At 37.2% G+C, this 126,593-nt stretch overlaps 16 protein-coding genes and 1 long non-coding RNA gene across 54 annotated transcripts in view; 6 read left to right on the top strand and 11 right to left on the bottom strand.

Annotated features, from left to right (window-relative positions):
* Window positions 1-5,637: 5,637 nt before the first annotated feature.
* On the bottom strand, window positions 5,638-8,221 carry LOC148715837 (uncharacterized). 4 transcript variants are annotated; one of them, XM_088746444.1, is made up of 4 exons: window positions 8,014-8,221; window positions 7,266-7,457; window positions 6,142-6,180; window positions 5,638-5,775 (listed from the first exon to the last, which is right to left on the bottom strand). In XM_088746444.1, exons 1-4 carry the CDS (start codon window positions 8,048-8,050, stop codon window positions 5,762-5,764), a joined length of 282 nt encoding a protein of 93 aa, XP_088602570.1. In that variant the 5' UTR covers window positions 8,051-8,221; the 3' UTR covers window positions 5,638-5,761. The 4 variants fall into 4 exon arrangements, with proteins under 4 accessions (XP_088602570.1, XP_088602571.1, XP_088602572.1 ...); XM_088746445.1 differs by lacking the exon at window positions 6,142-6,180 and having other exon boundaries at window positions 5,640-5,775; XM_088746446.1 differs by lacking the exon at window positions 6,142-6,180 and having other exon boundaries at window positions 5,661-6,073.
* Window positions 8,222-10,008: 1,787 nt separating this feature from the next.
* Window positions 10,009-21,974, top strand: LOC148715835 (uncharacterized). 9 transcript variants are annotated; one of them, XR_015995828.1, is made up of 10 exons: window positions 10,009-10,272; window positions 11,358-11,396; window positions 11,763-12,024; window positions 12,554-12,667; window positions 13,032-13,249; window positions 13,868-13,972; window positions 15,282-15,502; window positions 15,960-16,067; window positions 16,929-17,012; window positions 17,922-17,976. XR_015995828.1 is itself a non-coding variant. In XM_088746461.1 (8 exons), exons 3-8 carry the CDS (start codon window positions 12,647-12,649, stop codon window positions 16,931-16,933), a joined length of 678 nt encoding a protein of 225 aa, XP_088602587.1. In that variant the 5' UTR covers window positions 10,009-10,272; window positions 11,358-12,024; window positions 12,554-12,646; the 3' UTR covers window positions 16,934-17,202. The 9 variants fall into 9 exon arrangements, 3 of the variants coding, with proteins under 3 accessions (XP_088602587.1, XP_088602585.1, XP_088602586.1); XR_015995829.1 differs by lacking the exon at window positions 11,358-11,396; XR_015995827.1 differs by lacking the exon at window positions 11,358-11,396 and having other exon boundaries at window positions 11,465-12,024.
* Window positions 13,076-14,452, bottom strand: LOC148715836 (uncharacterized). Its single transcript, XR_015995831.1, has 3 exons — window positions 14,281-14,452; window positions 13,614-13,652; window positions 13,076-13,214 (listed from the first exon to the last, which is right to left on the bottom strand). It is a non-coding gene; the product is annotated as an uncharacterized LOC148715836 (long non-coding RNA).
* Window positions 21,975-22,203: 229 nt separating the features above from the next.
* Window positions 22,204-25,053, top strand: LOC148715834 (separin-like). Of its 2 annotated transcripts, none has more exons than XR_015995830.1 (7): window positions 22,204-22,353; window positions 22,773-22,843; window positions 22,934-22,994; window positions 23,461-23,550; window positions 24,028-24,238; window positions 24,537-24,620; window positions 24,941-25,053. XR_015995830.1 is itself a non-coding variant. In XM_088746466.1 (7 exons), the coding sequence occupies exons 1-7, from the start codon at window positions 22,324-22,326 to the stop codon at window positions 24,945-24,947; spliced, it is 456 nt and encodes a 151-aa protein (XP_088602592.1). In that variant the 5' UTR covers window positions 22,204-22,323; the 3' UTR covers window positions 24,948-25,053. The 2 variants fall into 2 exon arrangements, 1 of the variants encoding a protein (XP_088602592.1); XM_088746466.1 differs by having other exon boundaries at window positions 24,028-24,140.
* Window positions 25,054-26,593: 1,540 nt separating this feature from the next.
* Window positions 26,594-32,365, bottom strand: LOC148715833 (separin-like). The gene is made up of 8 exons (XM_088746463.1): window positions 32,350-32,365; window positions 32,199-32,259; window positions 31,643-31,732; window positions 31,089-31,162; window positions 30,608-30,691; window positions 29,068-29,176; window positions 28,852-28,907; window positions 26,594-28,213 (listed from the first exon to the last, which is right to left on the bottom strand). Exons 4-8 carry the CDS (start codon window positions 31,109-31,111, stop codon window positions 28,000-28,002), a joined length of 486 nt encoding a protein of 161 aa, XP_088602589.1. The 5' UTR covers window positions 31,112-31,162; window positions 31,643-31,732; window positions 32,199-32,259; window positions 32,350-32,365; the 3' UTR covers window positions 26,594-27,999.
* Window positions 32,366-34,041: 1,676 nt separating this feature from the next.
* LOC148715832 (PCNA-interacting partner-like) lies at window positions 34,042-42,307 on the bottom strand. 4 transcript variants are annotated; one of them, XM_088746471.1, is made up of 10 exons: window positions 39,817-40,129; window positions 39,498-39,702; window positions 38,975-39,045; window positions 38,824-38,884; window positions 38,098-38,261; window positions 37,078-37,164; window positions 36,779-36,846; window positions 35,894-36,220; window positions 35,494-35,569; window positions 34,042-35,311 (listed from the first exon to the last, which is right to left on the bottom strand). In XM_088746471.1, exons 5-8 carry the CDS (start codon window positions 38,110-38,112, stop codon window positions 36,001-36,003), a joined length of 390 nt encoding a protein of 129 aa, XP_088602597.1. In that variant the 5' UTR covers window positions 38,113-38,261; window positions 38,824-38,884; window positions 38,975-39,045; window positions 39,498-39,702; window positions 39,817-40,129; the 3' UTR covers window positions 34,042-35,311; window positions 35,494-35,569; window positions 35,894-36,000. The 4 variants fall into 4 exon arrangements, with proteins under 4 accessions (XP_088602597.1, XP_088602593.1, XP_088602595.1 ...); XM_088746467.1 differs by lacking the exons at window positions 34,042-35,311; window positions 35,494-35,569; window positions 35,894-36,220; window positions 36,779-36,846; window positions 39,817-40,129 and adding exons at window positions 40,658-40,694; window positions 40,834-41,014; window positions 41,538-41,692; window positions 42,170-42,307 and having other exon boundaries at window positions 36,854-37,392; XM_088746469.1 differs by lacking the exons at window positions 34,042-35,311; window positions 35,494-35,569; window positions 35,894-36,220; window positions 36,779-36,846; window positions 39,817-40,129 and adding exons at window positions 40,658-40,694; window positions 40,834-41,014; window positions 41,538-41,705; window positions 42,170-42,305 and having other exon boundaries at window positions 36,854-37,392.
* LOC148715831 (uncharacterized) lies at window positions 42,188-49,626 on the bottom strand. Its single transcript, XM_088746458.1, has 8 exons — window positions 49,539-49,626; window positions 48,465-48,658; window positions 47,848-48,015; window positions 47,441-47,512; window positions 46,993-47,348; window positions 46,596-46,672; window positions 46,082-46,271; window positions 42,188-42,326 (listed from the first exon to the last, which is right to left on the bottom strand). The coding sequence occupies exons 2-7, from the start codon at window positions 48,655-48,657 to the stop codon at window positions 46,172-46,174; spliced, it is 966 nt and encodes a 321-aa protein (XP_088602584.1). The 5' UTR covers window position 48,658; window positions 49,539-49,626; the 3' UTR covers window positions 42,188-42,326; window positions 46,082-46,171.
* Window positions 49,627-49,664: 38 nt separating this feature from the next.
* Window positions 49,665-61,069, top strand: LOC148715830 (uncharacterized). 5 transcript variants are annotated; one of them, XM_088746447.1, is made up of 19 exons: window positions 49,673-50,109; window positions 50,340-50,936; window positions 51,399-51,639; window positions 51,832-51,944; window positions 52,482-52,795; window positions 53,125-53,398; window positions 54,686-54,883; window positions 55,473-55,630; window positions 55,739-55,851; window positions 56,193-56,322; window positions 56,785-56,820; window positions 57,743-57,947; window positions 58,363-58,508; window positions 58,911-59,063; window positions 59,161-59,328; window positions 59,773-59,871; window positions 60,291-60,379; window positions 60,452-60,512; window positions 60,979-61,069. In XM_088746447.1, the coding sequence occupies exons 1-15, from the start codon at window positions 49,812-49,814 to the stop codon at window positions 59,239-59,241; spliced, it is 3,057 nt and encodes a 1,018-aa protein (XP_088602573.1). In that variant the 5' UTR covers window positions 49,673-49,811; the 3' UTR covers window positions 59,242-59,328; window positions 59,773-59,871; window positions 60,291-60,379; window positions 60,452-60,512; window positions 60,979-61,069. The 5 variants fall into 5 exon arrangements, with proteins under 5 accessions (XP_088602577.1, XP_088602576.1, XP_088602575.1 ...); XM_088746449.1 differs by lacking the exons at window positions 58,363-58,508; window positions 58,911-59,063; window positions 59,161-59,328; ... (2 more) ...; window positions 60,452-60,512; window positions 60,979-61,069 and adding an exon at window positions 57,452-57,628 and having other exon boundaries at window positions 49,667-50,109; window positions 57,743-57,882; XM_088746451.1 differs by lacking the exons at window positions 58,363-58,508; window positions 58,911-59,063; window positions 59,161-59,328; ... (2 more) ...; window positions 60,452-60,512; window positions 60,979-61,069 and having other exon boundaries at window positions 49,665-50,109; window positions 56,193-56,368; window positions 57,743-57,881.
* A 339-nt stretch (window positions 61,070-61,408) lies between these two features.
* LOC148715829 (separin-like) lies at window positions 61,409-64,860 on the top strand. Its single transcript, XM_088746465.1, has 5 exons — window positions 61,409-61,659; window positions 62,056-62,139; window positions 63,574-63,682; window positions 63,843-63,898; window positions 64,537-64,860. The coding sequence occupies exons 1-5, from the start codon at window positions 61,637-61,639 to the stop codon at window positions 64,748-64,750; spliced, it is 486 nt and encodes a 161-aa protein (XP_088602591.1). The 5' UTR covers window positions 61,409-61,636; the 3' UTR covers window positions 64,751-64,860.
* Window positions 64,861-65,689: 829 nt separating this feature from the next.
* Window positions 65,690-74,288, bottom strand: LOC148715828 (PCNA-interacting partner-like). Of its 4 annotated transcripts, XM_088746475.1 has the most exons (10): window positions 71,798-72,110; window positions 71,479-71,683; window positions 70,956-71,026; window positions 70,805-70,865; window positions 70,079-70,242; window positions 69,059-69,145; window positions 68,760-68,827; window positions 67,875-68,201; window positions 67,475-67,550; window positions 65,690-67,292 (listed from the first exon to the last, which is right to left on the bottom strand). In XM_088746475.1, exons 5-8 carry the CDS (start codon window positions 70,091-70,093, stop codon window positions 67,982-67,984), a joined length of 390 nt encoding a protein of 129 aa, XP_088602601.1. In that variant the 5' UTR covers window positions 70,094-70,242; window positions 70,805-70,865; window positions 70,956-71,026; window positions 71,479-71,683; window positions 71,798-72,110; the 3' UTR covers window positions 65,690-67,292; window positions 67,475-67,550; window positions 67,875-67,981. The 4 variants fall into 4 exon arrangements, with proteins under 4 accessions (XP_088602601.1, XP_088602598.1, XP_088602599.1 ...); XM_088746472.1 differs by lacking the exons at window positions 65,690-67,292; window positions 67,475-67,550; window positions 67,875-68,201; window positions 68,760-68,827; window positions 71,798-72,110 and adding exons at window positions 72,639-72,675; window positions 72,815-72,995; window positions 73,519-73,673; window positions 74,151-74,288 and having other exon boundaries at window positions 68,835-69,373; XM_088746473.1 differs by lacking the exons at window positions 65,690-67,292; window positions 67,475-67,550; window positions 67,875-68,201; window positions 68,760-68,827; window positions 71,798-72,110 and adding exons at window positions 72,639-72,675; window positions 72,815-72,995; window positions 73,519-73,686; window positions 74,151-74,286 and having other exon boundaries at window positions 68,835-69,373.
* Window positions 74,169-81,607, bottom strand: LOC148715827 (uncharacterized). Its single transcript, XM_088746457.1, has 8 exons — window positions 81,520-81,607; window positions 80,446-80,639; window positions 79,829-79,996; window positions 79,422-79,493; window positions 78,974-79,329; window positions 78,577-78,653; window positions 78,063-78,252; window positions 74,169-74,307 (listed from the first exon to the last, which is right to left on the bottom strand). The coding sequence occupies exons 2-7, from the start codon at window positions 80,636-80,638 to the stop codon at window positions 78,153-78,155; spliced, it is 966 nt and encodes a 321-aa protein (XP_088602583.1). The 5' UTR covers window position 80,639; window positions 81,520-81,607; the 3' UTR covers window positions 74,169-74,307; window positions 78,063-78,152.
* Window positions 81,608-81,644: 37 nt separating this feature from the next.
* Window positions 81,645-93,050, top strand: LOC148715826 (uncharacterized). Of its 5 annotated transcripts, XM_088746452.1 has the most exons (19): window positions 81,653-82,090; window positions 82,321-82,917; window positions 83,380-83,620; window positions 83,813-83,925; window positions 84,463-84,776; window positions 85,106-85,379; window positions 86,667-86,864; window positions 87,454-87,611; window positions 87,720-87,832; window positions 88,174-88,303; window positions 88,766-88,801; window positions 89,724-89,928; window positions 90,344-90,489; window positions 90,892-91,044; window positions 91,142-91,309; window positions 91,754-91,852; window positions 92,272-92,360; window positions 92,433-92,493; window positions 92,960-93,050. In XM_088746452.1, the coding sequence occupies exons 1-15, from the start codon at window positions 81,793-81,795 to the stop codon at window positions 91,220-91,222; spliced, it is 3,057 nt and encodes a 1,018-aa protein (XP_088602578.1). In that variant the 5' UTR covers window positions 81,653-81,792; the 3' UTR covers window positions 91,223-91,309; window positions 91,754-91,852; window positions 92,272-92,360; window positions 92,433-92,493; window positions 92,960-93,050. The 5 variants fall into 5 exon arrangements, with proteins under 5 accessions (XP_088602582.1, XP_088602581.1, XP_088602580.1 ...); XM_088746454.1 differs by lacking the exons at window positions 90,344-90,489; window positions 90,892-91,044; window positions 91,142-91,309; ... (2 more) ...; window positions 92,433-92,493; window positions 92,960-93,050 and adding an exon at window positions 89,433-89,609 and having other exon boundaries at window positions 81,647-82,090; window positions 89,724-89,863; XM_088746456.1 differs by lacking the exons at window positions 90,344-90,489; window positions 90,892-91,044; window positions 91,142-91,309; ... (2 more) ...; window positions 92,433-92,493; window positions 92,960-93,050 and having other exon boundaries at window positions 81,645-82,090; window positions 88,174-88,349; window positions 89,724-89,862.
* A 340-nt stretch (window positions 93,051-93,390) lies between these two features.
* Window positions 93,391-98,172, top strand: LOC148715825 (separin-like). Its single transcript, XM_088746464.1, has 5 exons — window positions 93,391-93,640; window positions 94,037-94,120; window positions 95,556-95,664; window positions 95,825-95,880; window positions 96,519-98,172. Exons 1-5 carry the CDS (start codon window positions 93,618-93,620, stop codon window positions 96,730-96,732), a joined length of 486 nt encoding a protein of 161 aa, XP_088602590.1. The 5' UTR covers window positions 93,391-93,617; the 3' UTR covers window positions 96,733-98,172.
* Window positions 98,173-108,996: 10,824 nt separating this feature from the next.
* LOC148715824 (uncharacterized) lies at window positions 108,997-111,595 on the bottom strand. The gene is made up of 3 exons (XM_088746423.1): window positions 111,220-111,595; window positions 110,629-110,817; window positions 108,997-110,146 (listed from the first exon to the last, which is right to left on the bottom strand). The coding sequence occupies exons 1-3, from the start codon at window positions 111,452-111,454 to the stop codon at window positions 110,118-110,120; spliced, it is 453 nt and encodes a 150-aa protein (XP_088602549.1). The 5' UTR covers window positions 111,455-111,595; the 3' UTR covers window positions 108,997-110,117.
* A 1,269-nt stretch (window positions 111,596-112,864) lies between these two features.
* On the bottom strand, window positions 112,865-116,698 carry LOC111345300 (uncharacterized). 4 transcript variants are annotated; one of them, XM_088746425.1, is made up of 6 exons: window positions 116,296-116,698; window positions 115,926-116,192; window positions 115,671-115,734; window positions 115,370-115,492; window positions 114,036-114,090; window positions 112,865-112,980 (listed from the first exon to the last, which is right to left on the bottom strand). In XM_088746425.1, the coding sequence occupies exons 2-6, from the start codon at window positions 116,020-116,022 to the stop codon at window positions 112,975-112,977; spliced, it is 345 nt and encodes a 114-aa protein (XP_088602551.1). In that variant the 5' UTR covers window positions 116,023-116,192; window positions 116,296-116,698; the 3' UTR covers window positions 112,865-112,974. The 4 variants fall into 4 exon arrangements, 2 of the variants coding, with proteins under 2 accessions (XP_088602551.1, XP_088602550.1); XR_015995817.1 differs by adding an exon at window positions 114,423-114,565 and having other exon boundaries at window positions 112,899-112,980; window positions 114,036-114,103; window positions 115,926-116,698; XR_015995816.1 differs by adding an exon at window positions 114,200-114,565 and having other exon boundaries at window positions 112,901-112,980; window positions 115,926-116,698.
* A 911-nt stretch (window positions 116,699-117,609) lies between these two features.
* LOC148715823 (maternal protein exuperantia-like) lies at window positions 117,610-121,269 on the bottom strand. Its single transcript, XM_088746421.1, has 4 exons — window positions 120,709-121,269; window positions 119,939-120,135; window positions 119,349-119,687; window positions 117,610-118,809 (listed from the first exon to the last, which is right to left on the bottom strand). The coding sequence occupies exons 3-4, from the start codon at window positions 119,611-119,613 to the stop codon at window positions 118,013-118,015; spliced, it is 1,062 nt and encodes a 353-aa protein (XP_088602547.1). The 5' UTR covers window positions 119,614-119,687; window positions 119,939-120,135; window positions 120,709-121,269; the 3' UTR covers window positions 117,610-118,012.
* A 4,591-nt stretch (window positions 121,270-125,860) lies between these two features.
* The window catches only part of LOC148715821 (uncharacterized), a 20,053-nt gene continuing 19,320 nt past the window's right edge, over window positions 125,861-126,593 (bottom strand). For all 9 annotated transcript variants that reach the window (XM_088746428.1, XM_088746430.1, XM_088746434.1 and 6 more), the window contains 2 exons: window positions 126,270-126,418; window positions 125,861-125,925 (listed from right to left, as the gene is read on the bottom strand). The gene's annotated coding sequence lies outside the window, so the exon portion shown is untranslated. The remainder of the gene's footprint in view (window positions 125,926-126,269; window positions 126,419-126,593) is intronic.

The raw sequence follows: 126,593 nt of genomic DNA, 5'->3' as shown, positions 1-126,593 counted from the left end.
ATTTATAAGTACATATAATTTGGTTTCATCAGCTGAGTTGATAATGTACATGCCAATCGGATGCTGAAAACAATTTCTGAAGCTGATGTTTCAAGTATTAACCCTTCACCATTTGCTCTGACAAAGGGCTTAACCTTGGAATATCAGCTTTAGAATTCTTTGCTGCGGCCAATTAATATTTATTAACCCAGTTGATACAACCAAATTATCTTGTAATAACCTCCAACAATGCAGAACCTACATTATTCATTACACCACTGATAACAAAGGCAAGGATCCTCACTGTATAAAAATTTACCAGTCGAGATAAAAAAGACCTGACTGGAGAAAATCATTCTTTTCTGTTGAGTGATAGCCTTTTCCTTCAAATACTTAAATCTCTTAAAACTGCTGTCATTTCTTGTACCGAAACATTTTTTTTAACATTTCTATTGCCATGGTCATGTTGTGACAGGACTGCATGAACAGTTAATTGCCTGTGGGAAATCCAAATCGTCACCAATGAAAGTACGTAGCAGGTTTCACCTGTTTTAAAAGCCCAAACATTTCAGCAGTGATAAGCAAGTAATGATATGTCTCTTCAGGATTAATAAGATGGTCCAGGTCAACCTAGAACATAAAAAAAAAAATTCAGTGAGAATAACATTCATGCAAGATTAAATGTATTGTATACAGTGGGAGATGCAGTAACCCAATGGTTAGTATGCTGCACTGCGGGTCAAGAGGTCTGGGTTTGAGAACTGGCTGGGTCATTTTGCTGTGTCCACTTGGGCAAAACACAGCTTTCTTTTCTATCACGTGCCTCTCTGTAACCAGGAGTACAGATAAAAAGCCTGCCAAGTGATAAAATGCTGGGGGAAGGGGATAACCTTGCAATGGACTAGCATCCCATCTTGGGGGAGTAGTAATACGCCTAGTTGCTTAGCCCTTTAACTCCCAGAAATGATTTAAACATGTATCTTCTCCCTTTAAAGCCCATACATGATTCAACAGGTAATGAGAATACTTGAACTTATCATGTAGAAGTTGTTCTCTTGATCTAACACCAAATTCTTATAACTTATTTACAAGGAAATGTGTAGCAGCTAGAGGGGAGAATTAGTGATTAGGTCTTGGGATTTAAAGGGTGAATTCAATGGAAACCAGGATAACCTCGGGCTGGGTGGGCACTCTGTTTGAGTGCAGACTTAGCACAGCATTTAAATTTTAGTAATCCATAAATCTTTAATGGCACATCTTTCAAATTGTTTAAGTACCTATCGTAAAACGTCTGAAAGTATCAAAAGCTGATACCTATTTAGTTCTCACAACAAATTCCCCATGAAAGAAAACTGTTCTTGGAATTTTACAGTTTCACTTGTTTTCAAATAAAGAATTCTCACTGCCAGTGAAAAAATATTAATGTTTTGGAAATTAAAGTAAAAAAATATATTACATAGCCCTAAAATGCTTTTTCCAGGAAACATTTACCTTTCCACTGGTGTCTTGTTGCAGTGATTTGGTCCTTAGTGACGTCCACATTTCCAAAGCTGCACAAAGTGATTCCATAAATGGTTGCTCCAGGCAGATATCTTCTATCTGAAAAGTTACACCAACATTTCATTTGACAGTCTGATATTTTGAGGGAATGAGGTGCTTTTGGGGATGCACCGGAGGTGCAATGTCAGGGCCCCTTTCCCTTCTGCACGATCCTCCATGTACACGTACAGGTACAGTATGTTGTTGTTGTAGAAAAACTGACTACAAAATTCATGTCTATTGTAAAACAGGCACATGACATTTCATCAAAGACAACAATTTGTTCCTGAAAATGTGTTGAACAAGGAACAATATAAAATCTGTATAAGTAATGTTCACTCTAGACTTCAAATTAACTGAAATCAACTTCTTGCCCCAGTGCGTCTCTTTGTTGGAGGCACACTCAGTGGCCTAACAGATAGCCTGCAGCCAGCACGACCTCAAGAAATCCAAATTTGAGACCTGGGTGGGTCATCAAATTGTCAGATCAGATCTTAATCAAAAAAGTTTCCAGTACTTTCCTCTTCTCCTTCATAACTGTCAGAAAGCTCTGGCCTTGCTGAAGGTGCTCTCTCATTTACTGCATCTTTGTGCTCAAGCAAAGCCTGCCATAAATATGCAGCACCAAGTCTATCCAGCAAACGTGAATGCATGTTTTTCTCCTCATCCTGACTATCTGTTGAGTCCAATAACTGCTCTAGAGTCTCCCCAGCTTCTTGACAGTACTGCGGTGCAGATCTAAAGAAACTCAGCTACTATTAGTGTCGAGCCCTGCAGTGTCTGCTCATCGCAGGTCTAGGTTTCTTTTGATGCAGATTTGATGTACTTGAAAGGGATCAATTTTTTTTGTCCCTGCCCATCAAGGTGTCTGCTGAGTAAAGATTCATTTTAATAAAAGTAACTGACAGTTTGAATGACCAACTTTGTCCTTTCAATAAGAAGATGATAAAAATTCTTCACAATTAATAGGAGACTTGGTCAATCCATGGTTACCATGCTGAACTCCAATTTAAGAGGACTGTTTTGGAGTCCTAACCAAGACCACTGTGTTTTGTTCTCAGGCAACCCACTCTAGTTTCATACTGACCCTTTCCAACCATGAGTATGGATTGGTAATAGCAACTTAAATGCTGTGGATTTACAAGCAAGGGCTCGAAATTAATGGTAACCCATTAACCAATGGTTAGTAATTTTCAACGTTTGGTTACTAAAAATTTGTCCAACTAACCCGACATGGTGAGTAAAATTTTCTAACATATTTAAACATCAGTAGACCTCAGGGCAAAGAGCACGTAGGCCCGACTCTCAGAGGAATACTTAGAATACTCAAGTTGTTAAGTCAACTTTAACTCTTTTTAGAGAATGCTGTAGATGTACTGTTCTTGACTAATCATGGTAAACAAGAGGGAAATAAAATACCGGTAGGTGGATAATTGTCTACGTTTTTGAGGTCACTATGCAATTTCAGCTACTCTTTAATTTGTCCTAGTTGTTATTATCAAAATGTTCAGTATTTGAGATATCGTAACTTGTGAGCTTGGATACCAAACTTTATTATTTGGTTAGTAAAAAAGATGTCTACTAACCCGAAGGGTTAGTGATCCAAAAATTAAATTGGAGCCCTGCCTGCCATTGACTAACATCCTGTCCAACAGCACTAGGCCTTTCAGGCTGGTAGCTAAGAAGTTAGGCTACTGGCTGAAATTTCAAGTGAGGTGGCTCAAAGGCGGTGAACAATTGTAAGTATACAATGAAATATATGAAGTTCATATATTTTGAACTGCGGTATTAGATACGCATGATGCACAATCCTCACAGTAGATAGCGCTATTGCTTAAATAGCGCTATCTACTGCGAGGATCGTGCATCATACGTATCTCATACCGCAGTTCAAAATATATGAACTACAGCAATTTGCCCTACTGCTGTGTCATAGCTGAAAAAGTTTGGAACAATTCAATGAAACATTTTGGCAGGTACAGTTGTACTTCACTTATGAAAGGGGAAACCATAAGAAGTCAGAATGTAAAAGAAAGTATTTTGTTACCTTTTGGTCTTGTAACAAGCAAGCTCTTCCTGCAAAACAAAACAGAGCTGGCTTCCTTCTACATCTTTTGCATCTTCTTGCTCTGCAAATGCACTGCATAGGGTTCTGAGAAGAAAAAAGAACCAAGAAATTTCTTCAGACAGTTTCCAATTTACTCAATCTTACTTTAATTATGTAATTCTTCAACACCATAATGATTATATCATTTTGTCTTTTTTTATCACTATGCCTTATCTCTCCAGAGTCAACCTTAAAAATATTAGAATTCCCCCCATTTTTTTCTTCCCTCTTTAAATTAATTTTATCTGATCCTTTTGAAGCCTTGAACGAGCCAAAAACTAGGATTTTGGTGTATTGAGGTGAGGAATCTGCCACATTTCAACGGTTATGTTATGATAGTGCTTGAATAATTTTTATTCACTTGCTGCAATGCATAAAAAACTCACTCCTCCCTTTTCTGATGCATCGCAACTTGTGAATAGAAATCGTTTGAGGGCACTTCCCATGGAATAATCTTTATATTTGCTGCATGTATGTATGTTCTGTTTGATTATGAAAACAACATGCATGTATTTGATCAAGTTTAAACAAATTAAAACCAATTTTCTGGAGTTCTTGTAACCTTTTTTTTACACATTATGATCTGACATCTGCTTAAAACTCATAAGCTTTAAGTTAATCGACATCAAAATACTAATATTTATTTTGAACTCTATTGCAAACCTGCATCTCTCAGACTGTTTTTCTCCCTCCTGTAGATCCTTCACCAGCTCATGTTTCACTGAGACCCATTGTCTGACTGGCTGTTTTAGGGTGTGGGCATCAGAGGCTGTTTTCAGTGCTACCAGGACCACAGTTGAAGCAGTCTTTAGTGCATCCCTGATTCTTCCGGCTCTTCTTTGACAGTCAACTAGCAAGGCATACTTTGTGAGTAGCTTCACCTGAAAAGTATTTTTCAAACATTGCCAAATAAACATTTTCAAAACTCACCATGTCATTGTTAGCCAAAATTAGATTTGTCATCAGCAACTTATTCTACATTCACCCTTTAACTCCCATGAGTGACCAAGACAGAATTTCTCCTTACTGTATCAACACTATATCAAACAGACAAGTAATGAGAATAAAGACAAATACCAATTGATAAAGGGATTATAAGTTAAGCTAATACCAAATTCTCCAAACTTAGATCATAGAAATTGTGAAGCAGACACTAAGGAGAATTATGAATGAAATCTTGGGAGTGAAAGAGTAATAAGTTTTCCCCTCTTACCCACCCTTGTTCCTATTTGGTTCATCGCAAACCTGTTTCATGTTTGTAGCCATAGCAAATTGACCTCATGAGCTAGAAGGCCTATCTTGTCACAGCTTATTTCAGTTTCAGAATCATGAACTGATTAGGAGTGTTGGTGATTCCCCCTAGAAAGAATACCAGTTCATGAAAAGGTTACTCCCCTCTAGCGCTCCACACTAATGGTAGCCAACTAGCCACAGACTAGTGGAAATTCAGTTTTGGCTAGTGGTTTCTGATTTCCAACAGCCAGTTTGGCTAGTAAACAAACTAAAATTGCTGTAACATCTAAGATGTCACTGGCCACTTGGCTAGTAAGTTGAAAAGTTCAGCACAAAACTTTTTGTCAAAGTTTCCCTTAAAGTCTTCCAAAACCCCTTTATACTCCTGTGCTGGGTTGTTCTTTACTTCTACATGTGTTTAGCTACCAGTAATTAAGAAATTTGTCGAATTCTGGCAGTTGTTGACTGTATGAAAGGACCTTGTTCTAGCTTAGAACACCTGCTTCCCATAAGACAGTCTTGAAACAATACTTGAATGTAACATTTTCAGCAAGGAAAACTCTCATGTATAGGGTCAAACCATAGTTCAACTGAACTATTAATTATTTCAATAAACTTTAAATTATAGTACCTTCATCAATTGAACAGACTTTACCTCTTCAGCTTGGACAATGATTTTCTCTTCTGTTTCAGCTCCAAAGCTACAGATTCTTAACTCATCACAGGCAAGAGCCAGCAATGGCACTCCATCAGTAAAACAGTCGCTTTGATAGGACACACAGCCTACATTGTAAACAGTACTACCCAGCCATCACAGCTCATTAAGAGATAAAGGAATATCAGGGTCTTCAAGAGCATCGTGAATAACCTTGCTTGCTTGCTGTGCAACTGTAACACATTCTCTCAGAATGTGAATTCTGTGAAGAAAACAAAACTGTGAATCAAAAACTGCACTTTGAATGACAACATACAGTTGTACTTCACCCATCACCTCTCACAAACTGACTAGTAACAAACAGTAGAATACTTTCCTTCCACAAGATAAGGAGTTCTATTTGACAATGGAGACCATCCATTTATTCGAAGAGAGAGTGAAGAGAGCCCCTTCTCCATTTTTCCACCATCATAGTTTTTCCAGGACTTGACCACTTGAATGAACTTGAGCAAGTCATTAGCATGACAAAAAGCCTGGTCAAACTGACCCTTAGATATGAGCTGAACAATAATCAAATAAATTGTCTTGCCAAGTTGGTCCAGTGAAGGAATAAACTTGAGATATTTACCATTCTGAATAGATAATGTGTCGCTGAGCAACATACTCACTAAACAAAAATCCATAGAATTGTATATTAGTCAGTAATCATTTTAATTTTCACATTACTTCTAATGAAGGATAAGTATGAACTCTTACAAACAAAATTAACATTTTTCAACCATTTTAAGGAAGTTGTTCATTAGTATTTTACTACTACTAAAGTCAGTATTGTCCGTTCACCAAAATGATCAGGGGTTTTCTAAGAAGGTATACAGGTGTATTGTTTCCCACTATCACACAACTAGAAACTATATTTCGTGTAGGAGACAAAAGTCATTTTGAGATTGATTATCAAAGATAAGAAATAAAAAAAATTCTGAGGTTTCTTCAAGTCTCTTTTTTATATTCATGATGCTTGGAGAGGAAGGGACAAAAAAAGTCATAAACATTCAGGGTTCTCCTTAAGTACTGGCCACCATTTTAGAACATAAAAAAAACTACCTTGATTTTGAGTTGTGAAAAAACAACAAATTTCCTGAACAAACAACTTCCTTGAAGGCCATTTTCGCATAAACATCCACAAAAATATTTAAGGTTAAATTACATTTTCATGCTGGTTGAGCACCCATTCAATCTCTACCTAGCTCATGTTTACCTAGCCAACCAACTATCATATCACTTTGCATATACTTCCAAACAAATGCATGAGATAGAATTTTAGAGCCCATACATTTTAAATAGATTAAGTACAAACCAACTCAATTGGGGGTAACTGGGTCTTTATTGCCTAAGACCATATGCGATGCTCCCCATGACAGGGAGGTAAATAGAAGAAAAGAAAGAAAAAAAATTTTTTGCAGATTTTTACAGAGAGAGGAAAACAGGAAGACCTGGAGAAAATACTCTTGGAGTGAGGACAAGAACCAAAAACTGAGTCAACCCACATCTCATGCCAAGTCCAGGAATTGAACCTGCATCACAACATGGAGGGGGGGGTGAGTCCTCTCACCCCTGTGCCATCCCCTCTCCCAGAAACAATACTTTGTGGGCAGCATGCCCCAAGATCCCAGAATGCATGCAACTAACCATATACTGGCTAATAGCCAATCCTTTTTGAAAACTCTGTACACTTATTTTGCAGCTCTCACTTACCTAAATTTGAGGAGTTTGTGATTTCATCAAGGTGCTTCCCTTTTGCTTTGACTTTTTTCAAAGTCTCAATAGCCCATCTCAGAAACTTGGTTGAAAACAATGTGTATTTTGACACAGATTCTTCTGCAACTTTGCAACCCAACTTGCTGCCATTTTTGGCATTCAAGGGTGATCGTAGCGGAGAAAGATAGTCTAAAAGAAAATTAGAGAATTGCTTCATAAACATAATCATGCCATCTTTCAAAATGTTGTTTCATGTACTCACAAAAATATTAAACAGATTTCGCCTTTTTTAACCCTTTGACTTGGGGGTGACTAGCATCTCATTTCTCCTTACAATGTCACCCCCAAAACACACATAATTTGAGAACATGAGAATAACGGAATTGATCACCAACGGAAATGATCACCGATGAAAGAAGCTCTTAATTGTTGAATTAATTCTACTTATTGTCAGTATCTTTGGAAATGTGTAAAGTTCAGTATGCAAAACAAGTGTATTACATGGGTAAAACATTCTCCCGTCGATGAAGGCAAACGAATACCCTTTCCATCGATCGTGCGCAATTATTTTTCAGAAGAATGGTATTCCACATTTACTAAAATTCAATCGATGGAAAGTCAACATCGTTTCCCTGTAGCTTGATGATAATCATAAAACTGCACAAAACTTTAAAAGCTATCATAAGCTTGCTTTAAGGAAACATAATTGCAAAACTGGTGTCTTCAAACAAATCGTTTGTTTCACCATTCAGAAGCGCCTTCAGAATTCTTTCCCCCTCCATGTATCCAAGAGGTCCGTTCCATCACAGGTTTTTCATCGTAATGGCTCTTGAAGAAGGTCCTCACGGAAACTTTAGTCGTGAGTTCCCGCTAGTATTGGTGAAACACCACTAATCAAATCAAAAATGGCGCCTTCTTTTTCACCGGTTAGGAGTCCATGTATGACCCCGTAAAATGTCCTGAGCTCGGTATATATTTTCAATGTATTCCAATGTATTCCAATGTATTCCAATGTATTCCCATACATGGACTACTAACCCAAAACTGGCTGTTCGGAATCAAAATTATCTTCGTTTGTCAGTCAACTCTTCCACACATCCGGTGAGAAAGAGTAACATACATTCACTTCCATAGCGTAGTAGATGTAAAAAAAAAAAAAAAAACTGTCCGAAAAGTATGCAACAGGCGGACTTATCTGGGCGGTAAAACTTCCACCGGCTGCCGCAGGGTTATCATTTGTGTGATATCATTAATTTTTTTGTTTACAGCACCTTTATTGACCAATATCACTGTATGATTTTGGTGGTTCTTCTTTGTAGAATGTCGATACCATTGTTCCCCTGTTTATGCGTAACAGTGGGAAAGAGCAAAATGTTCAGTTCCTATTGAAACTAAAACTGTGTGTGTAGATGTATAACGCAAGTGAACACTTTATTGATTTATGAAGAACTCGCTGCAACAAATATTTGAGAAGGTGACCTCTTGCGCTCAATCAATCAATCAATAATCTTTATTTATACACGATAAGTATTAAAAACGACACTTCGCTTGTGGGGTCGTGTCTAAATAATTAAGTAAGATAACTAATGAATTAGAGAATAAATAGGATATACCCAGCTAAAATCATATCGCTACTTACTACTTGCAAGTCGAAAACGATAAAAGCTTAAGCTTTTATGCACATCAAACTTTTATGAGAACAAAGTGAGGTGCATTTTGATTGTATTTGTGCTTACACACTGGAGTCTAGAGGAAAGCCACAGGTATCAGATTAACCTTGGTAGTGGATAGAACGAGGACGTGTCTGTCAGGGTAAGATCGTTTCTAACTAAAAAATTACCATATGAATCTTCTCTTCTTGCTTTAATGGAACAAAGGGCTGTTGTAAGAAAATTCTCCCTGATTCAACTCTGCTATTAGTATGGAACAAGATCACTCAACAAATGGACAATCAAGTAGCAATTAAGCTTATTTGTCCATGCCATGGAAAAAAAAAACCTGAATTTATGTAATGTAACTGTAGAGTTCACTAAAACAACCTTGAAACAGGAATCAGAAATTAATTATTCAACAAACTTCTTCAGCAGCAGATCTGTAAAAAAGTTTTTATCACTGACACACAATTTATCTTCTTAATTCATTTAGGAAGGTTTTGAAGGAGATATTTGTGGGGGAGCTACAGCCAGATGAAACAGTAGATGCCATGGGAGAAGCTAGATTGTTATCCAATGTAGGTTTAAAAATTTAGCTCGTATTAATCGACAGATATGCAAGAGAGCATAATGTACAACAAGCAACATATACCCTGAACTTAAAAAACTTAAATTTGTCAAATGAACATCCAGTATTTTTTTACTTTAACTGAAATAACTGAGACTTTCTGAGGTTGCCTAGAAATGATGAATTGTACACTGCTCATAGGGGAAAGTTGGTATGTGGGAGATTCAACATGGTGAATACATTTGGTCACTATATTGGACGGGTGGAAGATCTCGGACAAGTGATAAAGTGAGAGGCAAGGTGGGGGGGGGGGGGGTTTCTGGATTTTCTCCTCCTCTTTCCTCCCTTTTGGTTTGTCACTCCTCCCAGATCAATTCCACCCATCCATTATGGCAACCAAATATATTTGCCCCCTTGAATCTTGAATCTTGTTTTTGGGGTGACATTGTAAGGAGAAATGAGATGCTAGTCACCCCCAAGTCAAAGGGTTAAAAAAGGCGAAATCTGTTTAATATTTTTGTGAGTACATGAAACAACATTTTGAAAGATGGCATGATTATGTTTATGAAGCAATTCTCTAATTTTCTTTTAGACTATCTTTCTCCGCTACGATCACCCTTGAATGCCAAAAATGGCAGCAAGTTGGGTTGCAAAGTTGCAGAAGAATCTGTGTCAAAATACACATTGTTTTCAACCAAGTTTCTGAGATGGGCTATTGAGACTTTGAAAAAAGTCAAAGCAAAAGGGAAGCACCTTGATGAAATCACAAACTCCTCAAATTTAGGTAAGTGAGAGCTGCAAAATAAGTGTACAGAGTTTTCAAAAAGGATTGGCTATTAGGCAGTATATGGTTAGTTGCATGCATTCTGGGATCTTGGGGCATGCTGCCCACAAAGTATTGTTTCTGGGAGAGGGGATGGCACAGGGGTGAGAGGACTCACCCCCCCCTCCATGTTGTGATGCAGGTTCAATTCCTGGACTTGGCATGAGATGTGGGTTGACTCAGTTTTTGGTTCTTGTCCTCACTCCAAGAGTATTTTCTCCAGGTCTTCCTGTTTTCCTCTCTCTGTAAAAATCTGCAAAAAATTTTTTTTCTTTCTTTTCTTCTATTTACCTCCCTGTCATGGGGAGCATCGCATATGGTCTTAGGCAATAAAGACCCAGTTACCCCCAATTGAGTTGGTTTGTACTTAATCTATTTAAAATGTATGGGCTCTAAAATTCTATCTCATGCATTTGTTTGGAAGTATATGCAAAGTGATATGATAGTTGGTTGGCTAGGTAAACATGAGCTAGGTAGAGATTGAATGGGTGCTCAACCAGCATGAAAATGTAATTTAACCTTAAATATTTTTGTGGATGTTTATGCGAAAATGGCCTTCAAGGAAGTTGTTTGTTCAGGAAATTTGTTGTTTTTTCACAACTCAAAATCAAGGTAGTTTTTTTTATGTTCTAAAATGGTGGCCAGTACTTAAGGAGAACCCTGAATGTTTATGACTTTTTTTGTCCCTTCCTCTCCAAGCATCATGAATATAAAAAAGAGACTTGAAGAAACCTCAGAATTTTTTTTATTTCTTATCTTTGATAATCAATCTCAAAATGACTTTTGTCTCCTACACGAAATATAGTTTCTAGTTGTGTGATAGTGGGAAACAATACACCTGTATACCTTCTTAGAAAACCCCTGATCATTTTGGTGAACGGACAATACTGACTTTAGTAGTAGTAAAATACTAATGAACAACTTCCTTAAAATGGTTGAAAAATGTTAATTTTGTTTGTAAGAGTTCATACTTATCCTTCATTAGAAGTAATGTGAAAATTAAAATGATTACTGACTAATATACAATTCTATGGATTTTTGTTTAGTGAGTATGTTGCTCAGCGACACATTATCTATTCAGAATGGTAAATATCTCAAGTTTATTCCTTCACTGGACCAACTTGGCAAGACAATTTATTTGATTATTGTTCAGCTCATATCTAAGGGTCAGTTTGACCAGGCTTTTTGTCATGCTAATGACTTGCTCAAGTTCATTCAAGTGGTCAAGTCCTGGAAAAACTATGATGGTGGAAAAATGGAGAAGGGGCTCTCTTCACTCTCTCTTCGAATAAATGGATGGTCTCCATTGTCAAATAGAACTCCTTATCTTGTGGAAGGAAAGTATTCTACTGTTTGTTACTAGTCAGTTTGTGAGAGGTGATGGGTGAAGTACAACTGTATGTTGTCATTCAAAGTGCAGTTTTTGATTCACAGTTTTGTTTTCTTCACAGAATTCACATTCTGAGAGAATGTGTTACAGTTGCACAGCAAGCAAGCAAGGTTATTCACGATGCTCTTGAAGACCCTGATATTCCTTTATCTCTTAATGAGCTGTGATGGCTGGGTAGTACTGTTTACAATGTAGGCTGTGTGTCCTATCAAAGCGACTGTTTTACTGATGGAGTGCCATTGCTGGCTCTTGCCTGTGATGAGTTAAGAATCTGTAGCTTTGGAGCTGAAACAGAAGAGAAAATCATTGTCCAAGCTGAAGAGGTAAAGTCTGTTCAATTGATGAAGGTACTATAATTTAAAGTTTATTGAAATAATTAATAGTTCAGTTGAACTATGGTTTGACCCTATACATGAGAGTTTTCCTTGCTGAAAATGTTACATTCAAGTATTGTTTCAAGACTGTCTTATGGGAAGCAGGTGTTCTAAGCTAGAACAAGGTCCTTTCATACAGTCAACAACTGCCAGAATTCGACAAATTTCTTAATTACTGGTAGCTAAACACATGTAGAAGTAAAGAACAACCCAGCACAGGAGTATAAAGGGGTTTTGGAAGACTTTAAGGGAAACTTTGACAAAAAGTTTTGTGCTGAACTTTTCAACTTACTAGCCAAGTGGCCAGTGACATCTTAGATGTTACAGCAATTTTAGTTTGTTTACTAGCCAAACTGGCTGTTGGAAATCAGAAACCACTAGCCAAAACTGAATTTCCACTAGTCTGTGGCTAGTTGGCTACCATTAGTGTGGAGCGCTAGAGGGGAGTAACCTTTTCATGAACTGGTATTCTTTCTAGGGGGAATCACCAACACTCCTAATCAGTTCATGATTCTGAAACTGAAATAAGCTGTGACAAGATAGGCCTTCTAGCTCATGAGGTCAATTTGCTATGGCTACAAACATGAAACAGGTTTGCGATGAACCAAATAGGAACAAGGGTGGGTAAGAGGGGAAAACTTATTACTCTTTCACTCCCAAGATTTCATTCATAATTCTCCTTAGTGTCTGCTTCACAATTTCTATGATCTAAGTTTGGAGAATTTGGTATTAGCTTAACTTATAATCCCTTTATCAATTGGTATTTGTCTTTATTCTCATTACTTGTCTGTTTGATATAGTGTTGATACAGTAAGGAGAAATTCTGTCTTGGTCACTCATGGGAGTTAAAGGGTGAATGTAGAATAAGTTGCTGATGACAAATCTAATTTTGGCTAACAATGACATGGTGAGTTTTGAAAATGTTTATTTGGCAATGTTTGAAAAATACTTTTCAGGTGAAGCTACTCACAAAGTATGCCTTGCTAGTTGACTGTCAAAGAAGAGCCGGAAGAATCAGGGATGCACTAAAGACTGCTTCAACTGTGGTCCTGGTAGCACTGAAAACAGCCTCTGATGCCCACACCCTAAAACAGCCAGTCAGACAATGGGTCTCAGTGAAACATGAGCTGGTGAAGGATCTACAGGAGGGAGAAAAACAGTCTGAGAGATGCAGGTTTGCAATAGAGTTCAAAATAAATATTAGTATTTTGATGTCGATTAACTTAAAGCTTATGAGTTTTAAGCAGATGTCAGATCATAATGTGTAAAAAAAAGGTTACAAGAACTCCAGAAAATTGGTTTTAATTTGTTTAAACTTGATCAAATACATGCATGTTGTTTTCATAATCAAACAGAACATACATACATGCAGCAAATATAAAGATTATTCCATGGGAAGTGCCCTCAAACGATTTCTATTCACAAGTTGCGATGCATCAGAAAAGGGAGGAGTGAGTTTTTTATGCATTGCAGCAAGTGAATAAAAATTATTCAAGCACTATCATAACATAACCGTTGAAATGTGGCAGATTCCTCACCTCAATACACCAAAATCCTAGTTTTTGGCTCGTTCAAGGCTTCAAAAGGATCAGATAAAATTAATTTAAAGAGGGAAGAAAAAAATGGGGGGAATTCTAATATTTTTAAGGTTGACTCTGGAGAGATAAGGCATAGTGATAAAAAAAGACAAAATGATATAATCATTATGGTGTTGAAGAATTACATAATTAAAGTAAGATTGAGTAAATTGGAAACTGTCTGAAGAAATTTCTTGGTTCTTTTTTCTTCTCAGAACCCTATGCAGTGCATTTGCAGAGCAAGAAGATGCAAAAGATGTAGAAGGAAGCCAGCTCTGTTTTGTTTTGCAGGAAGAGCTTGCTTGTTACAAGACCAAAAGGTAACAAAATACTTTCTTTTACATTCTGACTTCTTATGGTTTCCCCTTTCATAAGTGAAGTACAACTGTACCTGCCAAAATGTTTCATTGAATTGTTCCAAACTTTTTCAGCTATGACACAGCAGTAGGGCAAATTGCTGTAGTTCATATATTTTGAACTGCGGTATGAGATACGTATGATGCACGATCCTCGCAGTAGATAGCGCTATTTAAGCAATAGCGCTATCTACTGTGAGGATTGTGCATCATGCGTATCTAATACCGCAGTTCAAAATATATGAACTTCATATATTTCATTGTATACTTACAATTGTTCACCGCCTTTGAGCCACCTCACTTGAAATTTCAGCCAGTAGCCTAACTTCTTAGCTACCAGCCTGAAAGGCCTAGTGCTGTTGGACAGGATGTTAGTCAATGGCAGGCAGGGCTCCAATTTAATTTTTGGATCACTAACCCTTCGGGTTAGTAGACATCTTTTTTACTAACCAAATAATAAAGTTTGGTATCCAAGCTCACAAGTTACGATATCTCAAATACTGAACATTTTGATAATAACAACTAGGACAAATTAAAGAGTAGCTGAAATTGCATAGTGACCTCAAAAACGTAGACAATTATCCACCTACCGGTATTTTATTTCCCTCTTGTTTACCATGATTAGTCAAGAACAGTACATCTACAGCATTCTCTAAAAAGAGTTAAAGTTGACTTAACAACTTGAGTATTCTAAGTATTCCTCTGAGAGTCGGGCCTACGTGCTCTTTGCCCTGAGGTCTACTGATGTTTAAATATGTTAGAAAATTTTACTCACCATGTCGGGTTAGTTGGACAAATTTTTAGTAACCAAACGTTGAAAATTACTAACCATTGGTTAATGGGTTACCATTAATTTCGAGCCCTTGCTTGTAAATCCACAGCATTTAAGTTGCTATTACCAATCCATACTCATGGTTGGAAAGGGTCAGTATGAAACTAGAGTGGGTTGCCTGAGAACAAAACACAGTGGTCTTGGTTAGGACTCCAAAACAGTCCTCTTAAATTGGAGTTCAGCATGGTAACCATGGATTGACCAAGTCTCCTATTAATTGTGAAGAATTTTTATCATCTTCTTATTGAAAGGACAAAGTTGGTCATTCAAACTGTCAGTTACTTTTATTAAAATGAATCTTTACTCAGCAGACACCTTGATGGGCAGGGACAAAAAAAATTGATCCCTTTCAAGTACATCAAATCTGCATCAAAAGAAACCTAGACCTGCGATGAGCAGACACTGCAGGGCTCGACACTAATAGTAGCTGAGTTTCTTTAGATCTGCACCGCAGTACTGTCAAGAAGCTGGGGAGACTCTAGAGCAGTTATTGGACTCAACAGATAGTCAGGATGAGGAGAAAAACATGCATTCACGTTTGCTGGATAGACTTGGTGCTGCATATTTATGGCAGGCTTTGCTTGAGCACAAAGATGCAGTAAATGAGAGAGCAACTTCAGCAAGGCCAGAGCTTTCTGACAGTTATGAAGGAGAAGAGGAAAGTACTGGAAACTTTTTTGATTAAGATCTGATCTGACAATTTGATGACCCACCCAGGTCTCAAATTTGGATTTCTTGAGGTCGTGCTGGCTGCAGGCTATCTGTTAGGCCACTGAGTGTGCCTCCAACAAAGAGACGCACTGGGGCAAGAAGTTGATTTCAGTTAATTTGAAGTCTAGAGTGAACATTACTTATACAGATTTTATATTGTTCCTTGTTCAACACATTTTCAGGAACAAATTGTTGTCTTTGATGAAATGTCATGTGCCTGTTTTACAATAGACATGAATTTTGTAGTCAGTTTTTCTACAACAACAACATACTGTACCTGTACGTGTACATGGAGGATCGTGCAGAAGGGAAAGGGGCCCTGACATTGCACCTCCGGTGCATCCCCAAAAGCACCTCATTCCCTCAAAATATCAGACTGTCAAATGAAATGTTGGTGTAACTTTTCAGATAGAAGATATCTGCCTGGAGCAACCATTTATGGAATCACTTTGTGCAGCTTTGGAAATGTGGACGTCACTAAGGACCAAATCACTGCAACAAGACACCAGTGGAAAGGTAAATGTTTCCTGGAAAAAGCATTTTAGGGCTATGTAATATATTTTTTTACTTTAATTTCCAAAACATTAATATTTTTTCACTGGCAGTGAGAATTCTTTATTTGAAAACAAGTGAAACTGTAAAATTCCAAGAACAGTTTTCTTTCATGGGGAATTTGTTGTGAGAACTAAATAGGTATCAGCTTTTGATACTTTCAGACGTTTTACGATAGGTACTTAAACAATTTGAAAGATGTGCCATTAAAGATTTATGGATTACTAAAATTTAAATGCTGTGCTAAGTCTGCACTCAAACAGAGTGCCCACCCAGCCCGAGGTTATCCTGGTTTCCATTGAATTCACCCTTTAAATCCCAAGACCTAATCACTAATTCTCCCCTCTAGCTGCTACACATTTCCTTGTAAATAAGTTATAAGAATTTGGTGTTAGATCAAGAGAACAACTTCTACATGATAAGTTCAAGTATTCTCATTACCTGTTGAATCATGTATGGGCTTTAAAGGGAGAAGATACATGTTTAAATCATTTCTGGGAGTTAAAGGGCTAAGCAACTAGGCGTATTACTACTCCCCCAAGATGGGATGCTAGTCCATTGCAAGGTTATCCCCTTCCCCCAGCATTTTATCACTTGGCAGGCTTTTTATCTGTACTCCTGGTTACAGAGAGGCACGTGATAGAAAAGAAAGCTGTGTTTTGCCCAAGTGGACACAGCAAAATGACCCAGCCAGTTCTCAAACCCAGACCTCTTGACCCGCAGTGCAGCATACTAACCATTGGGTTACTGCATCTCCCACTGTATACAATACATTTAATCTTGCATGAATGTTATTCTCACTGAATTTTTTTTTTTATGTTCTAGGTTGACCTGGACCATCTTATTAATCCTGAAGAGACATATCATTACTTGCTTATCACTGCTGAAATGTTTGGGCTTTTAAAACAGGTGAAACCTGCTACGTACTTTCATTGGTGACGATTTGGATTTCCCACAGGCAATTAACTGTTCATGCAGTCCTGTCACAACATGACCATGGCAATAGAAATGTTAAAAAAAATGTTTCGGTACAAGAAATGACAGCAGTTTTAAGAGATTTAAGTATTTGAAGGAAAAGGCTATCACTCAACAGAAAAGAATGATTTTCTCCAGTCAGGTCTTTTTTATCTCGACTGGTAAATTTTTATACAGTGAGGATCCTTGCCTTTGTTATCAGTGGTGTAATGAATAATGTAGGTTCTGCATTGTTGGAGGTTATTACAAGATAATTTGGTTGTATCAACTGGGTTAATAAATATTAATTGGCCGCAGCAAAGAATTTCTAAAGCTGATATTCCAAGGTTAAGCCCTTTGTCAGAGCAAATGGTGAAGGGTTAATACTTGAAACATCAGCTTCAGAAATTGTTTTCAGCATCCGATTGGCATGTACATTATCAACTCAGCTGATGAAACCAAATTATATGTACTTATAATTCCACCCCCCCCCCCCCCATCTGCCCCATCTGATGCAGCACAACATATGGGTATCTTCAAAAAATTAAGCATGTGGGAACATCTTCCATTGCACCACTCCCTTCCCAGGATTAACTCTGCTACCCTTAGGCTTAGGCAAGTTAAGCCAATAATTTATATCCGCTTTGCAATACTGAGCGTTTTAAAAATTCTTTTATTAATAGACTTGGTTTTAAGCATAACTTGGCTGTAAGTAATTAATACACATTTTAGCCCATTACACTTTATATGTAACACTTGATATGTATTTTATCAGTGAAACTATTTACTATTTTAATTTACAACAGTTTCCCATCAGAATCTTACCCCCTTTATTCATTCAATGAATGAATTGTTTTCTTGCAGCCCTTAAAAAAAGCTAGTGCTCTTTGCATGGCTGCCAGTATATCCCAATCAGTTGGTACCAAAGATATGCTGGATAATGGATTGTGTGCCCTAAGTGATGCTGTTCACTCATTGTGTGACATTCTGGACTTGTCACATGCTTCAATTATTCTGTCTCATACAAGTAACCTGGTTGATAGATTTGAGCCCTGCAGTACTTCATGGGTTCAGTTCTTGTTGGCCAAGAGTCACTATTTGCTAGTCACAGGAAAGGTATGAAAAATCAAAATCATTATTAACCCTATCACTGCTTTAACTAACTCTACTTACTGTCTGCCAAACACTTCTCGTGATGTAAGTTTGGAAAATTTGGTATTGGATTAACTAAATAATCCTCTACAATTGATTTTTTTCTTTATTCTCCTCACTTGTCTGCTTGACATTGTACTGATGTTGTAAGGAGAATTCCTGTCTTGGTCTCTGACATGGGAGTCAAAGGGTTAAACAAGCATTCATCATGCAGGCATACATGTATACGTGGTACTCTAGCTCCATGTTGGTGATTTTTCTTTGTGCTGAAGAACTTGGAATAGCTTTAGGCAAGGAAACTGTGGGCCAGCTAGCCTCTGAGAGCAGCTGGGAAATCCAATTTGTATAGTAATGACATGATTTTGAGTGCAATTTGGAATAAATAAGCACGAGTAAATTTTCTCAAAGACTAACAAAATTGCATGAGCCCATAGGGTGAGTGCAATTTGTGATCTTTGAAAACATTTACAAGTGATTATTTATTCCAAATTGCACGAGAAAATCATGTGATTATGTATTAATAATATACATGAAAAAATATGAGGTAGCTTCTCATAACTACGCGGAAGAAAAGCGCATGCATCACATGCAAAAATAATTTATTGAAATCCTGCAAGTGACATTGACCTTGACATTGACATTGACCAATTATTCTGACCAATCAGAATGTCTGGTTTGTTTCTTTCTTTGCACTGAATTAACCCTCTTCTGTACTGAATTAACTCTCTTCTGCACTGAATTAACTGAAAACTGCGTTCATCTTAACCAATCAGAACTGAGAAATTTTTTCATGTATATTATACAATATACGGTATAGGAGGAAATACCAATTAAACAGGTCTATAATAGTCAGTACGTGTAAACACGGGATTGTTCAGTTTGTGATGTGTGTGTCAGTCGTGGTTTTCATTGATTAATGTTGAGTATGCGGAAGGGGAGGTCTCCCTGAAGGAAGCACTGCAGAGTGAAGTCTTCACACACAAGAGTTACAAGTCCCACCTGTTGAAAGCCAGATGGAAATCAATTTGCTGTGAATATGCAATGCTCCCACCCACAATCCACAAATTTAAGATAACAGTTGGTAAGTTCACTCTTCTTCTTTGGAAATTCCTCTTTCCAAAACTTAGATCTACTCTTCTCCACAGTTATTCAGTAACTTTTTCATAATGGAAATGGGAATTTAGCAGTGGATATTCCATAAGATGGCTCTTCTTGTCCACTGATACTAGGTCTAATTGGAATTTGGAGTGTTTGTTTTTGGAGACCCCTAGAAAGATCCTTGGAGTAAGGAAAAAAACTAACAACAAACTCAACCCACATGTGACACCAGGTCCAAGAATTGAACTAATGGGAGGCGAGTGACCTCACCACCGCTCAATCCCAGCTCCCCAATATTGATTTTTTATTTCATTGTTTTCATAAACCGTCGCCAAGTGACCTGTGAAAATTTAGGCAGACTTAGTACCAACAAAACAGTCTGTTCAACCAGATAATTTTTGATCAGTGAATCAATTCATGAGTTTATGAGTAATTCCCAGGTGACAGTTATTTTTTTTAGTATTATCATTGTTGAGATCCTCTACTTGGTTCACTGACTCCTGGAATGGGCTATGGATGCACTTCATAAACTAACACAAATGGCTGAAGAAATCTTTGGTTTAGATGCGTTTTGTACTGGCAAACAGATACACAAGCAAAAGGAAAATTTGTTGGGTAAGGTGATTGAGGAATTTTTGTTTCCTTTTATTCTTGACACAATTCTGCAGAGCCCTGCTTGCAAAGTAGTGCCCCTGATTTCTATGAGCTTCTACTAGGGACAATGTGTTCTGATGACTGGGATAATACAGGGGTTTCATTAAGGGCCAGGCACCGGGCAAATTGACCGGTTGTGAGGACGGTTTTGCCCACCTGATTTGACGGTCTGGAGGAAAGTTTATCTTATAAAGAAGTTCAGTTCAAAGAGTTTTGCCCGCCTGTGAAAACCAGTTTCCCTCCTGCAGAAAACATTAATGAAGCCCCTGATAATATATACCTAAATCATGTGGTTGGCAATACCTTGCAATCCTAATTCAGGCTTTGAGATAGAGTTGTGCTTGTAATTGGATGTGTTATTATCCTGATTAAAATATAGAGAAAAGTGCAATCAAACTGGCCTGAAACATGGGAGAGTTTTCTTCTGTTTTATTATTAAACTTTTAATCACATATTTTGGCATCTATTCCTTTTGTTTGTGCAGATTTGCTAGCCACATCAGAAAGTTCTGGCCAAAACCTTTCTAGTTTGTCAATCCTAAATGACTTGCTCTCATCCCTGTTACAAGTTGGTCAGCTGTATGCTCATCAGGGAGCTGTGAGGGAAGCTTTGAGGCAGTTTGTGGATGGTGTTGCACTAGCAAGGCAATTTTGCCTACCATACAGGTGATTTATTAATGTTTAGTAAAAGCTCTGTTAAACTTTTGGACCCACACTAGATCAGAAAGTCAAGGAGCATCAATCCAAAATTTTAGATGAGAGAATTTTGAGGATAATATTAACTGTCCTTGTCTGTTACTCTTAGACATCAAGCTGTTACCAGAACAGGAAAGAGAATAAAGTAAGATCTTAAAAATTGTTTGCTGAACATGAAGTTGTGCTGAAAATGAAGGGTTAATTTCTTTTGTTTTATTCCCCTGATGTGAATTCAACATTGAATTAATCTACTGGTAATTGGTAAATTTGCCTTGTCCAAACCAGCAAAACAGTTATTTTTCAAATTTTTTTCTTTTTTTTTTTTTTTGCAATTACGGCAAATGTATAAACAAATTTCATTTCAACTTCTTATGTCCCCATAGAGCAAGATATCTTAGCTATAGTAAAGATGCCAAAGGGGAATTGTTTACCTCTAAAGATTAATTTGGAACTAGTTTTTAGAAGACTCATCTAGACTACAAAGATAATGGCAAAGTTTACATCCTTTTTGTTAATTTAAGTTGAAGTTTCAACTCAAATTACCGTATTTACCCGTGTATAAGTCGACTCGATGTATAAGTCGACCCCCGAAAATCCTGAGAAATTGCCAATTTTATCGTATATCCTTTGTATAAGTCGACCCTAATTTTTTTGAATTATCAAGTATCTTTTAGGATGAAATGTGAGCGAAAGTCAAGGCTGAGAGAGGAAAAAACAGCAAAGATTCTTCACTTGTTATCGAGCGTGCCGCCATTTTGTTTGCTGAGCAACCTCCCCTGCTTCTCATTCCAGGCACTGGTAACAAGCCACAACAATTTTCCAGCTCTGGCCACTGACAGGTTTTCCCTCGATCAGCACATTTTGACTTCGGCATTTGAGATAGCTTATCAGCATTCTTTCTCCAGTCTCTAACCAGCTTCTCGTTCACATTATACTTCCTGGCGGCCGCACAGTTGTTCGTTTCTTCAGCAAATTTGATGACTAAAAGCTTGTACTTAGCGGAGTATTTCATTCGTTTAGGCATGTTGAGAATCGTTTGAAGAGATATAACTTATAATTGTTGCGAGTTGCTCGTAGTTCTGAAAATTGTTTATAAAGCCGCTCTATTGAATCTGACAACATTAGACCAGAAAGGTGTGATATCACACCTATTGAAAGCAATTGAATGGACTTGTGATATTTTAGCGTCAATAAGCAACGCGTAAACAATCAATTGAAGTTGATTTTTATACCCGGTGTATAAGTCGAGGTCGAATTTTTAGGGTGTAAATTTGGTCAAAAAAGGTCGACTTATACACGGGTAAATACGGTAACCGAATGGAAACTAGGGATGGTTGAGTGGCAAGAGCACTCACCTCCCTGCTGTTCCACAGGTTCAATTCCCAGACCTGGTGTCATATGTGGTATGTGGGTCGGTATGTCCTTGCTCCAAGGGTTTTTATACAGGTTCCTTGGTTTTCCTCCCTCCACAAAAACCAACATTTCAACATTTCACTTTAAACCAGTGGACAAGAAGAACCACCACATGGAATGCTGCCAGCTAAATCCCATTGTCATTAATAATATTTTTATTAGTAAGTGTCCTTTGTTTGTTGTAGGTCCTCATAGATTCGTCATTTTGCTTGTCAAGAAAAGAAACTGCTGAAGCACTGATTGAAATTACTGCCATGGATGCTACCTTACCTTCTTTTGAAAAAGTAAGAACAAGAAAATTTTTGTTCCAAGCAAAGAATTCATAATCAAGTGTCTAAAGTAAGTTGGAATTTCACTGCTTTTGTCGAAGCATAGGGCTAACTCTTCACTCTAATGAAGGGCTTAAGTCAGATTTAGCAATTACTTACATTAACTAAATTGTAATTTGGTCCTCTTGTGTTTCCTAGACATAGCAACCCTCTGGTTTTTTTCTTCTCAACCTGTATTGCAATAAGCTGTTGTGATTATTTTTGTTTTGATTATTTGGTGTTTGATAAAATTGCACTCTATTGGTTTATCATCGTCAATTGCCTGACAGGAGAATGTGTTTAGTCTTAGCAACTAGAGACAAAGGGAGGTTCCTCAGCCTTGGCCCTTAAGTAATCATCTCTCATTTCATGTTCTCTCACATTGCATGTTTCAGCTACTTGATGAAGTTCAGAACCTCACTGACAAGCTATTTGAAGATACAGACAAGAAAAGCTGCATAAACAGGTTCGAGGGAAGATAAAGGTTAATTTTCTTTCTCACCTTCATTACTTGTACTCTCGAGAAATTATTGATGACAACAAAATTCCTTCTCAGGTCTGGAGGTCACTCTGCAGAGAACATTCCTCGTCATCCTGTAATCCTAACTCTTGGAAAAGTAAGAGCCAGCCTTTTTAGGTCTTACATTTGTTTAGTAATCAGCCATTAAATGTATTCTAGCTCTAGCTCTGAAGACCTGAAAACTGAACAACCAATATGTGGGTTCTTTGTAAATAGATGTTGGTGAACTGTCAAGGAATCAAAGCTTAGCCAAACACAAGGGTGGGGGAAAAGGCATCTGTAATGGACTGACATTCCATATTAGTTTAAAAAGTGGTCATATGCAACATTAGTTTAATGGGTACTGGTTGCTCACCATTATATTCAAAGTGTTCAGACACTAAAGTAGATTTATGGGCATGCACACATATGCTGTAATTGCAAGATGTGTGCCTAAATTGTGGTAGCAGATCTTACTTATCAACTCATTCAGTATTGGGACATACTCTTCTACAATATTTGAAACCAGAGTCAATTTCTGGCATATTTATACATCAAACTGATCTGTATTTTATGATTCATAGGATATTCAGCATCTTCCATGGGAAAGCATACCGATCCTGTTTGACCAACCTGTGACAAGGGTCCCATCTCTGCACTTTCTCTTTTTCCAGGTACACATTCCATTAAGAGGTCTTTGAAAGTTTGAAGACCTGACTTGTTTCTCAAACAACTGTCATGTTTTCTCCCAGAACCATATTGATTTTTATCTCTGCTATGCTGTCAACAGTGGAAAGAAATTTATTTTAATTAATTATATCAACCCTGATGCCCACTGATTGAGTAAACCATGGTTTGGGTTAGACCTTGTGTAAAGAACTGGCTCATTTGGTTTCTGGAGCATAATTCTCCCTTACAATAATAGTTTTGTAATTTTAGGAAAAGAAGTTGTGATCTGATACAAAAAAAGTGTCATTTCATTATCTATTAGCCAAGGTAAGCATACAGGAAAAATTGTCAATTGATTGAATAGAATGAAGGTCTTTTGAAATGTGGTTGCCTACCACAACAACTTTTGTGCCAGATTCTTAGCTTTTAATACCTTGATATTCATTGTCAGTTAATATTTTTTTCTGCATTTTTCTTGATAGTTATCGTGTCAAAGACAGTTGCCTGAGATTGATCCTGAGAAAACATTCTATGCATTCAATCCTCAGAATAACCTGCCCAACATCCAGAAAATGTTTCAGAAGTGGTTTGAAAGGTACAAAACACAAGCAAACGATTGAAGCAAATGAAACAGAAGAAAGACCTGATGTTGTGTTTCTTATATATTAAACTAGGCTATACAAGTTGATAGAGGTAACACCAATATATTATAAACTGAACAAATAGATTCAATGTTGCTGTGTGTCTGTTTAGTAATAGATCACAGATGACATCAAAATGTAGTAAGAACAAAAAGTGACACAGGAAGCCCAGCCAAGTGTGTCACTGATTTTGGCATTTTGGCAACATGTAATGGTTTTAGAGGATAGGAAAGCAAAATGTTGTTGATGGTGACATTACTCTTGCACCTGTTTTTTAATAGATCACAAGTACGAACCAATCAAAATGCTTGTATAATCCAGCTTATATGAATAATTGTTGTCACTTGCAGCGAAGATGGATGGCAAGGTATCACAGGAAAGGCTCCCACACAGGAAGAGTTCAGGAGTGCTTTAACTGACCATGACCTGTTCATGTGAGTTATTGTAAAGGCTCCAGTAAGGGGCCTATTGGCCCACACAGCCAACTAGGAGTATTACCATTCACCCCCCCCCCCCCCCTGACAATTCGGCAGAAGTCATTTGTCCTTCTGGGTGAAGAGAGGCACTGTGAGAGTAAAGTTTTTTGCCCACAAAGACTTAATATACTTCTGTTTCATAGTGAGGGTAAAGGTCAAGTGATGGGAGAATTAGGTTTTGCAGTAAGCCTTATTATCAAAGCATGAATGTTTGGAATTCAGAAATGGATCGTTCTTGTCAACAAAAAGCACTAAAAAAGTTTTGTTTTTTGTTACAGGACTTAGGTCTTGCTCAAAGTGCAGCAACTGCTACTACCACTCCTACACCAATGGGTTCACTTGCTCATCAAATTTATAGAATAATGTGCAATAAAGGATATGCTAAGCTAGACTTTTCATCTGTGTTCCAGTTCCTGAAGGAAGATCAACATTGAGATAGTTTATTTATGTTAGGTATTTTTTTTAGTTGACACAATTTTAATGCGAGGCAATTCTGGAAGAATAGGTTGTTTTGCCATGCTAATTTATTTGTAAACTAGTTGCTCTAGGTGTGGAGAATAGCAGACAAAAGTACTGTTAAAGGTGACTTGGAGATGTCACGAATGATTAGGTTTTCACTCCCCATGTCTGGAAATTTGGCTTGATGCAAACAGATATACCTTTAATAGAGGCTAAATGGGGCCAAATGGCCTCATTATTTACTATACCATTCATCCATTCATGTCAAAAGCAAAATGAAAGGAAAGTGGTCTTCTGATCAAAGGGTGTCAGCGAATTTTTAGGTGCTTGCTGTAGTGTAAGTTACAAAAAAAATTTCTAAACTTTTACACAGTAAATTTTGGTCCATGTCATCTGTAGTTAACTTCAAAAAGACAGACATTGCCATATCTGAGGCCAGTTGAAACATTTGTGCATCAACTTGATGAATTCATTTTGTAACTTATACCCCATTCACACCAGAAAACTTGTTTAGTTAAACCAGGTTTAACTAAATAAAAATCAGAAGCAGAGAACTGAAAAACTAAATTTTCCACGAGATTCAAGCAATTCCTAAATTGTATTTTCAATGTGCCACATTTGAAGTTAACCAAATATTGATTTGAGCAGCTTCTATGGAGCTGTTGTGTTAAACCATGTTTAACAAAACAGCCTTAAAGCATGTTTAGGCTTTGGTGTCAATGGGGTATTAGTCATCCTCAGCGTTACCACTGGTCATTCCAGGTGGTTCAATAATCTTCACCAAGGGATCAGATTAATAATTTCTTTACCGCTCAGCAAACAGTATTATTTTTGCCATTGCACTATTTTGATACAGCATGCCCAATATAGCCAAGGTGTCGAGTACATGTATACACAAAGTTACTTAGGGTGGTTGTTTTCAGGATCTACTGAAACAGTTCTTTTTATTGATTAACATTTTGATCATTGCATGACTGCAAGAAGTTGCCACCTCGGTGGTCTGTCACTGGCCTTAAAGCATAAGTATTAACCCTTTCACTCCTGAAACCTCAACAGTAACTCTCCTGGATTTTCAAAGGCTGGATAGTACTATTCACAGAATAAATCTCTACTGGGCGGGTAGTGGAGTGTGTTTTGTTAACCATTCTACACTGAATTGCGATGTATCTGTTGGATATGGTTTTTCACCCATTGAACAAATAGACTTTGGTTTTAAGGGTAAGGCTTGCTGATTGGTTTTATGCTGTTTTTTAACGTCCTTGGCAGCCATCCTTTCAAATGTCTGGCAAAAATGGGGAAGCTCTGTGTGAAATCCCATTTAATGCCTGTAAAGGGTTAAAGCAGTTTGTTAGCTCAGCATTGACCATGGAAAACAGCCATTTCAGTGGGTGTTTCCTGTATCAATAAAGATCTAAAAACAGACAGGTAAACTACCAGAAATTTAATTTTGTACTGTTAGTTCAAAACATAAATAAACTGGCAAATTTAATTCTTTATTTAGTATGAAATGTGATACATAATACTAATTAATATTTTACAATTGTTGAGCACTTTGTTTCATTCTTCACATGCACAGAAATGTGTCCATACCCATCTTGGAGAAAACAAAACAGGACTCTAAAAAATTGTAATTCAAGAACATCAAGCCTGACTTCAGTATCTGTATTCTCCACATTTCTCTCTATACATTTCCTTTGTTTAGCAATCAAATCTTAGGTTGAAGATAATTTCCTTTATTCTCATGATCCTAATGAATGATTCGGCAGTATCACTGTGTGGAGATATTAGATGCTGATTACTCTTAAGGGTTTGAAAAGTCAACCAAGGGCTTTCTCTGTTTGTTTGGTCCCCCTCTTCCTTTTTTCCGTTTGTTTTCATGAAGTTTGCTTGAAAACTACTTCTCTTTCACCATAGCAAACCTTTCAACAATCAACAAAAATGCACATTTGCCTGATTTTCACAGCTACATATGAAGATATATCTTTAAAATCGAAGTTGACACTCAAGCAAGAATACTTGCATTTCCAAGGAGAAACTCACTTTAGATCTTTAAAATTAAGTAAAAAAGGGTTGCTTTTATATTGTTGCATTAACTTCGACAAAATTAATGAAAATACACATTTGAGAGGAAACCTGGAACTATATATTTACATGAATAATTACACTTTATTGAGGCAACAACACCATCATCATCATTTCAAGCTCAATTATTAAAACAAATATTGACACTAAAATTATTAGGTACCTTCTTGGAATTCATTCTGTTATGAATTGTATCCTTTTCCATTTTTTTCACAATTGATACAGATATCAGAGAAATCCCTTAATATGCAAGCTAAACTTTAATTGCCAATGTAAAACATTAATATACAGATGACACATTTCTCAAATTGTTCCCAATTGATGATATAATAAGGTAAAATGGTTACAAACAGTTAATAACTGTAACCTTGGTTTGTTATTTGACAAAGCAAATTTTGTTATGTATTCCTTGGATATATTGGTACTGACACGATTTCAAAAAAAAGTTAGTGCGATAGAGAATAAGACCTGTAGTAGAACAGGAAAAAAAAGATAATGTCCCTCTCTGTTTCAAATGGGTTTCTTTCCTGTACAACTTAACAGGATTGTGGGACAAAGTATGACAAACTGGCTCTGCTTAAACTGATCGGGTACTTTCAGCCCATGTAGATTTAGCACCTATTGGATATGGTAGTATACAGTTAAGTGCTCTATCAGCATTAAAATTGTATGCACTACCATTTCCAAACACACTCTGCACAATGCTTGTCCTCTTTGCCACACAATCAGCACTAGTATGGTAAATAATTTGCTATTGCTTACTGGAACTAGAGATATTTTAGTATATAATCCTTGGTTAACCATTCTGTTCCTTGGTGTAAGCTGGAAGGCCATAAACTACAGGAGATGCTCCTATCAGATATTTCAGTTTACAAGCTTGTCGCGACTGGCTTAGTACTTGTGGTAACGAGAAACAAGACCCAGATTGAAGCCACTGTTTCAGCAGCAATTCACTGAAGCGATCAATGTCTTTGTCAGTAACATCCCACAAGTTAGCAACGATGGCTGGGCTGAAAGTGAATACATTATAAATAGATTACATGCTACATATCTATACAGTGAACCATAGAGTAGAGCTATGGTCTTTGAAGAATAACTAGTTCCTTGAGGGTCTGGTCCAAGAAAAGGGAGTGCCCAACCTATAAGGAAAGCAAAGTTATACGAGTTTCCCAATGACAAAGGTCAATAGCAGTTGACATTTGGGTTCAAATCAGGACTTGACACTAATGGTAGCCAACTAGCCACACACTTGTAGAAATTCAGTTTTGGCCAGTGTTTTTCGATTTCCACTAGCCAGTGAAGCTAGCAAACAAACTGAAATTGTCATAACATCTAACTTGTCACTGGCCACTTGGCTAGTAAGTTGAAAAGTTAGTGTTGAGCTCTGTCAAATAGAGCCAGAGGTTTCACTAAAAGCTGGTTATCAGCTGTCTATCACTGCCCATGAGTCCTCTTACTGCTGTCTATTGAGCCTGCGAGCTGGCTCTCATGTTTAAGTCTTGCCTTAGGACCCCTTTTCCAAGGACAGCTACCCACTACTATAACAACAGCTGCTTAAGCAAAAAGCTGTTGAAACCTGCAGTATAGCACGTCAGTAAAAGACTTTGTAAGGGTACTAACACACAAGAAATGAATGCCAAAGACATACCAGCCTGCCAGAAGATAGATTAAGGCCATCCCCCTTGGCTCACACTCTCCACCAACCTAATGAATTAAAATAGAGTGGTTACTTATATGCCCCATGCCTAGTCTCAACCAACTACACATCTGAACCAGACAATTGGACACTTCCTTTGCATTTTGTTGGTTTGTCAACAACAATTATGTGATAATGTTTTTCCTTCACGGTCAGGTATAAACTAACCTGTAGTTTTCCCAAACTGCAACCCATAAGCAGAGTAACAGCTCGACAATCCAACCTTTGAATGTCATCACCCTGCAGAAATTCACGCCCAGTGCCATGACCAAAATATCTAGAAAGAATATTGATGCGATGATGAAAGCAACAACAACAATAAAACTTTCTACTGTAGATACCCTTATCTGAAAATGTTTATCGCATCTAGAACTAAGTATGGGATCATGTTTACTGCAGGTGCTCTCCACTGATATATCAGTTGAGAGTCAGTCAACACTTGGGTGACACTTGGTCGATAGTCAGTTGGCACTTGGTTGATGGTTGGTTCACAGCTGGCCGATACTTGGTTGAGACTTGGTCGACAGTTGATGGTCAATATCTTTACCGATACATTGACCGACTGTCAGCCAAATGTCAACCAACATATCGGTCAAATGTTAACTGACTCTCGACAAATAATTATGTCAACCGATGTATTGGTTGAGAGCACCTACAGTAAATATGATCCTTAATAAGTGTAACAGTTGTATTATGGACCCAGTTTAGCAGCTAAGCAACTGCAACTCACGCAAGAGCATCAAATGTCATATAAAAAGGGTCATAGATACTGATTTCACTTCTAAAATAAAAAAAAAACACCATCTCCCCTGTTTCAGTTGTAATTTGCATATAGTTCAGTCAATGTAACATAAATCATTACTGGTAGTAACTGATACAGACATATCAGAATGATAATAACATGGGTCATCCAACCTAATTAGTCACACAAGCAAAATTTCAAGTATGTATAAAAGAAACCCAAAGTACCTTTGTCTCTATCTTAGTCAACTTATTTAACATTTAAGAGTCATGATTCTCAGTATTTCAGCACTGACAGCTCTGCAAATATCCAACCTCTACGACCTTTTAAATTTTCTACTTTGTCAATGGCAGGCTTAGCAATTTTCAGGGTTTCAGAACTAGGGTTTATTTTAGAGGTATGCATATCAGAGGGGTGTGAGGGGAACCTTCTTTTCAAAAACTTTGTAAGAGCCAAATTCTTTATATTCCCCCTGATCTGTTGTATACATTTCTTGGTAGAGAACTTGTAATGTTTAAAGATGGAAGCCGACATTCTCAAATGGAGGAAAATGTCACCAGTACATGACAGTTTTTGTTGGGAAGAAGGAGAGGGGTAAATTGCAGGCTGATGAGAGATAGGAAGCATACCAGAAGCTTGCTGTTCTTGACAGAGGGGGCCCATTTAAAAGGAGATCTACTGGAGTGCTTTTAGTTATTCACATGAACAGGTCATGGACAGTCAAAGCTGATGGGAGACCCTAGAATAGTGCACTGGACTCCGGGTTGAGAGGTCTGGGTTGGAGTACTGGCTGGGTTAGCGTGTCGTGTTTGTGGGCAAAACACTTTACTCTCACAGTGCCTCTCTTCACCCAGAAGGACTAATGGCTTCGCCGAATTGTCGGGGGGGGGGGGGGGTGAGTGGTAATACTCCTAGTTGGCTGTGTGGGCCAATAGGCCCCTTACTGGAGCCTTTACAATAACTCACATGAACAGGTCATGGTCAGTTAAAGCACTCCTGAACTCTTCCTGTGTGGGAGCCTTTCCTGTGATACCTTGCCATCCATCTTCGCTGCAAGTGACAACAATTATTCATATACGCTGGATTATACAAGCATTTTGATTGGTTTGTACTCGTGATCTATTAAAAAACAGATGCAAGAGTAATGTCACCATCAACAATATTTTGCTTTCTTATTGTTTAAAACCATTACATGCTGCCAAAATGCCAAAATCAGTGACACACTTGGCTGGGCTTCCTGTGCCACTTTTTTATTCTTACTACATTTTGATGTCATCTGTGATCTATTACTAAACAGACACACAGCAACATTGAATCTATTTGTTCAGTTTATAATATATTGGTGTTACCTCTATCAACTTGTATAGCCTAGTTTAATATATAAGAAACACAACATCAGGTCTTTCTTCTGTTTCATTTGCTTCAATCGTTTGCTTGTGTTTTGTACCTTTCAAACCACTTCTGAAACATTTTCTGGGTGTTGGGTAGGTTATTCTCAGGCAACTGTCTTTGACACGATAACTATCAAGAGAAATGCAGAAAAAAATATTAACTGACAATGAATATCAAGGTATTAAAAAGCTAAGAATCTGGCACAAAAGTTGTTGTGGTAGGCAACCACATTTCAAAAGACCTTCATTCAATTCAATCAATTGACAATTTTTCCTGTATGCTTACCTTGGCTAATAGATAATGAAATGACAAACATTTTTTTGTTTCAGATCACAACTTCTTTTCATAAAATTACAAACCATTATTGTGAGGGAGAATTATGCTCCAGAAACCAAATGAGCCAGTTCTTTACACAAGGTCTAACCCAAACCATGGTTTACACAATCAGTGGGCATCAGGGTTGTTATAATTAATTAAAATAAATTTCTTTCCACTGTTGACAGCATAGCAGAGATAAAAATCAATATGGTTCTGGGAGAAAACATGACAGTTGTTTGAGAAACAAGTCAGGTCTTCAAACTTTCAAAGACCTCTTAATGAAATGTGTACCTTGGAAAAAAGAAATTGCAGAGATGGGACCCTTGTCACAGGTTGGTCAAACAGGATGGGTATGCTTTCCCATGGAAGATGCTGAATATCCTATGAATCATAAAATACAGATCAGTTTGATGTATAGATATGCCAGAAATTGACTCTGGTTTCAAACATTGTAGAAGAGTACGTCCCAATACTGAATGAGTTGATAAGTAAGATCTGCTACCACAATTTAGGCACACATCTTGCAATTACAGCATATCTGTGCATGCCCATAAATCTACTTTAGTGTCTGAACACTTTGAATATAATGGTGAGCAACCAGTACCCATTACACTAATGTTGCAAATGACCACTTTTTAAACTAATATGGAATGTCAGTCCATTACGGATGCCTTTCCTCCCACCCTTGTGTTTGGCAAAGCTTTGATTCCTTGACAGTTCACCAACATCTATTTACAAAGAACCCACATATTGGTTGTTCAGTTTTCAGGTCTTCAGAGCTAGAGCTAGAATACATTTAATGGCTGATTACTAAACAAATGTAAGACCTAAAAAAGCTGGTTCTTACTTTTCCAAGAGTTAGGATTACAGGATGACGAGGAATGTTCTCTGCAGAGTGACCTCCAGACCTGAGAAGGAATTTTGTTGTCATCAATAATTTCTCGAGAGTACAAGTAATGAAGGTCAGAAAGAAAATTAACCTTTGTGTTCCCTCAAACCTGTTTATGCAGCTTTTCTTGATCGATTCTTACTGGTAAATTTCCTAAATTGTGGAAATGCTCAAAAATTACAGCCTTGTTTAAATCAGGCGACCGGTCAAATGCATCGAACTATCGACCTATCTCTATTTTACCGACACTCAGTAAAATTCTCGAGAAAGCCGTGCATTCCCAGCTGTACCAGCACTTGGTAATTAACAACCTTCTCACAAGGAAACAGTTTGGATTCAGGAAGGGGCTCTCTACTGAATCTGCTTTGACATCATTTGCTGATGAAGTCTTATTGAACATGGAACAAGGTAAACTGTGTGGGGCCGTGTTTTTGGATTTAACCAAGGCTTTCGACACTGTGGACCATCGGACTTTGTTACGCAAGCTCTCCAAAATTGGTTTATGTGAGAACTCGCTTCAGTGGTTCCGCTCTTACATTACTGACAGGAAACAGCGTACATGTTGTGGGAATGAGTTGTCTGATGAATTGCCAGTTACCCATGGGGTCCCTCAGGGAAGTATTCTGGGTCCTCTGCTATTTGTCATCTACATTAACGATTTGCCAAGCGTTCTAGATGCCTGTCAAGCATCACTTTATGCAGATGACACGGTGATCTACTGCTATGGGTCTTCCTCTCAGGAGCTGACTGAAAAGCTCAACCAAGACCTCCTGGCTGTGGCGAAATGGCTGAATGAACATAAGTTAACACTGAATCTGGACAAAACCAAATGCATGCTCATTGGCAGTAACAAGAAGTTACAGAGGAAAATAGCTCTAACTGTTTCAATTTTTGATCATTGTATAAACAATGTTACTTGTTTTAAATATCTTGGAATCTTAATATCGTCTGATTTTTCGTGGACAAATCATGTCGAATACATGGCAGGGAAAGTTAATCAAAGGCTTGGCCTACTTAGACGCATTAAGCATTTGTTACCGTTTAAGGCGCGCATCCTTTTTAATAAAAGCCTTGTTATGCCCTTATTCGAGTATGCTGATTTAGTTTGGGGAGACAAACATAATGTAACTTTAATGTCTAGTTTGCAAGTGCTTCAAAATAAGGCGGCTAAAATAATATTAGATCGACCTCTGTATTCCTCTGCGTCTGATGCGTTAACTACACTGAAGTGGTTAACACTAGAAAAAAGGCGCTTCCAGCGCCGATGCGTACATGTATATAAATGTCTTAATAGTCTCACGCATCACGAACTAACATTAGTCACTCAGCAAGAACAGCATAGTTACAACACAAGAAATAAAGCAAACCTCAAAATTCCATCCGTTAAAAGAAACTGGGGCAAACAAAGAACTGGCTATCATGCTGTAAGTGATTTTAACTCGCTGGACAAAACTATACGAGCCGCTGATAATGTAAATATTTTGAAGCGTAAGATTTTTAATTCATTGATTTAAGTTTTGTATTACACATAAGATACATTAGTTTTTAGTAGCATCTTTTAGCATTTTTATTCATTGTAAATTTTTAATTTTTAATTTTCGAGGTCCTTTTTGTAAACCACTTTTTAGTGAAAAAGTTTCCTCATTAAAGATTGTCATCATCAGTCAATGATGACATTAACTCACGAAAATTTAACAAAAAAATAAAATAAAAAATAAAAAAAAAAATCATCATTATATGAGCTTAAGTCAGGCGTTATTCTGTTCATGAGAGATAACTTGTTGATAAAACTGCAAGCATATGCAATGAACAAATGTTTTCATATTTAATTTGGATACATCTACAAAGTTGAAATGGTAAATTAGCAACCGTAACGATTACAAAAGCTGACGTTTCGAGCGTTACGGATACCCGTTCTTAAATGCACAAAAAATCAGAAAGGTGGAATGGCGAAAAATCAGTCTAGAAAAGTAAAATTCTCAACCAAGCGAATGATTTCCAAATTGAAAAGGCACCGCATGTCGGCGCAAAGTGAGTGTGAATATTTTCACAACTCAATAATTACGTGTATCGCTTCACTTAAAAATCCAACCAGTCTTAATATTCGCTGGAAAATTATCTTACAGACCTAATCTCTTGCTTTGTCTGGAGAACTATTGCTGTTTTTGACGATTCTGAAGGCGAGGGCGACTGACGAACCACGATCGCACTTCGTAACGACGGCCAGCTAAAGTCAGCAAACAGCACAAAACTCTAAACAAAATGATTCCCCTGTACTGCTATTTGTTAAGACGTGGTTTTAGTATTAAAAACCCACTCAAAGGATCAACCATAATAAACAAGGAGAAGTATCATGGATATTTTCCGACCTAAAACCATGCAAAAGGCCGCTGTTTTCATCGAACTCAGTCCACAAAGACTTGGAAGCACTTGGCAGCCTAATGTTGATGACCACGGACCACTGTGACGTCACCAAAACGTATTTCCGCGGTGTCCTCTAGAGGTGACAATGGTCCCAAGTTATACAAATCAGTGCTATCTGGTATGTGTTAAAATTCAATCATGATGCTCTTCGCATAGTAATGTAAAAATAAAAATAAAAAAATGCATGAAAATGAATCAGATGTTGTGATGTAATTGTCAGTAATACGTATCACCTAAAAAAAATTGGTGAGCTGTTTTTGCCCTTGAAGTAATGGAATCTTTTTTCTTTTGGACAATGTTTTTCCACTAGTTTTGCGTTTTGTGCTCTGTTGCACAGTGATGTCCTTCTCAAGGAGCATGCGTTTGGCTAGTGGTTTTGCTACATATTTAATGGCTTTGTTGCCAGTTGAGATGTTCTCTTTGTCATACATAGTTTCAGTTAAAGTTCTTTTCTTGGTGTGACATTTGGATGTATCCTCAACGTAAGATTTATTGCCACATTCCTTACGAGATGTTAAAGTATCATTGCTTATGGCAGCACTCATCAGGTCTCTTTTGTTAGCTGAACTTAGTCCTATCAGAATGTTGAAGGCAGGTTTGGCCCAGCTCATATCGCCACACACTTTTCTATAGCTTTCAAATGGTGTCTACAAGAAAAAGGAAAAAATTAATATAAGCTTTTCTAAGATGCACCTTGAGGAAACATAACATATAATTTGCTGGTGCATTTATTAAGATAACCCTCTTTGAACAAAATAATAAAATAAAAAGTGTCTTTACTTAGATTTCACCTTGATTAAATTCACTGGACGGTTTACCAGTATCTTACCTTTTCAGGTTTGTGTTTTGGTGGCTGATCCTTGTGTGGTGTGACAGCTCCTTCTGAAGACTCCGAATCAGGTGTTCTAGCAAGAAAAAATTAATCATGTCACTTAAAACTTCTCTTAGGACAATAAAAATTTACTTAGAATTGTACCTCACAGGCAAAACTGGGGCTGCATACAACTTGCCAAGGTTTTCTTGATGCAGAAATTACTACCTACTGATTTATTCTGTTAAAGTGGAGAGACAAATTGTCTCTCCACTTGGTGCCAGGAAAATTTCTTGCTAGGAAGACGAGAGAGTGACAACATCTGCACCAGTGCCAGCTGGTCTACTACTAAGCTAGCTTAGAGCTTGCCATGCGATGTCTAAAAGTCCCAGAGTTTTTCAATACTGTTCCACCTTACCTGAACTGACTAAGTGTAGATTATAATTTTGATTTTCCACGAGGTATTTCTGGTGTCATCAGAGCACACCTCAAGTCCCTTGTGTCATATTCTTGGAGACAACTTTTCTAGTCGTGCTCATCTAATACAGCCTGAATCAGGAAATACACATTCATTCCTGCCATGGATGACTTTGCTTGGCCACCATCACATATTTTGCAGCTTAGTTGTTCCACCTTTTCTTTCAGAGATTCCACAGTTTTGGCAATACTTTCATTTGTAAAAACCTTTTCTTTGGATTTAATAATGCTTACTTTGAGCATGTTCATGATTCTTAAGACAGCACTTCTGAAAGATAAGCAGACAACTTATTTTCACAGGGTTTATTCAAACATGCCAATCACTTTGGACAATCTCACCACTCAGTCAACTGTATTTAATATTTTTACTGCAGTACTGTGACAATCCTTTTAACTGGTTAGACTCCTTTGTGCATGCTTTTCTTTCGGAAGTACCCCATCCAATGAAAGGTGCTCAACAAAATAATAGGATTTTTCCCATGATTAGCTTGTAAAACAACCTTAATCTGACTGGGATGCATTCAAGATCTAGTCAAGGGGCCGGTTCGTTGATTGTCCAAGGGCATGCTCCCCCAGGAGATTTTGAAAATGAGGTCTTCGGAAACATGATTTCCAGCATTTTGAGGGACAATTTAGAGGGTTGGACTGAACCACCCAAACCACCCCTGGGTCCGCCTCAGAATCTAGATGCAACAGTTTTCTAATTTTTATCACTGAGAGTTTGGTGGAAGAACAAAATTGATCTTGGTTTTAAAACCTTCCTTTGCAGAAATGATCATGTTCTTAAATTAAAATAGTGTACAATATGTATCTACAGCTATCTTACTTTGCATCTGCTGTATCTTCACAGACAGTTTGTAACTTTTGGAAAAAGGTCACAAACTCTCCAAGACCCTGTAAAAAACAAATTGTTGAAAACCACAGATGAAGGAAGTTATTAAACATTAGCCATGAGTATGGGACAGAAAAGTCTACACCAACTGGGCTGCAAAGAACTCTTTGGCTTAGTAAAGATTCTCTCTTGTGGTAAAATGACCTGACACCTACTAACAGCTGAAATATATTTATAAAAATTCTATTTGGTACACTAAAGGGAATAATAAATTTTGATATACTGATATATACCTTAGTTAATGGGAGAAGTGGGTTGTCATCAATTGGTGCATAACTCTTTCCACCCAATCGTATCCTCAGAATAAACGAGACAGCTGTCTGTTGGCATGGGAAGGAAAGAAAACTAGAGAAAACTGTGTAATATTATCCTCCAACTGCTAAGGATAATGATGAGAAAAAAAATTGTTTTTTCACCACTGGATCAGACTATATACATTTTAGAATACAGCTCAATCCTATCTCTCAGTTGTTTATCAAGGAGCCAATCTATTGAGAAGCAATGCAGGATCAGCCACAGATAGGAGGTATACATTGTCACAGCAACTTCTTGGAATGAGGAAATTGGTTTAGAAAGTATCTAAGAACTCCAGGAATATGGATTGAAAGATTACAGCTTTTGCTTTGTTACCTGTCCTCAATGATGACATAAACTGATGATGATGAATGCAATGATATACATGCATGCAAGAATATCAACATCATGATTTAAATGCTTGAAAAATAACTGAGCTGCCACCTCTTGTTTCACCCTCCAGACTCTTTCAACACGCCAGAATTGCTTCTCAAACACCAAGGGATAATTTTCGAAATGAATTGAAAATTTTGACCCTTACAATTGCAACACTCTTAGTCTAATAGTGATTGATTCCACTCTTTGAAAACACTTTGCTAATGTATAGCCCACACCCTCTTTAACTTCTGTGTCTATTTAAAAGTGGCTTAGCCAGAAATATTTTATGCATGTGTGGTCTTCACAGCAATTATTTTGATAACTGTCATTTGCTGATAGCAGTTCATAATTGCAGAATTTTCATGATAATATTCACTGTAAAAAAAATTGCAGAGGTTTCATCTAAGTTTTTAGCAAGGGAGCAACTGGTTTTCACAGGCAGGCAAAACTCTTTGGACTTAACTTCTTTATGAGATAAACTTTCTTCTATATGGTCAAATCAGGTGGGCAAAAACTTCCTTAAAACCAGTCAATTTCCTCAGTGCCCAGTCCTTAATGAAACACCTGAAATTGAGTGGTACCTGAAACATAGGCATGTTTTTTTCCCCTGCAACTTTCCTCAATACTGTAAATTGTTTATGAGCCAAGTCCCTGCGAGGGATATGGATGGCCTGAGACAAAGCTAGTTCATCTCTCGAATTCACTAGAAGCCTGAGGTAACTCAATAAACTTTCAGCAATTGATCCTGTTTTCAAAACAACATGTACAAGATTAACAAATCAACAGATCACTTGCTAAGTCAAGACCACGCCTAACTTACCCTGCGAGCAGAGCCTTTTTAACCTGTCCTCGAATCAATTAAAAAGAAGAAAAGAAGAAGAAAAGAAGAAGAAAAGCAGAAAAGGCTCTGCTCACAGGGTATGCCTAACTTCACACTAGTTCATATTTTTTTTTCATTTATTTATTATTATTTCGATTTATTTTGATTTATTACAGATTCCAACAATTAAGAGGCTCTTCTTCTGTAACAATACTAATCTAGTCTAAGTATATATACATATATATGTAGTAACTAATTAAAAGTATAATAACAATAATAAAATTAATCAATGTAACTTATCGTGAGATATTAAAATATACAATACACATTATGTGGATTAAAGACCAATATTTAGCAAACAAATGTTTCTTAGCACTATGGCAAAAAACATTATGTTCTAAAACGTTTCTTGTTGCTAGCTAGAGCTAGCATACATTTAATGGCTGATTACTAAACAAATGTAAGACCTAAAAAGGCTGGCTCTTACTTTTCCAAGAGTTAGGATTACAGGATGACGAGGAATGTTTTCTGCAGAGTGACCTCCAGACCTGAGAAGGAATTTTGTTGTCATCAATAATTTTTCGAGAGTACAAGTAATGAAGGTAAGAAAAAAAATTAACCTGTATGTTCCCTCGAACCTGTTTATGCAGCTTTTCTTGTCTGTATCTTCAAATAGCTTGTCAGTGAGGTTCTGAACTTCATCAAGTAGCTGAAACATGCAATGTGAGAGATCATGAAATGAGAGATGATTACTTAAGGGCCAAGGCTGAGGAACCTCCCTTTGTCTCTAGTAGCTAAGACTAAACACATTCTCCTGTCAGGCAATTGATGATGATAAACCAATAGAGTGCAATTTTATCAAACACCAAATAATCAAAACAGCTTATTGCAATACAGGTTGAGAAGAAAAAAACCAGAGGGTCAAATGATGTGGTCTGGTAACAAAAAGTTTTTAACAAAGTCATTTTGCTTAAAGAATTAGGTTAAATTAGTGATAATTACATTTTGCTAGAAAAAATATTCTCCTGTTATAAGAGTCACATTGTTCTACAAACCAATCCTGAGAAAGTTGAACAGTTAAGTTACACTTTCTTTGAAGCTGGTTTGGCTGCATAACACAGCTGAAAGCTCGCTATTGCTTGTAAAATAACTATAATGTACCTTTTGGCATGTTCTGCAATAGGGAAATTTCTTCAGGAGTGAAGAGACCTTGTTTGTATCTCTCAGTTGCACACAAGGAAAACTTCATGATGTTTCAAGTCTTGACCAGGGCAGCCAGTTTTTGGTGAGCAGTATTAGTTGAAGAGTCATCAAGTGACAAGGAGGAAAGACGTTCTGCAAGCTTCACCAGATCTCCTTTGTTTTCCTAACAGACAAAAAGGAAATAACAAAATAAAGAGAAATCTACTTGTAGATTTATCAAGTTCCCTGCTCTGGCATCCTATGTTCTAGTTCCCTGTTATGACATCCCATGTCTTACAGTAGTTCCCTGTTCTGGCTTCCATGTTCTAGTTCCCTGTTCTGTAATCCCCTGTTCTGGCAGCCATGTTCTAGTTCCTTGTTCTGGCATCAAAGGTTCTAGTTCCTTTTGTTTTTGCATCCCATATAAAGGAGCAGATAAACTTTGAGTCACTTAGTGCCACAGTAATTGGGGATACCAGTAAACATGGACAGTTGTGTGCCATGTCTAAGAGGTAAAAGCATCCAACTGGTTTTCACAAGGTCACGAAAAATCTCTCTCTTTTGTATACATAACAAATAGAAGTCTATCAAATGCAACAGTAGCTACAAGTACTCACAAGCAAAGGTGTTATCATATATACCAAAGGTTTAGAAAAATCCTTTGCTATTCTCCTAAAATAACAAAACCACAGGGATTCAATTGAAACTATCCCTGGTCACTAGTCAGTGAGGTCATCTTTAATTAATTTGAGTTGAAACTTCAACTTAAATTAACAAAAAGGATGTAAACTTTGCCATTATCTTTGTAGTCTAGATGAGTGTTCTACAAACTAGTTCCAAATTAATCTTTAGAGGTAAACAATTCCCCTTTGGCATCTTTACTATAGCTAAGATATCTTGCTCTATGGGGACATAAGAAGTTGAAATGAAATTTGTCGTATACATTTGCCGTAATTGCAAAAAAAAAAAAAAGCAAAAAATTTGAAAAATAACTGTTTTGCTGGTTTGGACAAGGCAAATTTACCAATTACCAGTAGATTAATTCAATGTTGAATTCACATCAGGGGAATAAAAGAAAAGAAATTAACCCTTCATTTTCAGCACAACTTCATGTTCAACAAACAATTTTAAGATCTTACTTTATTCTCTTTCCTGTTCTGGTAACAGCTTGATTGTCTAAGAGTAACAGACAAGGACAGTTAATGTTATCCTCAAAATTCTCTCATCTAAAATTTTGGATTGATGCTCCTTGACTTTTTGATCTAGTGTGGGTCCAAAAGTTTAACAGAGCTTTTACTAAACATTAATAAATCACCTGTATGGTAGGCAAAATTGCCTTGCTAGTGCAACACCATCCACAAACTGCCTCAAAGCTTCCCTCACAGCTCCCTGATGAGCATACAGCTGACCAACTTGTAACAGGGATGAGAGCAAGTCATTTAGGATTGACAAACTAGAAAGGTTTCGGCCAGAACTTTCTGATGTGGCTAGCAAATCTGCACAAACAAAAGGAATAGATGCCAAAATATGTGATAAAAAGTTTAATAATAAAACAGAAGAAAACTCTCCCATGTTTCAGGCCAGTTTGATTGCACTTTTCTCTATATTTTAATCAGGATAATAACACATCTAATTACAAGCACAACTCTATCTCAAAGCCTGAATTAGGATTGCAAGGTATTGCCAACCACATGATTTAGGTATATATTATCAGGGGCTTCATTAATGTTTTCTGCAGGAGGGAAACTGGTTTTCACAGGCGGGCAAAACTCTTTGAACTGAACTTCTTTACAAGATAAACTTTCCTCCAGACCGTCAAATCAGGTGGGCAAAACCGTCCTCACAACTGGTCAATTTGCCCGGTGCCTGGACCTTAATGAAACCCCTGTATTATCCCAGTCATCAGAACACATTGTCCCTAGTAGAAGCTCATAGAAATCAGGGGCACTACTTTGCAAGCAGGGCTCTGCAGAATTGTGTCAAGAATAAAAGGAAACAAAAATTCCTCAATCACCTTACCCAACAAATTTTCCTTTTGCTTGTGTATCTGTTTGCCAGTACAAAACGCATCTAAACCAAAGATTTCTTCAGCCATTTGTGTAAGTTTATGAAGTACATCCATAGCCCATTCCAGGAGTCAGTGAACCAAGTAGAGGATCTTAACAATGATAATACTAAAAAAAATAACTGTCACCTGGGAATTACTCATAAACTCATGAATTGATTCACTGATCAAAAATTATCTGGTTGAACAGACTGTTTTGTTGGTACTAAGTCTGCCTAAATTTTCACAGGTCACTTGGCGACGGTTTATGAAAACAATGAAATAAAAAATCAATATTGGGGAGCTGGGATTGGGCGGTGGTGAGGTCACTCGCCTCCCATTAGTTCAATTCTTGGACCTGGTGTCACATGTGGGTTGAGTTTGTTGTTAGTTTTCTTCCTTGCTCCAAGGATCTTTCTAGGGGTCTCCAAAAACAAACACTCCAAATTCCAATTAGACCTAGTATCAGTGGACAAGAAGAGCCATCTTATGGAATATCCACTGCTAAATTCCCATTTCCATTATGAAAAAGTTACTGAATAACTGTGGAGAAGAGTAGATCTAAGTTTTGGAAAGAGGAATTTCCAAAGAAGAAGAGTGAACTTACCAACTATTATCTTAAATTTGTGGATTGTGGGTGGGAGCATTGCATATTCACAGCAAATTGATTTCCATCTGGCTTTCAACAGGTGGGACTTGTAACTCTTGTGTGTGAAGACTTCACTCTGCAGTGCTTCCTTCAGGGAGACCTCCCCTTCCGAATACTAAACATTAATCAATGAAAACCACGACTGACACACACATCACAAACTAAACAATCCCGTGTTTACACGTACTGCCTATTATAGACCTGTTTAATTGGTATTTCCTCCTATACCATATATTGTATAATAATATACATGAAAAAATTTCTCAGTTCTGATTGGTTAAGATGAATGCAGTTTCAGTTAATTCAGTGCAGAAGAGAGTTAATTCAGTACAGAAGAGGGTTAATTCAGTGCAAAGAAAGAAACAAAACCAGACATTCTGATTGGTCAGAGTAATTGGTCAATGTCAAGGTCAATGTCACTTGCAGGATTTGAATGAATTATTTTTGCACGTGATGCATGCGCTTTTCTTCTGCGTAGTTATGAGAAGCTACCTCGTATTTTTTCATGTATATTATTAATACATAATCACATGATTTTCTCATGCAATTTGGAATAAATAATCACTTGTAAATGTTTTTATATATACTTTATAATAGTGCTGTGTATGTTCTACTGGTTTTGTCAATTTGTAATTAATATATTAGGGCCATTAACAGACTTCCTGTTAATACTCCAACAACTTTTTAAAGGTCACTTGGGGCCTTATTCCAACCGGTAACCCCCTTTAACTTATTACACTAACATCATACAACTGAATAAGAGTTGTGCTTTAGTTCAATGTTATTTGCGCAATGATATTTAACATACTTCTGTTAATTCTTAAAACAGATTTTGCAAAGGTTGCAAAACTTGGGGACGTAAAGCCTGTAACTAAATCTGAGCTTAGGCAAGCCCTAAGATGTAAAGTAAATTCCCTGAAATTTAATTCATCCAAGCCTGGATATTTCGTAGGTAAGCTATAAGTAAATTTACATGTGGCTAAATAGTACATACCTAGACATAGTAATATGACCCTGTTGCAAGCATGCACCATTGAAATCAAATATAGTGACCCCTTAACTAAGGTATTCCCCCTATGGGAGGTTTAATATTTGGAAACTAAGAGGTATTGGGACTATTAAAAACTTTTGTATTGCAGGTTAGTGTCCACTTGCAGGATTGTCCATTAGTGGAGGTTACTCTACACATGTAGTGAAAATTGTATCCAAATCATCTTTTTATACCCAGATCACAAGTCATCATGTTGGCCTAAGTTATGTGCAAGTATTGAATACCCTAAGTTTTTACAGAAGCAAAATAGGAATGTGGTGAAAGCACTCCTTTCGGTGATGCAGTGTTGCATCATTCAAACAATCTCAATCTTAAAAATCAAACAGCAAAACAATGTTCACAACCGTAATAAATGTATTGGTGTGTAAAATATTGCATGTGTGTTTATAAATTTATGCTCTTTTTATTTCAGAGTACAGGAAAATGTACACCGGCCCCAAAAAGGCAAAGAATGGGCAACGAGAGAATTAAGGCCACTGCAGCTAGTTAACTGTCTAATTAAGAGTTTTTTATTATGTTACTTTTTATTATATCATTTTTAATCACTTTTGCTTTACATAAGGATTGAAAAAATAAAACAGAGCTATTAACTTAAAGACAGTCTCTGTGAGAGTAAAATTTATGTTCGATCTCCATAATAATATTTATCTCAAAAACCATCCTTTCATGTTTGGGCATACATGCCATTGTAAAATGCTACAATTTAAGCAAACAAACTGTCAATTAAAGTCTGTATATAATTTAAACTATGATGTTACCTGTTTTGAAACTAATTTGTACCTAATGTAATTTAATATGGGGTTCTATGAACTGGCAGTACTATTTACCTGGCACTGGCATTTATTAAACAGATTTAAAATAAACACCTATTTTTAAACTATTTCATCCCTGTTTTATGTCTATTTTAAGGCTATTTTCAGCCTACTGCCCAAGGCCTTTCTTATTTACCCCAATTTTATTCCTCGTTTATAACTATTTTAAGACTATTTTCAGCCTATTTTATTTTTAGCTTGTCTTATTCACACTATTTTAATACTGTTTTCTCACCAACTTCCATACACATCTAAGGCTATTTTTAGGCTATTTTAGAGCTATTTCAAAGCTAATTTACAAACATTTTTTTCTGTAGATCATGCATGCATGGACTATATTTTTTAACTGTTTTTTGTTTCAAAATGATAGGTTTAAAATAGCTAAAAAATTGCTTTAAAATAGTCCATAAAATAGGGGGAAAAATACATAAAAGATAGGAATAAAAGAGAGTATAAAATAGGTTTTAAAATAGACCAGATTTTCGTGAGGGCAGTACCACGGATGATGTCAAATGTGGGAATTCCAAATGCCCAGGATAAACCAAGAACTCCCTCAATATCATAACTCTGGGGAGATAAAGGAGAATGAAAAAAACACTCAAGATGAGAAAGAAACCTTTCCCTCAGTAATATTAGGGTGTACATGAAAATTCAATATACAATTTTTCATGTTCATCAACATTTGACAACATGGTGCAGTTGACTCTTATATGCTGCAAATATCAATCACCAGCAAATTGTAGTCAACTACAGTCTGATGAAGTTAAAGAAGTCAGTTTTTAAACAAAATATGAACTTCAGAGTTTCTCTGTTCATGAAAATGACTAAAGAGACTAGTCCCATCAACTTCAAGGAAAGTAATATGAGAGATTGCACATGTCTTCCTGAGATCAGTTGGAAGTTGCTCATACGTGTCAAATTTTCTACTTGTATGGACCCCCTTGAATGAGCACTTTTGCTTGAAGACATAACTGCAACGGAGTCTCTTAGCGAGTCCTAAGCCGCGTGTCGCTCTATAGATCATAAGATGTGATTGGCCATTATATCACATTACGTCAGAGGACATATCTACAACAAGAAGACATTTACCACTTTTAGCAGGTTCAAAACCATTTATTCCTGAGTGACGAAGAATCTTTCATATCACTGAAAAACTTGCGACCGAGACGTAAGAAAAGGATTAGGTCCCAGCGCTCTTACAACATTCAAGATGGCGGCTGGAGGGCCGATCTCCGATGCTGTGATTGCGGCAATGAGTAAGTTTTCTTGGGAAACATTCCAGTTATCTTTATAATGAAATGTCTATTAAGGCATTTTTGTATCCTTCCTATGTGATCATGTAACATCATATCTCGTGATATAAGTGTGGCTACCCCCGATGGGCACTAGCTGTAAAAAAAAAACTTTCATGGATACGAAAGATTTCCCAGAACTTTTCATGCTTTGTGAGTATCATCAACAAGTATCTCAAGTCTCGTGCATTAAGCGTGACACTCACGCAAAATATACGCCCTGACGCATATGCTGGAACTATCTTTCTCACATATTTCAGGTTTTTTGGTAAACTGTTGATTTTGAGAAAGCTAATTGTCGGTCATAGTACCAGTAAAATTAATTATCCTTCTAAATTCAATTTACACCTTGTTCGCTTTCTTCTCGCTTTGAACACTTTCCAACAGTGGAAATTGAAACTCAGAATAAAGGAATGCATCACTTAGCTGGTTCTTTCTCAATTTTCTGGAGGAACATGCCCTCATACACCCCCTCCCTCAATTAGGTTTCATATCTCCCTGGGAAATAATTTTTTGGAAGACCTCCTACCCTTACTGAGAATTCCAGTTAAGCTTGATACTGTATATTTCTTTATGTTTAGGCCTTGCATAACCCCCCATTCCCCTGGAAATTTCAATCTCCTCTGTCGGGGAGTATGAAGATTTTGAGAAACTGCACATGGAGTATTATCCGAAGTATATAGTAACCATGAAAAGTAAATGTTGCTACACTTACCAACACAAGCCTCTATGACATCTTTGTCAAGTTCCTTGAAGGTCTTTGACAAAAGCTCTTCTCTGTTGTAAAATCCACACAGCAGTGACCTCACCAACACAGTCCTGGATTTATTTTCAGCATCTTTAATAGCTGCACCCAATTTGTTAGGGCACATCCAGATGCCTGATCCACTGATAAGTTCTGTAAGCTGACAAAAAAATGTTTTCAAAATTACTTTTTTTGTAATGTTTCTAGGAATTTTGAAAAAAAGGTTAAATATATATAGCAAAGTATACATAAATAGATATATAAAACACGAGGAAGGGGTGTACTAGTTGCAGTTAAAAAATTGGCTGAAAAAAGGACTTAGACTGATTGAACTATGTCAATTCCTGCCTCTTGATTCCTGTCTATAGAAAGGTAAGTGCATGTAATTGTAGTAGACACTCTGTTTACTGCATATTTGTGTGTGTATATATATAAATATATATGTAATATATGCAATATTAAACAAAACATCTCATATGCATACTCCATCAGCTGTTCCTTTTTCCTTCGAAATTTTTCTGTGGGAATTGATTCCTGCACACATGCTTTCTTTTGATTTACCTGTAAATTTAATAACTGGTGTTAGACAAGTATTAGCATGATGGATATAAAATTAATGAGACAACAAGTTTATATTGAACAAAACAATGGGTTTTTTAATCTATCAGTCTTAAAATATTCAGATGAGAAACAATGTTCTTGTTATATGAGCTTTTGATTTGACTCTATGATTAAATTGTTCAAAATGCAAACCCATGATCCCCATTATTTGTAAATGGAGATGGCAATTAACTTACAATGTTACTGTTAATTAATAGTGTATTAACACTGCTGCCTAAATGTAGTTGTTACTTACAGAGCTCTTCTTTCAACATATGTACCTCTTCTTTAAGATGGATTATTTCATTATCTTTCTTTTGTTTTTCTTCTTTGCACAAGACATTGACACACTTGAGTGGTGGACGTATGGTTTTTGGCCTTTTCCCTCCAAAGTGGGGGTGCTGTAGTGGGTTTGTCTGATTTGGGGTAGAGGTTACCCTTAATGAGTCATCATCTGACCAATCAGACTCAGACAAGCCATCCACAATATGCTCTTCATTCACTCTTTCAGTACTGCTTTCTGGTGTCGCCACTAGAATGGACTCCTCGATATCATTTAGCTTCTGACAAAGAAGTGACAGCTCTTGCTTTTTCTCCTCTGCAGTCTTGCGCTTTTTGGCGGGTGTGGTTTTCTTGGCTGGAAAATTGACGTGGAAGGATTAGTTAGGATTTTAGAACATTAAAATTACATTAACTATAGCACACAAATGATAAAGCATAAACACAAACCTTGTTTCTCTGATTTCCTCCTTTCTCTCTTGTGTTTTCCACTTTGTGGGGTGTTCTCAGCTGATGCATGTTCTGTTCTCAAGAGAAAATTGTTGCTTTGATGAGTGCAAAATAAATGTCAGTCATTCTCCACAAAGAAATATATGTTATTGTAATGTGGCTTTCAAGGTTGCAACAAGTTTAAAGTAGCATGTTTAAACTACTGTCTGACATACATGTACACTGATGTAGCCTAATCTCTGGTTTTAGAAATGATCAATTGCTTCTCTGTTGCACAACAGTTTGCAGGCACTTTCCTTGAATAGCTCATAATTACTGTATTTTATCATTTTGACCATATGAGTAATGGCCACGTGAGTAATGCCACATCCCACAATTACAGTAAAAGGTCAAAATTCAATTTTTACCTGCACTTGAATCCTCTAGCTGATCAGTTGTTGAAACATCATAATCAGCAAACAGCTTCTTATTGGCTCTCCTCTTCCTTTTAGAGCATCCAGTGCTCTGCATTTCTGCACTGACTGATTGGTCAGAGGTTATGCTCTTGCAGTTTTTATCTGCTTCACCCTTACTACCTTTTTAAAGATCAGTACAAAAAAAGCCTTCACAATGGGCAGTATATGCTTTGCCAGAACACTACAAACGTGTAAACATGACGTATAAAACGGCAATTTTACGTTTTCCCAAATTGGTAGAAGCTTGAACGCTTTGCATGAATCGTTTTTGAAATTAGCGTGGCATGAGAAGGCCAAGAAGGACATTAAGGGAGCAATGCTGTTAGATATTTATTTAAGAAATGGAAAGTTCAATCTAAAAAAGATGGTTGCCTAGTTGATTGGTATATGGATAATAATTAAGTTAGCTTATTTTTTTAAGACGGCCGGCTCGATGAAACTTTGGTAAAACCTTTCGCTGACCACTCTACCTTGCTTTCAGCAAACGCTGTTTTAAAGGGTCTGACCTGGAGAGTAACCGTTTCTATAGCGAGTTTTTGCGATCGTGCGAGATTGCTATATACACTTACCATGAACAGATAAAATTTTTCCCATCCAGAGGTCATTCTTGTACTGCATTGAGACTTCCGTTCCAATTTGAGCCGATCCTCTAAAAATCAACTTCTTCAATGAAATCGCCTCCACCAGTTCATTTTCGAAAGCCTCCCCTCCTTTACTTTTCCAACCAACTACAACTTGGCTTGCCGACTTTGATGATGACATACTGAGCCGTGCAAAAGAAATCAACATATACGTTCCACTATAACCATCATGCAAACTAAATACACATAATATTTTGGACAACCTTCTGTCAAACGTAAATTGTGACAACTTATTTCGCTCTTTCGTGACGCCTTTTCGCACCTCGTGGGATATCTGACAAATCTTTGATCATAATTAAACTTGATTCATCGCTGTTTATGCTCCAAAGCTAAACCTATCTCAGCTGAGCAATGCACCAGCTTGAAACTGGGGTCGATTCAAACAATTCTCTCAATCGAACTTGACAGCTTGCAGCTTTTTCATCAAACAGATTCTCGAGTACGTACGTGTTATTTTTCTCAACTGCTCGGTAATCAAGAAAATCGATCAACCGCTCTCAACAGAACGTTTACAACGTGCATAATTCCGTGCCATGTGATCATGAGAGAACTTTATCTTAGCACGATAAGTAAAATCAGCATTGCTGGTGGGGTTGTTCTTGATATCAACTATAACGATAAGATCTGCTACAGAATACTTGGTCAGTTTTTGATGAAATCACCACTGGAAGCGAAACATCGTGCGGGCTACAAGCCTTTAAGCGAGCAGACATTATCTAATCGCGGAGTTCCAAAATCTCTAAAGTATCATTGATATCAGGGCCTTAACTACTAACAAACCTCGATCATATCTTTCGCTTTCGTTGTTTATAGTCATCATAAACACTCCTTATACCTAGGAAGAGAACCCAACCATGGACCGATTGCCTCAGTAATAAGTTTTTCATGGACATTAATTGCCTCATGCAATCATGTGTTTTTCTGGCTACGGCCCTGAAAATATTAAGCATTAAAAATCATTGAATCATAGCAATACTTTTAAGGATTAAAATACGCGCTTACCTGATACTTAGTACACTTGGAAGGTTGACGTTGATCAAAATGAAGACAGAAGAATGAGAATATTCAGTTAAGCCGTTGGACTCGAGAACTTGACCGCATGTTACCTGCGTTTTGAGCATGGCGTCAGCATATTGGCATTGTTCTCTTCCCGCCACAAATTTCAAGCTGCTTATTGGTTGAAGCCGGACTCGTCTTCAGTCTTTGTCAGTCACATTCTAGGCTTGGTTGCTAAGCTGCTCACGCATTCGCGCTTCACGTACTCTCTCCTTAAGCATGGATGCAGAGCGCCCATGCTATAAAAAGTGGAGATTTCAAGCCGAGGGCGAGCCTTCGCGTTCAACTATTTGGCGAAGAAAGAAACTTAAACGAAAAATTCAAAGCCACCAAGAAGATGAGTTGTGTTACAACGAGGTATCACCACATCAACGGGATTCTCAAGATCAAGACAAAACGTGTAATCATCATAGCCGCGGCAGTACGTTCTCATCAGAGCTACAAAGCGAAACAGAAATTTTGGAAAGTATGCAGACGATTCAAAGTGACAGTAGTTTTTCGGACCAATATTGTCTTGGTAAGCGTCCTTTTTATTCTTTCAAGTCACAAGCTGGGAAAACTAAACATTTTTCCACAGTTTTTTACGTAATGGCTTAATTGTTGATCTAGCTTGCAAACCCATAGAATCAATGTCAAAGTTTAAGAATAATCATTATATAGGACTCCAACATTCTTGTATACCTAAAGGATGGCCTAGACTATATCTGCCATTCAGTAATTTTATTTACAATTTTCTTTTGATATCAGATGGCAATAATTCCTTAATTTCTGAAAATGCTGCTGATCACAAATTCGATGAATTTGTCAGCTTGATGCAAGATATACCAGCTAATGAAGAATTTCCTGAAGAGAGTAACGCTGTGCAGGAGGAAGTCCCAGATACCTACATATATGCAGAAGAACTAGCTAGTTTAATTGAGGAAATAGAAGTGGAAAAAGTGGCATCAGGTGTCGAAGAAACAAAAGATGAAAGCATAGAACATGAATTGTTGTATCAAGATAGCAGAATAACAGTTGGAGAAAGTTTAGCTCTTACAATGGCATTCATTATGCGACACAAACTGTCCATGGTTGCCACTAATGATCTCATTGTCCTCCTTGAGTTGCACTGTCCCAAGGAAAATAATGCAGTAAAAGGATTGAGCCAATTCAAAGACCACATCCAATATCTGAAGCATCCTATGAAAAAGCACTTTTGTTGCCCTAATCCAAAATGTCAAGTCTACATATCTGTTGGTAAACCAAAGGATGGTGAGGTTTGTAGGATATGCAGTGGACTTCTATCAGATAAGTCTTTTTTCATTGAGCTTCCAATAGAAGACCAGCTGCATACAATTTTGTCACGTAAGTTATACAATATTCTTTATATTCTTTTGTACACTTCTGTTGTATGCAGTACTCTAAGAACCCAGGGCTCTCTCAAAACTTTGAACTAGTCAGAGAAAAATTTTTTAAGTAGCCAGGGATAACTTGCTGTCTTGTCAAGTGGAAACCCCGAAATGTATGTATATTTTCCCAGAATAGCCGGTGTGCTCAGGACAAGTAGACAGTGATTTATGCCGGTTGCCAGAACTTCTGGAGATCCCTGAGAACCACTGAAGTGCTCTGACAACTTTTGCTATAATTTCAGCTTATGTTGGTGCTGGGAATCTGTTGAGATGTCATAAAATTGTTTATCACAAGCAATCAGCTTCAACATGATGTTGATGATTGTTTTGCTATCACTACAATATGTAATACAATCTGTAAGCCAAATATATCACGTACATGTAGGTTTGACATAACTTTACTGTTTTTGTCAAACAGGTCCAGGTCAACTTGAAAAATTAAAGTACAGGTTTAAAAGAGAAACTTCTGATGGCAGTTCAATCCAAGATGTCTATGATGGTAATCTGTACAATATGCATTTAGGACCTGGTGGTTTCTTAGCAAGTGCAAGCAATATTTCACTCCTTGGAAACACTGATGGAGTTGCACTTATTCGATCATCAAGTTATGGAGTATGGCCAGTTTTTCTAGTGATCAATGAACTTCCTCCGCTTCAGAGGTGAAAAATAGATTACTTACATTCATACAGTTTTTGGTATATGTACAAGTCATAAGTCTATGTGGCTGTGGTGCAAATGCAGGCAAAGTTGATGCCTTTTCGTTTACTTTCAATGCATGTCATTATTTTAGTACAATATAAGGTTTAAAACAGATTATTTTTATCACTGTCCTTTTACAATTTTATTGACAGGTTCAGCAGGATGAATCGCATTTTTGCAGGACTTTGGTTTGGTAAAGGAAAACCCCATTTTCCAACATTCTTACAGCCAATTGCTATTTCTCTGAGGACTCTATATAATCCAGGTAATAAACACCCAGCACATGGTAGAGGTAGAGTTGTAGCCTTGAAAAATTATGAAACTCTGAAGTAGTTATTATTTTAGGTAAACAACTTCCATCTTAATTGGGTGACAAGAAAACCATACCAGGAGAATGTGAACTAAATTCTCAGAACCAATGTTACTGAGATTATATGGGTTTACAATAAATAAATCAAGAAAGTACATTTTAAAATATCATTCTCGAGAATTTACTTTTGATTTCTTTTTCTTTTTCTTTTTTTTTTTCAATAAACTTTTTCTCAAAATACATGTATGAGTTGCCAGACTCAGGGTGCGGCTTATCTGTGAGTGCGGCTTATCCTACATAGTGTACAGTAAACAATAATTTGCTATCGGATAATACTTTCAATTCATCACTTAATTTTTGATTTTTTTTTTTTTTTTTTTCAACCACCAAGCTTGAATTCTGGCCACCCTAGCCTACAAGGTTGTGTGAAACAGAGACAAAATTTAATTCCTACATAGGAATGATAAAGTAAAAGTATATATTGCTTTGCAGGATTGCAGGTGTCAGTGGGGGATGGAGATGTGGTCGATGTTAGAGGTATATTGCTCGATGTGACACTGGATTCCCCTGCAAAGGCCTTGTGGCTGCAGATGAAACAGTTTAATGGGTACAGTGGGTGCTCTAAATGTAAAGAGAAAGGCTGTCAGCATGTCATTGGCATTGGAAAGAAGGGCAGAAACAGACAGTGCCACATGTATCCCTACAATGCTTCCTCAAGCAGTGGTCATGGTGAGGTCAGAAGGCATAATGAGGTCAACGAGCAGGCCATCGAGGTGCTGAGGAGGAGGAAGGAAGGTGCCAAAACAGTAAGTAAACACTTGTTAAATTGTTCCAGAGCGTGTAACTAACCTTAAAGTTGATGGGACTAGTCTCTTTAGTCATTTTCATGAACAGAGAAACTCTGAAGTTCATATTTTGTTTAAAAACTGACTTCTTTAAATTCATCAGACTGTAGTTGACTACAATTTGCTGGTGATTGGTATTTGCAGCATATAAGAGTCGACTGCACCATGTTGTCAAATGTTGATGAACATGAAAAATTGTATATTGAATTTTCATGTACACCCTAATATTACAGAGGGAATGGTTTCTTTCTCATCTTGAGTGTTTTTTTCATTCTCCTTTATCTCCCCAGAGTTATGATATTGAGGGAGTTCTTGGTTTATCCTGGGCATTTGGAATTCCTACATTTGACATCATCCGTGGTACTGCCATTGATTACATGCATTGTGTATGTGAAGGTGTAGTGGAACAGTTGTTAAATAGCTGGTTCTCTCAGGACAACAAGGACAAGCTCTATTTCATTGGGAACAGAGTTGAAGAAGTTGACAAAGAATTTCTTTCTATTAAACCTATAAGTGAGGTAACCAGAACACCAAGAAGTATTATGGATAAGAAGGATTGGAAAGGTTAGTAAAGGGCCTCTGGGTTGTGTGTGTTATATATCAGTTTTCATCTATACAGTTTGTCTCGATGCTGAACAATGTCATTCACTACACCTTGCACTTGAATATACATGAATGGGGTTTCTTTAGGGGGGAATCCACCTAGGCAACTAAAATTAATTCAATTGTGACTCCTTGCATCAGGTTTGAACTTTCTTAAATGAAGAACTTTCAAGAAATTAAACTCGTGTATTTGAAAGAAATGACACACATTTCCTTAAGGTGTAGAATTGTATGGGGTGCCATTACCGCCAAAATTATATTTTTAAAATTATTCAGCCTTTTTTTCATTAACCACTTACTTTTACGAATTAACCATACTTGCCACAATATTATTTAGCCCATTTCAAAAATTATTCAGCCTTATTTTCATTAACCACCTACTTTTACGAATTAACCATACTTGTCACAATATTATTCAGCCCCTTTTTGAAAATTATTCAGCCTTTTTTTGATGGGGCCTGTTTTAAATTATATCCCAACATAACTTGCAGGATTATAAATATATCCCAGAGTTCTTTTCATGTCCTTTTCATTGCAATATGGCCGACAGTAGAGGGATCGCGGATGTTGCACGTTTTCTCTCCCAAGCTGCTACCAATTTCATAAGTCTAGCACCACAATCATCACAAGAGCTTCGAGAAACAAATAATACTTCTAATCGAGCTCAAGCTGAGTTGAAACGAGCGTTTTCTCCGTACCAAAAAGTTCACAACGCGCCATCACCAGTTGTAAGCAACACAACTTCACGTGGAACATCAAGTCAAGCAAAACATTTCACCGTCACAAGGGCTGCAAAAGAGAGAAAGAAACCAAAGAACTAACAATCAACATGAGGTAGATCAGAAGTAGTGTTAGTTGCTCGAAACTCTTGTGATGCTAGACTTATTAAATTGGTAGCAGCTTGGGAGAGCGAACGTGCAACATCCGCAAGTTATGTTGGGATATAGTTAAAAACAAGCCCCATGAAAAAAAGGCTGAATAATTTTCAAAATGGGCTGAATAACATTGTGTCAAGCATGGTTAATTCGTAAAAGTAGGTGGTTAATGAAAATAAGGCTGAATAATTTTTGAAATAGGCTAAATAATATTGTGACAAGTATGGTTAATTCGTATAAGTAAGTGGTTAATGAAAAGGAGGCTGAATAATTTTAAAAATATAATTTTGGTGGTAGTGGCACCCCATAGAATTGTACACTGATTTGATTGAATCTTTGATGCAGTATCTTGTAATCTCTTGATTTTCCTTAGCATCAGAAAAAAAGAATTTCCTGCTGTACTATGCCGTGCCACTTCTGATGAAGTACCTGCCAGATATGTATGTTCTTCATCTGATGCTTTTAGTTGGAGGAATATACGGACTGTTGAAAGAAACTATCTCTCTCCAGGAGAGGGAAAGCTCTGCTTCATGCCTTAAGTTATTTTGTGCACAGGCGTCTACTCTCTATGGTATGTATTTGTAATATCACAGTTAGGTTGCTCCATTCCATGCATGTTATGATAATCTTTTTGTTCTCAAAATTTGAGAAATCTTGAGCAAATTTCCCTTTGTGAACTTTTTTCTGAGATCTCATGTTGCTTTGTGACTGCTTCATTTTTTATTCTCTCGCTGTCTATCGTTACCTTGGAAATTTAGTTAAGTCGGATGAGTGTTAGATTTGAGTGGGAATATCCTCAAACAGATATCTTTCTACTTAATACACACAAACTTTCATGAGCATGTTTAACAAAAGTTGAATGCCCTTCATAAACAGGTAAAAACAAACGATATAAAAACCCGACGTTTCGGCGACTTCATGACGCCATTATCAAGGGTACAAATGAAAATAAAATTAACAAATGCGAGCTCAAGAGTTACAACTAATTCTAAGTAGTTGTAACTCTTGAACTTGCATTTGTTAATTTTATTTTCATTTGTACCCTTGATAATGGCGTCATGAAGTCGCCGAAACGTCGGGTTTTTATATCAATCGTTTTTACCTATCTATGTATTACTAAATCTTTGTTAATATGAATGCCCTTCATATGCTCTTTGCAGGTCCACAGTTTATGACATATAATGTTCATCAACTGTTACATCTGAGAGACTGTGTTGAAGATCTTGGGCCTCTTTGGAGTCATTCTTGTTTTTTCTTTGAAGACCTTAATGGAGATTTCCGTGATTTATTTCATGGTACACAGAATATTGATGGACAGGTACATGTAATTATAATCATTGTTTATATCCGTGCAGATAAGAATGAGAAAATGTTAAGTTAATGAAGTATAATTTTTAACTGGTCAGGAATGTTTTATTTTCTTTAGATTCTGGATGGAGTTTCTGTGATGCAAAAGTTGCCAGAGCTGGCTTCAGAGCTCTCCAGTTTCGAAGCTCAAAACCTGTATTCTCAACTCACCCAAAAAAATCACTACAAAAGGTAAGTTTCAGAATCTGTGCAATTAATACTTTTTATCACAGATAGTACAATCATTAAACAAGAGAGTTACAAGAGAGATATCGTATATAAGAACGATCCTTCGCAGTAAAGCACTATTTGAGCAATAGTGGAAATCAAAGTGAGATATCATTGGGATTTTCTCTTTTTTGAAAAGGAAATGTCTATTACACAAATTGTTCTGAGCAAACCCATATGCATTGATCCTATAAATATAATTACAAGCTTGCAAGAGTTTTAGTAAATATCTGTGCATGATGTAAGGTTGTGGTGTCCATCTAACCCCTTTTTAACACTTAATTATCATTAATTTGATGTTCCAGGTCCAAAACTGAAGAGTTTGAACTGAGGATCTTTGTGATCGGGGCACTGGAAAAAGTTGCCATTAATTCAGAGATCCTGTCTGAAGCAGAATGGAAGGCACTAAGAAGAGAACTACCAAGTTGGGGAAAGGTGTGGTCTTTTAAGCGATGCCAAATCAATGGAACAGTGTATCACAGTGAGCGTTACAAACGAGTAACAGCATGAAATAACTTTACTGTTAGCCTCTCTGGAAAAGGCAGTCAGAATATGGCTGTGTCCTTAATTATGTAAAGGTTCAAGAAAAGTGCCATCAAGCATCTTGTAGAAATGCAAAGTGTAACCGCCGGTTGGAATGCAGCTACTTTGCACTACTTTGAATTCTGGATAAGTACCAAAACCAACTACCAAGTCTAAAAGGAAGAGTTGTGGTTTGTCATATCCTTAAGGTCGAATGGACAACAAAGGTTGTTGCTATTTCTCTGAGGTGTATTGAGGGAAAGTATATGATGGTGTCAACTTCGAATGGAATTTTTGCTTGTCGTTTGGCAAACAGACTAGAATGAGACTGATTGTTTGAGGATAATATTAACTGTCCTTGTCTGTTACTCTTAGACATCAAGCTGTTACCAGAACAGGAAAGAGAATAAAGTAACATATTAAAAATTGTTTGTTGAACATGAAGTTGTGCTGAAAATGAAGGGTTAATTTCTTTTGTTTTATTCCCTTGATGTGAATTCAACATTGAATTAATCTACTGGTAATTGGTAAATTTGCCTTGTCCAAATCAGCAAAACAGTTATTTTTCAAATTTTTTTCTTTTTTTTTTTTTTTATGCAATTACGGCAAATGTATAAACAAATTTCATTTCAACTTCTTATGTCCCCATAGAGCAAGATATCTTAGCTATAGTGAAGATTTCAAAGAGGAATTGTTTACCTCTAAAGCTTAACTTGGAACTAGTTTGTAGAACACTCATCTATACTATAATGGCAAAGTTTACGTCCTTTTTGTTAATTTAAGTTCAAGTTTCAACTCAAATTAATTAACGATGACCTCACTGACTAGTGACCAGGGATATTTTCAATTCAATCCCTGTGATTTTGTTATTTTAGGAGAATAGCAAAAGATTTTTCTAAACCTTTGGTATATATGATAACACCTTTGCTTGTGAGTACTTGTAGCTACTGTTGCATTTGATAGACTTCTATTTGTTATGTATACAAAAGAGGGAGATTTTTCATGACCTTGTGAAATTCATTTGGATGCTTTTACCTCTTAGACATGGTACACAACTGTCCGTGTTTACTGGTATCCCCAATTACTGTGGCACTAAGTGACTCAAAGTTTATCTGCTCCTTTACATGGAATGCGAAAACAAGGAACTAGAACATGGCTGCCAGAACAGGGGATTACAGAACAGGGAACTAGAACATGGATGCCAGAACAGGGAACTACTGTAAGACATGGGATGTCATAACAGGGAACTAGAACATGGGATGCCAGAGCAGGGAACTTAATAAATCTACAAGTAGATTTCTCTTTATTTTGTTATTTCCTTTTTGTCTGTTAGGAAAACAAAGGAGATCTGGTGAAGCTTGCAGAACGTCTTTCCTCCTTGTCACTTGATGACTCTTCAACTAATACTGCTCACCAAAAACTGGCCACCCTGATCAAGACTCGAAACATCATGAAGTTTTCCTTGTGTGCAACTGAGAGATACAAACAAGGTCTCTTCACTCCTGAAGAAATTTCCCTATTGCAGAACATGCTTAAAGGTACATTATAGTTATTTTACAAGCAATAGCGAGCTTTCAGCTGTGTTATGCAGCCGAACCAGCTTCAAAGAAAGTGTTTAACTGTTCCACTTTCTCAGGATTGGTTTGTAGAACAATGTGACTCTTATAACAGGAGAATATTTTTTTCTAGCGAAATGTAATTGTCACTAATTTAACAGAACTCTTTAAGCAAAATGACTTTGTCAAAAACATTTTGTTACCAGACCACATCATTTGACTCTTCCCAATTCTTCAGCTCATGCTACACATAGATGATTACATTTGCCATGAATTTTTAGTTCCTTTGACAAGTAGAACTGAAATTTAATTTATTACGTTGAGCAAATAATGAATTTGGCAATAATCCTATAGTGTGATATTGACAAGGTAAGAAATTAGAATTATTGTTTTCTAGAGTGGACTGTTTGCACTTTGGAAACCTTCACACATCCAGTAAGCAAGGACAGAGAACTGCTGATCTGCAGGATAAGGGCTGACTGTGATCCTGCTGTGGTTAAGATTAACACAACATCTGGAGAAGCACAGAACAAGGATTGCACTGTATGTCGATGTGTTTGTAACAACTTGGTTATATTGCGGTTACTCTGTTGTTGTATTTAGGGAGAGTGGACCTCAAACCTCTACGTTGGAGGAGGTAGTAGCTTACAGTCAGTTGAGATTCTGTAGTACAGGTGTAAGCTTTGTCCAAGGTCACCATAAGGGGTTTTTGGGTAAAACACTGAATTCTCACAATACCTCTTTATTCTAGAAGATCACTAGAAATACGTCTGAGCAAACTGTCTGGATATCTGACAAAACACTGGGGATAACCTGAGCTTACTAGTAGATAATTTCTCATTTAACCACTAGAAAGTCTGTAAGTAATGATAAAAGCACAAGAACAGGGTTGGTGAAGTAAATTAACCTAATTAACTATTGACTGAAACAATTTATTTTGTAAAGGGAGACAAAGTTGTTATGGATCTCTCAAAGCTGTTCCAGTCTAGTGTATTGGAGGAATTTATAGACATAATGAATGACAGCATCAAAAGCATGAATATTAACAACACAACCGAGTGGTGGACACTAAGGACAAGGCTTGACAGGAGAATGAAGGTGATCAGCATTTCAACTCTCACGAGCGATGAATGTGTATCCTCTCCTATGACATGACTGAAAGTCTAAATTGTAATAATTATGGTCATTTCTTTAGAACCTTTTGGAGAAACTTGAAGGTTCTTGGCTTGGAAGATGGAGAGGAGTTCCTCTTGGTCAGCCTATTGATGAAGAGTAATGTGAATCAATAGCATCCTTAGCCAGAGAGTTGGAAGAGAAAGTTTCAATCCTGTGTGGATGCCGATTTGATAATCATTTGCTTGAAGTATGTTGTGCATGAATCAATCAGAGTTTCCCGAGTTATAAGGATGGCAGATTGTATGAAAAATGTTTTGTCCATCAATCTTTGTTATGATTTGTGTGCCATCTTCTTTGGTGCTTGACCCAAAGATGACAATTGAAGTAGCAAAACCTTGCATAGTAACCGAATGGAAACTAGGGATGGTTGAGTGGCAAGAGCACTCACCTCCCTGCTGTTCCACAGGTTCAATTCCCAGACCTGGTGTCATATGTGGTATGTGGGTCGGTATGTCCTTGCTCCAAGGGTTTTTATACAGGTTCCTTGGTTTTCCTCCCTCCACAAAAACCAACATTTCAACGTTTCACTTTAAACCAGTGGACAAGAAGAACCACCTCATGGAATGCCGCCAGCTAAATCCCATTGTCATTATTAATATTTTTATTAGTAAGTGTCCTTTGTTTGTTGTAGGTCCTCATAGATTCGTCATTTTGCTTGTCAAAAAAAGAAACTGCTGAAGCACTGATTGAAATTACTGCCATGGATGCTACCTTACCTTCTTTTGAAAAAGTAAGAACAAGAAAATTTTTGTTCCAATAAAAGAATTCATAATCAAGTGTCTAAAGTAAGTTGGAATTTCACTGCTTTTGTCAAAGCATAGGGCTAACCCTTCACTCTAATGAAGGGCTAAAGTCAGATTTAGCAACTACTTACATTAACTAAATTGTAATTTAGTCCACTTGTGTTTGCTAGACATAGCAACCCTCTGGTTTTTTTCTTCTCAACCTCTATTGCAATAAGCTGTTGTGATTATTTTTGTTTTGATTATTTGGTGTTTGATAAAATTGCACTCTATTGGTTTATCATCGTCAATTGCCTGACAGCAGAATGTGTTTAGTCTTAGCAACTAGAGACAAAGGGAGGTTCCTCAGCCTTGGCCCTTAAGTAATCATCTCTCATTTCATGTTCTCTCACATTGCGTGTTTCAGCTACTTGATGAAGTTCAGAACTTCACTGACAAGCTATTTGAAGATACAGACAAGAAAAGCTGCATAAACAGGTTCAAGGGAACGTAAAGGTTAATTTTCTTTCTCACCTTCATTACTTCTACTCTCGAGAAATTATTGATGACAACAAAATTCCTTCTCAGGTCTGGAGGTCACTCTGCAGAGAACATTCCTCATCATCCTGTAATCCTAACTCTTGGAAAAGTAAGAGCCAGCTTTTTTAGGTCTTACATTTGTTTAGTAATCAGCCATTAAATGTATTCTAGCTCTAGCTCTGAAGACCTGACAACTGAACAACCAATATGTGGGTTCTTTGTAAATAGATGTTGGTGAACTGTCAAGGAATCAAAGCTTAGCCAAACACAAGGGTGGGGGAAAAGGCATCTGTAATGGACTGACATTCCATATTAGTTTAAAAAGTGGTCATATGCAACATTAGTGTAATGGGTACTGGTTGCTCACCATTATATTCAAGGTGTTCAGACACTAAAGTAGATTTATGGGCATGCACACATATGCTGTAATTGCAAGATGTGTGCCTAAATTGTGGTAGCAGATCTTACTTATCAACTCATTCAGTATTGGGACATACTCTTCTACAATATTTGAAACCAGAGTCAATTTGTGGCATATCTATACATCAAACTGATCTGTATTTTATGATTCATAGGATATTCAGCATCTTCCATGGGAAAGCATACCCATCCTGTTTGACCAACCTGTGACAAGGGTCCCATCTCTGCAATTTCTTTTCTTTAAGGTACACATTCCATTAAGAGGTCTTTGAAAGTTTGAAGACCTGACTTGTTTCTCAAAGAACTGTCATGTTTTCTCCCAGAACCATATTGATTTTTATCTCTGCTATGCTGTCAACAGTGGAAAGAAATTTTTTTTTAATTAATTATATCAACCCTGATGCCCACTGATTGTGTAAACCATGGTTTGGGTTAGACCTTGTGTAAAGAACTGGCTCATTTGGTTTCTGGAGCATAATTCTCCCTTACAATAATAGTTTTGTAATTTTAGGAAAAGAAGTTGTGATCTGATACAAAAAAAGTGTCATTTCATTATCTATTAGCCAAGGTAAGCATACAGGAAAAATTGTCAATTGATTGAATAGAATGATGGTCTTTTGAAATGTGGTTGCCTACCACCACAACTTTTGTGCCAGATTCTTAGCTTTTAATACCTTGATATTCATTGTCAGTTAATATTTTTTTCTGCATTTTTCTTGATAGTTATCGTGTCAAAGACAGTTGCCTGAGATTGATCCTGAGAAAACATTCTATGCACTCAATCCTCAGAATAACCTACCCAACACCCAGAAAATGTTTCAGAAGTGGTTTGATAGGTACAAAACACAAGCAAACGATTGAAGCAAATGAAACAGAAGAAAGACCTGATGTTGTGTTTCCTATATATTAAACTAGGCTATACAAGTTGGTAGAGGTAACACCAATATATTATAAACTGAACAAATAGATTCAATGTTGCTGTGTGTCTGTTTAGTAATAGATCACAGATGACATCAAAATGTAGTAAGAACAAAAAGTGACACAGGAAGCCCAGCCAAGTGTGTCACTGATTTTGGCATTTTGGCAACATGTAATGGTTTTAAAGGATAAGAAAGCAAAATGTTGTTGATGATGACATTACTCTTGCACCTGTTTTTTAATAGATCACAAGTACGAACCAATCAAAATGCTTGTATAATCCAGCTTATATGAATAATTGTTGTCACTTGCAGCAAAGATGGATGGCAAGGTATCACAGGAAAGGCTCCCACACAGGAAGAGTTCAGGAGTGCTTTAACTGACCATGACCTGTTCATGTGAGTTATTGTAAAGGCTCCAGTAAGGGGCCTATTGGCCCACACAGCCAACCAGGAGTATTACCACTCACCCCCCCCCCCTGAAAATTCAGCAGAAGCCATTTGTCCTTCTGGGTGAAGAGAGGCACTGTGAGAGTAAAGTGTTTTGCCCACAAACATAACACACTAACCCAGCCAGTACTCAAACCCAGACCTCTCAACCCAGAGTCCATTGCACTATTCTAGGGTCTCCAGTCAGCTTTGACTGTCCACGACCTGTTCATGTGAATAACTAAAAACACTCCAGTAAATCTCCTTTTAAATGAGCCCCCTCTGTCTAGAAGATCAAGCTTCTGGTATGCCTCCTATCTCTCATCAGTCTCCACTTTACCCCTCTCTCTTTCCCCAACAAAAACAGTCATGCACTGGTTATATTATCCTCCATTTGAGAATGTCAGCTTCCATCTTTAAACATTACAAGTTCTCTACCAAGAAATGTATACAGCAGATCAGCGGGAATGTAAAGAATTATCATTTGGCTCTTACAAAGTTTTTGAAAAGAACCTTCCTCTCACACCCCTCTGATATGCATACCTCTAAAATAAACCCTAGTTCTGAAACCCTGAAGATTTCTAAGCCTGCCATTGACAAAGTAGAGAATTTAAAAGGTCATAGAGGTTGGATATTTGCAGAGCTGTTAGTGCTGAAATACTGAGAATCATGATTCTTGAATGTTAAATAAGTTGACTAAGATAGAGACAAAGATACTTTGCGTTTCTTTTATACATACTTGAAATTTTGCTTCTGTAACTAATTAAGTTGGATGACCCATGTTATTATCATTCTGATATGTCTGTATCAGTTACTACCAGTAATGATTTATGCTACATTGACTGAACTATATGCAAATTACAACTGAAACAGGGGAGATGGTGTTTTCTTTTATTTTAGAAGTGAAATCAGTATCTATGACCCTTTTTATATGACATTTGATGCTCTTGCGTGAGTTGCAGTTGCTTAGCTGCTAAACTGGGTCCATAATACAACCGTTACACATATTAAGGATCATATTTGCTGTAGGTGCTCTCAACCAATACATCGGTTGACATAATTATTTGTTGAGAGTCAGTTAACATTTGACCGATATGTTGGTTGACATTTGGCTGACAGTCGGTCAATGTATCGGTAAAGATATTGACCATCAACTGTCGACCAAGTCTCAACCAAGTATCGGCCAGCTGTGAACCAACCATCAACCAAGTGCCGACTGACTATCGACCAAGTGTCACCCAAGTGTTGACTGACTTTCAACTGATATATCAGTGGAGAGCACCTGCAGTAAACATGATCCCATACTTATTAGTTCTAGATGCGATAAACATTTTCAGATAAGGGTATCTACAGTAGAAAGTTTTGTTGTTGTTGCTTTAATCATCGCATCAATATTCTTTCTAGATATTTTGGTCATGGCACTGGGCGTGAATTTCTGCAGGGTGATGACATTCAAAGGTTGGATTGTCGAGCTGTTACTCTGCTTATGGGTTGCAGTTCGGGAAAACTACAGGTTAGTTTATTCCTGACCGTGAAGGAAAAACATTATCACATAATTGTTGTTGACAAACCAAAAAAAGGCAAAGGAAGTGTCCAATTGTCTGGTTCAGATGTGTAGTTGGTTGAGACTAGGCATGGGGCATATAAGTAACCACTCTATTTTAATTCATTAGGCTGGTGGAGAGTGTGAGCCAAGGGGGATGGCCTTAATCTATCTTCTGGCAAGCTGGTATGTCTTTGGCATTCATTTCTTGTGTGTTAGTTCCCTTACAAAGTCTTTTACTGACGTGCTATATTGCAGGTTTCAACAGCTTTTTGCTTAAGCAGCTGTTGATATAGTAGTGGGTAGCTGTCCTTGGAAAAGGGGTCCTAAGGCAAGACTTAAATATGAGAGCGAGCTCGCAGGCTCAATAGACAGCAGTAAGAGGACTCATGGGCAGTGATAGACAGCTGATAACCAGCTTTTATTGAACCCTCTGGCTCTATTTGACAGAGCTCAACACTAACTTTTCAACTTACTAGCCAAGTGGCCAGTCACAACTTAGATGTTATGACAATTTCAGTTTGTTTACTAGCTACACTGGCTAGTGGAAATCGAAAAACACTGGTCAAAACTGAATTTCTACAAGTGTGTGGCTAGTTGGCTATCATTAGTGTCAAGTCCTGATTTGAACCCAAATGTCAACTGCTATTGACCTTTGTCGTTGGGAAACTCGTATAACTTTGCTTTCCTTATAGGTTGGGCACTCCCTTTTCTTGGACCAGACCCTCAAGGAACTAGTTATTCTTCAAAGACCATAGCTCTACTCTATGGTTCACTGTATAGATATGTAGCATGTAATCTATTTATAATGTATTCACTTTCAGCCCAGCCATCATTGCTAACTTGTGGGATGTTACTGACAAAGACATTGATCGCTTCAGTGAATTGCTGCTGAAACAGTGGCTTCAATCTGGGTCTTGTTTCTCATTACCACAAGTACTAAGCCAGTCGCGACAAGCTTGTAAACTGAAAAATCTGATAGGAGCATCTCCTGTAGTTTATGGCCTTCCAGCTTACACTAAGGAACAGAATGGTTAACCAAGGATTATATACTAAAATATCTCTAGTTCCAGTGGGCAATAGCAAAGTATTTACTAGTGCTGGTTGTGTGGCAAAGAGGACAAGCATTATGCAGAGTGCGTTTGGAAATGGTACGATTTGGAACGATTTGCCAAGCGTTCTAGATGCCTGTCAAGCATCACTTTATGCAGATGACACGGTGATCTACTGCTATGGGTCTTCCTCTCAGGAGCTGACTGAAAAGCTCAACCAAGACCTCCTGGCTGTGGCGAAATGGCTGAATGAACATAAGTTAACACTGAATCTGGACAAAACCAAATGCATGCTCATTGGCAGTAACAAGAAGTTACAGAGGAAAATAGCTCTAACTGTTTCAATTTTTGATCATTGTATAAACAATGTTACTTGTTTTAAATATCTTGGAATCTTAATATCGTCTGATTTTTCGTGGACAAATCATGTCGAATACATGGCAGGGAAAGTTAATCAAAGGCTTGGCCTACTTAGACGCATTAAGCATTTGTTACCGTTTAAGGCGCGCATCCTTTTTAATAAAAGCCTTGTTATGCCCTTATTCGAGTATGCTGATTTAGTTTGGGGAGACAAACATAATGTAACTTTAATGTCTAGTTTGCAAGTGCTTCAAAATAAGGCGGCTAAAATAATATTAGATCGACCTCTGTATTCCTCTGCGTCTGATGCGTTAACTACACTGAAGTGGTTAACACTAGAAAAAAGGCGCTTCCAGCGCCGATGCGTACATGTATATAAATGTCTTAATAGTCTCACGCATCACGAACTAACATTAGTCACTCAGCAAGAACAGCATAGTTACAACACAAGAAATAAAGCAAACCTCAAAATTCCATCCGTTAAAAGAAACTGGGGCAAACAAAGAACTGGCTATCATGCTGTAAGTGATTTTAACTCGCTGGACAAAACTATACGAGCCGCTGATAATGTAAATATTTTGAAGCGTAAGATTTTTAATTCATTGATTTAAGTTTTGTATTACACATAAGATACATTAGTTTTTAGTAGCATCTTTTAGCATTTTTATTCATTGTAAATTTTTAATTTTTAATTTTCGAGGTCCTTTTTGTAAACCACTTTTTAGTGAAAAAGTTTCCTCATTAAAGATTGTCATCATCAGTCAATGATGACATTAACTCACGAAAATTTAACAAAAAAATAAAATAAAAAATAAAAAAAAAAATCATCATTATATGAGCTTAAGTCAGGCGTTATTCTGTTCATGAGAGATAACTTGTTGATAAAACTGCAAGCATATGCAATGAACAAATGTTTTCATATTTAATTTGGATACATCTACAAAGTTGAAATGGTAAATTAGCAACCGTAACGATTACAAAAGCTGACGTTTCGAGCGTTACGGATACCCGTTCTTAAATGCACAAAAAATCAGAAAGGTGGAATGGCGAAAAATCAGTCTAGAAAAGTAAAATTCTCAACCAAGCGAATGATTTCCAAATTGAAAAGGCACCGCATGTCGGCGCAAAGTGAGTGTGAATATTTTCACAACTCAATAATTACGTGTATCGCTTCACTTAAAAATCCAACCAGTCTTAATATTCGCTGGAAAATTATCTTACAGACCTAATCTCTTGCTTTGTCTGGAGAACTATTGCTGTTTTTGACGATTCTGAAGGCGAGGGCGACTGACGAACCACGATCGCACTTCGTAACGACGGCCAGCTAAAGTCAGCAAACAGCACAAAACTCTAAACAAAATGATTCCCCTGTACTGCTATTTGTTAAGACGTGGTTTTAGTATTAAAAACCCACTCAAAGGATCAACCATAATAAACAAGGAGAAGTATCATGGATATTTTCCGACCTAAAACCATGCAAAAGGCCGCTGTTTTCATCGAACTCAGTCCACAAAGACTTGGAAGCACTTGGCAGCCTAATGTTGATGACCACGGACCACTGTGACGTCACCAAAACGTATTTCCGCGGTGTCCTCTAGAGGTGACAATGGTCCCAAGTTATACAAATCAGTGCTATCTGGTATGTGTTAAAATTCAATCATGATGCTCTTCGCATAGTAATGTAAAAATAAAAATAAAAAAATGCATGAAAATGAATCAGATGTTGTGATGTAATTGTCAGTAATACGTATCACCTAAAAAAAATTGGTGAGCTGTTTTTGCCCTTGAAGTAATGGAATCTTTTTTCTTTTGGACAATGTTTTTCCACTAGTTTTGCGTTTTGTGCTCTGTTGCACAGTGATGTCCTTCTCAAGGAGCATGCGTTTGGCTAGTGGTTTTGCTACATATTTAATGGCTTTGTTGCCAGTTGAGATGTTCTCTTTGTCATACATAGTTTCAGTTAAAGTTCTTTTCTTGGTGTGACATTTGGATGTATCCTCAACGTAAGATTTATTGCCACATTCCTTACGAGATGTTAAAGTATCATTGCTTATGGCAGCACTCATCAGGTCTCTTTTGTTAGCTGAACTTAGTCCTATCAGAATGTTGAAGGCAGGTTTGGCCCAGCTCATATCGCCACACACTTTTCTATAGCTTTCAAATGGTGTCTACAAGAAAAAGGAAAAAATTAATATAAGCTTTTCTAAGATGCACCTTGAGGAAACATAACATATAATTTGCTGGTGCATTTATTAAGATAACCCTCTTTGAACAAAATAATAAAATAAAAAGTGTCTTTACTTAGATTTCACCTTGATTAAATTCACTGGACGGTTTACCAGTATCTTACCTTTTCAGGTTTGTGTTTTGGTGGCTGATCCTTGTGTGGTGTGACAGCTCCTTCTGAAGACTCCGAATCAGGTGTTCTAGCAAGAAAAAATTAATCATGTCACTTAAAACTTCTCTTAGGACAATAAAAATTTACTTAGAATTGTACCTCACAGGCAAAACTGGGGCTGCATACAACTTGCCAAGGTTTTCTTGATGCAGAAATTACTACCTACTGATTTATTCTGTTAAAGTGGAGAGACAAATTGTCTCTCCACTTGGTGCCAGGAAAATTTCTTGCTAGGAAGACGAGAGAGTGACAACATCTGCACCAGTGCCAGCTGGTCTACTACTAAGCTAGCTTAGAGCTTGCCATGCGATGTCTAAAAGTCCCAGAGTTTTTCAATACTGTTCCACCTTACCTGAACTGACTAAGTGTAGATTATAATTTTGATTTTCCACGAGGTATTTCTGGTGTCATCAGAGCACACCTCAAGTCCCTTGTGTCATATTCTTGGAGACAACTTTTCTAGTCGTGCTCATCTAATACAGCCTGAATCAGGAAATACACATTCATTCCTGCCATGGATGACTTTGCTTGGCCACCATCACATATTTTGCAGCTTAGTTGTTCCACCTTTTCTTTCAGAGATTCCACAGTTTTGGCAATACTTTCATTTGTAAAAACCTTTTCTTTGGATTTAATAATGCTTACTTTGAGCATGTTCATGATTCTTAAGACAGCACTTCTGAAAGATAAGCAGACAACTTATTTTCACAGGGTTTATTCAAACATGCCAATCACTTTGGACAATCTCACCACTCAGTCAACTGTATTTAATATTTTTACTGCAGTACTGTGACAATCCTTTTAACTGGTTAGACTCCTTTGTGCATGCTTTTCTTTCGGAAGTACCCCATCCAATGAAAGGTGCTCAACAAAATAATAGGATTTTTCCCATGATTAGCTTGTAAAACAACCTTAATCTGACTGGGATGCATTCAAGATCTAGTCAAGGGGCCGGTTCGTTGATTGTCCAAGGGCATGCTCCCCCAGGAGATTTTGAAAATGAGGTCTTCGGAAACATGATTTCCAGCATTTTGAGGGACAATTTAGAGGGTTGGACTGAACCACCCAAACCACCCCTGGGTCCGCCTCAGAATCTAGATGCAACAGTTTTCTAATTTTTATCACTGAGAGTTTGGTGGAAGAACAAAATTGATCTTGGTTTTAAAACCTTCCTTTGCAGAAATGATCATGTTCTTAAATTAAAATAGTGTACAATATGTATCTACAGCTATCTTACTTTGCATCTGCTGTATCTTCACAGACAGTTTGTAACTTTTGGAAAAAGGTCACAAACTCTCCAAGACCCTGTAAAAAACAAATTGTTGAAAACCACAGATGAAGGAAGTTATTAAACATTAGCCATGAGTATGGGACAGAAAAGTCTACACCAACTGGGCTGCAAAGAACTCTTTGGCTTAGTAAAGATTCTCTCTTGTGGTAAAATGACCTGACACCTACTAACAGCTGAAATATATTTATAAAAATTCTATTTGGTACACTAAAGGGAATAATAAATTTTGATATACTGATATATACCTTAGTTAATGGGAGAAGTGGGTTGTCATCAATTGGTGCATAACTCTTTCCACCCAATCGTATCCTCAGAATAAACGAGACAGCTGTCTGTTGGCATGGGAAGGAAAGAAAACTAGAGAAAACTGTGTAATATTATCCTCCAACTGCTAAGGATAATGATGAGAAAAAAAATTGTTTTTTCACCACTGGATCAGACTATATACATTTTAGAATACAGCTCAATCCTATCTCTCAGTTGTTTATCAAGGAGCCAATCTATTGAGAAGCAATGCAGGATCAGCCACAGATAGGAGGTATACATTGTCACAGCAACTTCTTGGAATGAGGAAATTGGTTTAGAAAGTATCTAAGAACTCCAGGAATATGGATTGAAAGATTACAGCTTTTGCTTTGTTACCTGTCCTCAATGATGACATAAACTGATGATGATGAATGCAATGATATACATGCATGCAAGAATATCAACATCATGATTTAAATGCTTGAAAAATAACTGAGCTGCCACCTCTTGTTTCACCCTCCAGACTCTTTCAACACGCCAGAATTGCTTCTCAAACACCAAGGGATAATTTTCGAAATGAATTGAAAATTTTGACCCTTACAATTGCAACACTCTTAGTCTAATAGTGATTGATTCCACTCTTTGAAAACACTTTGCTAATGTATAGCCCACACCCTCTTTAACTTCTGTGTCTATTTAAAAGTGGCTTAGCCAGAAATATTTTATGCATGTGTGGTCTTCACAGCAATTATTTTGATAACTGTCATTTGCTGATAGCAGTTCATAATTGCAGAATTTTCATGATAATATTCACTGTAAAAAAAATTGCAGAGGTTTCATCTAAGTTTTTAGCAAGGGAGCAACTGGTTTTCACAGGCAGGCAAAACTCTTTGGACTTAACTTCTTTATGAGATAAACTTTCTTCTATATGGTCAAATCAGGTGGGCAAAAACTTCCTTAAAACCAGTCAATTTCCTCAGTGCCCAGTCCTTAATGAAACACCTGAAATTGAGTGGTACCTGAAACATAGGCATGTTTTTTTCCCCTGCAACTTTCCTCAATACTGTAAATTGTTTATGAGCCAAGTCCCTGCGAGGGATATGGATGGCCTGAGACAAAGCTAGTTCATCTCTCGAATTCACTAGAAGCCTGAGGTAACTCAATAAACTTTCAGCAATTGATCCTGTTTTCAAAACAACATGTACAAGATTAACAAATCAACAGATCACTTGCTAAGTCAAGACCACGCCTAACTTACCCTGCGAGCAGAGCCTTTTTAACCTGTCCTCGAATCAATTAAAAAGAAGAAAAGAAGAAGAAAAGAAGAAGAAAAGCAGAAAAGGCTCTGCTCACAGGGTATGCCTAACTTCACACTAGTTCATATTTTTTTTTCATTTATTTATTATTATTTCGATTTATTTTGATTTATTACAGATTCCAACAATTAAGAGGCTCTTCTTCTGTAACAATACTAATCTAGTCTAAGTATATATACATATATATGTAGTAACTAATTAAAAGTATAATAACAATAATAAAATTAATCAATGTAACTTATCGTGAGATATTAAAATATACAATACACATTATGTGGATTAAAGACCAATATTTAGCAAACAAATGTTTCTTAGCACTATGGCAAAAAACATTATGTTCTAAAACGTTTCTTGTTGCTAGCTAGAGCTAGCATACATTTAATGGCTGATTACTAAACAAATGTAAGACCTAAAAAGGCTGGCTCTTACTTTTCCAAGAGTTAGGATTACAGGATGACGAGGAATGTTTTCTGCAGAGTGACCTCCAGACCTGAGAAGGAATTTTGTTGTCATCAATAATTTTTCGAGAGTACAAGTAATGAAGGTAAGAAAAAAAATTAACCTGTATGTTCCCTCGAACCTGTTTATGCAGCTTTTCTTGTCTGTATCTTCAAATAGCTTGTCAGTGAGGTTCTGAACTTCATCAAGTAGCTGAAACATGCAATGTGAGAGATCATGAAATGAGAGATGATTACTTAAGGGCCAAGGCTGAGGAACCTCCCTTTGTCTCTAGTAGCTAAGACTAAACACATTCTCCTGTCAGGCAATTGATGATGATAAACCAATAGAGTGCAATTTTATCAAACACCAAATAATCAAAACAGCTTATTGCAATACAGGTTGAGAAGAAAAAAACCAGAGGGTCAAATGATGTGGTCTGGTAACAAAAAGTTTTTAACAAAGTCATTTTGCTTAAAGAATTAGGTTAAATTAGTGATAATTACATTTTGCTAGAAAAAATATTCTCCTGTTATAAGAGTCACATTGTTCTACAAACCAATCCTGAGAAAGTTGAACAGTTAAGTTACACTTTCTTTGAAGCTGGTTTGGCTGCATAACACAGCTGAAAGCTCGCTATTGCTTGTAAAATAACTATAATGTACCTTTTGGCATGTTCTGCAATAGGGAAATTTCTTCAGGAGTGAAGAGACCTTGTTTGTATCTCTCAGTTGCACACAAGGAAAACTTCATGATGTTTCAAGTCTTGACCAGGGCAGCCAGTTTTTGGTGAGCAGTATTAGTTGAAGAGTCATCAAGTGACAAGGAGGAAAGACGTTCTGCAAGCTTCACCAGATCTCCTTTGTTTTCCTAACAGACAAAAAGGAAATAACAAAATAAAGAGAAATCTACTTGTAGATTTATCAAGTTCCCTGCTCTGGCATCCTATGTTCTAGTTCCCTGTTATGACATCCCATGTCTTACAGTAGTTCCCTGTTCTGGCTTCCATGTTCTAGTTCCCTGTTCTGTAATCCCCTGTTCTGGCAGCCATGTTCTAGTTCCTTGTTCTGGCATCAAAGGTTCTAGTTCCTTTTGTTTTTGCATCCCATATAAAGGAGCAGATAAACTTTGAGTCACTTAGTGCCACAGTAATTGGGGATACCAGTAAACATGGACAGTTGTGTGCCATGTCTAAGAGGTAAAAGCATCCAACTGGTTTTCACAAGGTCACGAAAAATCTCTCTCTTTTGTATACATAACAAATAGAAGTCTATCAAATGCAACAGTAGCTACAAGTACTCACAAGCAAAGGTGTTATCATATATACCAAAGGTTTAGAAAAATCCTTTGCTATTCTCCTAAAATAACAAAACCACAGGGATTCAATTGAAACTATCCCTGGTCACTAGTCAGTGAGGTCATCTTTAATTAATTTGAGTTGAAACTTCAACTTAAATTAACAAAAAGGATGTAAACTTTGCCATTATCTTTGTAGTCTAGATGAGTGTTCTACAAACTAGTTCCAAATTAATCTTTAGAGGTAAACAATTCCCCTTTGGCATCTTTACTATAGCTAAGATATCTTGCTCTATGGGGACATAAGAAGTTGAAATGAAATTTGTCGTATACATTTGCCGTAATTGCAAAAAAAAAAAAAAGCAAAAAATTTGAAAAATAACTGTTTTGCTGGTTTGGACAAGGCAAATTTACCAATTACCAGTAGATTAATTCAATGTTGAATTCACATCAGGGGAATAAAAGAAAAGAAATTAACCCTTCATTTTCAGCACAACTTCATGTTCAACAAACAATTTTAAGATCTTACTTTATTCTCTTTCCTGTTCTGGTAACAGCTTGATTGTCTAAGAGTAACAGACAAGGACAGTTAATGTTATCCTCAAAATTCTCTCATCTAAAATTTTGGATTGATGCTCCTTGACTTTTTGATCTAGTGTGGGTCCAAAAGTTTAACAGAGCTTTTACTAAACATTAATAAATCACCTGTATGGTAGGCAAAATTGCCTTGCTAGTGCAACACCATCCACAAACTGCCTCAAAGCTTCCCTCACAGCTCCCTGATGAGCATACAGCTGACCAACTTGTAACAGGGATGAGAGCAAGTCATTTAGGATTGACAAACTAGAAAGGTTTCGGCCAGAACTTTCTGATGTGGCTAGCAAATCTGCACAAACAAAAGGAATAGATGCCAAAATATGTGATAAAAAGTTTAATAATAAAACAGAAGAAAACTCTCCCATGTTTCAGGCCAGTTTGATTGCACTTTTCTCTATATTTTAATCAGGATAATAACACATCTAATTACAAGCACAACTCTATCTCAAAGCCTGAATTAGGATTGCAAGGTATTGCCAACCACATGATTTAGGTATATATTATCAGGGGCTTCATTAATGTTTTCTGCAGGAGGGAAACTGGTTTTCACAGGCGGGCAAAACTCTTTGAACTGAACTTCTTTACAAGATAAACTTTCCTCCAGACCGTCAAATCAGGTGGGCAAAACCGTCCTCACAACTGGTCAATTTGCCCGGTGCCTGGACCTTAATGAAACCCCTGTATTATCCCAGTCATCAGAACACATTGTCCCTAGTAGAAGCTCATAGAAATCAGGGGCACTACTTTGCAAGCAGGGCTCTGCAGAATTGTGTCAAGAATAAAAGGAAACAAAAATTCCTCAATCACCTTACCCAACAAATTTTCCTTTTGCTTGTGTATCTGTTTGCCAGTACAAAACGCATCTAAACCAAAGATTTCTTCAGCCATTTGTGTAAGTTTATGAAGTACATCCATAGCCCATTCCAGGAGTCAGTGAACCAAGTAGAGGATCTTAACAATGATAATACTAAAAAAAATAACTGTCACCTGGGAATTACTCATAAACTCATGAATTGATTCACTGATCAAAAATTATCTGGTTGAACAGACTGTTTTGTTGGTACTAAGTCTGCCTAAATTTTCACAGGTCACTTGGCGACGGTTTATGAAAACAATGAAATAAAAAATCAATATTGGGGAGCTGGGATTGGGCGGTGGTGAGGTCACTCGCCTCCCATTAGTTCAATTCTTGGACCTGGTGTCACATGTGGGTTGAGTTTGTTGTTAGTTTTCTTCCTTGCTCCAAGGATCTTTCTAGGGGTCTCCAAAAACAAACACTCCAAATTCCAATTAGACCTAGTATCAGTGGACAAGAAGAGCCATCTTATGGAATATCCACTGCTAAATTCCCATTTCCATTATGAAAAAGTTACTGAATAACTGTGGAGAAGAGTAGATCTAAGTTTTGGAAAGAGGAATTTCCAAAGAAGAAGAGTGAACTTACCAACTATTATCTTAAATTTGTGGATTGTGGGTGGGAGCATTGCATATTCACAGCAAATTGATTTCCATCTGGCTTTCAACAGGTGGGACTTGTAACTCTTGTGTGTGAAGACTTCACTCTGCAGTGCTTCCTTCAGGGAGACCTCCCCTTCCGAATACTAAACATTAATCAATGAAAACCACGACTGACACACACATCACAAACTAAACAATCCCGTGTTTACACGTACTGCCTATTATAGACCTGTTTAATTGGTATTTCCTCCTATACCATATATTGTATAATAATATACATGAAAAAATTTCTCAGTTCTGATTGGTTAAGATGAATGCAGTTTCAGTTAATTCAGTGCAGAAGAGAGTTAATTCAGTACAGAAGAGGGTTAATTCAGTGCAAAGAAAGAAACAAAACCAGACATTCTGATTGGTCAGAGTAATTGGTCAATGTCAAGGTCAATGTCACTTGCAGGATTTGAATGAATTATTTTTGCACGTGATGCATGCGCTTTTCTTCTGCGTAGTTATGAGAAGCTACCTCGTATTTTTTCATGTATATTATTAATACATAATCACATGATTTTCTCATGCAATTTGGAATAAATAATCACTTGTAAATGTTTTTATATATACTTTATAATAGTGCTGTGTATGTTCTACTGGTTTTGTCAATTTGTAATTAATATATTAGGGCCATTAACAGACTTCCTGTTAATACTCCAACAACTTTTTAAAGGTCACTTGGGGCCTTATTCCAACCGGTAACCCCCTTTAACTTATTACACTAACATCATACAACTGAATAAGAGTTGTGCTTTAGTTCAATGTTATTTGCGCAATGATATTTAACATACTTCTGTTAATTCTTAAAACAGATTTTGCAAAGGTTGCAAAACTTGGGGACGTAAAGCCTGTAACTAAATCTGAGCTTAGGCAAGCCCTAAGATGTAAAGTAAATTCCCTGAAATTTAATTCATCCAAGCCTGGATATTTCGTAGGTAAGCTATAAGTAAATTTACATGTGGCTAAATAGTACATACCTAGACATAGTAATATGACCCTGTTGCAAGCATGCACCATTGAAATCAAATATAGTGACCCCTTAACTAAGGTATTCCCCCTATGGGAGGTTTAATATTTGGAAACTAAGAGGTATTGGGACTATTAAAAACTTTTGTATTGCAGGTTAGTGTCCACTTGCAGGATTGTCCATTAGTGGAGGTTACTCTACACATGTAGTGAAAATTGTATCCAAATCATCTTTTTATACCCAGATCACAAGTCATCATGTTGGCCTAAGTTATGTGCAAGTATTGAATACCCTAAGTTTTTACAGAAGCAAAATAGGAATGTGGTGAAAGCACTCCTTTCGGTGATGCAGTGTTGCATCATTCAAACAATCTCAATCTTAAAAATCAAACAGCAAAACAATGTTCACAACCGTAATAAATGTATTGGTGTGTAAAATATTGCATGTGTGTTTATAAATTTATGCTCTTTTTATTTCAGAGTACAGGAAAATGTACACCGGCCCCAAAAAGGCAAAGAATGGGCAACGAGAGAATTAAGGCCACTGCAGCTAGTTAACTGTCTAATTAAGAGTTTTTTATTATGTTACTTTTTATTATATCATTTTTAATCACTTTTGCTTTACATAAGGATTGAAAAAATAAAACAGAGCTATTAACTTAAAGACAGTCTCTGTGAGAGTAAAATTTATGTTCGATCTCCATAATAATATTTATCTCAAAAACCATCCTTTCATGTTTGGGCATACATGCCATTGTAAAATGCTACAATTTAAGCAAACAAACTGTCAATTAAAGTCTGTATATAATTTAAACTATGATGTTACCTGTTTTGAAACTAATTTGTACCTAATGTAATTTAATATGGGGTTCTATGAACTGGCAGTACTATTTACCTGGCACTGGCATTTATTAAACAGATTTAAAATAAACACCTATTTTTAAACTATTTCATCCCTGTTTTATGTCTATTTTAAGGCTATTTTCAGCCTACTGCCCAAGGCCTTTCTTATTTACCCCAATTTTATTCCTCGTTTATAACTATTTTAAGACTATTTTCAGCCTATTTTATTTTTAGCTTGTCTTATTCACACTATTTTAATACTGTTTTCTCACCAACTTCCATACACATCTAAGGCTATTTTTAGGCTATTTTAGAGCTATTTCAAAGCTAATTTACAAACATTTTTTTCTGTAGATCATGCATGCATGGACTATATTTTTTAACTGTTTTTTGTTTCAAAATGATAGGTTTAAAATAGCTAAAAAATTGCTTTAAAATAGTCCATAAAATAGGGGGAAAAATACATAAAAGATAGGAATAAAAGAGAGTATAAAATAGGTTTTAAAATAGACCAGATTTTCGTGAGGGCAGTACCACGGATGATGTCAAATGTGGGAATTCCAAATGCCCAGGATAAACCAAGAACTCCCTCAATATCATAACTCTGGGGAGATAAAGGAGAATGAAAAAAACACTCAAGATGAGAAAGAAACCTTTCCCTCAGTAATATTAGGGTGTACATGAAAATTCAATATACAATTTTTCATGTTCATCAACATTTGACAACATGGTGCAGTTGACTCTTATATGCTGCAAATATCAATCACCAGCAAATTGTAGTCAACTACAGTCTGATGAAGTTAAAGAAGTCAGTTTTTAAACAAAATATGAACTTCAGAGTTTCTCTGTTCATGAAAATGACTAAAGAGACTAGTCCCATCAACTTCAAGGAAAGTAATATGAGAGATTGCACATGTCTTCCTGAGATCAGTTGGAAGTTGCTCATACGTGTCAAATTTTCTACTTGTATGGACCCCCTTGAATGAGCACTTTTGCTTGAAGACATAACTGCAACGGAGTCTCTTAGCGAGTCCTAAGCCGCGTGTCGCTCTATAGATCATAAGATGTGATTGGCCATTATATCACATTACGTCAGAGGACATATCTACAACAAGAAGACATTTACCACTTTTAGCAGGTTCAAAACCATTTATTCCTGAGTGACGAAGAATCTTTCATATCACTGAAAAACTTGCGACCGAGACGTAAGAAAAGGATTAGGTCCCAGCGCTCTTACAACATTCAAGATGGCGGCTGGAGGGCCGATCTCCGATGCTGTGATTGCGGCAATGAGTAAGTTTTCTTGGGAAACATTCCAGTTATCTTTATAATGAAATGTCTATTAAGGCATTTTTGTATCCTTCCTATGTGATCATGTAACATCATATCTCGTGATATAAGTGTGGCTACCCCCGATGGGCACTAGCTGTAAAAAAAAAACTTTCATGGATACGAAAGATTTCCCAGAACTTTTCATGCTTTGTGAGTATCATCAACAAGTATCTCAAGTCTCGTGCATTAAGCGTGACACTCACGCAAAATATACGCCCTGACGCATATGCTGGAACTATCTTTCTCACATATTTCAGGTTTTTTGGTAAACTGTTGATTTTGAGAAAGCTAATTGTCGGTCATAGTACCAGTAAAATTAATTATCCTTCTAAATTCAATTTACACCTTGTTCGCTTTCTTCTCGCTTTGAACACTTTCCAACAGTGGAAATTGAAACTCAGAATAAAGGAATGCATCACTTAGCTGGTTCTTTCTCAATTTTCTGGAGGAACATGCCCTCATACACCCCCTCCCTCAATTAGGTTTCATATCTCCCTGGGAAATAATTTTTTGGAAGACCTCCTACCCTTACTGAGAATTCCAGTTAAGCTTGATACTGTATATTTCTTTATGTTTAGGCCTTGCATAACCCCCCATTCCCCTGGAAATTTCAATCTCCTCTGTCGGGGAGTATGAAGATTTTGAGAAACTGCACATGGAGTATTATCCGAAGTATATAGTAACCATGAAAAGTAAATGTTGCTACACTTACCAACACAAGCCTCTATGACATCTTTGTCAAGTTCCTTGAAGGTCTTTGACAAAAGCTCTTCTCTGTTGTAAAATCCACACAGCAGTGACCTCACCAACACAGTCCTGGATTTATTTTCAGCATCTTTAATAGCTGCACCCAATTTGTTAGGGCACATCCAGATGCCTGATCCACTGATAAGTTCTGTAAGCTGACAAAAAAATGTTTTCAAAATTACTTTTTTTGTAATGTTTCTAGGAATTTTGAAAAAAAGGTTAAATATATATAGCAAAGTATACATAAATAGATATATAAAACACGAGGAAGGGGTGTACTAGTTGCAGTTAAAAAATTGGCTGAAAAAAGGACTTAGACTGATTGAACTATGTCAATTCCTGCCTCTTGATTCCTGTCTATAGAAAGGTAAGTGCATGTAATTGTAGTAGACACTCTGTTTACTGCATATTTGTGTGTGTATATATATAAATATATATGTAATATATGCAATATTAAACAAAACATCTCATATGCATACTCCATCAGCTGTTCCTTTTTCCTTCGAAATTTTTCTGTGGGAATTGATTCCTGCACACATGCTTTCTTTTGATTTACCTGTAAATTTAATAACTGGTGTTAGACAAGTATTAGCATGATGGATATAAAATTAATGAGACAACAAGTTTATATTGAACAAAACAATGGGTTTTTTAATCTATCAGTCTTAAAATATTCAGATGAGAAACAATGTTCTTGTTATATGAGCTTTTGATTTGACTCTATGATTAAATTGTTCAAAATGCAAACCCATGATCCCCATTATTTGTAAATGGAGATGGCAATTAACTTACAATGTTACTGTTAATTAATAGTGTATTAACACTGCTGCCTAAATGTAGTTGTTACTTACAGAGCTCTTCTTTCAACATATGTACCTCTTCTTTAAGATGGATTATTTCATTATCTTTCTTTTGTTTTTCTTCTTTGCACAAGACATTGACACACTTGAGTGGTGGACGTATGGTTTTTGGCCTTTTCCCTCCAAAGTGGGGGTGCTGTAGTGGGTTTGTCTGATTTGGGGTAGAGGTTACCCTTAATGAGTCATCATCTGACCAATCAGACTCAGACAAGCCATCCACAATATGCTCTTCATTCACTCTTTCAGTACTGCTTTCTGGTGTCGCCACTAGAATGGACTCCTCGATATCATTTAGCTTCTGACAAAGAAGTGACAGCTCTTGCTTTTTCTCCTCTGCAGTCTTGCGCTTTTTGGCGGGTGTGGTTTTCTTGGCTGGAAAATTGACGTGGAAGGATTAGTTAGGATTTTAGAACATTAAAATTACATTAACTATAGCACACAAATGATAAAGCATAAACACAAACCTTGTTTCTCTGATTTCCTCCTTTCTCTCTTGTGTTTTCCACTTTGTGGGGTGTTCTCAGCTGATGCATGTTCTGTTCTCAAGAGAAAATTGTTGCTTTGATGAGTGCAAAATAAATGTCAGTCATTCTCCACAAAGAAATATATGTTATTGTAATGTGGCTTTCAAGGTTGCAACAAGTTTAAAGTAGCATGTTTAAACTACTGTCTGACATACATGTACACTGATGTAGCCTAATCTCTGGTTTTAGAAATGATCAATTGCTTCTCTGTTGCACAACAGTTTGCAGGCACTTTCCTTGAATAGCTCATAATTACTGTATTTTATCATTTTGACCATATGAGTAATGGCCACGTGAGTAATGCCACATCCCACAATTACAGTAAAAGGTCAAAATTCAATTTTTACCTGCACTTGAATCCTCTAGCTGATCAGTTGTTGAAACATCATAATCAGCAAACAGCTTCTTATTGGCTCTCCTCTTCCTTTTAGAGCATCCAGTGCTCTGCATTTCTGCACTGACTGATTGGTCAGAGGTTATGCTCTTGCAGTTTTTATCTGCTTCACCCTTACTACCTTTTTAAAGATCAGTACAAAAAAAGCCTTCACAATGGGCAGTATATGCTTTGCCAGAACACTACAAACGTGTAAACATGACGTATAAAACGGCAATTTTACGTTTTCCCAAATTGGTAGAAGCTTGAACGCTTTGCATGAATCGTTTTTGAAATTAGCGTGGCATGAGAAGGCCAAGAAGGACATTAAGGGAGCAATGCTGTTAGATATTTATTTAAGAAATGGAAAGTTCAATCTAAAAAAGATGGTTGCCTAGTTGATTGGTATATGGATAATAATTAAGTTAGCTTATTTTTTTAAGACGGCCGGCTCGATGAAACTTTGGTAAAACCTTTCGCTGACCACTCTACCTTGCTTTCAGCAAACGCTGTTTTAAAGGGTCTGACCTGGAGAGTAACCGTTTCTATAGCGAGTTTTTGCGATCGTGCGAGATTGCTATATACACTTACCATGAACAGATAAAATTTTTCCCATCCAGAGGTCATTCTTGTACTGCATTGAGACTTCCGTTCCAATTTGAGCCGATCCTCTAAAAATCAACTTCTTCAATGAAATCGCCTCCACCAGTTCATTTTCGAAAGCCTCCCCTCCTTTACTTTTCCAACCAACTACAACTTGGCTTGCCGACTTTGATGATGACATACTGAGCCGTGCAAAAGAAATCAACATATACGTTCCACTATAACCATCATGCAAACTAAATACACATAATATTTTGGACAACCTTCTGTCAAACGTAAATTGTGACAACTTATTTCGCTCTTTCGTGACGCCTTTTCGCACCTCGTGGGATATCTGACAAATCTTTGATCATAATTAAACTTGATTCATCGCTGTTTATGCTCCAAAGCTAAACCTATCTCAGCTGAGCAATGCACCAGCTTGAAACTGGGGTCGATTCAAACAATTCTCTCAATCGAACTTGACAGCTTGCAGCTTTTTCATCAAACAGATTCTCGAGTACGTACGTGTTATTTTTCTCAACTGCTCGGTAATCAAGAAAATCGATCAACCGCTCTCAACAGAACGTTTACAACGTGCATAATTCCGTGCCATGTGATCATGAGAGAACTTTATCTTAGCACGATAAGTAAAATCAGCATTGCTGGTGGGGTTGTTCTTGATATCAACTATAACGATAAGATCTGCTACAGAATACTTGGTCAGTTTTTGATGAAATCACCACTGGAAGCGAAACATCGTGCGGGCTACAAGCCTTTAAGCGAGCAGACATTATCTAATCGCGGAGTTCCAAAATCTCTAAAGTATCATTGATATCAGGGCCTTAACTACTAACAAACCTCGATCATATCTTTCGCTTTCGTTGTTTATAGTCATCATAAACACTCCTTATACCTAGGAAGAGAACCCAACCATGGACCGATTGCCTCAGTAATAAGTTTTTCATGGACATTAATTGCCTCATGCAATCATGTGTTTTTCTGGCTACGGCCCTGAAAATATTAAGCATTAAAAATCATTGAATCATAGCAATACTTTTAAGGATTAAAATACGCGCTTACCTGATACTTAGTACACTTGGAAGGTTGACGTTGATCAAAATGAAGACAGAAGAATGAGAATATTCAGTTAAGCCGTTGGACTCGAGAACTTGACCGCATGTTACCTGCGTTTTGAGCATGGCGTCAGCATATTGGCATTGTTCTCTTCCCGCCACAAATTTCAAGCTGCTTATTGGTTGAAGCCGGACTCGTCTTCAGTCTTTGTCAGTCACATTCTAGGCTTGGTTGCTAAGCTGCTCACGCATTCGCGCTTCACGTACTCTCTCCTTAAGCATGGATGCAGAGCGCCCATGCTATAAAAAGTGGAGATTTCAAGCCGAGGGCGAGCCTTCGCGTTCAACTATTTGGCGAAGAAAGAAACTTAAACGAAAAATTCAAAGCCACCAAGAAGATGAGTTGTGTTACAACGAGGTATCACCACATCAACGGGATTCTCAAGATCAAGACAAAACGTGTAATCATCATAGCCGCGGCAGTACGTTCTCATCAGAGCTACAAAGCGAAACAGAAATTTTGGAAAGTATGCAGACGATTCAAAGTGACAGTAGTTTTTCGGACCAATATTGTCTTGGTAAGCGTCCTTTTTATTCTTTCAAGTCACAAGCTGGGAAAACTAAACATTTTTCCACAGTTTTTTACGTAATGGCTTAATTGTTGATCTAGCTTGCAAACCCATAGAATCAATGTCAAAGTTTAAGAATAATCATTATATAGGACTCCAACATTCTTGTATACCTAAAGGATGGCCTAGACTATATCTGCCATTCAGTAATTTTATTTACAATTTTCTTTTGATATCAGATGGCAATAATTCCTTAATTTCTGAAAATGCTGCTGATCACAAATTCGATGAATTTGTCAGCTTGATGCAAGATATACCAGCTAATGAAGAATTTCCTGAAGAGAGTAACGCTGTGCAGGAGGAAGTCCCAGATACCTACATATATGCAGAAGAACTAGCTAGTTTAATTGAGGAAATAGAAGTGGAAAAAGTGGCATCAGGTGTCGAAGAAACAAAAGATGAAAGCATAGAACATGAATTGTTGTATCAAGATAGCAGAATAACAGTTGGAGAAAGTTTAGCTCTTACAATGGCATTCATTATGCGACACAAACTGTCCATGGTTGCCACTAATGATCTCATTGTCCTCCTTGAGTTGCACTGTCCCAAGGAAAATAATGCAGTAAAAGGATTGAGCCAATTCAAAGACCACATCCAATATCTGAAGCATCCTATGAAAAAGCACTTTTGTTGCCCTAATCCAAAATGTCAAGTCTACATATCTGTTGGTAAACCAAAGGATGGTGAGGTTTGTAGGATATGCAGTGGACTTCTATCAGATAAGTCTTTTTTCATTGAGCTTCCAATAGAAGACCAGCTGCATACAATTTTGTCACGTAAGTTATACAATATTCTTTATATTCTTTTGTACACTTCTGTTGTATGCAGTACTCTAAGAACCCAGGGCTCTCTCAAAACTTTGAACTAGTCAGAGAAAAATTTTTTAAGTAGCCAGGGATAACTTGCTGTCTTGTCAAGTGGAAACCCCGAAATGTATGTATATTTTCCCAGAATAGCCGGTGTGCTCAGGACAAGTAGACAGTGATTTATGCCGGTTGCCAGAACTTCTGGAGATCCCTGAGAACCACTGAAGTGCTCTGACAACTTTTGCTATAATTTCAGCTTATGTTGGTGCTGGGAATCTGTTGAGATGTCATAAAATTGTTTATCACAAGCAATCAGCTTCAACATGATGTTGATGATTGTTTTGCTATCACTACAATATGTAATACAATCTGTAAGCCAAATATATCACGTACATGTAGGTTTGACATAACTTTACTGTTTTTGTCAAACAGGTCCAGGTCAACTTGAAAAATTAAAGTACAGGTTTAAAAGAGAAACTTCTGATGGCAGTTCAATCCAAGATGTCTATGATGGTAATCTGTACAATATGCATTTAGGACCTGGTGGTTTCTTAGCAAGTGCAAGCAATATTTCACTCCTTGGAAACACTGATGGAGTTGCACTTATTCGATCATCAAGTTATGGAGTATGGCCAGTTTTTCTAGTGATCAATGAACTTCCTCCGCTTCAGAGGTGAAAAATAGATTACTTACATTCATACAGTTTTTGGTATATGTACAAGTCATAAGTCTATGTGGCTGTGGTGCAAATGCAGGCAAAGTTGATGCCTTTTCGTTTACTTTCAATGCATGTCATTATTTTAGTACAATATAAGGTTTAAAACAGATTATTTTTATCACTGTCCTTTTACAATTTTATTGACAGGTTCAGCAGGATGAATCGCATTTTTGCAGGACTTTGGTTTGGTAAAGGAAAACCCCATTTTCCAACATTCTTACAGCCAATTGCTATTTCTCTGAGGACTCTATATAATCCAGGTAATAAACACCCAGCACATGGTAGAGGTAGAGTTGTAGCCTTGAAAAATTATGAAACTCTGAAGTAGTTATTATTTTAGGTAAACAACTTCCATCTTAATTGGGTGACAAGAAAACCATACCAGGAGAATGTGAACTAAATTCTCAGAACCAATGTTACTGAGATTATATGGGTTTACAATAAATAAATCAAGAAAGTACATTTTAAAATATCATTCTCGAGAATTTACTTTTGATTTCTTTTTCTTTTTCTTTTTTTTTTTCAATAAACTTTTTCTCAAAATACATGTATGAGTTGCCAGACTCAGGGTGCGGCTTATCTGTGAGTGCGGCTTATCCTACATAGTGTACAGTAAACAATAATTTGCTATCGGATAATACTTTCAATTCATCACTTAATTTTTGATTTTTTTTTTTTTTTTTTTCAACCACCAAGCTTGAATTCTGGCCACCCTAGCCTACAAGGTTGTGTGAAACAGAGACAAAATTTAATTCCTACATAGGAATGATAAAGTAAAAGTATATATTGCTTTGCAGGATTGCAGGTGTCAGTGGGGGATGGAGATGTGGTCGATGTTAGAGGTATATTGCTCGATGTGACACTGGATTCCCCTGCAAAGGCCTTGTGGCTGCAGATGAAACAGTTTAATGGGTACAGTGGGTGCTCTAAATGTAAAGAGAAAGGCTGTCAGCATGTCATTGGCATTGGAAAGAAGGGCAGAAACAGACAGTGCCACATGTATCCCTACAATGCTTCCTCAAGCAGTGGTCATGGTGAGGTCAGAAGGCATAATGAGGTCAACGAGCAGGCCATCGAGGTGCTGAGGAGGAGGAAGGAAGGTGCCAAAACAGTAAGTAAACACTTGTTAAATTGTTCCAGAGCGTGTAACTAACCTTAAAGTTGATGGGACTAGTCTCTTTAGTCATTTTCATGAACAGAGAAACTCTGAAGTTCATATTTTGTTTAAAAACTGACTTCTTTAAATTCATCAGACTGTAGTTGACTACAATTTGCTGGTGATTGGTATTTGCAGCATATAAGAGTCGACTGCACCATGTTGTCAAATGTTGATGAACATGAAAAATTGTATATTGAATTTTCATGTACACCCTAATATTACAGAGGGAATGGTTTCTTTCTCATCTTGAGTGTTTTTTTCATTCTCCTTTATCTCCCCAGAGTTATGATATTGAGGGAGTTCTTGGTTTATCCTGGGCATTTGGAATTCCTACATTTGACATCATCCGTGGTACTGCCATTGATTACATGCATTGTGTATGTGAAGGTGTAGTGGAACAGTTGTTAAATAGCTGGTTCTCTCAGGACAACAAGGACAAGCTCTATTTCATTGGGAACAGAGTTGAAGAAGTTGACAAAGAATTTCTTTCTATTAAACCTATAAGTGAGGTAACCAGAACACCAAGAAGTATTATGGATAAGAAGGATTGGAAAGGTTAGTAAAGGGCCTCTGGGTTGTGTGTGTTATATATCAGTTTTCATCTATACAGTTTGTCTCGATGCTGAACAATGTCATTCACTACACCTTGCACTTGAATATACATGAATGGGGTTTCTTTAGGGGGGAATCCACCTAGGCAACTAAAATTAATTCAATTGTGACTCCTTGCATCAGGTTTGAACTTTCTTAAATGAAGAACTTTCAAGAAATTAAACTCGTGTATTTGAAAGAAATGACACACATTTCCTTAAGGTGTAGAATTGTATGGGGTGCCATTACCGCCAAAATTATATTTTTAAAATTATTCAGCCTTTTTTTCATTAACCACTTACTTTTACGAATTAACCATACTTGCCACAATATTATTTAGCCCATTTCAAAAATTATTCAGCCTTATTTTCATTAACCACCTACTTTTACGAATTAACCATACTTGTCACAATATTATTCAGCCCCTTTTTGAAAATTATTCAGCCTTTTTTTGATGGGGCCTGTTTTAAATTATATCCCAACATAACTTGCAGGATTATAAATATATCCCAGAGTTCTTTTCATGTCCTTTTCATTGCAATATGGCCGACAGTAGAGGGATCGCGGATGTTGCACGTTTTCTCTCCCAAGCTGCTACCAATTTCATAAGTCTAGCACCACAATCATCACAAGAGCTTCGAGAAACAAATAATACTTCTAATCGAGCTCAAGCTGAGTTGAAACGAGCGTTTTCTCCGTACCAAAAAGTTCACAACGCGCCATCACCAGTTGTAAGCAACACAACTTCACGTGGAACATCAAGTCAAGCAAAACATTTCACCGTCACAAGGGCTGCAAAAGAGAGAAAGAAACCAAAGAACTAACAATCAACATGAGGTAGATCAGAAGTAGTGTTAGTTGCTCGAAACTCTTGTGATGCTAGACTTATTAAATTGGTAGCAGCTTGGGAGAGCGAACGTGCAACATCCGCAAGTTATGTTGGGATATAGTTAAAAACAAGCCCCATGAAAAAAAGGCTGAATAATTTTCAAAATGGGCTGAATAACATTGTGTCAAGCATGGTTAATTCGTAAAAGTAGGTGGTTAATGAAAATAAGGCTGAATAATTTTTGAAATAGGCTAAATAATATTGTGACAAGTATGGTTAATTCGTATAAGTAAGTGGTTAATGAAAAGGAGGCTGAATAATTTTAAAAATATAATTTTGGTGGTAGTGGCACCCCATAGAATTGTACACTGATTTGATTGAATCTTTGATGCAGTATCTTGTAATCTCTTGATTTTCCTTAGCATCAGAAAAAAAGAATTTCCTGCTGTACTATGCCGTGCCACTTCTGATGAAGTACCTGCCAGATATGTATGTTCTTCATCTGATGCTTTTAGTTGGAGGAATATACGGACTGTTGAAAGAAACTATCTCTCTCCAGGAGAGGGAAAGCTCTGCTTCATGCCTTAAGTTATTTTGTGCACAGGCGTCTACTCTCTATGGTATGTATTTGTAATATCACAGTTAGGTTGCTCCATTCCATGCATGTTATGATAATCTTTTTGTTCTCAAAATTTGAGAAATCTTGAGCAAATTTCCCTTTGTGAACTTTTTTCTGAGATCTCATGTTGCTTTGTGACTGCTTCATTTTTTATTCTCTCGCTGTCTATCGTTACCTTGGAAATTTAGTTAAGTCGGATGAGTGTTAGATTTGAGTGGGAATATCCTCAAACAGATATCTTTCTACTTAATACACACAAACTTTCATGAGCATGTTTAACAAAAGTTGAATGCCCTTCATAAACAGGTAAAAACAAACGATATAAAAACCCGACGTTTCGGCGACTTCATGACGCCATTATCAAGGGTACAAATGAAAATAAAATTAACAAATGCGAGCTCAAGAGTTACAACTAATTCTAAGTAGTTGTAACTCTTGAACTTGCATTTGTTAATTTTATTTTCATTTGTACCCTTGATAATGGCGTCATGAAGTCGCCGAAACGTCGGGTTTTTATATCAATCGTTTTTACCTATCTATGTATTACTAAATCTTTGTTAATATGAATGCCCTTCATATGCTCTTTGCAGGTCCACAGTTTATGACATATAATGTTCATCAACTGTTACATCTGAGAGACTGTGTTGAAGATCTTGGGCCTCTTTGGAGTCATTCTTGTTTTTTCTTTGAAGACCTTAATGGAGATTTCCGTGATTTATTTCATGGTACACAGAATATTGATGGACAGGTACATGTAATTATAATCATTGTTTATATCCGTGCAGATAAGAATGAGAAAATGTTAAGTTAATGAAGTATAATTTTTAACTGGTCAGGAATGTTTTATTTTCTTTAGATTCTGGATGGAGTTTCTGTGATGCAAAAGTTGCCAGAGCTGGCTTCAGAGCTCTCCAGTTTCGAAGCTCAAAACCTGTATTCTCAACTCACCCAAAAAAATCACTACAAAAGGTAAGTTTCAGAATCTGTGCAATTAATACTTTTTATCACAGATAGTACAATCATTAAACAAGAGAGTTACAAGAGAGATATCGTATATAAGAACGATCCTTCGCAGTAAAGCACTATTTGAGCAATAGTGGAAATCAAAGTGAGATATCATTGGGATTTTCTCTTTTTTGAAAAGGAAATGTCTATTACACAAATTGTTCTGAGCAAACCCATATGCATTGATCCTATAAATATAATTACAAGCTTGCAAGAGTTTTAGTAAATATCTGTGCATGATGTAAGGTTGTGGTGTCCATCTAACCCCTTTTTAACACTTAATTATCATTAATTTGATGTTCCAGGTCCAAAACTGAAGAGTTTGAACTGAGGATCTTTGTGATCGGGGCACTGGAAAAAGTTGCCATTAATTCAGAGATCCTGTCTGAAGCAGAATGGAAGGCACTAAGAAGAGAACTACCAAGTTGGGGAAAGGTGTGGTCTTTTAAGCGATGCCAAATCAATGGAACAGTGTATCACAGTGAGCGTTACAAACGAGTAACAGCATGAAATAACTTTACTGTTAGCCTCTCTGGAAAAGGCAGTCAGAATATGGCTGTGTCCTTAATTATGTAAAGGTTCAAGAAAAGTGCCATCAAGCATCTTGTAGAAATGCAAAGTGTAACCGCCGGTTGGAATGCAGCTACTTTGCACTACTTTGAATTCTGGATAAGTACCAAAACCAACTACCAAGTCTAAAAGGAAGAGTTGTGGTTTGTCATATCCTTAAGGTCGAATGGACAACAAAGGTTGTTGCTATTTCTCTGAGGTGTATTGAGGGAAAGTATATGATGGTGTCAACTTCGAATGGAATTTTTGCTTGTCGTTTGGCAAACAGACTAGAATGAGACTGATTGTTTGAGGATAATATTAACTGTCCTTGTCTGTTACTCTTAGACATCAAGCTGTTACCAGAACAGGAAAGAGAATAAAGTAACATATTAAAAATTGTTTGTTGAACATGAAGTTGTGCTGAAAATGAAGGGTTAATTTCTTTTGTTTTATTCCCTTGATGTGAATTCAACATTGAATTAATCTACTGGTAATTGGTAAATTTGCCTTGTCCAAATCAGCAAAACAGTTATTTTTCAAATTTTTTTCTTTTTTTTTTTTTTTATGCAATTACGGCAAATGTATAAACAAATTTCATTTCAACTTCTTATGTCCCCATAGAGCAAGATATCTTAGCTATAGTGAAGATTTCAAAGAGGAATTGTTTACCTCTAAAGCTTAACTTGGAACTAGTTTGTAGAACACTCATCTATACTATAATGGCAAAGTTTACGTCCTTTTTGTTAATTTAAGTTCAAGTTTCAACTCAAATTAATTAACGATGACCTCACTGACTAGTGACCAGGGATATTTTCAATTCAATCCCTGTGATTTTGTTATTTTAGGAGAATAGCAAAAGATTTTTCTAAACCTTTGGTATATATGATAACACCTTTGCTTGTGAGTACTTGTAGCTACTGTTGCATTTGATAGACTTCTATTTGTTATGTATACAAAAGAGGGAGATTTTTCATGACCTTGTGAAATTCATTTGGATGCTTTTACCTCTTAGACATGGTACACAACTGTCCGTGTTTACTGGTATCCCCAATTACTGTGGCACTAAGTGACTCAAAGTTTATCTGCTCCTTTACATGGAATGCGAAAACAAGGAACTAGAACATGGCTGCCAGAACAGGGGATTACAGAACAGGGAACTAGAACATGGATGCCAGAACAGGGAACTACTGTAAGACATGGGATGTCATAACAGGGAACTAGAACATGGGATGCCAGAGCAGGGAACTTAATAAATCTACAAGTAGATTTCTCTTTATTTTGTTATTTCCTTTTTGTCTGTTAGGAAAACAAAGGAGATCTGGTGAAGCTTGCAGAACGTCTTTCCTCCTTGTCACTTGATGACTCTTCAACTAATACTGCTCACCAAAAACTGGCCACCCTGATCAAGACTCGAAACATCATGAAGTTTTCCTTGTGTGCAACTGAGAGATACAAACAAGGTCTCTTCACTCCTGAAGAAATTTCCCTATTGCAGAACATGCTTAAAGGTACATTATAGTTATTTTACAAGCAATAGCGAGCTTTCAGCTGTGTTATGCAGCCGAACCAGCTTCAAAGAAAGTGTTTAACTGTTCCACTTTCTCAGGATTGGTTTGTAGAACAATGTGACTCTTATAACAGGAGAATATTTTTTTCTAGCGAAATGTAATTGTCACTAATTTAACATAACTCTTTAAGCAAAATGACTTTGTCAAAAACATTTTGTTACCAGACCACATCATTTGACTCTTCCCAATTCTTCAGCTCATGCTACACATAGATGATTACATTTGCCATGAATTTTTAGTTCCTTTGACAAGTAGAACTGAAATTTAATTTATTACGTTGAGCAAATAATGAATTTGGCAATAATCCTATAGTGTGATATTGACAAGGTAAGAAATTAGAATTATTGTTTTCTAGAGTGGACTGTTTGCACTTTGGAAACCTTCACACATCCAGTAAGCAAGGACAGAGAACTGCTGATCTGCAGGATAAGGGCTGACTGTGATCCTGCTGTGGTTAAGATTAACACAACATCTGGAGAAGCACAGAACAAGGATTGCACTGTATGTCGATGTGTTTGTAACAACTTGGTTATATTGCGGTTACTCTGTTGTTGTATTTAGGGAGAGTGGACCTCAAACCTCTACGTTGGAGGAGGTAGTAGCTTACAGTCAGTTGAGATTCTGTAGTACAGGTGTAAGCTTTGTCCAAGGTCACCATAAGGGGTTTTTGGGTAAAACACTGAATTCTCACAATACCTCTTTATTCTAGAAGATCACTAGAAATACGTCTGAGCAAACTGTCTGGATATCTGACAAAACACTGGGGATAACCTGAGCTTACTAGTAGATAATTTCTCATTTAACCACTAGAAAGTCTGTAAGTAATGATAAAAGCACAAGAACAGGGTTGGTGAAGTAAATTAACCTAATTAACTATTGACTGAAACAATTTATTTTGTAAAGGGAGACAAAGTTGTTATGGATCTCTCAAAGCTGTTCCAGTCTAGTGTATTGGAGGAATTTATAGACATAATGAATGACAGCATCAAAAGCATGAATATTAACAACACAACCGAGTGGTGGACACTAAGGACAAGGCTTGACAGGAGAATGAAGGTGATCAGCATTTCAACTCTCACGAGCGATGAATGTGTATCCTCTCCTATGACATGACTGAAAGTCTAAATTGTAATAATTATGGTCATTTCTTTAGAACCTTTTGGAGAAACTTGAAGGTTCTTGGCTTGGAAGATGGAGAGGAGTTCCTCTTGGTCAGCCTATTGATGAAGAGTAATGTGAATCAATAGCATCCTTAGCCAGAGAGTTGGAAGAGAAAGTTTCAATCCTGTGTGGATGCCGATTTGATAATCATTTGCTTGAAGTATGTTGTGCATGAATCAATCAGAGTTTCCCGAGTTATAAGGATGGCAGATTGTATGAAAAATGTTTTGTCCATCAATCTTTGTTATGATTTGTGTGCCATCTTCTTTGGTGCTTGACCCAAAGATGACAATTGAAGTAGCAAAACCTTGCATAGTAACCGAATGGAAACTAGGGATGGTTGAGTGGCAAGAGCACTCACCTCCCTGCTGTTCCACAGGTTCAATTCCCAGACCTGGTGTCATATGTGGTATGTGGGTCGGTATGTCCTTGCTCCAAGGGTTTTTATACAGGTTCCTTGGTTTTCCTCCCTCCACAAAAACCAACATTTCAACGTTTCACTTTAAACCAGTGGACAAGAAGAACCACCTCATGGAATGCCGCCAGCTAAATCCCATTGTCATTATTAATATTTTTATTAGTAAGTGTCCTTTGTTTGTTGTAGGTCCTCATAGATTCGTCATTTTGCTTGTCAAAAAAAGAAACTGCTGAAGCACTGATTGAAATTACTGCCATGGATGCTACCTTACCTTCTTTTGAAAAAGTAAGAACAAGAAAATTTTTGTTCCAATAAAAGAATTCATAATCAAGTGTCTAAAGTAAGTTGGAATTTCACTGCTTTTGTCAAAGCATAGGGCTAACCCTTCACTCTAATGAAGGGCTAAAGTCAGATTTAGCAACTACTTACATTAACTAAATTGTAATTTAGTCCACTTGTGTTTGCTAGACATAGCAACCCTCTGGTTTTTTTCTTCTCAACCTCTATTGCAATAAGCTGTTGTGATTATTTTTGTTTTGATTATTTGGTGTTTGATAAAATTGCACTCTATTGGTTTATCATCGTCAATTGCCTGACAGCAGAATGTGTTTAGTCTTAGCAACTAGAGACAAAGGGAGGTTCCTCAGCCTTGGCCCTTAAGTAATCATCTCTCATTTCATGTTCTCTCACATTGCGTGTTTCAGCTACTTGATGAAGTTCAGAACTTCACTGACAAGCTATTTGAAGATACAGACAAGAAAAGCTGCATAAACAGGTTCAAGGGAACGTAAAGGTTAATTTTCTTTCTCACCTTCATTACTTCTACTCTCGAGAAATTATTGATGACAACAAAATTCCTTCTCAGGTCTGGAGGTCACTCTGCAGAGAACATTCCTCATCATCCTGTAATCCTAACTCTTGGAAAAGTAAGAGCCAGCTTTTTTAGGTCTTACATTTGTTTAGTAATCAGCCATTAAATGTATTCTAGCTCTAGCTCTGAAGACCTGACAACTGAACAACCAATATGTGGGTTCTTTGTAAATAGATGTTGGTGAACTGTCAAGGAATCAAAGCTTAGCCAAACACAAGGGTGGGGGAAAAGGCATCTGTAATGGACTGACATTCCATATTAGTTTAAAAAGTGGTCATATGCAACATTAGTGTAATGGGTACTGGTTGCTCACCATTATATTCAAGGTGTTCAGACACTAAAGTAGATTTATGGGCATGCACACATATGCTGTAATTGCAAGATGTGTGCCTAAATTGTGGTAGCAGATCTTACTTATCAACTCATTCAGTATTGGGACATACTCTTCTACAATATTTGAAACCAGAGTCAATTTGTGGCATATCTATACATCAAACTGATCTGTATTTTATGATTCATAGGATATTCAGCATCTTCCATGGGAAAGCATACCCATCCTGTTTGACCAACCTGTGACAAGGGTCCCATCTCTGCAATTTCTTTTCTTTAAGGTACACATTCCATTAAGAGGTCTTTGAAAGTTTGAAGACCTGACTTGTTTCTCAAAGAACTGTCATGTTTTCTCCCAGAACCATATTGATTTTTATCTCTGCTATGCTGTCAACAGTGGAAAGAAATTTTTTTTTAATTAATTATATCAACCCTGATGCCCACTGATTGTGTAAACCATGGTTTGGGTTAGACCTTGTGTAAAGAACTGGCTCATTTGGTTTCTGGAGCATAATTCTCCCTTACAATAATAGTTTTGTAATTTTAGGAAAAGAAGTTGTGATCTGATACAAAAAAAGTGTCATTTCATTATCTATTAGCCAAGGTAAGCATACAGGAAAAATTGTCAATTGATTGAATAGAATGATGGTCTTTTGAAATGTGGTTGCCTACCACCACAACTTTTGTGCCAGATTCTTAGCTTTTAATACCTTGATATTCATTGTCAGTTAATATTTTTTTCTGCATTTTTCTTGATAGTTATCGTGTCAAAGACAGTTGCCTGAGATTGATCCTGAGAAAACATTCTATGCACTCAATCCTCAGAATAACCTACCCAACACCCAGAAAATGTTTCAGAAGTGGTTTGATAGGTACAAAACACAAGCAAACGATTGAAGCAAATGAAACAGAAGAAAGACCTGATGTTGTGTTTCCTATATATTAAACTAGGCTATACAAGTTGGTAGAGGTAACACCAATATATTATAAACTGAACAAATAGATTCAATGTTGCTGTGTGTCTGTTTAGTAATAGATCACAGATGACATCAAAATGTAGTAAGAACAAAAAGTGACACAGGAAGCCCAGCCAAGTGTGTCACTGATTTTGGCATTTTGGCAACATGTAATGGTTTTAAAGGATAAGAAAGCAAAATGTTGTTGATGATGACATTACTCTTGCACCTGTTTTTTAATAGATCACAAGTACGAACCAATCAAAATGCTTGTATAATCCAGCTTATATGAATAATTGTTGTCACTTGCAGCAAAGATGGATGGCAAGGTATCACAGGAAAGGCTCCCACACAGGAAGAGTTCAGGAGTGCTTTAACTGACCATGACCTGTTCATGTGAGTTATTGTAAAGGCTCCAGTAAGGGGCCTATTGGCCCACACAGCCAACCAGGAGTATTACCACTCACCCCCCCCCCCCTGAAAATTCAGCAGAAGCCATTTGTCCTTCTGGGTGAAGAGAGGCACTGTGAGAGTAAAGTGTTTTGCCCACAAACATAACACACTAACCCAGCCAGTACTCAAACCCAGACCTCTCAACCCAGAGTCCATTGCACTATTCTAGGGTCTCCAGTCAGCTTTGACTGTCCACGACCTGTTCATGTGAATAACTAAAAACACTCCAGTAAATCTCCTTTTAAATGAGCCCCCTCTGTCTAGAAGATCAAGCTTCTGGTATGCCTCCTATCTCTCATCAGTCTCCACTTTACCCCTCTCTCTTTCCCCAACAAAAACAGTCATGCACTGGTTATATTATCCTCCATTTGAGAATGTCAGCTTCCATCTTTAAACATTACAAGTTCTCTACCAAGAAATGTATACAGCAGATCAGCGGGAATGTAAAGAATTATCATTTGGCTCTTACAAAGTTTTTGAAAAGAACCTTCCTCTCACACCCCTCTGATATGCATACCTCTAAAATAAACCCTAGTTCTGAAACCCTGAAGATTTCTAAGCCTGCCATTGACAAAGTAGAGAATTTAAAAGGTCATAGAGGTTGGATATTTGCAGAGCTGTTAGTGCTGAAATACTGAGAATCATGATTCTTGAATGTTAAATAAGTTGACTAAGATAGAGACAAAGATACTTTGCGTTTCTTTTATACATACTTGAAATTTTGCTTCTGTAACTAATTAAGTTGGATGACCCATGTTATTATCATTCTGATATGTCTGTATCAGTTACTACCAGTAATGATTTATGCTACATTGACTGAACTATATGCAAATTACAACTGAAACAGGGGAGATGGTGTTTTCTTTTATTTTAGAAGTGAAATCAGTATCTATGACCCTTTTTATATGACATTTGATGCTCTTGCGTGAGTTGCAGTTGCTTAGCTGCTAAACTGGGTCCATAATACAACCGTTACACATATTAAGGATCATATTTGCTGTAGGTGCTCTCAACCAATACATCGGTTGACATAATTATTTGTTGAGAGTCAGTTAACATTTGACCGATATGTTGGTTGACATTTGGCTGACAGTCGGTCAATGTATCGGTAAAGATATTGACCATCAACTGTCGACCAAGTCTCAACCAAGTATCGGCCAGCTGTGAACCAACCATCAACCAAGTGCCGACTGACTATCGACCAAGTGTCACCCAAGTGTTGACTGACTTTCAACTGATATATCAGTGGAGAGCACCTGCAGTAAACATGATCCCATACTTATTAGTTCTAGATGCGATAAACATTTTCAGATAAGGGTATCTACAGTAGAAAGTTTTGTTGTTGTTGCTTTAATCATCGCATCAATATTCTTTCTAGATATTTTGGTCATGGCACTGGGCGTGAATTTCTGCAGGGTGATGACATTCAAAGGTTGGATTGTCGAGCTGTTACTCTGCTTATGGGTTGCAGTTCGGGAAAACTACAGGTTAGTTTATTCCTGACCGTGAAGGAAAAACATTATCACATAATTGTTGTTGACAAACCAAAAAAAGGCAAAGGAAGTGTCCAATTGTCTGGTTCAGATGTGTAGTTGGTTGAGACTAGGCATGGGGCATATAAGTAACCACTCTATTTTAATTCATTAGGCTGGTGGAGAGTGTGAGCCAAGGGGGATGGCCTTAATCTATCTTCTGGCAAGCTGGTATGTCTTTGGCATTCATTTCTTGTGTGTTAGTTCCCTTACAAAGTCTTTTACTGACGTGCTATATTGCAGGTTTCAACAGCTTTTTGCTTAAGCAGCTGTTGATATAGTAGTGGGTAGCTGTCCTTGGAAAAGGGGTCCTAAGGCAAGACTTAAATATGAGAGCGAGCTCGCAGGCTCAATAGACAGCAGTAAGAGGACTCATGGGCAGTGATAGACAGCTGATAACCAGCTTTTATTGAACCCTCTGGCTCTATTTGACAGAGCTCAACACTAACTTTTCAACTTACTAGCCAAGTGGCCAGTCACAACTTAGATGTTATGACAATTTCAGTTTGTTTACTAGCTACACTGGCTAGTGGAAATCGAAAAACACTGGTCAAAACTGAATTTCTACAAGTGTGTGGCTAGTTGGCTATCATTAGTGTCAAGTCCTGATTTGAACCCAAATGTCAACTGCTATTGACCTTTGTCGTTGGGAAACTCGTATAACTTTGCTTTCCTTATAGGTTGGGCACTCCCTTTTCTTGGACCAGACCCTCAAGGAACTAGTTATTCTTCAAAGACCATAGCTCTACTCTATGGTTCACTGTATAGATATGTAGCATGTAATCTATTTATAATGTATTCACTTTCAGCCCAGCCATCATTGCTAACTTGTGGGATGTTACTGACAAAGACATTGATCGCTTCAGTGAATTGCTGCTGAAACAGTGGCTTCAATCTGGGTCTTGTTTCTCATTACCACAAGTACTAAGCCAGTCGCGACAAGCTTGTAAACTGAAAAATCTGATAGGAGCATCTCCTGTAGTTTATGGCCTTCCAGCTTACACTAAGGAACAGAATGGTTAACCAAGGATTATATACTAAAATATCTCTAGTTCCAGTGGGCAATAGCAAAGTATTTACTAGTGCTGGTTGTGTGGCAAAGAGGACAAGCATTATGCAGAGTGCGTTTGGAAATGGTAGTGCATACAATTTTAATGTTGATAGAGCACTTAAGTGTAGACTACCATATGCAATAGGTGCTAAATCTACATGGGCTGAAAGTACCCAATCAGTTTGAGCAGAGCCAGTTTGTCATACTTTGTCCCACAATCCTGTTAAGTTGTACAAGAAAGAAACCCATTTGAAACAGAGGGACATTATCTTTTTTTTCCTGTTCTACTACAGCTCTTATTCTCTATCGCACTTATTTGTTTTTGAAATTTTGTCAGTACCAACATATCCAAGGAATACATGACAAAATTTGCTTTGTCAAGTAACAAACCAAGGTTACAGTTATTAACTGTTTGTAACCATTTTACCATATTATATCATCAATTGGGAACAATTTGAGTAATATGTCATCTGTATATTAATGTTTTACATTGGCAATTAAAGTTTAGCTTGCATATTAAGGGCATTTCTCTGATATCTGTACCAATTGTGAAAAAAATGGAAAAGGATACAATTCATAACAGAATGAATTCCAAGAAGGTACCTAATAATTTTAGTGTCAATATTTGTTTTAATAATTGATCTTGAAATGATGATGATGTTGTTGTTGCCTCAATAAAGTGTAATTATTCATGTAAATATATAGTTCTAGGTTTCCTCTCAAATGTGTATTTTCATTAATTTTGTCAAAGTTAATGCAACAATATAAAAGCAACCCTTTTTTACTTAATTTTAAAGATCTAAAATGAGTTTCTCCTTGGAAATGCAAGTATTCTTGCTTGAGTGTCAACCTCAATTTTAAAGATATATCTTCATATGTAGCTGTGAAAATCAGGCAAATGTGCATTTTTGTTGATTGTTGAAAGGTTTGCTATGGTGAAAGAGAAGTAGTTTTCAAGCAAACTTCATGAAAACAAACGGGGAAAGGAAGAGGGGGACCAAACAAACAGAGAAAGCCCTTGGTTGACTTTTCAAACCCTTAAGAGTAATCAGCATCTAATATCTCCACACAGTGACACTGCCAAATCATTCATTAGGATCATGAGAATAAAGAAAAAAAAACTAAGATTTGATGGCTAATCAAAGGAAATGTAAAGAGAGAAATGTGGAGAATACGGATACTGAAGTCGGGCTAGGTGTTCTTGAATTACAATTTTTTTAGAGTCCTGTTTTGTTTTCTCCAAGATGGGTATGGACACATTTCTGTGCATGTGAAGAATGAAACAAAGTGCTCAACAATTGTAAAATATTAATTAGTATTATGTATCACATTTCATACTAACTAAAGAATTAAATTTGCCAGTTTATTTATGTTTTGCACTAACGGTACAAAATTAAATTTCTGGTAGTTTACCTGTCTGTTTTTAGATCTTTATTGATACAGGAAACACCCACTGAAATGGCTGTTTTCCATAGTCAATGCTGAGCTAACAAACTGCTTTAACCCTTAACAGGCATTAAATGGGATTTCACACAGAGCTTCCACATTTTTGCCAGACATTTGAAAGGATGGCTGCCAAGGAGTTTAAAAAACAGCATAAAACCAAGCAGCAAGCCTTACCCTTAAAACCAAAGTCTATTTGTTCAATCGGTGAAAAACGATATCCAACAGATACATCGCAATTCAGTGGAGAAGGGTTAACAAAACACACTCTGCTACCCGCCCAGTAGAGATTTATTCAGTGAATAGTACTATCCAGCCTTTGAAAATCCAGGAGAGTTACTGTTGAGATTTCAGGAGTGAAAGGGTTAATACTTATGCCTTAAGGCCAGTGATAGACCACCGAGGTGGCAACTTCTTGCAGTCATGCAATGATCAAAATGTTAATCAATAAAAAGAACTGTTTCAGTAGATCCTGAAAACAACCACTCCAGGTAACTTTGTGTATACATGTACTTGACACCTTGGGTATATTGGGCATGCTGTATCAAAATAGTGCAATGGCAAAAATAATACTGTTTGCTGAGCGGTAAAGAAATTATTAATCTGATCCCTTGGTGAAGATTATTGAACCACCTGGAATGACCAGTGGTAACGCTGAGGATGACTAAGTTACAAAATGAATTCATCAAGTTGATGCACAATTGTTTCAACCGGCCTCAGATATGGCAATGTCTGTCTTTATGAAGTTAACTACAGATGACATGGACCAAAATTTACCGTGTAAAAGTTTAGAAATTTTTTTGTAACTTACACTACAGCAAGCACCTAACAACTCGCTGACACCCTTTGATCAGAAGACCACTTTCCTTTCATTTTGCTTTTGACATGAATGGATGAATGGTATAGTAAATAATGAGGCCATTTGGCCCCATTTAGCCTCTATTAAAGGTATATCTGTTTGCATCAAGCCAAATTTCCAGACATGGGGAGTGAAAACCTTCTAATCATTCGTGACATCTCCAAGTCACCTTTAACAGTACTTTTGTCTGCCATTCTCCACACCTAGAGCAACTAGTTTACAAAGAAATTAGCATGGCAAAACAACCTGTTCTTCCAGAATTGCCTCGCATTAAAATTGTGTCAACTAAAAAAATAGCTAACATAAATATACTATCTCAGTGTTGATCTTCCTTCAGGAACTGGAACACAGATGAAAAGTCTAGCTTAGCATATCCTTTATTGCACATTATTCTATAAATTTGATGAGCAAGTGAACCCATTGGTGTAGGAGTGGTAGTAGCAGTTGCTGCACTTTGAGCGAGACCTAAGTCCTGTAACAAAAACCAAAACTTTTTTAGTGCTTTTTGTTGACAAGAATGATCCATTTCTGAATTCCAAACATTCATGCTTTGATAATAAGGCTTACTGCAAAACCTAATTCTCCCATCACTTGCCCTTTACCCTCACTATGAAACAGAAGTATATTAAGTCTTGGATATGCCCTATTTCAATCTATTCTGGTGGTCAAACTCACATTGACTCATTTATGTTTGAGATTTTGTCTGGATTGGTACCAAACAGGAAAATTGATTTGAAAATTACCCAGAAAAAAATATTATAGGGGGGGGGGGGGGATGGGGGAATGGAAAGGGCTGGGCTGAAGGCTTTGATATTGCAATGTGTTGTAAACAGGTACAGTTGTGGGATCCATGTACTATATAGTATGTCCCAAGACAAAAAAAAAATATATATATATATATATATATATATATATATATTAATCAATATATATATTAGACCACTCAAATTAACCACCAAGCTGTATATTGTCACACTGTTTTAATTTATACTGAAACAACTATTTGAATATTTCATTTCTAGACTGGATTATCGTTATACTCAAGAACTGATACACATGAACCAGGTAAGGAAGATGTTCTACTCATGGTGCATCCTTTCAGTGGTAGGAATTTTTAATTTTTGCTTTTTCACCACTCAATACAATTGATATACTCCATCTAGGCACAAGAGCTGCAGGCAACCATTAGTTTTAGATTAAGGTAAATTCTAGTATTGTTTATGAAAAATTTTCTGTGGAATGAGCCTATATTCTTTTCTTACCACCAGACAATTGCTTTCTTACCCTGGTATAGCCACATCCCTCGGTCTGATTCAAGGTGTAACTCTGCATGTCCACATAGGATTTTAAAATTCTTGCAATATCATTTCATGTCGGGGTAAATAGGTCACCTTTGAGATTGAAGGTGGTAGTGAGACAGAAATTCAGCCTTGCCAAGGGTTCCTGAAATTTCACAGCAATCTATGAGGTGCGGGCCTTTCAGACGGGGTTAATTCTGTGTTTATATATATGTCTAAATTTACACATGTCCACAAATTTGTGGACTGCCTTGAAAACTTCCTTTCTCCTTCTTTCAGAGGCAACCTCTATGTCGAGCAACTTGAACTCTTCATTTTTCCCTGACCTGTCAGCTGCCTGTGAAGAGGCTCACAGAAGGTAAAATCCCAAGTTTGCATTTGCAACCAAGATAGGATTTTGGGGTGGTGAGATTAAGAACTGTATCTGATTATAGAAGGTAACTGTAATACTCCAGTGAAAGACATACACACAGACATAATTGACAATTTTTTTTTTCAGAATAAAGGGAGACAAAGTACTTTCTACACCTAGGGTGAACTGGTTAGAGAAGCCAGAACTCTGTAAGCATGAGGAATGTGAAACAACACAATGGAAATGGATTGATATCTATAAGGGAGCTCAACCCTCCAAGCCACTTGAACTTGTCAGGTTTCAAAGATTAATTGTTTGTTCATACTCCACAAGATCTAATCAGTGCAATAAAGGAAGAACTGGTAAATTCTAGAGTATAGAAAAATACACTGGGTGAGGTGACCTGGTTTAGCCAGCAAATACCAACCAAAACTTTCCCACTCACCATGCAATATCTAAAGAAGTGTGGACTTCTTCCCCAGTTGAAAATTTTCTGGTCTTCTGTGATAGCCAGCTGAAAACAGAATATTCATCATCACCTAATCATAACTCTGAAAACTTTACTATTACTATTAATATTTTTTAATATTAATACTTTTTGAAGTTCTGGAGAGAAAATACTCTTAAGAAATGTTTTCCTCAGCTCAAGAAAGTATCAACAGTGGTGCAAAGACTAAAATATAAAGTAAGAAAATTTGGCAAAATTACTTACACTTTCAAATGATCCACAACAAATCAAGTAAAGTTTCTCATTCTTTAAAGTCACTACAGGCACTGGAAGTGTCTGCTTACTGTTGTTTCCTAGTCCTAACTGACTATACAGTCCTAAGTAAAACAAACACCACAAGATACATGCCTAAATGTCTTTACAAAATCAGAAACAACTAACCTAAATATCATTAAAGGATTAACATGAGCCAGGTAGTTTTGGACAGGACAAAGTATGTAGAGACAAAAAGTGTCCAACTACATGGATTTGTATTTTATATTCAGCCTAAACCATAAAATAAACTTGAGATCAAATAATACCAGCTGATCACTGGGAGAGTATCGAATTATAACACTGCTTAAAATTCAACATAGGGTTTTGCCCAATTGCCCTTCCCCTGTTAATCTCCAAAGTTCAAATTTCTAAAAAATCCCTTGCAGCCTGTACATTTCCAAAATGACCACAATACAAACCAATTTGAAACAAAATTACAAATTGAAGGAAATTTCTGTTAACTGTTTGACTGTTAACTGCTTGACTGTTCATACCTCCTCCAGATGTGGGAATTTGTCCCTGAAAAAAGAAATGATTTAAACAGGGTTGGAAAACATTGCCTCTCTTCCATTTCCAGTAATAAATAGGTGAGGCCACTTTTGATATATTAAAATTCTAACATGACTCCCAGGCTAGGAGGAATAAACCAAAAGCAATTCATCATTCATTGTCCAACCTCTATGTGATATCTTTTGTTTTTTTTTCCCCTAAGCCTCTGAACCAAGTTTGAATTTTTAATGTCACAAAAATGGTTCATTCAAGTGTATGGCTCTTCCTTGATGTGGGCCTTAACAAGTTCTTTCATAGCAACATTCTTTTGTCTCATAACCCAGCTTAGTAAAACTTAGGTCAAAATATAATATTTGGTCAGTGCACAAAACTCACTAGGTGGGAGACATGGTTAACCATGGCCATCAGTTTGTGTGCTGAAGAATATTTCTAGCACTCTGTGTTTCATTTCTTCAAAAAGAAGTGATACTTATTTAGTTTTTCCTCTTTAAATTAAGTTTTTCCACTTTAAATTAATAAGCCTCCCTCTAAGCCAACCTCCCCCCCAAAGTCCGTGGAATAAATAAGCTCCCCCCCTCCCCCTCCGGGAAGGCTTATTATAGGATTTATGGTATTCAGGTGCAGATTGAATTTACTTTGACACAAACCAAAACCAACCTGAGCTGTAAGTACTGCACTGTGTGAATACCCAGGATCTAGTTTGGTCACTTGATACTGATCAAGTGCTTGCACATGTGTTGGGAGGAGTGGATCTTCAATGCTACCCACTCCTAACTGTCCATGGTCTCCCCATCCCCACGACCACAACCGGTGATCTCCTGACAGAGCCATGGAGTGATAATGTACAAACATAACTGCTATACATTTGTCCAATAGCTCGGTAATGTAGACAGGCCTTGTCTGTTGCAGTGTGTCTCCTTGGCCAAGCTTTCGTCAAAATAACACAACACTGTTAAAAAAAATTATCATGTGAATCAGGAAATTATTTCTAAATGCATTATCTGATTCAAAGATGCTGTAATCAAAGTTGAAAACTACCACCTCAGAAATGGCATTCTGGTAGGGCTCTGCCTTTTTATCCTTCAAGTCCCTATAATATCCATATAAATTATTACCCAGTAAACAGGTTGTGAGATACTCAAACTTATCATGTAGAAATTGCTGTCTTGATCTAATGTAAAGTTCTTGTCACTAATTTACAAGGAGATGTGTAGCAGTTAGAGGGGAGAATTGACAATCAGACTTTGGGATTAAGTTAAAGGGTTAAAATCAAAAGGAACATCTTGCAAGGATGCTGATCAATAATAAAGTTGTATTTCTTACCTCTCCATACTCTGATGATCCCCAAGAATACACCTATGCAAGGGAAAATAATCAAATTAATCCCCGACGCATACTTCTTGCCAGCTGGCCTCACATCAATGAATCAAAATGTATCACATTTTACTCAGAATAGAGATCATGGTTAATGGTTCCTGCTTAAAATGAGAGCAGTTCCTCATACGAGTCTGCTGGGAATGTTTAGCCCCACTGCATACTACTCACTTTGAAAATTCAACTCTCTTGCTGAGATGGATAAGCTAAACCTCTTATCATGATCTTCTTGGGAGCTAGCAGTTCATGTTAATTAACTATGATTCCTTAGCCCATCACTGCAGAGAGCCAACATATGTACCATTCCTCAAGCCACTGATAACACATTAATCCTAAAACAAACAACATAATTACACTCAGTACATCAATAGCCATTTGCAACCAAAATTAAAACAATTAAAAAACACCATGAGAAAGATAAAAAATTGTTTTTGCAGCATCTCAAAATAATTTGAAAACCTAAATCTCACTCCAATAAGACCAACCTGTGCATGTGGAGAATTTCAACTCGAAAAGGAACGGATTTTCCTTCTTCCTCAATTAAATCTCCATGTGACCCAATCTGCAGCAAAAAATTTGAAAGATTGTTTGTTCATACTCCACAAGATCTAATCAGCGTAATAAAGGCAGAACTGGTAAGTTCTAGAGTATAGAAAAATGCACTGGGTGAGTCGACCTGGTTTAGCCAGCAAATACCAACCAAAAATTTCCCACTCACCATGCAATATCTAAAGAAGTGTGGACTTCTTTCCACGTTGAAAATTTTCTGGTCTTCCGTGATAGCCAGTTGAAAACAGAGTATTCATCATACCCTAATCATAACTCTGAAAACTTTACTATTACTGCAGTAAATGGTTTGAACCCGGGGGTAACATGTGAAGGTGTAGTCTGATCGTCCGGGTGAGTGTAGTCCTGAGAAGGACTGTTGTCGGTGGCAGTGACTGACGTTTCGACAACCTGTGCGGAAGTCATCATCAGAGTCAAGTGAGTGATTGTTGTCAGTAGAATGTTCTTATTCCAGTTCGTGTGAAATGATCGGTTGGTTTTGCCGTGATGTTATTGGCTGTAAGACTCAAGTGACGTAAGTCGTGGAATAAGAACATTCTACTGACAACAATCACTCACTTGACTCTGATGATGACTTCCGCACAGGTTGTCGAAACGTCAGTCACTGCCACCGACAACAGTCCTTCTCAGGACTACACTCACCCGGACGATCAGACTACACCTTTACTATTACTATTAATTTTTTTTAATATTAAGGTAATTCCCTTGAAATTCTTCTACTATCAAAGGTTGTTTGAAACTTGGTATAATTAACATTCATGATATAAACATTGAAAAAATGTAATAAAAAAATGGTGTCACCGTGCTTGTTTATGCGTCAGCAGGCAAATAAAATGGGGTATTTTTTACTGGTTGTGCGTTAAAAATTCGAATCACCTTCCTCCAGAATTTAGCCTTGGTAACTTGAAAGAAACAAAATTTTATTTTGAAATTGAAGGTTCTTTTATCAAAATAAGCAGTATTGCTTCATTTTAGCTGCTTTTGATTGCTCGGTTGTGGGGATTTTGCACTTTTTCGGACAGTTCCGTTGTTAACTTGAAGTGCGGAACTATTCTCCAAAAAAAAATCATGTTCTACTATCAAACTTTTTTTATTCTTCAAATATGTTCTTTATTAGATTGTTCAAAGCAAATACCTGAAAAAAGAATCGGGTGTCACCGTGCTTATTTCCTCACAGACTGCAGTGAAAGGTGGACATTGTTTACAGATCGTAGTGACAGGGCTGAATAACGTCCGCGCATGTGCGAGATGTCATTACAACAAGATCAAAAATTTCGGCGCGAACGTGATGCGTGGTTCTTTCCTGTTCAGTTGAATAACGACAAGAAAGGAACTGAAAATCTTCCATTATTTTTGCACCTAAACACAAATATCTCCTTTTTATGCTTTGGAAATTGAAAATTTGAACAATCCGAAGTTTTTCCCCAAAGAAATGCCGAGAAATACGAGAAAACTTGTCGTTAGCGCGGTAAATATTCTGAGCTTTGGAGACGACTTTTGATTCAACCGCCACGACGCGTTCTTCGTTTCGATTTACACTCGTCTGCTTCGTTTGAGAAAGAAATGATGTTTGGGAGACATTGATGGCAACATGAGAATTTGGAAAAGTGTCGCTAGAGGTGAGTATTACGATCTTAGTTTGTTTTGTAATCAAAACGGCACCTTTCTTGCGCTAGTCGTAAGTTAATATTTATGTGAATACAAACGCTCTGTGTTATACCATGCCAGATATATTTTTCGTGCAACCTAGCCTAAAAAAGTTACGCGTTACGTGACGGAACACGTAACACAGAAAGCCGAACAATCAGACAAGGTACTAACATGAGAATATGAATCAAACAACTCTTTGCCCGTACATCAATATAGCTACACATAATAAGAATACACACCGTAACAGATCGTCACAAGCCGGTACACACAGTAGCAAGGTGTAACAAGCCGTCACGAGTAGTAACTGGCCGTTGCACACCGTCACAGATCGTCACAAGCCACTACACACAGTAACAAGGCGTAACAAGCCGTCACGAGTAGTAACTGGCCGTTACACACCGTAACAGATCGTCACAAGCCAGTGCACTCAGTAACAAGGCGTAACAAGCCGTCACAAGGAGTAACCGGCCGTTACACACCGTCACAGATCGTCACAAGCCAGTACACACAGTAACAGGCCGTAACAAGCCGTCACAAGGAGTAACCGGCCGTTACACACCGTCACAGATCGTCACAAGCCAGTACACACAGTAACAAGCCATCACAAGGAGTAACTGGCCGTTACACACTGTCACAGATCGTCACAAGCGAGTACACACAGTAACAAGCCGTCACAAGGAGTAACTGGCCGTTACACACCGTAACAGATCGTCACAAGCCAGTACACACAGTAACAAGCCGTCACAAGGAGTAACTGGCCGTTACACACCATCACAGATCATCACAAGCCGGTACACACAGTAACAAGTGAAGGTGTAGTCTGATCGTCCGGGTGAGTGTAGTCCTGAGAAGGACTGTTGTCGGTGGCAGAGACTGACATTTCGACAACCTGTGCGGAAGTCATCATCAGAGTCAAGTGAACGATTGTTCTACTGCCAACAATCGCTCACTTGACTCTGATGATGACTTCTGCACAGGTTGTCGAAATGTCAGTCACTGCCACCGACAACAGTCCTTCTCAGGACTACACTCACCCGGACGATCAGACTACACCTTCACATGTTACCGCCGGGTTCAAACTATTTACTGCACACAGTAACAAGCCGTCACAAGTAGTAACTGGCCGTTACACACCGTCACAGATCATCACAAGCCACTCTACACAGTAACAAGCCGTAACAAGGTGTCACAAGCAGTAACTGGCCGTTACACACTGTCACAGATCGTCACAAGCCAGTTAACCGATATCTTTGAACGAAAAGCTAAAAATAAACTGGGATACTGGAGAAAATCGAAGCTGAATGAATTGTGTCAAGATGAAATGTTTGAGTTTCTTTCGGCCAAAATTTGCCGGAGCTGGTCTTCCAAAAAATTTGCGAAACTTGCAACTTGCGAGTTTTCTTCCACTTTATTTTTTCTTATGGTAGGATTCGGACCTAAAAGGTCAATGTACATGTTGTACATATTTTTTTTTCTTTTTGATAAATTTATTTAAAGCATGTTATTACGTTTCCATAATACTTTTGTTGAAAAAAAAAAGTTACAATAAACGAATTTACTTTCGTTTATTGTAACTATTTTATAATTTACTCTAAATTGATTTCTATTTATTTTTTGTAACAGGACCCGCATTGATAGCAGTTTTATTTCCTAAATTGAAGCAGCAATCCTGTATAAATATGTTTAAATTATTATTAGTATCATTATTATTATGAAAAAAACAACTAGACACACGCACAAACACCCGTAGAGATAGAAAAATATTAAGCTGAAAGCCATACGCAAATCTTCTACAGAAAATACAGTTACCCAGTATATAAGACAGGAATTGTGCCTTTGAGACGTACACATAATAATAAAACTGCGAGCTCCACTTTTAGGCGTGGCTAGATCGATATATTAAGTCGTAAGGACTTTACACACCTTGACAGGTTGTAACATGTCGAAATTTATCCTTTATCAGTACCATGACTTATCCTATAGCCCTTTAGAGTAGCTTAGAAGTTGACAAGAATAATTGTGAAGAAAAGACTAAGTTCTTTTACAATATTGTTTAATCGTGACAGTATTTGGTTGTGACAGTCGGCACCCTCGATTAGTCCTTTATCACTGGAATAAGCTCCCAACATTCCTCACCCTAACCCTCTTCAAATAAGCACCCACTTTGATTAAGCCACGCAAGTTCTAAAAATTTGATAAAGCTTCCAGCGGCTCGTTTTCTCGAAAGGCTCGTTAACTTTTAGGTCGAAATCAACTTTTCAAATCGAACTAATATGCAAGTAACACCTTGTACAGACGTCCGTACAGTTATAAGTCACAATTTTTCGGCTTTATATGTTACTACCATTTTTATGATGACGTGCTTCACTGCGAGCTCCGCTATAAAGACTAACGAGCGTGGGTCCTGACCAACAAGCGACTCCATTTTGTTGCATTAACGGACAATTTTTTCACGTAAGATAAAAAGCTATCGAAACTTTTATAATAATAATATTAATAATAATAATAATGATAATAACAATATATTATTATCAATATAATTAGTGGACAAGGCGAGCAAGAGGGTAACACTACTGGAGATGAGCTGCCCATGGACCACAAAGACGAGGAGAAGATCATGAAGTACACCCCGCTTCTTGTAGAGCTCAAGAGACAGTACCCGGGTTTTAATATCGTTCAGTACAACATAATCATCGATATCCTGGGAGGGTACTCGAAAGACCTCAAGAAGAGCGTCAGGGAGCTTGTTGGATCAGAAAGGAGTACAGCAGTGTTAGGTAGAATGCAGAAGTCTGTAGTCAGCAGTTCACTCAAGATCTTTGAAAGTCATGAGTTGAAGACTTCATCTTAGCCATATGTTATTTTGTTGAGTTTTTAAGACATTAGGAACTAGCCACTAGGGCTTTTTTTTTTAGAAGTTTTTTTTTTTATCATTTTGTATAAGTTTTTCTTTTTTGGGGGGGGGGGTACATATGTAAATTCTAAACTTGTTAGCTGGCCACGTCCTAGGCGCCCAGCTTTCGTGTATATGAGTTCTGGCATCCAGACGTTTTAACTGCCACATAATATATATATATAGACGTATTTTATTATTTCGTGTTTTTTATTTATTTCTTTATTTACGTTCTCAAAGTTTAGGAAGATTTTAATCCTACGTGCAGCCTGGGTTATGTTTATCGCCCCAGTCCCCAGTCTTTGTATGATCTTATGGCAAACATAACTTTTTAAAACTGTCGGATATTAATAACATTTTGTTCAACTACATATCTGCTCAAACCTATGATACACGCAACAGATTTGAAAAAGTGAACCGCGAGGCTATACCTTTGAAAGGTCCCCTAACTAAACTGTAAAAACACGGATAAAAAATCATTAGTGCAGGAGAAAAATGACATCATAAGGAATAATATTTTGATGAAATTTTATACAACAACAATAACAACTTTATTAGGTACTTGCATAAGTAGTACATGGCATTATCTAAGTAAGAATAAATATTTAACATCAATTCGTCTTTAACAGAACTTCTTGTCTGATATTCATTATTTGGAATATAAAAGCAGAAATGAGTCTACAATAAATGATGACAATAAATGTTGTTTTCCACACAATGGCAAGTGGGATTCATAGTTAAATCAGGCAAGGTCATAACATGCAGATACTAAGCAAAGTGGCAGCTACGTAGAAACGCGAGCTGAGTAATAATAAGAATCATTGCCACCAAAACTATTTGATTATTTGGTGCACTGCTCCTTCCCAACAGTGTCCAGGAAACAGGTTCTTCCACTTGAAGTGTCTAAAGTTGACGAGAGTCCCAAAAGAGGATCCATGGTGAGTGCAGTGGAAGGGGATAAGAGAGATGGATTTATCTCAAGATTGCACTTTAAACCCGTGAATACCGATCACATACCAATTCACCAAAATTATCTCTAAATTACCACAGAACAAGTAGATTAAGGCATTCTTTTCTCTTGCATGATTACTTCATTCATCCACACAACCTTTTCTCCTAACTATCTATTGATAATCACTGTTTGTCATGTTTGAGAATGAAGGGAAACTGGGCTATTAGCAATATAGTAATTTGGTTCCTTCATTAGCTTTCAATTTGCCTCATCTTTACAGAGCTTTCTTATTAAACTGGTTGTCTAAAGACATGTTTTAAGGAAAAGGCAAAGTGTAATGAGGTTTGCATAATATAGAAGTGAATATACATGTTGAATCACATATGATTACAGAAACGGGAAAGCCAAACAAAGGTCTGCTCTGCTGCCATAGTGTTAACATTTGGTAACTCCTCCTTCAGTTGGGCTGGATTGTACTTTGTCTTGCACTGTGGATCTCTATAGTTCTTGAGGTGCAAACTATCTATGAGTTTGTTTATTCCAGACCACATTTTGTCAAATGGTGGTGGTTAAGTGGCAATGGTTTGGACGCAGCTTTCATGCCATCAACATGACACATGTTGTATGCCAAGTATATATCACCCCAAGAAGATGGTGATAAGGCCTTCAAAACGATTAAGAGCCAATTAATTATTATCAAAAATGCTTGTGATGGACTCTCCGACCTGTTGGCATGAAATAAATATATAACCCTTCATAAGAAAACATTAAATAAAATTGATACCTCTGGTTTAACTTAATGGAGAGTCTAGCATATTAGATAACAAAATTCTCATGACTCATTTCAATAATCATAGGCATGGCTAAACCTACACTGAGGTCCAATTTTACATGTTTAACTGTATAAGTACAGGTAAGAGAAATGTACACCTGAGTTAAAGTACATAAAATGCAAACTCTGCTTGACTGGCTCAAAGATGAATCAAATCAACTCTGCAAATTAAGTCAAAGCAGTAGCAACATTTTTAATGTGATACTGTTTGCGTCTATTTATCTTTAACTTGACAATCGATCTGCACCTGCAAAAGGTGATATTATCATTAAAAAGAAAATTGTCCGGGGAAACATGACTCAAATCATACATATATATGTAAGCGGAAAGTGCAACATTTCAAAACAGCTATATATATAGTGAAAGAAGATTAACCAAGGTTCAGGAAAAGGGGATTCCATTTGTCAATAAATCCACTGCCTCGAACAATAAAAAAATGTCCACGGGACCATTTCTGCAGGCGTTTTTTTTCACCAGTTTCTTTATTACAAGATGTTGGTGTTTCCTCTGCACAGTCAGCTAGTAATGCAGCCGAGGTAGGTTGAGATAAAATCTCTTCATTTCCTGTTGTGTGAGCAAGAAAAAATGAGTTTTTTTTCTTTTGGCACTTCAAATGTAACTAAAAGCTAATGAAACATGGTATGGTAGCATATGTGACCTCTCACGCGAAAACGTACACTAACGGCTATCCGTTCGAAGGCGTTTTGCCGTGCACTTGCCTTAACCTACAATGTGGAATATGTTTGACATCAACAGGCTCAGGGAGAAGTCAAAGATAACAGGAGTCGTGCACTTAAAAACGACACACTAAAAACAAAATTTTTTCAATTAAAGCTGCATTGCTTTCAAACTTGTCATGGGTGATGCCTTTACAATTTCAGAAACATTTCAGCTGTACAAAAAGTTAAATATGCACAATTGGAAATGAATAGGCAAACTTATGGAGGGCCTAGGGGATAGGTTTACCTTGGGATAACACTGCTGATTGACCTACAGGTGTACTTGCAGTATCCAAAATGGAGTCTACCACAGATTCTACCTTTTTAGTTTCATCAGTGGTTAGGGTGATATTGTCGGCAAGTGAGAAGTAAAAAATACGAATAAGTATATGAATAAGTGAGTGCTCGCATTTTAACTGGAAGGAAGTAGTGCTAAAAAGCACTGCCCAGAATTGAAATTGCATACAGCAATTACCAGACATGAGTGAAATAACATGTACTGACCAATATCAACATGACCCTCTAGCTAAGAAGATTGCTCACACAAATACTTTGGGAAACCTTCAACTTGAGTCATCTGATACTCAACCTCTTCTATCAGTTAGCAAGTGCAATTATTTGCACTGTCTGGCAACCCACATATCAAAAGGGTAACATGTCGGATCTTTTATCGAAACATTTTTTTGATTTTTCATTTGGTATAGCAGGAAAAGATGAAAATGGTTGCACAAGAAAATTAAGGAACATCTATTCATCCTTCATGCAAAGTTGATGACATGAAGAAATGAATCGTAAACATCCGAATGTAAATCACCACTTACCTTCAACAGCACTTGCATCCTAAAACACCACAATGTTTTAAAAAGCCTCTAATATCAGAAGGAATACTTGGATGCCTGGAGGAAAGAAAATCTAAATGTTCCTGGCAAAATGCCATTCCATGGACATGGGCAGCAGTGCAGACATCAGGATAATTTACCAGGGGAAGTCCATTGATAACATTCTAATGAAAAAATGTTAAAAAAAAAAGGAGATTCGACAGTAATGACCAAATGATTATTATTAAATTGTCAAATGTTTTAAAAAGTGTGCCATTCTCAAATATAAGGGTTCCATAGCGAACATAACTGAAATCACATTCAGTAGAAGCACATTCATAATATCAGAATCCATTAGAGTCCAAACTGATTCATCCAAACCCTGACCCCATCAGATTTTTTTCACACTGGTCCTTCAAAATTTTATGCATCTATGAAATTTATTGTTATTTTTAAATAGCAACAAAACAAATGCAGTTCAATAAGAAAGTGAACATAGTAATTTACAACAAATTTTAAACTATGAATGTGATGTATTTTCTTTTAAAAGAAAAGTGAAAAAGCTTAAAGAAGAGAAAAAAATATGATAATCAAATCCCCAGAGAGTAATGTAAAACACTTTTTGTTGACCTTTCTCAAAAATATTGAAGGTGGATGAGTGAAAACAAGGATTTCAACTCTTAATGATATGAATCAGAAAATAAACATTAGGGCTTGCACCTTTCTCTTCATCATACAATGTGCGAACTTCAACTTCCACTACCTGTCTGCAACCCAAAGCTTACCACATCCTTTCAAAATAATAATGAAAGAGCCATTCCTAATCACAGATTGTATTTATAAATGACTTAGAAAATCCTCCAATCCAATCTGCTATTGGCTCCTCTGGTTTCAGCATTAATAGGAAACTACATTTCATGCAAAATAAAGGTTTGGGAAAAAAACAACTGCAAAAAGAGGGAACAGTTTACATTGCCATTCATCACCTCTAGCATTACAGTCTTCAGTGCAGTCTCCACGAGGATGTGAATAATTTGCCTGGGCTCTAAGCTTGTCAATGTGAGCCATGATTGCCTCTCTGTCATCATCAACAAACATCATCCAGAATATGTCAAGTGCCTTTCTTTCTCTTAGTTCAGCTTCCAGCTCTCCATTCCAGAAAGCATTTGTCACTCTTTTCTCACTTAATCCTGAGGAGAAGAAACACATCTTAATTTTTACAAAGGATTTACAAAATAAAGATACAAAAAGCTTCCTTCTTGAATTTTGGATCTAAAACGAAACTATAGACCCGAAATGGCTGCTAGATTCATATTCTTTTCAGTATTAGTCGGTTTCCTTTTTTTTGCTTTTTTTATAGGGCGTCCTCGGCCACGGTCAGTGCAATGGCCAAACAACTATACTTAACAAAGCCGAAGTGCAATGGTTTTGCCAAGTAACGCCTGAAGGAGGGTACAACAGTACACCAAATTCGCCCAGGAATTCAACTTGGCCCCCCGAGGATTGTAGTGTATTAAACAAATAATAGCACGAATCGTACGTGGTAACTGCAGGGATAAACACCACAAGTGATATTTCAAAATACAAATGTGTAAACTTGTATTTGCAGAACTAGTTTTCCTCTTTAACAAGTGCAGTCATAGGGGCTTCGTCCACCGGGAGCAGTTCTCGACCACAAGAGTGAGGACAGTGAGCAAGATTGCGAATAAACAACGCGTTATTACCACTCATTGTGGTTTCAAATTATCTTTAAAAGCCCACGTTAGAAAAAGAAGCTTTTGATCACCTAGTTTTTCCCTTAATGTAGTCAAGCGGGGCTTTTTCTAATGCTAATTAATTCAAGTACTTTACATTCATTATCTTCACGAAAACTATGAGCGCCTTTTAGTTTTGGTGGCCATCTGCAGGGTGGCCGACACAACTGCGAGAAATTAATGAGATATTTAGGAGAGAATTTAAATCACAAATAAAAGAGGCCAAATAAAGTTTACATTTCAAAGATAGCTTTATCACTCGACCTTAATTATGGAAAGAAATGGCCGATTTGGGCCTTATATACAAATAAAATTTAAACTATATTCCAATAGCCGTAATGCGCCACCTACCTTCGCGTCCCCTCGACCTGCTCAAATTATAGAGTAGCTGTAAACTCCAAACTCGACAGGACGAAAAATAACAGTTACCTTTTGGAAATAATTGCTTTTATTTATATTCATGGGCCCCATACTGGAATGGTACCACTTACCTGAATTAAGTCCATGGACTTCGTTAAAGGCGACTGCAAAGCCACTAAACGAGACCTAAGAACGACAACTTCCAAATTAAAAAACAAAGTCAACTAAAAGGAGTTGTGTCCAATAATTATCAACAAAAACAATAATAAATAACAGATTATAGAGAAAGACTTACGTTCACAAAAACAAGGTAACGAACAAATGGTTAACCGGCTGTACATTTAGATGGTAACGAACAGAGGTGTACATTTCGAGATTTAATTCAGTTTCACGCGGGGTCACGCTAATGCTCGCGAAAATTTAAACGACTATTGACTGGCAATTCAACAGTATTAAACGGCTCTATGTGCAAAAAGGAATTATAACAAAATTTCCGGAAACATTCAACAAGAACTTACGCAAAGGAAATTTGCCATTTTAAAAGAGACTTGTCCACAAAACACACATCCGAAACTTCAACAGCACTCCTTTCTTCTCCGGACAAATGCCATCCCATCCGTGGATTTATACCATGCCAGATATATTTTTCGTGCAACCCAGCCTAATCCAGGTGAAATACAATCATACAATAGCTAAAGCGACGCTAAACGAGGCTTTTATACGCGCACAACGTAACCACATCCGTAACTAAAAAAATTCGCAGCAAAGAAATCAAAGTACTTCGTAAACAAATTCGACTTAGGCTAAATGAATCCTTTGAGTATCCTTAAAAGTCAGTCTGATGAATGAGTCAAGTTCAGTCAATCGTTTGAGTATCCTTAACAGTCTGACGAGTGAGTCAAGCCCAGTCTACCCTCTGTTGTGACGGCTGTGACGGCTGTGACGGCTGTGACGGCGTCACACGCTCAAAGAACGAAATCGTACAGAATATATCGGGCATCAGATGTCGAAGTATGCACTCGATATTACGCTTATTTTCGGTTGTTTTTATGTGTTTGATATCACCAAAACGGAAATTCATACTTGGAAAGGGTGAAAAAATAACATAGAATGGGGTAATTCAAGATTTAATGAGATTTTGAAGTTATAAGCATATAAGATGCAATGAATATATGAAGTTCATATATTTTGCACTGCGGTATTAGATACGTATGATGTGCGATCCTCGCAGTAGATAGCGCTATTTATGCAATAGCGAAAATCAGACCTGAAAAAAAAAATCAGGCCTGTACGGGACTCGAACCACTGACCTCTGCGATACTAGTGCAGCGCTCTACCAGTTGAGGTAGATTCCACAAGTCTCTCTTTGCAGCAATAGAGCTGTGAATTTGACATGTTAACAACTATTATTATAATTGTTATTTTATTTTTTATTTTTATTATTACTTACCTGGTTAGTAATTACCTTTTGACTAGATCAACACAAACATCAGCTTCCATAGCTTTTGACGAGCCTTCCCAGTTGAGCCTGCAGTTGTGCATGCGAGAGTTTTTCGACTGTCTGTTGGCAGTTTCACTTGTTGCACACCTTTACAAAAGACATTATGAGTAAAGGTCCTGGATAACACTTTCAAGAGGAGACAAATATGGGTGCTGTCATATGTTGAATGATTCTGTACTTTTTTGGTCAAATTGAAAAAAAAAAAACATCGCTCTTGTTGTTTACAACAAGGTGCTAGTAGACAAAATATATTTCTATACATTACTTCTTTGACCTTGAACCATAGCAAATCACCTTGCCAGTTTTTAGGCCAACCATGGAGCCAACACCTAGTGGTGAAAGTAAGGATATATTTTATTTATTTATTAATTATTTAGTTCATTAACTTTGATCATTGGCTGACACCAAAACTGTCAGTAAGCTAAAGAACAATCCAGAGAAAAAAACAGCAGCTTTCTAAGAAAATGCATAACCAAATGCACCCTTTTTAATTCTTTCAGACGTTGAATTTGCAGTGTACCTCTCAGGCTGTTGTGGGCTTTTCCCCTTTTTTGCCATCCCATGTCATATGACGCTCCTATCTCCACATTTTCCTTTTCACTATCATCTTTCCACATGTTTCTTTCGCTTTCCAAACTTTTCAGACATGATTCCTTGGCCAACTTTTCAACTTGGAGCCCCACTTCCCTCTCGCGAGCCTTCAGCGTGGACTCTCCAAGTGATGGTATATTGATGGATGATAACTACTCGTTTACGTGGGTAGGATCTATGCCTGCGTGTAGCATCCCTGTAAATATTTCGATTCAACTTATTAACAAATTGGCTAGATGTTAAATGGATGCTGTAATGGTGGAAAACAAGATTTTTAGCCACGTTTAATGTAAATAAACCTGCAGCGAGCTTCGTGTTTACATCAAAGATTGGTCTCCCTCGCGTTGTTCCGGTGCTACGGTGGGTCTTGTTTGTACGACAGGTATTTGTCTCTCCACACTCAGAGTTTGAAGAGGATATGTACAGTAGTGATCCTAACCCAGACACCGGTTCTTTTATGCAGTCGAAGAGCTGTAGAGCTGCCTCACAGGGGGACATTGAATTCCACAACTCGACGGCCGCGAAGTGGAAATCCACTGCAGACTTCCGGATCACGCACATTCTTTTCATTTTCTTGTCTTACCAGAGCATTACCAGAAGCTTTCAGCCGATTTGCGGCATTCTTATTGCAAATAAAAGCTTTCGCTCTGCAAAAGCGGCCCTTGTTTGTTTTTCTCACGCTAGCATGAAGAACGGCCGCCATCTTGGATGTCGCAATGTTATGCGCAGAAAAGGTTGCGCAGTGCAAAACAAGGGAATCGCCTTAAGGTAATTCCCTTGAAATTGCTCTACTATCAAACGTTTTTTGAAACTTGGTATGATTAACATTCATGATATAAACATTAAAAAAATGTAAAAAAAAAATGGGGTCACCGTGCTTGTTTATGCGTCGGCAGGCTAATAAAATGGGCTATTTTTATTGGTTGTGCGTTAAAAATTCGAATCACCTTCCAACTGAATTTAGCCTTGGTTACTTGAAAGAAACAAAATTTTATTTTGAAATTGAAGGTTCCTTTATCAAAATAAGCGGTATTGCTTCATTTTAGCTGTTTTTGATTGCTCGGTTGTGGGGATTTTGCCCTTTTTCGGACAGTTCCGTGGTTAGCTTGAAGTCCTCGCCTTGGCCAAAATACACAAAGTACGGAACTATTTTCCAAAAAAAAAATGTTCTACCGTCAAACTTCTTTTATTCTTCAAATATGTTCTTTATTAGATTGTTCATAGCAAAAACCTGAAAAAAAAATCGGGTGTCACCGTGCTTGTTTCCTCACAAACTGCCGTCAAAGGTGGACATGGTTTTCAGATCGTAGTCAGGATGAAGAATTTGCACGGTGGGGACTGGGACGAGACAAAATGGTGTCCATCGTGCTCGAAGTATGCACTCGATAATAAGCTTCTTTTCGGTTGTTTTTATGTGTTTGATGTCACCAACACAGAAATTCATACTTGGAAAGGGTGAAAAAATAATAAAAAATGAGGTAAGTCAAGATTTGATGAGATTTTGAAGTTATAAGCATATAGTTGAAACAATTTCGTAGCGCTGGCGTTTTGTTAATTCCAGTGAGCTAGGGTTCGATTTGTTTTGCTTGGGCAATAAAGGTTTGACAAAAAACTTGAAGAAAAGACTGTTGATTCGTATTTATATTTATATTTATCAATTTAATGGCAACATAGTAAACAAAAGAGAGAGAAAAAGGAGAAAAAAAAATGCCATAGGGATAGTCCTTAAAGGAGTCAAGGACCCCATGCTAGACAGACAACCCAAATTCTTTGTATTCTTTGTATGTTGTCTTGTTTGGTTTCCATACACAGCAAAATGTGAATTCTTCACCCATCACTCTAACAGGAGTGATATATACAGTACAATGTAGTATACTCTGAAAAATAAGAACTGCACTTTAAAATTTGCTTTTTATACTTCAGAACCACACTCCAATGTCTCACTGGTCCTCATTCTGACTACTACATTTTCCGTGCAAAAATTATTTCAAAACATTAATTGCACAAATCACAATCTTAATTTGCAGTATCTGTAAAGTACTGACATATTTGCACCAGCACCCGCTTGTTTGAGGAGACTCTGGGTTTGTTGTCAAACCTCTCCATCAGAACTTGCTTCACCCCTTCTTCCTTGCCTCTTTGGTATACCACTCTCAGGTGAGGGAGACCCAAACCTGAGCTTGCACACTTAATGGCCATTGAGGCTGAAATGTACTTCTCTCTAACTAATGGCTGCAGGGTATTAACCAGAAGTTTCTTTTCTTTTAGGAGCTTCTGATAGGATGCCACCCATGAAACTTTGAAGCTGTGCTTTTGTAGCAGTTTGACATTTAGAAACTTGTTCACCAGCTGGTAAAGTGTTTGCACATCTGCAAGAGCATTGTGAGCTTCATAGGATTTACCCAGAAGACCTTGTACCAGGTTTTCTTGGCTTTGGGATTTCCTTTCAGGAAGCAATTCCCTGAATGCTGAAAGAGGGTCTGTAAAGCCAGAAACTGTTTTAACTAAGTCATCCATGACTCCATTTTTCTCTGCTGCTTGCACCAAGAACCTGGCATCAAAGGATTTGCAATTGTGTGCTACTAAAATGCAAGGCATTCTTGATTTGAGCCACTCAATGAAGGTCTTCAGTGCCACATCAACTGCAACAGCATCAGTTATTGGCTTCCCATCATAAAACAGTATTGCTCTTTGGAAGGTGAGTTTGTTCACAGCAGATGCTTCTGGTGATAGTACATTACGAGGCTTGATATAAATAGAGAACTCATCATTACCATCTGTTGCTGCAATTTGTAGGATTTCAGCATCATTACCTGTTTTAAGATATTGTAATCCAATTAATACTTTACAAAGATATTACAAAGAAAAATGTAATAAAAAGGCTTAGTGCATCTATGCAGGGTATATCTAAAATAAAAATAGGAGTGATTTCTGAACACCTGTCCTGCTAATTTGCATCTGACCTATTTTCTTTAAGAACAAGGCATGATAAAACAAAGGAATCTATGGGATGCAAATTAGCAGGACGAGTATTCAGCAATCTAGCAAAATAGCAAAACAATTCCATGATTAAATATAATTATTCTCTAATGTGCAATTCCAAAACACCCTGCTGGGACAAACATGGTTATATTCCAAGGCTGTGCTCTAACAGCGCCCAGTGGCCCCTGGCGCCTTACTTTTCCACTTGGGTGACTCGGAAATTTTAGTTTTTTTTTTATACAAAGCATATGCTGGGCACCCTAGATTTCACAGTTTCAGAGCACTGGGCTCCATTCAATTTTCCTTAGAGCACAGCCTTGTATTCACTTTGTTACTTTTTTGCCAAACTTCACCCTGCAAAGCTAATTACCCCTTCCAGATGTTTCCAAATCAAATATGATTTGATGATAGTCTTTGGTTAACGATACTTTCTCAATCTTTGAGGCTGCAGGTGGTGCTGAAATTTCCTGAGCAGCATCATGTCCATCAAAGCCCATTCCAGAACTATACTGTTGTCCTTCTCTGTTCTCAAGCTGTTTTGTCTTTTTCAACTGCTTCGCTTTCTTCTCAATTCTTTTCTTCTTGTACTCTCTTGTTTTCTGTTTCTGTTTCAAAATTAGTATTTTCTTGTCCATTTTCTTTGCAAACTCTAATGAATTGCCTGGCTCGACCCAAGGGGAGCTAGCTTCTTGGCATTTGAAGCATAAACCTAAATTGAAGAAGCAAATGGTTTTTATTCACTACAATTTGGTATCTCTTAAAGCTTGTGAAACGGAAAAAGAGGTTGATAGTCCTCTAACACTTATAGCGTTATCCCTTGCAGTTATTAATTTAATTTAGAATACAATCATAAGCACTAACACTATTTTCTAAGAGTTGTGTTCCTCTACAGGTAAAATGGTTGGCGTTGGGAATTTGTGAGGAGCGAGCTGTGCCAGCATACATGTACACTGTACTTACTACTATGATCTTTTCCAGTGACTGCCTCAACCTTTTGTCCATCAGATCCTTGCCATGGGGAAGGCCTCTGTGTTTGTAGGACGCAGGACTTTTTAAGTAGCCACACCAGTCGCCACAAGAAGAATGGTCACCATGAGCATGGGGCACAATAGAAATGTTTTCCTCACCTTAAGAAAGTATCAACAGTGGTGCAAAGACTAAAATATAAAGTAAGAAAATTTGGCTAAATTACTTACACTTTCAAATGATCCACAACAAATTAAGTAAAGTTTCTCATTCTTTAAAGTCCGTACAAGCACTGGAAGTGTCTGCTTACTATTGTTTCCCAGTCCTAACTGACCATACAGTCCTAAGTAAAACAAACACCACAAGATACATACCTAAATGTCTTTACAAAATCAGAGACAACTAACCTAAACATCATTAAGGGATTAACATGAGCCAGGTAGTTCTGGAGAGCACAATGTATGTAGAGACAAAAAGTGTCCAACTACATGGATTTGTATTTTATATTCAGCCTAAACCATAAATTAAATCTGAGATCCAATAATACTAGCTTATCACTGGGAGAGTATCGAATTATAACACTGCTTAAAATTCAACACAGGGTTTTGCCCGATTGCCCTTCCCCTGTTAATCTCCAAAGTTCAAATTTCTAAAAAATGCCTTGCAGCCTGTACGTTTCCAAAATGACCACAATACAAACCAATTTGAAACAACATTACAAATTAAAGGAAATTTCTGTGAACTGCTTGACTGTATTTTCATACCTCCTCCAAATGTGAGGATTTGTCCTTGAAAAAAGAAATGATTTAAACAGGGTTGGAAAACATTGCCTCTTCTATTTCCAGTAATAAATAGGTGAGGCCACTGTTCATATATTAAAATTCTAACATGACTCTCAGGCTAGGATGAATCAACCAAAAGCAATTAATCATTCATTGTCCAACCTCTATGTGATATCTTTTGTTTCTTTTCCCCCCTAGCCTCTGAACCAAGTTTGAATTTTTAATGTAACAAAAATGGCTTATTCAAGTGTATGGCTCTTCCTTGATGTGGGCCTTAACAAGTTCTTTCATAGCAACAGTCTTTTGTCTCATAACCCAGCTTAGTAAAACTTAGGTCAAAATATAATATTTGGTCAGGGCACAAAACCCACTAGGTGGGAAACATGGTAAACCATGGCCATCAGTTTGTGTGCTGAAGAATATTACTAGCACTCTGTGTTTCATTTTGTTCAAAAAGAAGTGATACTTATGAAGTTTTTCCTCTTTAAATTAAGTTTTTCCACTTTAAATTAATAAGCCTCCCTCTAAGCCACCCCCCCCCCCCCAAATCCGTGGAATAAATAAGCTCCCCCCTCCCCCGGGAAGGCTTATTATAGGATTTATGGTATTCAGGTGCAGATTGAATTGACTTTGTAAGAAACCAAAGCCAACCTAAGCTGTAAGTACTGCACTGTGTGAATACCCAGCAGCTAGTTTGGTCACTTGATACTGATCAAGTGCTTGCACATGTGTTGGGAGGAGTGCATCTTTAATGCTACCCACTCCTAACTGTCCATGGACTCCCCATCCCCACGACCACACCCGGTGATCTGCTCACAGAGCCATGGAGTGATAATGTCCACACATAACTGCTATACATTTGTTGTCCGATAGCTCGGTAATGTAGACAGGCCTTGTCTGTTGCTTTGTGTCTCCTTGGCCAAACTTTCCTCAAAATAACACCACATTGAGATAGAATAAATATATGAAGTTCATATATTTTGAACTGCAGTATTAGATACGTATGATGCACGATCCTTGCAGTAGATAGCGCTATTTATGCAATAGCGAAAATCAGACCTGAAAAAAATCAGGCCTGTACGGGACTCGAACCACTGATCTCTGCAATACTAGTGCAGCGCTCTACCAATTGAGCTAACAAGCCAACTGGGAGCAGGCCGATAAGTTGGTTCGTAATAAACCCGTGAAAGTGATAAATGAGATAGAATAAATATATGAAGTTCATATATTTTGAACTGCGGTATTAGATACGTCTGATGCACGATCCTCGCAGTAGATAGCGCTATTTATGCAATAGCGAAAATCAGACCTGAAAAAAATTTGCGCTATTGCATAAATAACGCTATCTACTGCCAGGATCGTGCATCATACGTATCTAACACCGCAGTTCAAAATATATGAACTTCATATATTTATTCTATCTCATTTATCACTTTCATGGGTTTATTACCAGCCAACTTATTGGCTTGCTCCCAGTTGGCTTGTTAGCTGAATTGGTAGAGCGCTGCACTAGTATCGCAGAGGTCAGTGGTTCTAGTCCCGTACAGGCCTGATTTTTTTCAGGTCTGATTTTCGCTATTGCATAAATACCACTATCTACTGCGAGGATCGTACATCATACGTAACACAACATTGTTAAAAAAAATTATCATGTGAATCAGGAAATTATTTCTAAATGCATTATCTGATTCAAAGATGTTGTGATCAAAGTTGAAAACGACTACCTTAGAAATGGCATTCAGGTAGGGCTCTGCCTTTTTATCCTTCAAGTCCCTATAATATCCATATAAATTATTACCCAGTAAACAGGTAGTGAGATACTTAAACTTATGTAGAGATTGCTATCTTGATCTAACGTAAAATTCTTGTAACTAATTTACAAGGAAATGTGTAGCAGTTAGAGGGGAGAATTGACAGTCAGACTTTGGGGTTAAGTTAAAGGGTTAAAATCAAAATGAACATCTTGCAAGGATGCTGATAATATTTGCATTGATAAAGTTGTATTTCTTACCTGTCCATACTTTGATGATGCCCAAGAATACACCTATGTGAGGGAAAATAATCAAATTAATCACTGACGCATACTTCTTGCCAGCTGCCCTCACATCAATGAATCAAACTGTATCACATTGTACTCAGAATAGAGATTATGGTTAATGGTTCCTGCTTAAAATGAAAGCAGTTCTTCATTTTTTTTTTCTTACTCATTGTAAATAATTCTTAAGTTTGATAACATTAATATTTAAATTGTTGTAGATATATTTAAATTTGTAAGTCCACATCAGCTTTTTAGCTGCCTTCTTGTACTGACCTACATGAAAAATAAAGTATGTATGTATGTATGTATATAACTCTGCTAGGAATGTTCAGCCCCACTGCATACTACTCACTTTGAAATTTCAACTCTCTTGCGGAGGTGAATAAGCTAAACCTCTTATCTTGATCTTCTTGAGAGCTAGCAACATGTTAATTAACCTATTGACATCCAGTGCGCCCATATGCCCCCATGGGGACCCACACCCTTTCTACGCCTTGTGACATCATCACTTTTAACCCTGGAGCATGAATTTGAGCACCTACTTGAACAGGTTGAAAATATCTTACAGACAATACTTGAACTTGTCAGGTTTCAAAGATTAATTGTTTGTTTATACTCCACAAGATCTAATTAATCAGTGCAATAAAGGCAGAACTGGTAAATTCTAGAGCATAGAAAAATGCACTGTGTGAGGTGACCTGGTTTGGCCAGCAAATACCAACCAGACAAAGAAGCTACATTCCTGATCAACCTGTGCCACAGCCTAACAATCTTAGTTTCATTTGATATATTAAAAAAATCCTACATAATGTACCATCCCATTATTAATTGGAAATCATAAGTTTAATCTATCTTGTTCTCTATAAAAAGTGGGAGTCCAATCCTGTGATCACCTATATCTGAATTTACAACTACGTAACAGTAACCTTAGAAAGATGTTACATTTCATCTTAAGTCACAAGTGTGGGGGAAAGAAAAATTTTTAAGTCCCCATGACAAATCCAACCTCAGACCTTGGGACTCGGTGCTCCGATGCTTTAGCACGGAGCCACAGAGACTCTATGGTGATCAGCAAGGCCCATTACAAAGTTCATATAGTTCATTAGTTTTTTTATCGGATATATATTTTTTTTCTTTTTAGTTTTCGGGTTGCGCCTCACATGGGATTTTGTTTCTGTTTCGGCAATCTTATTTGGTCCTTTTTTAAAATTTCTTTTACTTCTGTATATTCATAACTTATGAGACCAATAAAGTTGATAAACATATATGACATGTGTCCTGCATACTAGCTGCTATAGGATCAGCAATATTTTTCAATAATGACACTACAAGCACATAGGCAGTGATGAGTTAACATTTGGCAGACTTTCTTTGTCTAAAATATAACACTCAATTCTTCAGAGATGTTTTTGGCAACACATTGTACCGTATTTATGTATGATCCTCGCAGTAAAGAGCACTATTTTAATAAGCAATAGTGAAAATTACACCTGAAAAAATTCAGGCCTGCATGGGATTTGAACCACTGACCTCTGCGATACTAGTGCAGCACTGTACCAATTGAGCTAACAAGCCAACTGGGAACAGGTCACCAAACTAATTCACCATAAAGCCGTAAGATGATAAATCAAACTCAATGAATATATGAAACTCATATATTTGAACCGCGGTTGTAGAAACGTATTTATGTACGATCCTCGCAGTAAAGAGCACTATTTAAGCAATAGTGAAATTCCTACCTGAAAAAATTGAGGCCTGTACATTGTACCTTCCTTTTTTGTGATCTTCCCCATGTGTAAACATCTCCCGATGAACTAACAACAGCCGTGTGTTGTTGGCCATAGGACAAATGACAGGCTTGAAAAGGAACTCCATTGTACTTTCCTATTATGAACAGAACCAGTGATAATGATATCATTACATGGTCTGAATGGAAGATCATCTAAAGTACCATAGAATGTACTTCACTATCAACCACAATTTGAGAGCTTTTATTAATACTTGAAATTACCCTCTTCCTTCCCAGATCATTTTCAGAAGCTTGGTCTCCTCCAGTAATGCACTTAAATGCTGCAACTCTGGACACAGACAACAGAGAAAAGTATCAATTACAATATCCTTTTAATTAGTTATTAAATCTTTTACAGGCATAATTATTCTTATTAACCCTAATTTCAAAGACATCTGCAACATCTTATTTGAAGAAACTGGGCTTGGTTAGATGGCTCCTAACTAATCCAGGATAATTTTTTTGAAAAAATGCTATCTCTCTCAAGGAACTGGAGATGCAAGCTGAAACATGGAAGTAAATTAACCATTTCTGCCGGCAGCTTTCTACTTTTGACATCCCCCAGCCCTCAATATATAAAATTATAAAAAATTTAATAAAGAAGATAAATAACATGGGACACACACCTTGCATCAGCATCCAACTTATCATCTCTGAGATAATTTAAAACCAAAAGACAACATAAAAACAGCTCAGTCAGATCATGCAGGGAAGGTTGCTTATGATCCTCCTATATCACCGAAAGTGAACAATTAAAAAATAATAAATAATAAATAATAAATTAGCAATGGACATTCTACTGGGTGGCTCTTCTTGTCCACTGTTCCAATCGAATTGGAATTTGGAATGTTGGTTTTTGCGGAGGGAGGTAAACAGGAGGACCCAGAGGAAACCCCCAGAGCAAGGACGAGAACCAACAGCAAACTCAACCCATATGTGACGCCAAGTCCAGGAATCAAACCCAGGCCACAGTGGTGGGGGGCAAGTGCTCTCACCACTGTGCCATCCCTGCTCCCCTAGGAACAATTCAACATTTATTTTAAAAAGTTTGCAGGAAGTAAGATAAATGGATCTTTTGAATCTTCCTTATCTTGTTCCAGTTTAGTTTATAGTGTTCATAACAACAGTTTATCGTGCCCCCCTGCCAACTCTCATTCACTTCCACTAAAACTTCCATTATAATCACTGAAAAAAAGTTTCATCCTTTGGACATTTCAATGATTCTCTGTTGGATGTGTGTGGATAAGTTAATTACAATAAATGAAATAATATATTGTCGAAGAAAAAAAAAACATAACTCATGCAGACCTGTCTGAATCTGGCAGTACTTTCAAGAGAAATCACTGAGCTGATTGAGCTTCCAGATACAGTCCTGAAATTAAATGAAAGTGAAACATCCTTATGAATGTAAACCCTTATCAAATTACCACAATAACCACCATCACCATCACAATCTTAAACCATTCATACCTGTATTTCACAACTGCTAACATATGATAGTAGTATGCATTACAACTGATTCATGGTATATATAGTGTAAATCATAATCTGTTCAGTAGTCATATTTATCATTAATCCTATCTGAAAGTTCCTTGAAAACACCTTCAAAGCTTTTTATTTATTGGCTTTAGTTGTTATTCCCTCTTGACACTGACAGTTAATACAGTTTAAATTTCTGATTAAGCTTGGTCGTTACAAATAATGACAAATTCTTACCTCTGCCTTGGAGGTCTCACTTAACTTGCCAAGGATCTAAATGAAGGACGAGATGGGTCCAGAACTCGAGCAATGTGTACCAAGGTTTCTTCATTCAATGAAGTCAGATGACAAAGAGGGAACTTCAAATGACTTAAAATAATTTCAGGCTGCAAATCAAAGGAAGGCACAAAAAATTGGTTTAACTCCCATAAGTGATGAGACAGAACTTAATTCTCCTTACAACATCAATATTATATCAAGCAGATGAGTAACGAGAATAACGAAACATATCAATGAGGGGATTATTAGTTGATCTAATACCAAATTCTTTAAAGTTACACT

Source organism: Stylophora pistillata, unplaced genomic scaffold (assembly GCF_964205215.1).
Source record: "Stylophora pistillata unplaced genomic scaffold, jaStyPist1.2 SCAFFOLD_50, whole genome shotgun sequence".
NCBI classification, from domain to species: domain Eukaryota; kingdom Metazoa; phylum Cnidaria; class Anthozoa; order Scleractinia; family Pocilloporidae; genus Stylophora; species Stylophora pistillata.
This window is presented reverse-complemented; position numbering and strand designations above follow the sequence as displayed.

What these genes read in the sequence shown, in the direction of transcription:
- LOC148715837 (XM_088746443.1), bottom strand. Translation starts at nt 8,050, where the DNA reads ATGGAGGGGGAAAGAATTCTGAAGGCGCTTCTGAATG. An exon ending in TCTGAAGGCGCTTCTGAATG is followed by an intron (nt 7,458 to 8,013) that starts GTGAAACAAACG and finishes ATTTTCTTTTAG; the next exon opens with ACTATCTTTCTCCGCTACGA. An exon ending in CACAAACTCCTCAAATTTAG is followed by an intron (nt 6,181 to 7,265) that starts GTAAGTGAGAGC and finishes ATTTTTGTTTAG; the next exon opens with TGAGTATGTTGCTCAGCGAC.
- LOC148715835 (XM_088746459.1), top strand. Translation starts at nt 15,443, where the DNA reads ATGAGAGAGCAACTTCAGCAAGGCCAGAGCTTTCTGACAGTTATGAAG. An exon ending in TTATGAAGGAGAAGAGGAAA is followed by an intron (nt 15,503 to 15,959) that starts GTACTGGAAACT and finishes GTAACTTTTCAG; the next exon opens with ATAGAAGATATCTGCCTGGA. An exon ending in TGTTTGGGCTTTTAAAACAG is followed by an intron (nt 17,013 to 17,921) that starts GTGAAACCTGCT and finishes GTTTTCTTGCAG; the next exon opens with CCCTTAAAAAAAGCTAGTGC.
- LOC148715834 (XM_088746466.1), top strand. Translation starts at nt 22,324, where the DNA reads ATGGATGCTACCTTACCTTCTTTTGAAAAA. An exon ending in CCTTACCTTCTTTTGAAAAA is followed by an intron (nt 22,354 to 22,772) that starts GTAAGAACAAGA and finishes TGCATGTTTCAG; the next exon opens with CTACTTGATGAAGTTCAGAA. An exon ending in TGCACTTTCTCTTTTTCCAG is followed by an intron (nt 23,551 to 24,027) that starts GTACACATTCCA and finishes TTTTCTTGATAG; the next exon opens with TTATCGTGTCAAAGACAGTT.
- LOC148715833 (XM_088746463.1), bottom strand. Translation starts at nt 31,111, where the DNA reads ATGTTTCAGAAGTGGTTTGAAAG. An exon ending in TTTCAGAAGTGGTTTGAAAG is followed by an intron (nt 30,692 to 31,088) that starts GTACAAAACACA and finishes TGTCACTTGCAG; the next exon opens with CGAAGATGGATGGCAAGGTA. An exon ending in GCAGTTTGGGAAAACTACAG is followed by an intron (nt 28,908 to 29,067) that starts GTTAGTTTATAC and finishes TTAATTCATTAG; the next exon opens with GTTGGTGGAGAGTGTGAGCC.
- LOC148715832 (XM_088746467.1), bottom strand. Translation starts at nt 41,640, where the DNA reads ATGGATGTACTTCATAAACTTACACAAATGGCTGAAGAAATCTTTGGT. An exon ending in GCAAAAGGAAAATTTGTTGG is followed by an intron (nt 41,015 to 41,537) that starts GTAAGGTGATTG and finishes TTGTTTGTGCAG; the next exon opens with ATTTGCTAGCCACATCAGAA. An exon ending in CAATTTTGCCTACCATACAG is followed by an intron (nt 40,695 to 40,833) that starts GTGATTTATTAA and finishes TGTTACTCTTAG; the next exon opens with ACAATCAAGCTGTTACCAGA.
- LOC148715831 (XM_088746458.1), bottom strand. Translation starts at nt 48,657, where the DNA reads ATGTCATCATCAAAGTCGGCAAGCCAAGTTGTAGTTGGTTGGAAAAGT. An exon ending in AAAAATTTTATCTGTTCATG is followed by an intron (nt 48,016 to 48,464) that starts GTAAGTGTATAT and finishes ATCTTTAAAAAG; the next exon opens with GTAGTAAGGGTGAAGCAGAT. An exon ending in AAAAAGGAACAGCTGATGGA is followed by an intron (nt 46,272 to 46,595) that starts GTATGCATATGA and finishes TTTTTTTGTCAG; the next exon opens with CTTACAGAACTTATCAGTGG.
- LOC148715830 (XM_088746447.1), top strand. Translation starts at nt 49,812, where the DNA reads ATGGATGCAGAGCGCCCATGCTATAAAAAGTGGAGATTTCAAGCCGAG. An exon ending in CACAGAATATTGATGGACAG is followed by an intron (nt 55,631 to 55,738) that starts GTACATGTAATT and finishes TATTTTCTTTAG; the next exon opens with ATTCTGGATGGAGTTTCTGT. An exon ending in GGCTTGACAGGAGAATGAAG is followed by an intron (nt 59,064 to 59,160) that starts GTGATCAGCATT and finishes TCATTTCTTTAG; the next exon opens with AACCTTTTGGAGAAACTTGA.
- LOC148715829 (XM_088746465.1), top strand. Translation starts at nt 61,637, where the DNA reads ATGTTTCAGAAGTGGTTTGATAG. An exon ending in TTTCAGAAGTGGTTTGATAG is followed by an intron (nt 61,660 to 62,055) that starts GTACAAAACACA and finishes TGTCACTTGCAG; the next exon opens with CAAAGATGGATGGCAAGGTA. An exon ending in ACTGACCATGACCTGTTCAT is followed by an intron (nt 62,140 to 63,573) that starts GTGAGTTATTGT and finishes TATTCTTTCTAG; the next exon opens with ATATTTTGGTCATGGCACTG.
- LOC148715828 (XM_088746472.1), bottom strand. Translation starts at nt 73,621, where the DNA reads ATGGATGTACTTCATAAACTTACACAAATGGCTGAAGAAATCTTTGGT. An exon ending in GCAAAAGGAAAATTTGTTGG is followed by an intron (nt 72,996 to 73,518) that starts GTAAGGTGATTG and finishes TTGTTTGTGCAG; the next exon opens with ATTTGCTAGCCACATCAGAA. An exon ending in AGAACAGGAAAGAGAATAAA is followed by an intron (nt 71,684 to 72,638) that starts GTAAGATCTTAA and finishes TTTGTCTGTTAG; the next exon opens with GAAAACAAAGGAGATCTGGT.
- LOC148715827 (XM_088746457.1), bottom strand. Translation starts at nt 80,638, where the DNA reads ATGTCATCATCAAAGTCGGCAAGCCAAGTTGTAGTTGGTTGGAAAAGT. An exon ending in GAGGAAATCAGAGAAACAAG is followed by an intron (nt 79,330 to 79,421) that starts GTTTGTGTTTAT and finishes TCAATTTTCCAG; the next exon opens with CCAAGAAAACCACACCCGCC. An exon ending in TAATCCATCTTAAAGAAGAG is followed by an intron (nt 78,654 to 78,973) that starts GTACATATGTTG and finishes TTAAATTTACAG; the next exon opens with GTAAATCAAAAGAAAGCATG.
- LOC148715826 (XM_088746452.1), top strand. Translation starts at nt 81,793, where the DNA reads ATGGATGCAGAGCGCCCATGCTATAAAAAGTGGAGATTTCAAGCCGAG. An exon ending in GCTGCATACAATTTTGTCAC is followed by an intron (nt 82,918 to 83,379) that starts GTAAGTTATACA and finishes TTTGTCAAACAG; the next exon opens with GTCCAGGTCAACTTGAAAAA. An exon ending in GAGGACTCTATATAATCCAG is followed by an intron (nt 83,926 to 84,462) that starts GTAATAAACACC and finishes ATTGCTTTGCAG; the next exon opens with GATTGCAGGTGTCAGTGGGG.
- LOC148715825 (XM_088746464.1), top strand. Translation starts at nt 93,618, where the DNA reads ATGTTTCAGAAGTGGTTTGATAG. An exon ending in TTTCAGAAGTGGTTTGATAG is followed by an intron (nt 93,641 to 94,036) that starts GTACAAAACACA and finishes TGTCACTTGCAG; the next exon opens with CAAAGATGGATGGCAAGGTA. An exon ending in GCAGTTCGGGAAAACTACAG is followed by an intron (nt 95,665 to 95,824) that starts GTTAGTTTATTC and finishes TTAATTCATTAG; the next exon opens with GCTGGTGGAGAGTGTGAGCC.
- LOC148715824 (XM_088746423.1), bottom strand. Translation starts at nt 111,454, where the DNA reads ATGTCTGGTAATTGCTGTATGCAATTTCAATTCTGGGCAGTGCTTTTT. An exon ending in ATCAGCAGTGTTATCCCAAG is followed by an intron (nt 110,818 to 111,219) that starts GTAAACCTATCC and finishes CTCACACAACAG; the next exon opens with GAAATGAAGAGATTTTATCT. An exon ending in TCCCCTTTTCCTGAACCTTG is followed by an intron (nt 110,147 to 110,628) that starts GTTAATCTTCTT and finishes TCATGCCAACAG; the next exon opens with GTCGGAGAGTCCATCACAAG.
- LOC111345300 (XM_088746424.1), bottom strand. Translation starts at nt 116,022, where the DNA reads ATGTGGAAAGATGATAGTGAAAAGGAAAATGTGGAGATAGGAGCGTCA. An exon ending in TATGGTTCAAGGTCAAAGAA is followed by an intron (nt 115,493 to 115,670) that starts GTAATGTATAGA and finishes TCTTTTGTAAAG; the next exon opens with GTGTGCAACAAGTGAAACTG. An exon ending in TGTGTTGATCTAGTCAAAAG is followed by an intron (nt 114,091 to 115,369) that starts GTAATTACTAAC and finishes TGTCGTTCTTAG; the next exon opens with GTCTCGTTTAGTGGCTTTGC.
- LOC148715823 (XM_088746421.1), bottom strand. Translation starts at nt 119,613, where the DNA reads ATGGACAAGAAAATACTAATTTTGAAACAGAAACAGAAAACAAGAGAG. An exon ending in TTTGGAAACATCTGGAAGGG is followed by an intron (nt 118,810 to 119,348) that starts GTAATTAGCTTT and finishes ATCTTAAAACAG; the next exon opens with GTAATGATGCTGAAATCCTA.